The sequence below is a fragment of the Aquarana catesbeiana genome, linkage group LG03 (genome assembly GCF_042186555.1).
Source record: "Aquarana catesbeiana isolate 2022-GZ linkage group LG03, ASM4218655v1, whole genome shotgun sequence".
Classification (NCBI taxonomy): domain Eukaryota; kingdom Metazoa; phylum Chordata; class Amphibia; order Anura; family Ranidae; genus Aquarana; species Aquarana catesbeiana.
The window spans coordinates 617,516,358-617,660,536 of NC_133326.1; the positions used below are offsets into that span (position 1 = coordinate 617,516,358).

The window sequence follows — 144,179 nt, forward strand, 5'->3', positions numbered from 1 at the left end:
CAGGGACGTGCGGTGAAGTACGTGGCTGGTGAGGCACTGGCTAGTATCAGAGCCAGATACATGCAGGTTACATACGCCGCCAACGTTAGAGCGAGAGTAATAATTCTAGCACTAGATCGCCTCTGTAACTCTAAACATGTAAGCTGTAAAAAAATTTAAAGCGTTGCCTATGGAGTCTTTTAAGTACTGAAGTTTGGCGCCATTCCACAAGTGTGCGCAATTTTAAAGCATGACATGTTAGGTATCTATTTACTCGGAGCAACATCATCTTTTGTAGTACACAGAAAAAAAAAAATCGGGCAAACTTTAGTGTTTTTTTTTTTTTTGTATTCATGAAACTTTTTTCCACCAAAAAATGCATTTGAAAAATTGCTGCGCAAATACCATGTAACATAAAAGTTGCAATGACCACCATTTTATTCCCTAAGGTGTCTGCTAAAACAATATATATAATGTTTAAAGGTTCCGAGTAATTTTCCAGCAAAAAAAAAAAAAAAAAAGATTTTTACATGTAGGAGAGAAGTGTCAGAATTGGCCTGGTTGGCAAGGGGTTAATTACCATAAGTAATATACAAATAATTATTATATATTGTTTTTAAGGTAATTTACTATATTTTAAAAATCTGTTCTCAAGCAGATGGCTTAACAGACAAATTACTGAAGTTTGAATTTATAACTTCAAACCAGTAATTTTACATTAATTAGATAAATAATACATTATTTTATAACATATAGCATATAAATATATGATTTAGCTTGTACCTTTTCAGCAGCAGCAGCAGATTCTCATTCTCCCTCTTAACTGTGTGAGAAAAACATGGGATTGTGGGTAAACCTTATACCCATAAACCCATGTTTTTCCTTCTAGTTAAGAGGGCTGGGCTGGAAGTGAGCATGTGTCTTTTAGACACATACCCCTTCTATGACACTGCAGTGAGAGGCATGCCTCTACTGCAGCATTTTTATTGGACAGCTTGGGCCAATGGTACTTTATCATTGGTCCAAGACTCCAAGCTGTCCATTGAGCTCAGTGCCTCTGACAAGAAGTGAGGAGAGGCACTGTGAGCTCAAACTCTCAGTCTGCAGAATGTGCCAGCTTGTATTTAAACTGGACGCTCTGTATGTAGCTTCTGACAGGCTGTGTATGGAGCCCTGTGTTTCCGGAACCACAGATGATAGGAGCCCCAAATTTTGACCAGTGGTGGGGTAGGACTTTAGCCCAGGTCGCCAAGCTATGACCCTCGAAGTCAATCGTTTTTTTTTTTTTTATGTTCATGGCTCTGCCTCACCTGCCTCCGCTGACTGCACATCCCTACTCTCCACTAAGTATAGACCCCCCCAGCCCTTAGTCCAGACCCCCCTCTCCACTAAGTATAGACCCCCTGTTCCTCACTCCAGACCCCCTGCCCTCCGTCCAGACACCCGCCTCCACACAGACCCCCCCTTCCTCAGTACAGACTCCACCCTCACCACCGAGTATAGACTGCCTCCCTTAGTACAGACCCCCCCTCTCCACTAAGTATAGACCCCCGTCCCTGAGTCTAGACCCCCTGCTCCTTAGTACAGACCCACCTTTCCACCAAGTATAGACCTCCCCTCCCTCCACTAAGAACAGACCCCTTTCTCCACCGAGTACAGACCCCTTGTTCCTCAATACAGACCCCCACCCTCAGTAGAGCCCCCCTCTCCAATAAAGTATAGACCCCCTGTTCCTCAATACAGACCCCCCTCCACTAAGTATAGACCCCCTGTCCCTTAGTACAGACCACCCTCTCCACCAAGTATAGACCCCACCCTCCACTGAGTATAGAGTCCCCATACCTCAGTTTAGACCCCTCTCTCCACTAACCTCCCGTCCCTCAGTACAGACCCCCCTATTCACCACTTGTGCTAGTAGGGAGCTGGGGGGGGGGGCATTTTGAGAGAGGAGAAGACTTGTGCTAGTAGGGAGGTATGGGAGGGGGTTCAGATATGCGCTGGGGGTGCTTCGGGAGGTGAGAGGGCTTACGCTCCTGTAGCATAGGTCCTTTCCCCTCCAAAAGTTCCCCCCAGCACATATCCTCTTAATCCCCCCAATTACTCTTACATCTTTTTTTAATTGCCCCCCCTCCCCCCTCCTGGTCACTTTGTCCCCCTCTTGTGTCCATACAATATAATAAACTCAGTACAGACCTCAGATCAGCACAGGTGTCCCTCCTCCAGGCTGTGTAGATGAAATCAGCCAAGGAGGGAGAGACAGCGGGGACAGCCCTCGAGCGATGCAGATCAGTGCCGCTGGTGCAGTGGGGGTGACCCTGCTGATGGCTGTCACCCCCCCGGCAAGTGTCAACCGGGTGCGGTCCACATCCCTCCACACCCCCTTAGTGATGCCACTGGTTCCAAATCAGGGACAGTTGGGAGCTATGTTTACTTCCATATTTCCACATTTACTGAAGACATATTAGGGGAATTGAATAAAGCTGCTGCACCACTTTTCTGGTGTTAATCCCTCTTGTAAATGTATTGCGCTAAATACATGAAGCATTTGCAATACTTTAGGTTCCGACAGCGTCTCGTACCCCAAATTGAGGTAGTTCTAGAATGCGCCACTTGTACATTGTAAAGAGGAAAGGATCACCGCTACTCCCGACCAGCCCAGGTGAATAAACGATAAAGAGCAGATCTCCTATGACTAAGTCCTGGTGGGCGAGGCGAAATGCAGCAACGTATATGGTTTGGTGGAGACGTAGGCTGAATCCTCTCCTTATCGTTTATTCACCTGGGCCGGTCGAGAGTAGCGACGATCCTTTCCTCTTTACATTTACAGTAGTTGCCCTCTGGATTGGTATCAGGATAAGCCTGCACCCCATGCTCCGGGACACAGAGATATACTTTCACCTCTACTTTGAGAGGTGCCAAAAGCAATATAACGGGTTACTTTTACGTTGTGTTGCATTGAATGCACAAAATGTAAAAGTGGAGCCAATTCAGACCAACTCTCTTTTGGCGTACAGAGAGAATAACTGGGTCAGACAGATTTTGCGATAGTGTCTCACATGCATTCAAGTACAAGTTCTAGACAGGTCCACTTTTAGAATGCATGAGAGACACTTTTGCAAAATCTGCTTGCGCCGGTCTTTATGAATTCCCAGGATTGTCTTAATGATGAGTTTCACATATTCCAGGCAAGTTCTACATAGTTACATTGGTCCACTTTGGACCAATATAAGTACACTATATATTACACTATATTACCAAAAGTATTGCGATGCCTGCCTTTACGCGCACATGAACTTATTGGCATCCTAGTCTTAGTCCGTAGGGTTCAATATTGAGTTGGCCCACCCTTTGCAGCTATAACAGCTTCAACTCTTCTGGGAAGGTTGTCTTCTTCCAGAAGTGCATTTGTGAGGTCAGGCACTGATGCTGGATGAGAAGGTCTGGCTCGCAGTCTCCGCTCTAATTTATCCCAAAGGTGTTCTATAGGGTTGAGATCAGGACTCTGTGCCGACCAGTCAAGTTCCTTCACCCCAAACTCGCTCATCCATGTCTTTATGAAACTTGCTTTGTGCACTGGTGCGCAGTCATGTTGGAACAAGAAGGGGCCATCCCCAAACTATTCCCACAAAGTTGGGAGCATGAAATTGTCCAAAATGTCTTGGTATGCTGAGACCTTAGGAGTTCCCTTCACTGGAACTGAGGGGCCAAGCCCAACCCCTGAAAAACAACCCCACACCATAATCCTCCCTCCACCAAATGATTTGGACCAGTGCACAAAGAAAGGTCCATAAAGACATGGATGAGCGAGTTTGGGGTGGAGGAACTTGACTGGCCTGCACAGAGGCCTGACCTCAACCCTTTAAACATGTCTGCCTTTGTTCATCTATTGTGCATGGTAGATTGATAGGGCTATCCAGGGCTTTCTTTTTTTTTTCCTCAGGGAATAGGTGCAGGGACTCCCTCCTTCCATATTACCTCTTGTCTCCACCCCATACCCACCTCCGAGCACCATGCCTTGGTTCCACTCCCTACCCACCTTCCAGTACCACCCCTTTTAGAGAATACAGAACCAAGTAATTTGTATATAATTTGATACTGATAACAAGAAAAGCAAAAAAATAGACCCCCTCCCCCCCACACATTGCACAGGCACGTTCTACCGTTGTCACTATCAGGCTACCTACCTGATTGGTGTTCCTATGTAGATGGGAATTTGCTAAAGATCAGCAAAAATAAAAAAGGTAAATGCACTATTTTTTAGGGTTTAGATCTAAATGTAACACTTCCTGTCTAGTGACCTATCGGTACCTCACTAGATAGGAAGGGTAATATCTCAGTCATCGCTGCAGCGACTCCCCTCCATGTAAGAGTAATTCTAGCGACTATAGAACCGCTGGATTACATTTACAGGTGGCAGAAGAGGAACCCACCCCCCTCCCACGGCTGCGGCCTTTGCTGGTCTCTCCCGTGTGATCAGGAAGACTCAAAATCTCTCCATAAAGAGGACCTGTCATGTCCCATGCTATCACAAGGGATATTGTTCATTCCTTCTGATAGCAATAAAAGAAATTAAAAAAAAATAATTTAACTATACAGTGTAAAAAAAATATTTTTAACTAAAATTAATAAAATAAAAAATATTTTTTTTTTAACTAAAATTAATAATAAAATAAAAAATATATAAAGCTCCCCGGTGCTCACATGCATATGCAAAGGCATGTAGGTCCCGCACGCAAATGTAAACGGCGATCACACCACACATGTGAGGTATCACCGCGAATGTCAGAGCGGGGGAAATAATTTTAGCTCTAAACTGGTAATCTGTAAAGGGTTGTAAAGCACCGTCTATGGAGATTTTTTAGGTACTGTAGTTTGGTGCCTGTTCCATGGGCACACATAATTTTAAAGTGTGACATGTTTGGTATCTATTAACTCAGGTTAACATCAACTTTTATATTTTACCAAACAAGTGGGTATTAGGTTGTGATTTTGCGCATTCAAAAAAAAAAAAATTGTGTTTGAAAAACCGCTGCACAAATATTGTGTGACCTAAAAATATGCAACACCCACCATTTTATTCCCTAGTGCCTCTGCCTAAAAAATATATATAATGTTTGGGGGTTCATATAGTTTTTGGTAGAAAACTATTTAGAAGGAAAGGAATGTCAGAACTGGCAAAAAAAAAAGTTCCCCCCTGCAAGGCAATATCATAATGTGCTAGTATGCTTCGCATACTAGCACGTTATAAAAGACTTGCCTTAAAACAAAGCCCTTCAGAGGTGCGCTGTCACCACTGCTGGGGCTTCCATCTTCACCCAGTCTTCCTTCCAGGTTTGCGGGCTGTGGCCGCTTGAATCGATGAGCCATGATGAAGTCACACCCGCGCATGTGCGCAGGAGTTTCAGCCGTATAACACAGCTCGGAATGAACAGCATGGGTATGCCGTTTCTTCAGAGCACGTGCGCCGGTGATGTCACTGGCTGCTGCTCGCTAGATTATCTCCTAAACGGTGCACGTTTAGGAGATATTCATTTTACCTACAGCTAAGCTTTATTATAAGCCTACATGTAGGTAAAAATAAAAAAACAAAAAAAACAAAAAAAAAAAACAAGAGTTTACTACCACTTTAAAGGCAGAAAACAATGCTAACACGTTCTATCATACATTTGTGTGAGTTTTACTAGCGACTATGATCATGTCTGTACCTTATAAAATATGCTTGGATTGCAATTTCTCATTTACAGGGCCCAGGTCCATATAAAAAAAAAAATAGTTGTGCAAACTACAAAAGCATAGTTCAAACAGTATAAAATAAAAAGTAAAATGATTATCCTTTGATGAGATTAAATGTAATCCCTGTCGACGGAGGGCTTCACTTTACAAATGCCCAGCACACAATACAATCCTGTGTGTGCAATGCATAGGCTGACTTCCCATATACACAATGGTACTTTCATCTATCTAGCCGATCTCAGGATTAAAACACAATCTCAGCAAACTCTTATGATTGTTAGAACTGAAGGGGGAACCCTGAGACTAAAGGGGATTAGAATGTGGGGAACAAACAGATGATTCCATTAGAACTGTGTAGACAGCTGAGGGGACGTAGAAATCTAATTGGCGTAATGGTATTTACTTGGAGAGGAGAACACAGATCTATGGTGCAGATGCTCTATGAGTACAGTAAGTACTGAGTAAGCAGTATTGTGTGTTAATGTATCTATAACACATAGAAGACGATATACCACTGCAGTAGGTAGGAGAACCTGCTAATTAGCTCTTTAGGCTTTGTTTGACTTCTCAGTTGGTGTGAAGTTCTCACTTCCCCTACAGAGAAAGAGAATAGAGTATTGTCTGCAAAGCTTACTCTGTCAACTATTGTGTTAGCCTGGTGACTTCTCCTAACACCTTCTTGACCTGCAACTTCCAACGCACAGACCCAGCTATACAAATAATCACAGTTAAGAGCGCCCTCTTGTGTTTCTATGAAGAACTGGTAGTAGATTTATCTCCTTTACACACCTGCAGTACAGTGAATGGACCTCGTTTTCCTTTTAACCACTTAAAATGATACTAAAAGCTCTAAACTCTGGTTTCAGAAATACATTCCATTCAAGTATATAAACTATATTGTCAAAAGTATTGGGATGCCTGGCTCGTAGTCTGTGCTCTAATTCATCCCAAAAGTCTTCTATCGGGTTGAGGTGCCATCCCCAAACTGAAATTGTCCAAAATGTCTTGGTATGGTGACGCCTTAAAGAGGAGCTCCACCTTAAAAAAAAAATGATTAAAAGCCAGCAGCTACAAATACTGCAGCTGCTGACTTTTAATAAATGGACACTTACCTGTCCAGGGTGCCCGCGATGTCGGCAGCAGATGAAAAGCAATCACATGGTTCTCGGCTGCCCCCACCGCCATCCTCGGTCAGGGAATCAGGAAGTGAAGCATTGCGGCTTCACTGCCCGGTTCCCTACTTCGCATGCGCGAGTCGCGCTGCCCGTCTACACTGGTCCCAGTTGTGTTGTGGGAACTGTGTGTTTCCCAGAACACAACTATATTATACAGGTATCTGCACCCCCCTCCCCCCTGAAAGGTGCCAATTGTGGCACCGGATGGGGGGGGGGCCTGGGGGGAATCCGATGAGCGGAAGTTCCACTTTAGGGTGGAGCTCTGCTTTAAAGTGGTTGTAACATATTAAGGCTTACCTGTAGGTGCTGGAAATGTCTCCTAAACCTCCACGGTTTAGGAGATATTTACAATAAAGCTGTGCGCTGATGACTACAGTGCATGCACACTTTAGAAAGAGCAGATGGTGCCGTTTCTAAAGGAGGTCATGCCGTGACTGGTGGCTCCTGCGCGCATGTGAAGTCACGCTACTCCGGACAGTCACAAAGCCGGATTTCGGAAGGAAGAGGGGTAAAGATGGACGCTCCCTGCTAGTGGGGACAGCGGTGACATTGCAGGCTTTGTTTTCAGGTAAGTGACACATAATGGGCTACTATGCGGTACATACTAGCCCATTATGCTTCACCTTTGCAGGGAAATAAAGAGGAAGTAAAACACATCAGGGTTTACTTTCTCTTTAAGAGTTCCCTTCACTGGAACTAAGGGGCCAAGCCCAACCCCTGAAAAAACAACCCCACACCATAATCCCCCCTCCACCAAATGATTTGGACCAGTATCGAACTCTACAGACTAAAGCTGGATACACACTATACAACTTTTGTTGTTCAATTTCCTTTAGATTTATCTTCATTTATGTAGTGCAAGGGCCTGCCTGATGGCATGCAAATTGAAAGTGTTTAGGTTTGACACCATACTATATGAATTTGGTAAATCTAAAGGAAAAAAAAAAAAAATCAAATGAAAATTGTATATCAAGCTTAAGACTGTGATGCCATTAAAGTTCATGTGCGTGTAAAGTTAGGTGTCCCAATACTTTTGACAATATAATAACGCAAAAAAGTACCTATTATTGCTCTCAGACCCCTCCAAATCCCCCTTTTTTTGCCACTGGCTGTTTTCCACACGCCCTCTTTTTTTTTTTTTACTTCTGAGATACAGGGGTAGGCAACCTTTGAGAAGTGGCGATCTACCTAAATAACATGAAAGAGATCAAAGATCATCAGACTTTGGCGCCCCCCCCCCCCCCCCAAAAAAAAAAATTAACTGCAAGGCCTAACTAAATATAAAGGAACACTTAGGCTGGGTTCACACCATCGCCACATCCGTCGCACAGCAGCGGTCCGGTGCGCGCTGGTTCACCGTTTCAGGTCCGATTTCAGCCTGAATTTTGGGCTGAATTCGGACCTGAAACGGACCAAATAAGCACACGTGCAAAACCCACCCGACCTGCTGTGGAGATGTGTGAACTGGCTCCATTGAAAGCCAATCACATTCTCCTGCTATGCAAATTGGATGCGGAAAACCGCATCCGATTCGCAAAGGTGTGAACCCGGACTAAGAGAAATATAATAAAACAAATGTCACTATAAAAAAAATAAAAAAATAAGCTTGCCTACCTTAAAATGGACAGTGTCAGTGAGTAGAGCAGTGGACGGGGTCATTAGGGCAGTAGATGATGTCAGTAAGGAAGAGAATTGTGTTTACTTGTATTATTTTGTTTTTTTTTTAATGTCTCCCTGTTCATTCACAAAAAAAAGTATAGTAAACATAGTTTTCTATGCTTCAGTTATGAATGAACAGTGATTCATTCAGAAAATGAAGGGCCTGGGAAATATTAGATATTTACTGGCCCCTTACCCTGCTCTCCATCTTGAAACAATCCTCTGCTACAGCTGGCAGCACTGCGAGCGGGTGGGGGGGACCGGAGGAGCACACAAAGACCCGGGTAGTGGAAAGAAGGGGAACCTATACAGGACGGGTGCTGGGGGCAGCATTTACTGGAAACAATCCCCTGTAGTTTATCTCTGCAGCAGCTGAAAGACGGCAGGAGGAAGAAGCCTGCTTTCAGCTGCTGAAGGGGGGGGGGGGGGGACTACAGGGGATCAGTTCCAGTAAATGCCACCCCTGCTCCTGTCTAGGCTCCCCTTCCATCTGCTTGCCAGCAGCGCAGCATACTAAGTTGCTCTTTCTCTGCGTCACTCTGCATATGTGGGAGGAGCAGTCCGCGGGTGGGCAAGGAAAGGAAGCAAACTCTTGCACATGTTCGTTTTTTACATTATAAATCTATTCTGTACACCAGAATTGATATACATCCAATTACCCCTGGTGAAGGTAATATGTGGAGGCCCAGTTGCACCCTAACAGCTCACAGTTTTGAAAGACTTTTTCCTAAATGAATTATTGCAATTGATAATGTTTATGCATTAGGTATCTATGTACAGTGTAGCGGTATTGATGTTCTTATGTATTCTTGGTTTTTGTTTTTTCTCTCCTCTTGTTTCCCCGTTAGGCTTGACCCTTGACCCCCGGTCCGCTGGCTGTTGGTGTGGAGCCTTTGCCACAGCGTGTCTTCCTGGCAGGGTAGGGAAGCACAAGGGCCCTGTGCTTCCCTATACACCCACTAGGTGGCAGGACCACCCAGGGTGTAGCTATCTCCTGCCAGAGGCGTTCCGGATCACTTCCGAACGCCATGTCCATGCCCACACATGTGCGAGTCTTCACGTGTGCACGTGACGTCACGCATTTGCGGCGGAAGTGACAGCGGTGCTGGGACTTCCGTCTTCCGGAACGCCGGGGGAGCTACAAGTAGAGTGCCACCATGCGGCACTATCCTCGCCAGGAGGGGGAAGACGGGGGGCGGACTTTTAGCACCTACATATTGTTGGGGCAATCAACTAATGGTGAGTTTCCTTATACAGTATATAGGGTGATGGAACACTTTGGGGATCTTGCTTCTATCCCCAACGTTCCATCAGGACGGCCACTGATCTGCGTGCAGCCTGAGGACAGGTAAAGATACCCTCATATTTTTATGGGTTGGACCCCATGGTGCATGCTCTGCGCTACGGGTTCCCCTCATATCCCATTATTATATAAGATTGAATTTAATTGTTGATACATTTTTTGATATTGTAGATTTACCCATACCGCTTATATAATCGGTTGGAATATCTACAGTGTGATCTTTTCTCCTATTGCTGGAACAATTTCCCTTTGAAAACTTAAGGTAACATCCCATTTTAGTCCATATCTCTTTGCACTAAAACACACATCCCATCACTGAGACCACCTTCCCTTTTCCCTGTTTGGTTTTGGTTTTGTGTTCACCTCAATTATTGTTTGGTTTTGTCCTGCTTCCTCACATTTATTTCAGTTCCATGGCACTCCCATCATACACACAGTCTCAACTTCCATTTTCACTACATACACCTTTCACTTTTTCACAGTTTTTCCCACATTCTATTGTTCTAACATTCTGTTGCCCCGCCGTCCCCCCCCCCCCGTGGATGCACCGGCCGACCGGGGACTCTTGAATCAAGTAAGGGGGCCTCCCTTTAGAGGCTCTTGAGACATCGTATAACACAAAGTGATTGGTAACTATATAAAAATGCCTATTATTGTTCTTTATACTCTCTGATTATAATTATGAATTCCAACACATGTAAACATTCCTACAGCTCACAAAATCCTCTGAAGAAGACCCGGTGGGGTCGAAACATGTCAGGATGGCAAATCATCTCTACTTTAGTGCTTGGGCACTGTGTATTATTGTGTACAGCCACATTAGTGATGTTGTTGTTTTTATCTTTTGCATCACAGCTCATGTTTTGACCGATTTTGTAAAATTGATACTATGTTACAATAAAGCCTTAATTATGCTTCATGTAGTATTTTTTTCAACCTTTTGCTGCCTAGAAAACCACTTACGGGGGACAATCCCTTTTTCTTTGACATTACCCAGGGTGTGCAGCTATTTTCTTCTCTCCCATAAGTGTCTTCCCTTTCTATAGGAAGCAAACTAATTGTCACCGGCCCGTGAGTCGACAGGTTGCCGACCCTCAATTAGTGTCACTTTAAAGATACAGCCACATTTTTCTTTCTTTTTTTTTTTTTTTTTTTTTTAGTATAACTAAAAGCAACATTTAAGTATAAGTATTTAGGGCTCATGCACATCGGCATACAAACAGCGTTAATTTTGGCAGCAAATTTCTATTTACTTTTAGTCTAAGTCTTGGGACGAAAATGGCATTTAGTCCCATTTTAGTCTTCTGCAATTGTTTTAGTCATATTTAGTCGACTAAATCTCCAGTACATTTTAGTCAACTAAAACTCATTTTAGTCTAAAATCGAATGGGTGTAATTAAATTGTAATCCATTAGTTAACATTTCTCTACAATTTCCAAACTCATTACGAGTGAAAAATCTAATTTGTTATTATTTATGGCATTGCGGTATGAACATGCATTACAGACCAGTGTTCATTTTGAAGTCAAATTTCAATTTAGTTTTAGTCTCTTGTCTAAAATGCCGTTTTAGTTGTATTTTAGTCTACTCAATTGTTTTAGTTTTAGTCGTATTTTAGTGGACTAAAATAGTATTCATTTAGTCGACTAAAATGTTTTAGTCTACGAAATTAACACTGCATACAAATACGCTTATTTTATATGGATCTGAATGCAGTAACAGTGTATGCTTTAGGCCCATTCACACAGCTTTGTGTTAGTCTGCAGTATTCTGTATAAACCAAAACAAGAAAATTCTGCATCCACGGTCCCATTTTGACCTTATTTTATGCTATAATCTGAAATGTAAACAATGTGTACCTGATGCTGGAAGTGCAGGTAGAGAATGACCATGCTTTCATTATTCTGCACATGCATCGTCGCCGCCGAGTACAAATTGTTTATGTGTACATCTCACCCTGAATGGGACATTTATGCTGAGGCAGTGTAGGCACTGAATGACCATCGCCTTTGATGACTGAAGGACTGTAGGGCAAGGTCATTCATCACCTGCACTGCTGTTGCCTGAATCACTCATTTAGGGCATGGTGTAAATATCACCAATGTGTAGATGTTGGCAATGCATGCGCAGAATGTAGTGCGCATCTCAAAAAATACAAACATAAGCGTGTGTACAGTGGATATAAAAAGGTATACACACTCCTGTTAAAATGTCAGGTTTCTGTGATGTAAAAAAAAAATGAGACAAATATAAATAATTTCAGAACTCCTTCCATCTTTAATGTGACTTATAAACTGTACAACTCAAATGAAAAACAAACTGAAATCTTTTGGGGGGGGGGGGGGGGGGGTGCATAAGTGTGCATATCCTCTGATAACTGGGGATGTAGCTGTGTTCAGAATTAAGCAATCACATTCTAACTCATGTTAAATAGGAGTCAGTACACACCTGCCATCATTTAAAGTGCCTCTGATTAACCTCAAATAAAGTTCAGCTGTTCTAGTAGGTCTTTCCTGACATTTTCTTAGTCGTATCCAACAGCAAAAGCCATGGTCCGCAGAGAGCTTCCTAAGCATCAGAGGGATCTCATTCTTAAAAAGGTATCAGACAGGAGTAGGGTACAAAAGAATTTCCATAGCATTAGATATACCATGGAACACAGTGAACACAGTCATCATCAAGTGGAGAAAATATGGCACAACAGTGACATTACTAAGAACTGGACGTCCCTCCAAAATTTATGAAAAATTGAGAAGAAAACTGGTAAGGGAGGATGCCAAGAGGCCTACAGCAACATTAGAGGATCTGCAGGAATATCTGGCAAGTACTGGCTGTGTGGTACATGTGATAACAATCTCCCGTATTCTTCGTATGCCTGGGCTATGGGGTAGAGTGGCAAGACAGAAGCCTTTTTTTATGGCTAAATTTTGCAAAAACACATCTGAAGTCTCCCAAAAGCATGTGGGAAAATGTGTTATGGTATATTGAAACCAAGGTTGAATTTTTTGGCCATAATTCCTAAAGATAAGTTTTGGCGCAAAAACAACACTGCACATCACCAAAAGAACACCATACCCACCGTGAAGCATGGTGGTGGCAGCATCATGTTTTTCTTCAGCTGGAACAGAGGCCTTAGTCAAAAGGTAGAGGGAATTATAAACAATTCCAAATGCCAGTCAATATTGGCACAAAGCTTTCCGGCTTCTGCTAGAAAGCTGAACATCTTTCAGCATGACAACGACCCAAAATCTACATCCAAATCAACAAAGGAATGGCTTCACCAGAAGAAGGTTAAAGTTTTGGAATGGCCCAGACCTGAATCTGATTGAAAATTTGTTGGATCCCCTCGCAATCTGACAGATTTGGAGTGTTTTTGCAAAGAAGAGTGGGCAAATATTGCCAAGTCAAGATGTGCCATGCAGATAGACTCATTTTCAAAAAGAGAGTGCTGTAATAAAATCATAAGGTGCTTCAACAAAGTATTAGTTTAAGGATGTGCACACTTATGCAACCATATTTTAGTTTTACTTCCCTCCACCTAAAAGATTTCAGTATTTGTTCAACTGAGTTGTACAGTTTATAGGTCATATTAAAATGTAGAAAAAGTTCTGAAATGATTTATATTTGTCTCATTTTGTTACATCACAGAAACCTGACATTTTAACAGGGGTGTGTAGACTTTGTATATCCACTGTATGTGTCTGTAGGAGTTGAAATGCAGTATGGTCCACTACCCAATTCTATCCAAAACTAAAAATGTTTGGGCTGAGGTTGTGCTTCATTGCAATAACCAGGAATGTATTTCCCCAAATGTGTGGTTGGATATTTAACCACTTCAATACTGGGCATTTTCACCCCCTTCCTGACCAGGTACATTTTCAGCTTTCAGCGCCGTCGCACTTTGAATGACAATTGCACGGTCACGCAACACTTCACCAATATGAGTTTTTTTGTCATTTTTTTTTTTTCACACAAATAAAGCTTTCATTTCGTGGTATTTAATCACTGAAATTTTTGAAAAAAAGTTTGTTATAAAAATTTGCAAATAAGTAATTTTCTCCTTCACTGATGATCAGGACACTGGTGATTAGTGCCCGGATTATCTGTGTAGATGTCCCCTGCCATATTTGCCAGTTACCGGTTCTCCTCTCTTTACGCTGTGACAGCGCATGAGGACAGGAATGCCAATAACCAGCAAGTGTGTTTATATGTGATTGGACACAGCTGATCAGATGGTAAAGGGCTGCTGTGATTGGCCTTTTACCGTGAATCCTTTTCATACACATTTTTTATGTCCTGGAAAAGCCCTGCAAAAGCGCACCAGTGTGAAAGGGGCCTTAGTCTCTTAATGCCTATGGTTTATTACAGATTCTATTAGAAGTATATTAAAGCCTTTCAGATGCTTTGTTTTATTCATGGGACCCTGAAGGGTTTAGAGCTGTGCTGCTCTCTGAAGAGCGATCTGCAGCTAATTGTTTTTCACAGAGCCCCCTAAATGCCATTTTTTTTCTTTCACAGCTGAACAGGATATTTGAATGGGAATACTGAGGCGAAACCCTAGCATTTGGCTTGCGATTGCAGTGTGGCCTCATTTACATTAATGGGTGGCATTCAGCTGTGTAACTGCTTGCTGATTGTGACAGGTGGGATTTTCAAGGCACTGCGAAGCAAAGAAGTTGGGTGGCGACAATACAATGACTCAACTGCCTATTTTCCCTAAACTGACCTATTATAGCCAAGTGGTAGGGCTCTTGCAATGTGTATGCCCAAATGATATAATCAATTGCACTCAATGCCTGCAAGCTTTCACATAAACTCTTTGATGGGACTTCAGTCCCTTGGCAAATTTTTCAGTTCTGTGCAATTTCTCCCTACAGCTAAATTATATTGCCAAAGGTGGTGAACTATATCTATAAAGGGTGTACCGGCATGGGCGATTACAAACGCTATGAATTCCAGTGGCAAGACTCTACTGATCCCTGTGGCTGGGACTGCCAACTGTGTGTGTATAGTTGCAGCCACTGAGCCCATAAACTGCAGTGTCAAGGCTGTTGGTGGCTGCAAGTAATCGTTACTGTTTGCACAGCCAGCCAATACCTTCTCTATTACTGAAATGTATTGCATTTTTGCAATAAAAAGAGAAGTAGAAGCAGTACATAGTCAAAATAGAGACAAAAGGTATTAGGCCCCTTTCACACGGGCGGATAGAATTGTGCTTTTAGCTGCGGACAGATGAAGTTATATACCGCACCTAAACGCACACAATGCTTTCCTATGGCCCCATTCAGCGACAGTTTCGTTACATGCAGTTTTGTGCAGATAGAAAAAATAAAGTTGACTGAGTCCAGGAACGATATCTGCAGGCAATGCAGTGTACTATTTCTCCTGCAGATAGCAGTGGCAACAAGGAAAGAAAAACAGGAAGCACATCAGAAATAGCAAGAATGTTCCAGCGCAGCTGCATGTAAACGCACGTAAACGCAGATAATCACAACTGCAAGTGAACGCTGTGTCAGGATTCTCTGAATTTCAAAATAACAAAACATGCTCTTAACAGCGGCAGAACAGCCGCCCGTGTGAAAGGGGCCTTAATATACAGTGTACAGATATTCCTCCCTAGATTTAGGGCTAGGAAGGTAAAAGCTTATTAACAAAGTATAAGGCTGCTTTCACACTGGGGCGCTTTACAGGCGCTATAGCGCTAAAAATAGCGCCTGCAAAGCACCTGTAAAGCGCCCCTCCTCTCACTCCAGTGTGAAAGCCCGAGTGCTTTCACACTGGAGCGGTGCGCTGGGAGGACGCCAAAAAAAGTCCGGCAAGCAGCATCTTTGAAGCACTGTAGGAGCGGTGTATACACCGCTACTACAGCTCCCCTGCCCATTGAAATCAATGGGCAGCGTCGCCAAAGTGCCGGCAAAGCGCCGCTGCAGCCGCGCTTTGAACCCTTTTTTCGGCTGTTAGCGGGGGTTAAAAGCGCCCCGCTAGCGGCAGAAAAAACAACGCCCCAGTGTGAAAGTAGCCTAACATGGATAGCGCAAAACTTGCAAAAGATCCATTTGAGTGTGAATTAGTTGTCTGTGGTATAAGGGTAGAGCCATCACAAAAAATGCCAAAGAAACAATACCAGGGTAATCAAAGCAATATCATGCTTTCCATTCCATTGGCACCAGCCAATACCTTCATGGCTGGAAGAATTTTGTGTGCTATTTATTTTTTTATTATTTTATTCATCTATATAGCACTGTCGATTTATGCAGCTTTATATGTTGTACATTCACATCAGTCCCTGCCCTCGCGGATCCTACAATGTAAGATCCCCATCTCACATGCATACACACACATACTAGGGCCAATTAACCTACCAGCATGTCTTTGGAGTGTGGGAGAAAACCCAGGCAGGCACAGGGAGAACATGCAAACAGGTAGTGCCGTGGTTGAGTTTCAAACTAAAAAAATCCTAGTGCTGCTAGGTGGAAGTGCCGACCACTTAGCCACTGTGCTGTCTGCTATGTGGTAATGTGATTATTGTACTAGAAGAAAACAAGACAACATGTATTTAAGATTTTTATTAAAATAGAAGATTATATTCCCACCCAAGTTACAGATACACAATAATAAAATAAGACATTTTTCTAGAACAATCATGACAACAAATTATTGACATAAGTGAGAAAAATGAGAATTATGTACTGGAATTGTAGCACAGGCTGGCCCATTCCACAATAAGTAAAGGAGGGCAGATTCTGTGACAGGTAATCCAGGAATCCCTCAGTTCTCGAGGCTCACAAGGAAACCACACAGAATGGATTGTTGGGAGAGAGAGATAAGAAACGGAATACAATGTAGGTTAGAGGACACAGCTCAGTCCAGAATAAAGACAGGTCATTCAGTGATTATTGGGAACCTCTCATTAAGCTATATATCATTCTATGGGGGGATGCCACTGCCTCACAAGATGCATACTAAAAGGATAAATAACCCCACCCACAAAAATAATTATATCGCAGCTTACTAGTCTACAGATGTGACGGCTGCATTCGTTTTTAATTTTCAGGCTCAGCAAGTACAGAAAATACCATTTAATCACTTCCTATAAGCTGACATGGAAGCATAAAATAATTTGTATCTACTATAAACTACTAATCCCATCAACTCCTATGTTACAGGAATGAACAAAGGCAGACATATTTGAAGCCCAGCCTGTGTGACAACCAAGGATGCCGGCACAGATACAATGGAGAAATTATTGTAACCACCCAGGGCACAGGAAGTGTATTATCTGCTAGATTACCTGGAGAAAATATGGGGAAAAAAGCCTGAAAATTAAAGAAGCCACCACATCTAAGACTGGCAATATACAGTATATTCAGTTTTTGTTTTTGAGGTTTGATATACTTTAATTGAGCACTCAGAAATGTAACAGTCTTACCCATCTCCAGGGAAAAAAATTGTTTTCTCTTGCAGTGGGGCTGAGCCCATACCAGTCATAATTTTGACATCAGATTTCAATTTAGTTTTAGTCATAGTCTTTTGACTAAAAGGCAATTTTAGTTTTAGTCATATTTTAGTCATGCAAATTGTTTTCCTCTTAGTCTTATTTTAATCGAATAAAATCTACAGTACATTTTAGTCTTTCTAAAATCTAATGGGTTCAGTTAAATTGTAATGAATTAATTATTTCTCTAGAATTGCCAAACTCATTATATACTCCTGGAGTAAAAATCTAACATGTTATTATTTCTGGTCTTAAGGTTTGAACATGCAGTACAGACACAGATTTAGCCATTGTGGTAAATAACCAGTGTTAATTTTAAAGTCAAATTTCAATATAGTTCTAGTCATAGTCTTGACTAAAATGCCATTTTAGTTTTAATCATATTTTAGTCATCTGCATTTAGTTGTATTTAAGTCAACTATATTAGTGTTAAGTTTGTCGATATTAGTCTATGAAATTAACACTGGCTCGCACTTGCAAGGGTTACATACTCATTGTGTCCAGGGAAGAAGAGATCATATATGTACCCGATCCTCTGCTCCACCACGATCCAGCGGTGGAATGTTCGGGTGTCCTCATGTTCAGAGAGTGGGGGTACAGGAGCTGCAGGGACCGCTCTTGTGTGGGGAGGATCACAGAAGTTATAGAACACATCATCTCTCCCCTAGACAAAAATGAGCAATTGACCCTTGCAGCTCAGGTACAGCCCCATTATGAAGGCAAAACTTTTTTTTTTGCCAGGAGTTCAGCTTTAAATTAATTCTAAGTAGTTTTACTTAACGTTCAAACCATAGGAGTGCAATTAGTGTGATTAACAGAAGACCTGTCTTGTTAGCAGCTGCCAAGCTGTATATCCCTGCAACTGATGCACAATGATATGGGAATCCAGGAACAAACAAGACGGGCAAACCTATAACCTTTTAGATAATGCTTAGTATGCAGGTAATTGAATAATCAGAAACGGTCTTATGGTAAACTGCTCCGCTTCATTTGAAATCACTAGATGATATTGATCACCCCAGTAGGGACTGCACATTGCATGAGATTTCTGATCCAACTGTGCTAGATATCTGATCATGAACACATTGGTTAAAAACTGCACATGTAGTTTGGGCTTTATAAATAAATTCTTTTTTCAACTACAATACTCAGTGAGCTTCAGCAAGCTACAGTTTTTGGTTTTCTAAGCAGAATCACAGAAAAATAATGATAGTGTGCATATTTTTAGCTGTCATCAATTACCATAGCTCTGTTTCTAGCTACAAATTTTGAAAACCATCTGTTAGGAAACGCCGCCAGTTTCTCCACTGTCCACAAGAGGGCGACATAACCCCAGAGCTCCTGGTGATTCGGTCAGAATATAACAACGGTCATGTAGGCCTATAGGGCAATGTTATTGGACGGATGGTGGTGTATGTCTAGCTCACTCAAGAAGGAACGTAAAATGTGAGGTAGGATCTAGTCATACTTTCTTTTAGCATCTGATACTAAACTTTCATAAGCAGAACATAAAGCGCATGTTACTATACATCAAAAACTCAGTGCAAACTTTTTTTTTTTTTAATAAAACCGGCATCTTCTGTCTTCCATCATACCTGCTTGTAACCTACATAGTGGGATGATATCATTAAGAATTATCTTAAAGGACAACGTGACGACAAACACTTGTATACATTTTATAATAACATAGGGGGAGATTTACTAAAGCTGGAGAGTGCAAAATCTGGTACAGCTGTCCATGGTAGCCAATCCACTTCTAATTTCAGCTTTGACAGTAAAACCTGGAAGCGGATTGGTTACTATGCAGAGCTGCACTCCCCAGTTTTACTAAATCATCCCCATAGTGTAGATGAGTTCTGAACATTTGAGCAAAGGAAAAAAAAAGTGTGCTCATAGAACCAATTCCTTGTTTAACCACTTCTGGCTTTAGATCATTAGAGATACAGCCTAGAAAAAAAAATGTCAGCATTTTGAGGATGCATCTCTCTCTGTCCAATTGCACTCCCTTGACACTATTACCGGCAATAATCAGCTGTCAAAATGACAGCTGGGAATTACTATTACACAACAGGAGTGGCTGTCAACATGTAGTGGCTCCTGTGTAAAATTACACTCCTGTCTGCAAGTGTCATTGACTAAATACAATGTATTGTTTCCTTGTATTTTCTAGTTCATTCATATGTAGATTGAAGGTGTGATCTTTGATTTGTACATGACATTGCTTAAAGAAAACCTAGAAGTTAATTTTTTTGTTTAAAAAAATAAATAAATAAATGCATTCCTATTGATTCCCCTATTAGCCCTTAGTTAAAGCAGAAGTAAACTCTGTCCGCATTAACTAATCCTTATGCTGCTAGCATTGGTAAATAGATAGGGGGGTCTATTAATTATTATATATTATTTTTTCAGCTGCTATCTGGCTTTCAGATGCCAAACATCCTAGGAGTCTTTGGGAAGCGGGTAGTGGCTCTCTCAGTTAAGCACACCCAACTGCCTGAGCTAAGGGCAGATGGATTCCAGAAAGTAAAATGCTACATGAATTATCTGCCCTTACTCAAGATGGCAACAGCCAGGAATGCTAGGGGGGTGTTTTTCAAAGTGATTTCTCAGCAAAAATAAAGCATACAGACATGGATGGATGGGGGAATGAATGAATGAAAATGAATGAAATTGTGTTTTCAGTTTGTGGTGGTCAGATACAGTTTCATTCCGCTTTAACTCAGCCCTAATTAACTAGTTTGTCCCCTTTTCCCCTTGATATTTTTGTTTTCCAATTTCTTTTTGAATTTATTTTTTTTTACCATTAATATTTTTTGTTTTCGTTTGTAGATATCTTTGCCATGCTTTGTAACAGAATCATTCATCCTGGGCCCTCATTAACTTTAGTGTGATTTCTCCTACGTTTGCCATCTCGCTGGCATGAATGGCAAAGCAAATCACATTACTCTCTATAGTGCCTGTATGTATATATTACACTTAAAAGTGTTTGTAAAGGCATTTTAATGGTATTGCACAGTGCAGCTCTGAACCTCCTCTTCTGCGGTCTACCGACGGTGATCTTGGCCCTTTTCCTTCTTTGTCTACCTCCATAACAATCACTTGCTATGGGGGCAGATATGCAGACTCGATCCCGATTGACACACACAACACAGTTTGGGTCTACCCCCCCCCCCCCCCCCACTCACAGGATTTTGACTGACAGCAGCGGGAGCCAATGCCTTCCGCTGCTGTCAGTCAAGCAGCTGGCAGGCAGGTACAGTACTTGATCGATACAGGACTCAGGTAACTTTTGAGCTATGGCAAATCAATAGACCAATAGTGCAAATTTAAAAATTGCTCTGAAGTGGTTAAAATGAATTCCTGTAACCCATTACCCTTAAATCCTCACCACCCACTACACCGAATTTAATTAAAACAAACTAACAAAAAAAACCCTAAAATACCCTTTTACTTAAATCAGCAGGCGCATGACACGCTGAGCGATGCGGCGAGTCCCAGTTCTTTTCTAATTTAAAATGCAGAGTGGGAGGGTCCTTTTTTTATTAGGTACCCACATTGCTGCAAGGGTGACATGGATATTTCCTGTTAGCTGTTCCGTGGAGGTGCCCCCGCAGGCACATTATGGCAGACAAGGTGGAGAGAAGGGGCGGTGACATCACGATCTCTACCCTGACCAATTAATGAATGCCTTGTATTCACTGAAAAAGATATAAGGCATTCTATGAGTGGTGGAGATGCTGAGAGAGTGCCCCCCTGTGGTCAGTGTGTAGAGGGGAAGCAGTTCTCTCAGAACCTGGAAGATCACAGCTCCCACTGTACAGTATGTAGCGCAGACTTCTACAATGATTTACAGCACCCCCAAAGACCCTCTGGATATCAGAAATGTATACTTACATTGGGCCAGCTTGGCTCGATCTAAGTATACAAAAATATAAATCCTGGAGTTCAGCTTTTAAGACATTAAAAAAAAAAAAAAAAAAAAAAATTGAAGAAATGAAAACAGGAATTGAAAGGGAATTACAAAAAAAAAAAAAAAAAGGTGTAAATCTGAACAATATAATCCTGTTGTTAGTATTTGCTGCGCAGGTCCAGCTGGATTGATTGACCACATTTGTCCTCACTTCTCAAATGGTCTGAAAGGAAAATGTTTTTTGTAGCGCATAGCAACAAATCAACTTTAAGCAGTCATGTTTTTATGCTGCATGGCAAAAACACACAGTTCTCTCTTCAGATCATTTGACAAATTAAGAGCTCAACATATAGAAGCTTTTATCCATAACAGTCAACTTTTAGTACAAATTATTACAAAGGCACTTTAGGAGTTCATTCTGCCCGTAGTTCACATATTTGTCTTTTCCAATGTAACAGGAAAATACGGAGTCATACAATCAGTAAAGGACTGTGTGGGATATCAGATATGGGTTATTGTGCTGTACAAGTAGTGTATTAGCAGCTATTGTCAGGCATCATAGAATGTCAATGGTGAATACTTCAGTGTCAGCACAGGCCCAGCAGGGTTCATATTGTGAGTACCTTATTTACTTAATATGGATCCAGTTAGTGCTTATGCAGAGGTCACCTTAGGTAACATTTCCATATAACAATTTCCCAATCTCTTCATTACTGTCCAGTATCAATCATCTGCTACAATGGAGAGAGCACGTAGCTCGGCTAGCTTGGCTTCATTCTCCCTCTCTCTTTCAGCATCTGTGAGCTGCATCTCATCCACCTGCTGGGCCAACTCTCCGAACACCCGGGACATCTCTGTGTAATACACCACCTAGAAAAGGGAAGGACACAATGACTAACTATAGGTCCGGCAGAAGAAGCGGAAAAATTACAAATATAACAGGAAGTATAAATTGAAGCACGCCTGTAATGTGGTAATAAAGAGGATGCTATGAATAAGGAAATAAAGCGAGGCGGCCACCATACTTGGTTCTATCACTACTTGTCAAAAGGACAAGTTTACTTTTATATAAATAAAACAGGCCACCATTTCTGGCCCATTAACCTTATCTAACCCAGACACACCACTCCCCTTGAGTAGACTAGCAATACTAAAGCCGGCCATAAATGGATCAAATCTCAGCCAGTTCAGCAGGGGCCGGCCAAGATTCCATCCATTGATCGACGTGGGTACAACCAGCCTGTCGGATTTTTTACACGCGATTACTGCTGGCAGCTAAAGCAGTAATCATTATGTTCTGCCGGCCAGGAAGGCTCCCCCTGGCAGAACACAACAGCGCGGAGTGATTTCCCCATCAACACAGTTGGTGAAAGAGAGAAGTTGTCAAATAAATCTGATTTCTTTTTTTTTATGAGGAGGTAAGTAAAACCTTGGGCAGAGGGGTGGCTGTGGACGTGGTGTACTTGGATTTTGCAAAAGTGTTTGACACAGTTCCCCACACACGGCTCATGTGTAAGGTAAAGTCTACAGGCTTGGAAAAATCAGCTTGTAAATGGATAGAAAACTGGCTAAAAGACAGAATTCAGAGAGTAGTGGTTAATGATTCTTACTCTGAATGGTCAGCAATTTTTTTTTTTTTTAAATTAAAGTACAACTAAAAATGCAAAAGTTTTTGTTTTCAGTTTTGGATAGAGTGCAGAGGGATTTAGAATGCTTGTCAGCTTTTATCACTGTCTGCGCCCCCATTAGGGAGATTGATCATGCGCATTTGTCCTGTTTACCATTATCGTTGAAAGTAAAAAAAGACAATCCCAAATGTTGGGTTGTCCCCAGAAAAGTAAGAGAGGAGAAATCTTCCAAAGGGGACACTAGATTTGGTGACCTGGGGGTCCACAAGGAATTCCCTTAATTTGCAGGGATTTCCTCTCACATCCTCTTTGGCTATGGGACAGGAAGAAATCTGACAGGAGTTACAACCCTCCCTTACTCTATCCAACATGAAAAAAAAGTTTTGCCTATAGTTCTACTTTAAAGAAAGGATTGTCCTTTAGAGCCTTTTTGATTTTCATGTGTACATGTTAGTGAAACTCCTAAAGGTTGTAAGGTTGTCAAAGTATTACAGGCACAGCTGTTATTTGGTGTCACTATATCATTGTGAGTGACTGTAAACCATGTTTCACACCTCACAGGTTTGTCATAGTAATATGCATGTACAAAAGGGGCAGGGTTTACCTGGCATAAGATACTGGGGGGAACACCACTCTAATCAAACTCACAGAGCAAAAAATAAATACATATAGACATCAATGCTTTCCTACTTTTCATTATACTTTTACCTACAAAAATAAAGGCCTGATGCACAGGACACTCTATACCTGGGCTCGGATCAGCGATTGAAAGCTGGGTTTGAAGAAATCTATGCGACTATTGTAAAACTTTGGCATTTCATCCAATAGCTGGCGGTTCTTTATATCAAAGTCCTCGCGAACTGGACGCAATTCATCTCTGGCCTGAAAAGGAGAAAATTTAATTAACATCATACACAATTTATTGGATGATTAAATGCATTTCACTAATACAACACTAGATGGCAGCGTTTAGCATCCAAAACAGGTTTCTAAAGAATGATATCCAGGCCTTTTAAACAAGACAGTGCCAAGATCAGGCCACCAAACCATGTCTGCTCACTGGAAATTCTTGAAAACATATTACATGAAATACCACTTTCTAACATATTAGCAACAGCCCAAATACTCATTTACCTTTTTATTTATTCTGCCTTTATTAAAGATTCACATTTTCCATCACACATTACACTAATAATATTCACGGAGGTGTTCCAGACAATGACTTATCCAGTATACAATCAAGCAGAAATACTGGATACATTGTACAAAACATTAAATCATGTCATAGCGACGATTCATCATAACTGGAGTTCAGCTTTAAAGTGGTTGTAAGGGCAGAAGTTTTTTTTTTTTATCTTAATGCATTAAGATAAAAAGCCTTCTGTGTGCAGCAGCCCCCCTAATACTTACCTGAGTCCATCTCTATCGAGCGATGTCAAGAAGTGCCTCGGCTGTCCTGGACTCTCCTTCCTGATTGGCTTGGCCATTGGCTCCCCCTGTTGTCAAAGTCAGTTAGCCAATCAGGAGAGAGAGTGGGCGGGGCCGAACTGGGGCTCCATGAGCGATTGGACACAGGGAGCTGTGACTCAGCTTGGGTGCCCCATAGCAAGCTGCCTGCTGTGGGGGCACTCAATAGGCGGGAGGGGCCGGGAGCGCCAAAGAAGGACCCGAGAAGAGGAGGATCGGGGCTGCTCTGTGCAAAACCACTACACAGAGCAGGTAAGTATAACACGTTTATTATTTTTATAGAAAAAAAACAAAAAAAAGAGACTCTACAATTACAATCACTTTAAGGGTTGAAAGGGCAGAGACTGCTGGATGAGCACACACTGTCCTGTTATAAAGGTCTTAAAAAGTGTACAGTACATTCAGCCAAAGCACTTTTTTTTTAGTTTTGGATAGAATGGGAGAGGGGTTAGGTTGTCTTATTTCTTATTTGAAGTACTGGTGACAACTGTTTCACAAGGCAGGAAGTAGGAGTAGATTGAAACCAAGACACAGAGTAAGGTAATGCTATTAATCCTTACCAACTATTCAATTTTTGTCTGTGTTGCAGATTATGCTCCACTCGATATCTGTGAAACCATTGTCAGCGGAACAGTAATGAGGGGAAATCTCTGCAATAGGCCCCAGTTAGCGGTAAGGCCTTGATTACATGGGCGGTGGTAAAATATGTGGTTGAGGCACGGGTTTACCACCTTCCGAATGCCTGGCAGCCACTGCTTTACCACCCTCTGACAGGGTTGCAAACGTTCAGTAAATTTACAAATCATTAGTAAAATTCGTAATTTTGGCATCTATCCATGAATGTCCATTAGAGACAGGCAGTCTGCAGACAGATGTAAAAATTACGAATTTTACAAACTTCATAAATGTACTGACAGTTGGCAACCCTGCCCTCTGAAAAGTGATCCATCACTCATCCCTGTTAAGAGGGTAGGTAAAGAATGTCGCTCACGTAAACAAGCTAAGGGCTTATGCTGGGAGTAAGATCCTATGTAAAATCTTAATGCCAATGTTTCCAGCCTACATCCTAAATGTACCCAATTTGCTAGGATGCAGACTGATCCCATCGCCTAGCATTCTTGGCTGCAGGACGCAGGTGGCTCCTGTTGTCTGTCACCCTTGGCATTCAGGGCCAAAACGTCTACATATATACTAAATTCTGGACACATATAAATATTAGCACAACTGTTTACATACATACAGCCTTAAATACAGTCCATATACAACAGCTTGTATGCAGATTTAAAAAACAACTTTTTATTTTATTTTATTTTTTTTTAAAAAGCCAGTGGCGTGCAAAACACACCCAAAAACTTCCAGCCGGTGCCAAAAAAAGTGCACACACATAAAGAGTAAAACATAAAAACGCGCAACAGGTGTTACACTGTCCTCCACTAGGGAAGGACCTTACCCTGATCCCACGGGGCGTTAGGCTCCAGACAGGGACTGAGGTACTTCACTTGGGTCCAGCTGGCCGAAACCAGGCAGACGCCCGTTCTCTGGAAGGTCTGCCGAAACAGACCCACCCAAGTATTAGGTGGGACTCCCCCAAACCGAGACCCCATGAGAGAGGGTAAACCAAGCCAGAAGGCCTTTGTCCACCCCCTCCCAAGACTTTCAGAGTAGGCCCGAGGACCCACACCCTACTCATCACACAGTGACAAACGTGTATACACATCAAACAAAAAAATACAAAAAAGTGACAAACACAGGGATAAATAAAAAGAAAGTGGGGAGAAGGAAGGAGGGAGAGTGAAACGTGACCATTGTGTAATACAATGGCCAGGACCTCCGGCCAGGAATAAAAATTTCCCCTGGTCCTAGCCAAAAGGCTCGGCCCTAGAGGCAGGTGTGAAAAAAGTGTGTATGGTGAAGTGACCTTGGTGCCAACACTCAAAGTGCCCCCCTTGTGAGATTATGGCACCCCTGAACTGCCACTTCAGGGGCACATTCACCACAGGCTTTTCTCTCAACCCTGACCAACAGCCCAGACCAATGCAGCCCCGCCCCATCCAGGGAGGTATCAGATCACCACATAGGGAGACCAATTGGCAAAATCTCCCCCTGGGTCCCAGTGCTCCCACCTAATTATATTCGGCGGTACTGGCCAATTCCCCTCAATAACAGCGAAAAGGGGCAGGCTTTCCCAACCGAAAAACTGAAAGGGGCAGAAACCACACAAATCTAGGCCAGAAGGCAAGGGACCCGACCCTTCAGCCGGACCCAGTGGTTCTCCATCCCCATCAGAAGGCTTCCCTTTCGGCTACGAACCGCTCCAGGTTACCCTTACTCCACCAGGTTTTGCATAGCAACCGCCATCCCCTCTCCACCTCGCCATAGATCAGGGACGGAAGCAAGTGCCACCTCCTGGAAACTGATAAGAACAGATACTACACTTGATCTTAGCCAAAAGGCGGAGAAGCAATAAAATGCACACAATGCGCACATTACAAATCTGAATGCATTGTATTTTGTGAAAATGTGCATGAGCCCTAAAACTTTCCTTCACGCTATCCAAAACTGAAAAAAGTTTTGCTCACTGTGACCTATACAGACAAATGGGAACGCCGCTCAAAGTGCTGAATTTGCCCGTGATCTACTATATGGCTGGACGCTGGAGTCTAAAAGTTCATCCTGGCAAACGTAGCAGCCGTGTCATATGCAAGCGCTGCACTGCCAATAGCCCAGTGTGTGATAATGGTGGAAGGAAGCCTCATCCTTCTAAGCCAAACCCCCAGGCATGTTTCGCCCTGCCCCCGGGGCTGAACACGTCAAGGGGTGTTACTTAAGAGGGGCCGAGGTGGAGGAAATTAATTAGTAAATATTACATTTTTCTTTAGGTGGAAAATCTGTTAATTGCATGGGACACAGACATTGCTTCATGACCCTGGACACTTTCTATCCATGCATGTAATGTTTAGCTGCAGCACTGCAGAGAATGCAGGTAAATATACATGTGAATATTCCACTTTCACAGTGGAAAGCAAATGATGATGTATCGGTATATATTATACATAAGAAAAAGAAAAGTGGAAGCCCTCATGAATATTCTGTGTTGCCGCTGGCAATGAAAGAGATGTGGGTGGAGGAGAGAGACAGGAATAAGGGGGGGGGGGGGGAGAGAGACAGGAATGGGGGGGGGGATCAGGCAGGTCTTAATATTATACTGTAAATGGCATTCCCTGCTATCGGGTACAGTGGCAGTAATGCAGATATACAAGTCATAGAAAAGGCCTCAGGCAAGCCATTGCATAATCTGACATTGCATCATACATACTGGACTAGAGGGGCGCGGCCAGAGTGGATGACGCTGCATATTCAACCCATGACAAGCATGCCGATAACTTTACAAGACATTTCACCAAACTGAAAGGAAGTGGTTTCTTGAAATAGCAGCGGAAATGTCAGAAATAGGCACAGGAGGAAAAGAATATTAATACGTTTTGATATAGTAAGTGATCTGGGAGGTGCTGCTCTTTACACACCTCTATAAATAATTAGAATTACTTTTAGCTCTAAAAAAAATGTCCAACTCTAGTCCCTATACAAGGAACAAAACAAAAACCGCACAACTTGGTTACTATTAACCATACACTGACCTGGTGCAACTTCGCAATCACAGCCCCGGTCCTCTCCTTCTCCTCATATTTCTCCACCTTGGTCTGGAGTCTCTTGTATTCCTGCAGAGCCTGCTCCCTACGTTTCACAGCCATGTTTAGCGAGGGGAAGACGCTGCTATACCTGTTTGACACAAACACAATTACACTACTTGCTGCTATACCAGTGTGCACTACATTTACCATACAGTACACATCTATCTCATTACAAAGCTGCTACTACACTTGTGTATAGAACATAAAACATTACACAACCTGGTCCATTAAATATATGTGTAACCTACACTGATATACCGGTGTGTACTACATATACCATATGCATCCATCCTTTTACAAAACTTGTTACTATACCTGTGTATAACAGAACATTACAGAGCCTGGTGCTATACTTATGTATAACCTAAGGTATATAAATATCTGCTGCTAAATGTGTATGTACTATATAGAGTATTGTTATGAAGTCTGCTCCTTTAGTTTTAAAGCTATAGGGGGAGATATTTTTGTCCTTGTATGTGACATATACCAGGTAAGGCAGCATATACTTCAATGCTATATGATGTATATTTAGCAGTTTCTGTGCGTTTCACAGCCATGTATCCTGTGTGATGTATCAAATAGGACACAAATTAAGATGGTAGAAAACACATACCCCAATAATCCTCAGATATTCGATATTGGTGTTATTTAATATGACCTTCCATTTCAATCTACAACGAGCTGCAATTTTATGAAACGGTTGCTTCGTTCCAATATGGCAGCTTTGATGGGTTCTTTACAATGTCCCCAAGGAACTTAAAGTAGTTGTTAAGCCACTTCTATAAAATGCTCCCATCCCCTCTGTATTAGAACAATAAATTACCCTGTGCTATATACACCGTATTTGCGCAGCGGCCTTACAAGCGCACTTTTTTTTTGGAAAAAATTCACTTTTTTGAATAAAAAAAAATAAAACAGTAAAGTTAACCCCCCTTTTTTTTTTTTTTTTTATATTGTGAAAGATAATGTTACGCCAAGTAAATTGATACCGCTCGTGGAATGGCGTCAAACTTTTACCCTTAAAAATCTCCATAGGCGACGTTTAAAAAAATTCTACAGGTTGCATGTTTTGAGTTACAGAGGAGGTCTAGAGCTAGAATTATTGCTCTTGCTCCAACGATAGCGGCGATACCTCACATGTGTGGTTTGACCACCGTTTTCATATGCGGGCACTACTCATGTATGCATTTGCTTCTGCGCACGAGCTCGTCGAGACGGGGCGCTTCAAAAAATTTTTTTTTCTTTTCTTATTTATTTTACTTGATTTTATTTATTTTTTTCACAGTTTTTTTTTTTTTTTTTAAAAATGGGTCACTTTTATTCCTATTACAAGGAATGTAAACATCCCTTGTAATAGAAAAAAGCATGACAGGTCCTCTTAAATATTAGATCTGGGGTCAAAAAGTCCTCAGATCTCATATTTGGACTAAAATGCAATAAAAAAAAAAAAAATTGTCATTTGAAAAAATGACATTGAAAAAATGGCCCTTTAAGATGTATGGGTGGAAGTGACGTTATGACGTCGCTTCCGCCCTGCTATGGTAAGGAGATGGGTGGGGGCCATCTTCCCCTCACTCGTCTCTATACCCAGCCACGACAAGGACCTGATCGCCTCCGCCGCTGCCGACGGCTCCGGTAAGAGGCGGAGGGTGCGAGAGAGGTGCCCCTCTCCCGCCGCCGATAACGGTGATCTTGTGGCAAATCCGCTACAGAGACCACCGTTATCGTAAACACGACCGGCTCCTGAAGAGATGGATACCTTGGTTGTGGCAGCAGCTACTGCCATTACCGAGCTATCCATCTTCAAAGTGCCGACGTATGTGTACAGGAGCCGGTCGGCAAGTGGTTAAAAACATGTTTTTTTGCTAGAAAATTACTTAGAACCCCTAAACATTATATATTATTTTTCTAACACCCTAGAGAATAAAATGGCGGTCATTGCAATACTTTGTCACACGTATTTGCACAGCGGACTTACAAGCGCACTTTTTTGGGAAAAAATACACTTTTTTGAATAAAAAAAATAAGACAACAGTAAAGGTAGTCCATTTTTTTTTATATTGTGAAAGATAATGTTATGCTGAGTAAATGGATACCCAACATGTCACACTTCAAAATTACGCCCCCTCGTGGAATGGCAACAAACTTTTACCCTTAAAAATCTCCATTGGCGACATTTAAAAAATTCTACAGGTTGCATGTTTTGAGTTACATAGGAGTTCTAGGGCTAGAATTATTGCTCTCGCTCTACCGATCATGGCGATACCTCACATGTGTGGTTTAAACACCGTTTTCATATGTGGGTGCTGCTTACGTATGCGTTTGCTTCTGCACGCGAGCTCGGCGGGACGGGGATCGATTAAAATTTTTTTTTCTTATTTATTTTACCTTTTATTTTAACACTGTTCTTTTAAAAAAAATTGTGTCACTTTTATTCCTATTACAAGGAATGTAAACATCCCTTGTAATAGAAAAAAAGCATGACAGGACCTCTTCAATATGAGATCTGGGGTCAAAAAGACCTCAGATCTCACACTTACACTAAAATGCAATAAAAAATAAAAAAATTAAATGTCATTTAAAAAAATAAAATAAAAAAAAATGTTGCTTTAAGAGCTATGGGTAGAAGTGACGTCACTTATGCCCTGCAATGGTATGGAGACGGGTGGGGGCCATCTTCCCCTCACTTGTCTCCATACCAAGCCAGGGAGAGGACCCGATTGACCTCCGCCACTAGCGATGGCTCTGGTAAGTGGAGGAGGGCACCGGAGAGTGGCGGGAGGAGGCCTTCTCCAGCCGCAGATAAAAGTGATCTTGCGGCGAATCCACTGCAGAGACCACTTATCTGAAACCGGACTGCTCACTGAAGAAGAGGATAACGGGTTATGGTAGCTAGTTGCTGCCATAACAACAATATCCGTGCCGATGTATATCGGCGTGAGCCGGTCCGGAAGTGGTTACTATTAAATACGAAAGCAGCAGGAGCGGAGGTGGTGGGCGCGGATACGAGCAGACAGACAGGCAGGCAGGGGGGGTTGGGAGGAGGACACAGGAGACAGATAGCAGACTGCGGATGATGGAGGCACGTAAACTGATTACGGTGTCAGGGCTCAACAGCCCTGATTATCGTGGTCAGTTTACAGGGGGGAGTGCATAGCCAGACAGGATCAGCCAGGTTTTATAGGTGTTACAGGGGGCCAAATGACACAGCACAAGCACTGTGCCGTATAATATGCTTTAAGAGAACAGGATCTGTTTTTTGGGTTAACAAATGCTTTAAATTGTCTTTTTTGTGCGTGTGATTTACGGATTTTCTCAGAAGTCTAACTAAGAATACAAGTTGAACTTTAAGGTGTGCTTAGCCTTTAAATGTCACCCACTGATGCCAGGTGAAAAAACACCTTAATATCACCCACTGAAGCCCAAAACACCTTAATACCACAATTCCCCTCTGTTCTGCCCACACTAGTTTCTATTTCTGAGTGAAATAAAAACTGGCGCAGGAACTGCTTCCAAAAGGGAAAGCTGCAGTTTTTAATATAAAAATCTGCCGCAGATTGCTGCCAGAGTGGACCTGGCATACGGGATATGAATTGTCAGCAGACAGCTCACACGCCTCTCTGCCAAGCATGCAGGGTTAATAACCCTCCTCCTTCCTCCTGCACTCAGCTGAGTGGGGAAGGGGGCAGAAGAATAGAATTGGAGTATGCAGCTCCAGTTGAGCTGCCCTCTGTGCCTTGTCTGTTAGAGACACAGCAATAGAACACAGAGCACATCACTTCCCCTTGCGCCCCTTTTGATATATAGGTGCAGCATCTACTATATTTTCTCAGCTTAGAAGAGTGGTGCAGGCATGAAGCATGTGCCAGTCTAAAATGTACAGTCAAGTCCATAAATATTGGGACATCGACACAATTCTAATCTTTTTGGCTCTATACACCACCACAATGGATTTGAAATTAAACAAACAAGATGTGCTTTAACTGCAGACTTCCATAATATGGGAATGTGAATCCAAAGGATCAACCACACTAAAAAGGCATATATACGTCCGTATGTAAGTGACGTAGTGTGAGGACGTCTATGACGAAACGTGTACGATGGCGCCACGCACACTACGTCACTTCCGGGTACTCGAGTTGGTGGAACGCAGCGAACCGCTGCTGTCCCCACCTCGGGTTCACATTCCAGATCTTTTGTTGCGGCCTTAATCCCAAAGACCCCCGATCCCTCCTTTTTACTTCACAGTATACTGTATATTTTTTTTTAAACCGGTGCCATTGGCAGCCGAGTAAACGGGAAATGACGTCATGACGTTGCTTCCGCGTTTACAATTAGAAGGCTTGAATGAAACCGCCCACGGCTTCGTTCCAGACTGTCATCAGCCCCTGGAGGCGGCGGATCATCGATTGGGCCTCCCGGTGGATCGGGAAGCCCGGTAAGAGCGGCAGGAGGCGGGGGACGTCCCCTCCCGCTCCTCCGATATAACAGCTGAGCGGCTTTTAACCGCATCGGTTGTTATACATGGATAGCCGACCGCCTGCTCTACAAAATGGTACCGGGATGATGCCTGCAGCTGCAGGCATCATCCCGGTATAACCCCGGAAAGCCGAGTACGCACATCTGTGTACGCTCGGCGGGAAGGGGTTATTTTGAACACACCCCATTCAATTACGCAGAATCAGCAGCATTCATGTCATGACTGTTGGTTTTCTATTACTCTACCACACCTACGAGTAAATTATTTCCCATGTAGAAATATAATTTATACCAAAAACAGTGATTGATCTGGTTAGTGATGTTGGACTGCTATTATTTTAAACACAACTGTATATCACCTAGAGGTGATAGAGTTTCTCTTAGCAAAACTGGGGGTACACTTTGAGCCTTCTGAATGAGTAAAACAAATAGCACTAACACATTAACACATAATTAAACACATTACTAACATAACACATTAATTACATGCCAACTGCATTGCTGACATTCTAAAGCAGTAATATAGATTTCACACGGGCTATTTCTAACCTCTTCAAAGGATCCATCACAGTCTTCTGAATTTGGTTAACCTGTACCAAGAACATTAGAGTGTTAAAGTTGCATTGATTTTGGGTGGATAGTGAGGGGAAAAGGTATTTGTTCCCTGCTGATTTTGTACATTTGCCCACTGAAAAAGAAATGATCAGTCTATAATTTTAATGGTAGGTTTATTTTAACAATGAGAGACAGAATAACAACAAAAAAGTTATAAATTCACCGTATTTGGAGGAGGAGGAGGAATGCTGCCTATGACCCCAAGAACACCATTCCCATTATCAAATATGGAGGTGAAAACATTATGCTTTGGGAGTGTTTTTCTGCTAAGGGGACAGGACAACTTCACCGCATCAAAAGGGAAGATGGACGGGGCCATGTACCCTCAAAATTTGGGGGAGAATCTCCTTCCTTTAGCCAGGGCATTGAAATGGGTCGCTGATGGGTATTCCAGCACAATGACCAAAAACACAAGGCCAAGGCAACAAAGGAGTGGCTCAAGAAGAAGCACATTAAGGTCCTGGAGTGGCCTAGCCAGTTTCCAGACCTTGAAGGAACAAATGGTTAATGGGGTGTGTGGCACTACCTGATAGCTGAAGGCACACAGATGTATATAAGGGGAATAGGAGGACTGCACCGTGGATGTGCAGACTGCCCCGGTACACAGCTCCTAATACCCCAACCTGAAATAGTATGTCAGTGCCTCATATAGAGGTAATCCTATGGGGTATGTGAATATAGGTGTGTGAAAAGAGAATACACCCTAGAAATTGTGTAAGTGAACTACCGTGCAGAGTGCCCCTGGTATGATAACTACAAAGTACAACCCAGAGGTACCGAATATGTGTACATATGCAAACCTGTGGAATAATTATGTGGCATGTAAGTCCTAGCAACTACATAACAAAAGTGCATGAAAAGTGATACCCACAATACAGCAAATATGAGTGAGTATGTAGTGATATTAAATCCAGCATCCAAAAAAATAGTATAATGAAAAAAGTGATAAAGGTGAAACACATCCAAAAAAAGATCTGAGGGACCCAAAATATATGTCAGAAAGACCCAAACACAGTAACCATAATATGGGGATGTGACAGAATCCAAAGGATAAACCACACTAAAAAGGCATATATACGTCCGTATGGAAGTGACGTAGTGTGAAGACGTCTATGACGAAACACGTACGACGGCGCCACGCACACAACGTCACTTCCGGGTACTCGAGTTGGTGGAACGCAGCAGACCGCTGCTGTCCCCACCTCGGGTTCACATTCCAGATCTTTTGTTGCGGCCTGCCCACCGCTGATTACAGGCTGGCTGCCTACCCTTACGCTGTTTGCAGCGAAGAATGCTTCTGGGACAGCTACAGCAGATACCGTGGTAAACTGGCCTAACTGATTATATCTACATGCGCATTACCCCTGTTGGGGTGATAGGATCCGGTGAGTGGGAGCACATAAGTCACCTGGAGATACTGCGAGCACTCAAGTCACCTATAGGTTTCTGCTATACCCCTGAGCATAACCAGACACACACCTATATATGAACTGTCATTTACCCATCTATATATGAACTGCTTCCTTATTAAGCATACAGACGTATATATGCCTTTGGAGTGTGGTTGATCCTTTGGATTCTGTCACATCCCCATATTATGGTTACTGTGTTTGGGACTTTCTGACATATATTTTGGGTCCCTCAGATCTTTTTTGTATGTGTTTCACCTTTATCACTTTTTTCATTATACTATTTTTTGGATGCTGGATGTAATATCACTAGATACTCACTCATATTTGCTGTATTGTGGGTATCACTTTTCATGCACTTTTGTTATGTAGTTGCTAGGACTTACATGCCACATATTCATTCCACAGGTTTGCATATGTACACATATTAGGTACCTCTGGGTTGTACTTTGTAGTTATCATACCAGGGGCACTCTGCACGGTAGTTCACTTAAACAATTTCTAGGGTGTATTCTCTTTTTACACACCTATATTCACATACCCCATAGGATTACCTCTATATGAGGCACTGACATACTATTTCAGGTTGGGGTATTAGGAGCTGTGTACCAGTGCAGTCCTCCTATTCCCCTTATATACATCTGTGTTCCTTCAGCTATCAGGTAGGGCCACACACCCCATTAACCATTTGTTCCTTCATCTTTTAGAGTTCCCCTAGGGGAGCCCTATTAGGGGAGGCAGCAACCTTTTACACGTACCCTCAATCTAAACGCGGTCTTTTCCTTTAAACGTTAAGTTTCCAGACCTTAATCCCATAGAAAATATGAGGAGGGAACTGAAGATTCAAGTTACCAAACGTCAGCCTCGAAACCTTAATGACTTGGAGAGGATCTGCAAAGAGGAGTGTGGCAAAATCCCTCCTGAGATGTATACAAACATGGTGGCCAACTACAAGAAACATCTCACCTCTGAATGCAAACAAACAAGGGTTTTGCCACCAAGTCATGTTTTGCGAAGGGGTCAAATACTTAACTCACTCATTAAAATGCAAATCAATTTATAACTTTTTGAAATGCGACTTTCTGAATATTTTTGTTATTGTGTCTCTCACTGTTAAAAAAAAAAAAACTACCATTAAATATATAGACTGATCATTTCTTTGTCAGTGGCCAAATGTACAAAATCAGCAGGGGATGAAATACTTTTTTCCCACATATACACACACACAGAAATAGACACATATACATACACAAGCACACATGCAATGCTAATGTCACAAATACCTTTTCCTGATTAAATGCCACAAATACCTTTTCCTGATTAAATGCATCCATACGTTTCATTGCTGTGTCCAGTGCGGTCACCATTCCTAGAAAATCTGCATCTGGTTCACACAAGGGGTTCCCTAATAGGTCTGAGGAGATCCTGACACCCGACTTAGACATGGCTGGTAAGGAAAGAAATACATTCATATGAATTTACACATGAATAGAGTACTAAAGTTTTAGAGGAAATCAGTGCTGAGAGAAATGTTGAGGCTGTCACTGCACGCCTCAATCTGAAAATGCTACTTGTCTGGCTGCTGACCTAACGAAATCAATAAAGTCTCAGTCACTGACCAAGTCAACAAGTACTTCAGACTTCACTGAATGCATTCTTGCTCAAGGTCAGACACTGAAAAAGCACTAAAATCACAAGATCAGCAAGGCTGCCAAGCGGTTAGCATTTTCAGAAAGAGGAGAGAGAGCGAGAGAGCGAGATTTAGGGTGTGTGTCAATGGGCTTTGCTTACTTCAGAACTGCTTCACTCTCCATACAAAGTCTGGGAATTCAAAAAGGTCAGAAAGAGATCAACTGACCTTCTAAATGGTCTCAGAAGTGTCTCAAAATGATGTGAAAAGCATGCTGCATTTTCCTATTAAAGCCCATAGGACCAGGCCCATAAAGTGATGGGTGGGTGGGAGCTAAACAAAAGGAGCAGGAAAGATACTGATACCTAAATCGGCCTCTATGCTTTTCTTCATGTCTTTTTGCAGCTTTTTGGTCTGGTCTTCTAGCCTGTGACATACAGAAGGAAAAATAATGGTTAACGTGATTGTAAAGGCCCGTTTAAAAAAAAAAACAAAAAAACAAAACAAAAAAACAAACAAAAACAAACATGTTATATACTTACCTCCTCTGTGCAGTTGGTTTTGCACAGAGCAGCCCAAATCCTCCTCTTCTCGGGTCCCTCTTCGCTGCTCCTAGCCCCTCCCTCCTTTGAGTGCCCCTCAGCCAGCAGCTTGCTACAGGGGGCACCCAAGCCGAGTCAGAGCTCCGTGTATCCAGCCAGACATGGCATAGATTTCCGCAGATTCTGCGGCGATCTATCGCTGGCAGTGGAAGCAGATACCTGTATTAGACAGGTATCTGCTCCACCCTCCCCCTGAAAGGTACCAAATGTGACACCGGAGGGGGGGAGGAACACGATAAGCAGAAGTTCTATTTTTGGGTGGAACTCCGCTTTAAGATAAAAATACCTGACTTTACAACTCCTTTAACATGTTATAGTGTCATGTGTGAAAGACTTGTGGGGGAAAACAGCAGGAAAGCATTGATGGTATATACAATATAGCAATGCAGCAAGAAGATAAACACCTGTAATGAATTTCATGATATAATTGAAACAGGACAGTAGCAAAGCCAAAGGTGCTGCACATGTGATCAACTATGACACCAGCCATTTCATGGCATGACAGTTCAGCTGAAAGCACAAGTGACCCACAGTCATCCTTCACTTCATACCTTGTATGTAACTATTTTTGGAAGCCATTAAATCAGTGGGTTTAGTTCCATTTTAACACAAAGACACAATAAGAGGATAATCACAATAAGGATCTTTTTGAATTAAGCCCAATGACCGGTATAAAGAGGTGACTTACTGTTGGAGCTTGCCATATTCTCGTTCAAAGTCCCTTTCTACCTGAAACCAGAGAAGACACATTAATGTCCCATTACAGTGACACACTTTCCAACCAGTACATGACAACACTCATTCCCATCACAGAACATCAGGTTGTTTACATTAAAAAGGGACCCAAACATTTACATTCAATACCAATGACACCTTTTTATAGGATCCTGTAATCCTGCCTGTTATTGGTGACCAGTTCTTGTTTGGAAATGCTTTAACCTCCCTGGCGGTTTTCCCGAGTGTGGCTCAGGGTTAAATTTTAGTACCATTAGCGGTAAACTCGAGCCACACTCGGGATTGCATTGCAGGATCCTGGTGCAGGTTACTTACCTTGTCTCCAGGATCCTGCGATGTCCCCCAGCTGTGTCTGCAAGCTGTGTCCTCCGCCCGATGCCTCTTTGTGCCGGGCTCCGTTCCCTGCGAGCGTCAAGACGCATGGGGGGTGGGAACCCGGCGACAAATTCAAAAAAGTACAAAATTCATAACACATACAGTACACTGTAAACTTACAGATGACATTACTGTATGAAATCAGTTACAGCTTCCCAGCACGCAAGCCACCAGGACCAGTCCCACAGCTTCCCACAAGTGACGGTGAATTGGGTATAGTTTTGACCCTCCAGCTCCATGACAAGTAAGGCACCACAAGCTGCTCCCTTAAGAGTAGCGACTCATAACGCCCAAGGGTTAAACTCCCCCACCAAACGCAGAGTACTACTCATGTAGTCCTTGACTACATGAAATCCCATAAAGTCGACGTTCTCTTTCTACAAAAAACACATTTTCCGGTCTGGTACAAACCATCCTTTCTCCACGCTCATTTCCCTCTATTTTTCCTATCCAATGCAGAGGATAAAACCAGAGGGGTAGCTATTCTCATCTAAAGAAGCTGTAGGTTATTTTTGAGATCAGAACAAAAGATCCTGAGGGCAGATTCCTCCTGATTAAAAGGGACCATAGACTGTCACCTCTACTCCTTTGTGTCCTACTATGCCCCTAATTCCGGCCAATCAAAATTTTTCTGCGCACTCTTTAAGACCTTAGGCCCCATTTAGAAGGTTCTGTAAGCTTTGGGGTGGGGGTGAACGACACTAATACAGCCTTCGACCAAGGCCTAGACAAAGCTAAACCTTCTCGCGCTCAAATTATTCGCCCAACCAGGAGCAGTTCCAAGATTGCCAAAATGATCTTTCAGCTGGCCTTAACTGATATCTGGAGAGAATTGAACCCCACAAAAAAGACTTCACGCACTTCTCCCATTCACACCAATCCTACGCCAGTATTGACCACCTCCTGGTCTCCAACGCTTTAATCCCCCCAGTGCTTAAAACGCATATTACAGATATGGTCTGGTCAGACCACTCCATGGTTGTTATTACTTACCGTAACCGACCCCCCCCCAACCTAAAGTTCCCCACTGGAGACTTAATGAAGCCATCCTAAATGACCACATCAGAAAAATCTAAACAGAAAAGGCCCTTATAGAATACTTCACCCTGAACAATGTCAACGGTGTTTCAGTGGAAACTTTATGGGCGGCGCATAAAGCTACAATAAGGGGCAAAATCATACAAATTGCCCAACTGAAAAGAGCGAAACGCGTAGACATCGAGAAATTGGAGAAGAACTTCTCTTCTCTCCAAGTAGATCACAAGAAAGACCCATCTCGAGTCCCCACCTCCCTTCTAGACGCAGCCCGCCTGGATTTGAACTTAGCACCAACTGCCGATGCAGAGAAAAGCATTAGATGGAGTGGGCGAGATATTACCAAAGAGACATGACAGGTTCCCTCCTGGCTTCCAGGCTTACACCTCGGGCCCGCACTTACTCCTTCCCTAAACTGAAGATTGCAGGTAGACACCCGATGGCGAACCCCTTGAGCATTATGCAGGCCTATAACAAGTTCTACGAGAACCTATAGAGCGTATAGCAAGCGCCAAAAGTACTTTGGATCTATCTAGCTTTCTTGAGAATCTCCCAATCCCCACTTTGGCGGCAGAACACAGACAGACTAGAAGACCCCTTCTCTACAAAGGAGGCATTAGAGGTGATTAAAAACTCAAAGAAAAAAAAAAAAACTCAGCCCTGGGACCAGATGGGTTTTCAATTCCCTACTACAAAGCACTTGTGACCACTGTAGTGCCCTACATGGCTAAATTTCTTAATGCCAAAACCAAAAGGTGAGCTGCTTGACACACAGTTAAACTCCACGTTTATAACCGGCATCCCAAAACCAGATAAAGACCCGGGTGAGATGAGCAATTACAGGCCAATATCCCTGATTAATAATGATTTAAAGATTCCTTTATAGGAGCATATATTCATACAGATCAAGTGGGGTTTATCCCAGGAAGACAGGGTCCGGACCAAATTAGGAGAGCAGTAGACAATGTCTCCCTCTAACAGTCAGGTTGGGATGGCGGTTATACAGGCCGGTATGTTGCCGTCGTTGGATCTCCAAAAGGAAATTCAATTCTGTCTCTTGGCCTTACCCGTTTGCCCTAATGGACCACTGGGGATTTTGCCCTCGTTTTACAGGCCTTCTCAGGTCATTATATTCTACTCCTGAAGCTAGGATTTGCAATAGAATCCCTGGCAATTGCCATCCGCAAAAACCCAAACATAGAGGAGGTCAAGTGTGGCCCCAACACACATAAATGTGGTCTCTTCACGGATGACCTACTCCTCTTCATCACCTCCCCGGTCACCTGCCTTCCTGTCATATGCAAACTCCTAGAAGAATTTTCCAAGGTCTCAGGACTGTGGGTTAACTATACCAAATTACAAGCACTTAATGTCTCAATCCAGCCGTCTTTGGTGGCCCAACTGAAATGAATCCTTTCAATTTGAATGGAACTAATCTACCATAGGGTACCTAGGGACAAACCCTATCCCCCCATGTACCAGAAGCTAGAATTGGACCTTAAAGCCTGGGCCCAATACGAACTCTCTTGGTTGGGCAAAATTAACTCAAAATGACTCTTCTCCCTAGACTCATATCTTTTTCGCTTGATTCCAATTCTAATCAGGAAGGATGACTTAAGCCCGTTCCAAAGCACAATCCTAAAATTAGTCTGAGGTAAATCAGGACAACAAATCTCGTGACACACCCTTTTAAGACTAATGACTAGAGGTGGACTGGGTCTCCCAAACCTGCTCTGGTATTACCAGGCAGCAAAACTCGCCCAGCTCTCCACAGTATACTCTAAGTTGGTCAAACCGGACTGGGTAGACATAGAGAGGCAGGCAGTCCCATCTCACACCCTACACTTTCTCCTCTGGTGTCCACCCGCAAATCGCCCTCCCATTCTTTCCCCTTCCCTGTCCCACGCTATGGCCATGTGGGAGAAGCTCAAGCGGTCCTCTTCTCTGGTGTCTGATAGCACGCCCTTGGCTCATATATTCCACAATCCGGACTTTAGCCCGGGAATGGAAATTAGGGCCTTCAAGTTGTGGCTGGATAAGGGGATGTACCGGATCAGACACTTTTTCACCTCTGCGGGCCCCATCACGCTCACCTACTGTGTTAAGAAACTGGATCTACCTGACTCGGAACTGTTCAGGTTTCCGGCAAATATCTCATTACCTTCACTCTATTTGGTTGACGAAACCTAACTCCCCCACGAACAATGGTGTGGTCAAATCATGGAGCAGAGGGGATGCATTTCCATAATTTACTCATCACTTGCACAAACCACCTCAAAACCCCCTTACATGCTAGCTTGGGATGCTGACCTTCAGTAAAAATGGGATCTGGACACATGGCACAGGGCCTTCTCTAGATCCTAGAAGGGTATCCTCAACACTTACCTAACAGAAGCCAGTCTGAAAGTCTTCACTAGATGGTACATGACTCCATCAAAACTCTCCACAAATTTACCCTTGGTGTCCCCTCTCCGTTTTCGAGGGTGTCAGATGAAGGGAACCATGTTACACATATGGTGGGACTGTCCCAAAATCAGAAGGGCCCCCCTTCCCTAAAGCACCCATCCCCCCATGTTGAGGGCATGTGTCCTGGTACGGTTTGGGGGGGGGGGGCGCTCTCTCACCACCATGCCATCTTTTTGGCGTGGGGGTTCCCGTTAAAATCAATACCAGACCGAAAGGCCTGGTATGGTCTTGGAGGGGGAACTGCCGTTTTTGTTTTTTAATTTGGCGTGGAGTTTGCCCTAAAGATTCATATTAGACACAAAGTTGTCGGGATCAAAGTCGGATCATTAAATAAGGTTTTTTTTTTTGTTTTGTTTTTTGTTTTGTTTTTTTTTTTTACAAACTCTCCTCTCAGCTCATTTTTCCTTTTTTTGTGTGTTTTTGATGAGCTTCTTCATGCTTTTTCGCATGTTTTTGCGCATTTAGCCCTCTTTTCTGCTCGAAAGCTCCTTTCAAAAATGCAAAGTTGGTGTTTTTTTTTTTCTGCCTGTAAAATCATATGCCTGAAAAAACCATAGTGTGCATGGGCACATGGGTTAACATGGAGGATAGTTTCCAGAGATAAAAAAAATGAGAGCTCTAAAGAGCTCAAAGCCTGTAGGAGATGCAGTGTGCATGAGCCCTTAAGACATCTACAGTTTTCTTTCTGGGGGCTTTAGAAAGCTCTTTTGATCCTGGCATGAAGACATGTCAACAGGAAAGAGAACATTTCAACAGCAAAGAGAACACCAGTCCTTATATCCTTGAGGTTTAATCACTTGACCTCCGGAAGATTTACCCCCTTCACGACCAGGCCATTTTTTACTATACGGCACTGCGATACTTTAACTGACAATTGCGATGCGCGTTCAATGCTCTACCCAAATAAAATGGATCTCCTTTTTTACCCACAAATAGAGCTTTCTTTTGGTGGTATTTGATCACCTGTGTGTTTTTTTATCTTTTGCTTTATATACAAAAAGAGTCTTTATATAGAAAAAAAAATTCCACTTCTGCTATACAAACATATCAAATAAAAAAAAAATGAAAAAAAAAATCTAAATGTCTTCATAAGTTTAGGCCAATTTGTAATCTGCTACAAATTTTTGGGGAAAAAAATCCCAATAAGTGTATATGGATTGATTTGTGCAAACGTTATAGCGTTTGCAAACTATGGGATAACTGTATTTGTTTTTATTTTTTACCAGTAATGGCGGCAATCAGCAACTTATGGCAGGACTGCGATATTGTGGCGGACATTCTGACACTTTTTGGGCACCAATGACACTAATACAGTGATCAGTGCTAAAAACATACATGGTTACTGTACTAATGACACTGGCTGGGAAGGGCTTAACTGTGGCGATCAAAGGATTAACTGTGTGCCTAACCAGTGTTTTACTATACTGTGTGAGGTGCTCTTAATAGGGGAAGAGAAGGAATTTATTCACTCTATCCCTTACCTTTTGTCAGAACAGTGAACTGCCTTTTTTACATAGGCAGATAGCAGGCAGCCAAGGCGATGTAAAGGTAATCGCAAAGCACATAGTGTTGGGCTCTAGCAACAAGCGTCGCAATTTTGTTAATTTAGATCATGAAAAATAACACTTTTTATGTGTCATTTGTTCAGGTATATCACCTTTACCTGTACGGACTATTTGATTCAAGATCTAATGTTTGCTTGTTCAAAACAGATTGGAAAAGTCAACAGTTTCCATGAGATGGACTTACTTTTCACATGACTGTATATATTTAGCAGTTTACTTAAAGTTCATCTTTTAATGTAGTACACTAGGTAATAGAGTCTGTCAACCCTGTGATAATTCATTTTAAACACGTATTGACATCTTTATAATAGAAATCCTGCGTGTGTTTTAGCAAGGAAGTTGCAGAATATCCATTTTCCATGACTGCGCCCTTCCCCTGGTATCTTCCAGTCCCTGATACTTGGGCTGTGGAAAGCAGAACATTGCAATGACAGGTACGAATGAAGTTCCTTTTAGAAACGCAGCCTAATCTGTGTGTCCATGATGTCATAGCTGTTCCCGCTCCCACTCTTTGTAAAACAAGGTGGAATTTATGCTAATCCTGTGGGTGCAGAGGTACACAGTCACACACAATGCAGGCTTTGTAAAATATGGGAGCAAGATCCCAAAACACACATCATCAGCTTCCCACACTACATAGCGGAGAGTAGGCATGCAGCTCACACAGCAAAAACGTGGTCTGAGGAACCGCAGCTAAAACTAACAGGCAGCAGTTGCTTATTGTACACATAAACACATGTATGAAAAAAGTCCCAGTAGATTAGGAGTTCAAGGGTTGCTTGCAATAAATGAGTAGCACGAGGCAGAAAACAAGTTCAAAAGTGAGAAAAAAAAAAAAATTTGTAGAAAATTAGATAATCTATACGGGCTCGTTTACACAGGTGTTACCCTCTGAAGAGTGATCCGAGGTGGATCACTTTTCAGAGGGAATCTGACAGACCATGAGGAGGCATTATGTCGCCTCCTCATCACTGTTTAACACCTAAAAACGCACACCACCCTGCTGAAACCACATGCGCTGCGCATTGTTGCAGGTAAATAAAGTGCGGCCCCATTTAGTTCAAAAAGGAGATTATTTTTGCTGCGCACAATGGAAAACATTGCGGCCAAAGTATGTGTACATCCTTGTCTGCTGCTTTTGCAGCTTAAAGCCTAACTACAGGTTTTTTGTGACTTTAAATAATTCATTAATTAATTTGCTTTTTATATGGGATGTGTATGGGTTTTACAAGGGAGTCTTAAAAAGTCTTTAATTTTATTTATGTTCTATCATTTTTCTTTTAACTTTATTGCAATCATACGAAGACTAACAAGCTCCTTATGGGATACCACAAGAACAGGTGCTCTTTAGGAAGACATTAAGAGGGAGGGGGTGTGCTGGTGCACACTCTGACAGCCTCATAAAAGTGATTGGGTGGTCCTAGAGCCCACCAGATCACTTTTATCCAAAAGTCCTGCACTGGCTCCTAAAGCCGGTACCAATCTCACAGTTGCAGCATCAACAATGAGCTTGATTTAACCACTTGTCTGCCATGCCTTTTTTAAATGTACCTTGGTAGACAAGTTGTTGTGACATGAAATATGAAGAAAGCATATCCCTCAATGGTGTGTACTTGTCCCAATTAAGAGCACTAAGTGTCATTTTCCTGACACCAAGGAAAAAAAAAGGTGACAGGGGAGGGATCTCCAGCCGATTGACAGCCTCAACTCTGTTCCTATGTGCTGTGAGAGAGGGGGGTCCCCTTTCCTCCAATCAGCTTTCAGAGCTTCCTCCGCCCCCTTTTTTTCTGACAGCTCAGACAAGCTTTATAAATTCTAGCCTTTGAACAGGTGTAGAGAAGAGAGGGCTTCAGATAAACATGTCAAACTTATGTAGGAGGATTGGTTTCATCTCTGTGCATCACGGAGGTCGGTCACTTCACTGGGTAAGGGTTTTTTAACCTTTTCACTGCCAGAGCTGTTTTTGCATTTTTTTTGCACGTTTAAAAAAATCATTTTCAGCCTGAAGATTACACAAAACCCCCAAACATTATATACATTTCTGAAAGCTGACACCCTAGAGAATAAAATAGTGGTAGTTCCAATTTTTTTATGTCACACGTCATTACCACAAAGGTCTAGAGCACGCAAAATTTCAGTAAAAAACACAGTAAAATGAATTTTAGGGCAAAAAAATGCAATAAACTACCTAAAGGTTTGGTAAAATATAAAAAGATACCCAATGTGTCCAACCCTATTTTTTCTATAGGAGACACTTCAAAAGCGTCAATTTAGGTGTCAGTTTAGTGTTACAGTGGAGGTCTTGTGTTAGAATTATTGCTCTCCCTTTGGCATGTGCAGTGATATGTGATATGTAATATGTGTATCGCAATGAACGTTTTCATGTGTTGGTGCCCTCGACGCACGCGTTTACGTTCGTATGTGTGGCTATGTGGGGGGAGATTTGGTGATGTTGCTTCTGTGCTGCCCACTGTTCTCCTTGCTGGAGGCTCTGACATGAGGAAGCAAATCCCTGCCTCTACCAAGATGCCCACCTCCAATCAGGGACACAGTACAGAATAAGACATGGTAAGGCAGTAATTATGAAACAATCAGATGCAGAGATAACCCAAGCGATAATTGTGACTAGCACTTTGCTCTCCACATGCCTTTAACACAGCTTTAGGCCCGGTTCACACTGATGCGAGTTCATAACGAATGTGATGCGTCAAAATCACTTTAAATTCGCATGTCATCCCTAAAGTCATTGTTTTCAATGACGGTCGTTCACATACATGCATTGCGATTCCTCTACGAATGCGATGCAATAAAAAAAAGGGTCTTGTGCGAGTTTACTGCATTGCGAATTTAGTCTCCATAGACATCATTGTAAATCGTTCTTGAATCGCATTGATGGTTCACATATGTGCGAATTCCACCACAAAACCAGGATGTACACAGGAAGTTAACACCTTTTTTTTTTTTCTTTTTTACACATTATGATTCCATTGGCTAGAATATCAATCGCAGCTATGTCCAACTCCTGACATTCGCAGTAAATTCGCACCTCCCACAGGACCAAAAAAACAGAACAAATTCACAGCGCAGCAGTGTGAACAGAGCCTTCGTGAACTAGTGTGGACCTGTGGCTGTAATGAATGGATTTCTTCTTCAACCTTAGACCATTTTGTTACTTACTGTTTTCGGGACAATCTGCTTTTTTGGTCCGGCTTTAAAAGGGTTCCTAGAAAAGAAAAAAAAAGAAAACTATTTACATCCATACATGTATCCAGAAGAAAGAACATGCAATGCAAAACCAAAACTGAGCAAAATAAATCTTTAATAACTACTGTAAAGCTGTACTACCAATGGGTTACATTTATTAGCCAGAGAAGCCTTCAAGCTCCTCTCCGATTTAGTTTTACTTTGTTACTGTTACATGCTATCCCCTTGTCCAGCATGTGTACTGGCCAATAAATCAGTCTCGTGGAACAGCAGTCAGCAGGACTAAAGTTGGCCATTGGCTGCTGGAATTGTGTCCGCTTCCTGTTGAATCAACCAAAATTTGAGCAGGGAGTCTGCCCTGTTGGCACCACACCGTTATAAATCAAGCGTATACTTACTGTGCTATAACCCCTTTGCATTATACTGTTAGGTCCATACAGTGCCCTGCAAAAGTATTCACCCTTCTTGGCATTTTACCCATTTTGTTACATTACAGCCTTTAGTTCAATGTTTTTTTAATCCGAATTATATGTGATGGATCAGAACACAATAGTCTAAGTTGGCGAAGTAAAATTAGAAAAATATATACATAAAACTATTTTTCAAAAATAAAAACTGATAATTGGCATGTGCATATGTATTCACCCCTTTGTTATGAAGCCCATAAAAAGCTCTGGTGCAACCAATTACCTTCAGACGTCACATAATTAGTGAAATGATGTGTGCAATCTAAGTGTCACATGATCTGTCATTACATATACACATCTTTCTGAAAGGCCCCAGAGGCTGCAACACCTAAGCAAGAGGCACCACTAACTAAACACTGCCATGAAGACCAAGGAAGTCTCCAAACAAGTAAGGGACAATGTTGTTGAGAAGTATAAAAGTCAGGGTTAGGTTATAAAAAAAAAAAAAATCCAAATCTTTGATGATCCCTAGGAGCACCATCAAATCTATCATAACCAAATGGAAAGAACATGGCAGGTTTGCTGTTGTACCAAGAGGACGGCCGCACACCAAAACTCACGGACCGGGCAAGGAGGGCATTAATAAGAGAGGCAGCACAGAGTTCCACAGCAGAGACTGGAGTATCTGTACATAGGACGACAATAAGCCGTATGATCCATAGAGTTGGGCTATAAGGCAGAGTGGCCAGAAGAAAGCCATTACTTTCAGCAAAAAACAAAATGGCACGTTTTGCGTTTGCGAAAAGGCATGTGGGAGACTCCCAAAATGTATGGAGGAAGGTGCTCTGGTCTGATGAGACTAAAATTGAACTTTTTGGCCATCAAAAAAAATGTCTGGTGCAAACCCAACACATCACATCACCCAAAGAACACCATCATGAATTTGAAGAAGTGCTGACTTTCAGATTTAATTCAAGGGGTTGAACATAAATATCGAGTACAAATTTTAGGAACTGCAACCCTTTTTATACATAGTCTCCTCTCCCCCCCCCCGCCTCCCCGTTTTCAGTTTTCTCAAATGTAATTGGACAAATGAATATAATCATAAATAAAAATGGTAATTCTTAATATTTTGTTGAGAATCCTTTACCGGCAATGACTGCCTGAAGTCTGGAACCCATGGACATTACCATTACCCATGGACATTAGACTGGGTTTCTTCCTTTCTCTTACTTTGTCAGGCTCTAATGGTAGCTGTCTTCAGTTCTTTGTTTGTGGGCCTTTCTGCCTAGTTTTGCCTTCAGCAAGTGAAATGCATACTCAATTGGGTTGAGATCAGGTGATTGACTCGGCCATTGCAGAATACTCCACTTTTTTCTTCAAAAGCTCCTGGGTTGCTTTTGCAGTGTATTTTGGATCATTGTCCATCTGTACTGTGAAGCGCCGTCCAATCAACTGCATTTGTCTGAATCTGGGCTGACACTATGGGGGTCATTTACGAAAGGCAAATCCACTTTGCACTGCAAGTGCAAACTACAAGTGCAACTGAAATTGCACTGAAAGTGCACTTGGAAGTGCACTCGCTGTAAATCTCTGAGGGGTGGATCTGAAATGAGGGGAAGCTCTGCTAATTTTATCATCCAAACATGTGCAAGTTAAAATGCTGTTTTTTTTATTCTCCTCGGATCTACAGCGACTGCACTTCCAAGTGCACTTTCAGTGCAATTTCAAGTGCACTTTGCACTTATAGTTTGCACTTGTAAAGCAAAGTGGATTTGCCTTTCGTAAATAACCCCCTATATCTCTAAACACTGCAGAATTAATCCGGCTGCTTCAGTCTTCTGTCACATCATCAATAAACACCAATGACCCAGTGCCACTGGAAGCCATACATGCCCATGCCATCACACTGCCTTCACCATGTGTTACAAAGGGACGTTGTGTGCTTTGGATCATGAGCTGTTCCAAGCCTTCTCCACACTATACTAACTATATATTTATTAATTTGGTGGGGATTCCCCTGGTTATTTTCTTAGACAACCATGTTTACCTACCGATGCTGTCTAATCTCCTAAACATTGTATTTTACCCCAATGTGGATGCGCAGTGTTTGATTTTGGCCCAGAGCTGTTTTCACCTCCAGCTGTGTCTGCCCCATACTGGCACTATACAGGACATTTGACACAGGGAAAAAGTATTGAATACGCTAACCGAAATGAGTTTAGTAGTTCGTACAAAATCCTTTGTTGGTAATGACAGTTTCAAGACGCCTCCTGCATGGAAAAACTAGATGCATGCATTGCTCAGGTGTGATTTTGGCCCATTCTTCCACACAGTCTTCAAATCTTGAAGGTTCCATGGGCCTTTTTTTTATGAACTCTGATCTTTAGTTCTTTCCATAGATTTTCTATTGGATTCAGGTCAGGTGATTGGCTGCACCATTCTAGCAGCTTTATTTTCTTTCTTTCCTTCTTTGAAACCAACTGAGAGTTCCCTTGGCTTTTTGTTTGGGGTCATTGTCTTGCTGAAATGTCCACCCTCATTTCATCTTCTTTATCATGGTAGATGGCAGCAGATTTTTATCAAGAGTGTCTTGGTACAATTTTCCATATATCCTTCCTTCAATTAAATGAAGTTTGCCAGTACCGTTTGCTGAAAAACAGCCCCACACCATGAAGTTCCCACCTCCAAACTCCGCTTGGTATGGTGTTTTTGTGCAGTGCCATTTGACCTACAAACAACTTCAACATGCCTTTTCTTCAGCAATGGAGTCTTGCGTGGTAGTGTGCATAACTTATTGTTTTCTTTGAAACAATTGTACCTGCTAAGTCCCGGTCGTTCTGAAGCTCTCCACAATTGGTCCTTGGCTTTTCCGATAATTCTTTTCAATCCTCTGTGGAACATTCAGAAGTTTAAAAATCCTTCTGTAACCAATGCCATCAGTATGTTTTGCAACAATAAGGTTGCAAAGATCTTGAGAAAGCTCTTTGCTTTTACCCATCATGAGATGTTTCTTGTGTGACACCTTGGTAATGAGACACCTTTTTATAGACCATAAATTGAGAATAAACCAGCTGATATTAATTTGCACTGACAAGGGGCAGCATTGCTTTCTAATTATGGATCGATTTCAGCCGGTGTCTTGGCCTTCCATGCCTTTTTGCACCTCCCTTTCTTCATGTGTTCAACACTTTTTCCCTGCGCCATTCCTTTTTATTACACATAAAAATTTCTTTGTATGTATGCATATATAGAAAAATGGTGACATGTTCAATACTTATTTTACCCGCTGTATGTCTAGTGTAGTTTATCAGGACAGGTTCCACTCAGAGCAGGCCTTGCCATGGTCGACCAAAGAAGTTGAGTGCATGTGCTCAGTGTCATATCCAGAGGTTGTCTTTGGAACATAGATGTATGAGTGTTGTCAGCATTGCTGCAGAGGTTGAAGGGGTGGGGGGTCAGCCTGTCAGTGCTCAGACCATACACCGCACACTGCATCAAATTGGTCTGCATGGCTGTCATCTCAGAAGGAAGCCTCTTCTAAAGACGATGCAAAAGAAAGCCCACAAACAGTTTGCTGAAGAGAAGCAGACTAAGGATATGGATTACAGGAACCATGTCCTGTGGTCTGATGAGACCAAGATAAACGTATTTGGTTCAGATGATGTCAAGTGTGTTTGGCGGCAACCAGGTGAGGAGTACAAAGACAAGTGTGTCTTGCCTACAGTCAAGCATGGTAGTGGGAGTGTCATAGTCTGGGCCTGCATGAGTGCTGCCGGTGTTCTGCCGAGAAAGTTCCGCTCGGCAGCTAAGTTCCCCCATCTACTGCGCAGGCGCTGCGCCTGCGCAGTAGGATCCGGCGGAAATAGCTGAAGCGGAATAGCTGAAAATCAGCTGTACACGGCGCCTGTAAGAGGGCCCCTCGTGGGCCCGCTTCGCTCGCCACGCTTCGCTCGGCTCTTTTAGATTCCCCCTCTAGGTCCACTTGGATGGTGGGGAAGGAACCTGGACCCAGAGCGCAGGCGCCGTGTACAGCTGATTGAAGTGTTTGAGCTTCGGCTATCTCTGGCGGCTGACAGTAGTCCGTACTGGGGGGGAACTTATCCGCCGAGGGAACATTCTCGGCAAGACACCGGCACTGGGGAGCTACAGTTCATTGAGGGAACCATGAATGCCAACATGTACTGTGACATACTGAAGCAGAGCATGATCCCCTCCCTTTGGAGACTGGGCCGCAGGGCAGTATTCCAACATGATCACGACCCCCAAACACACCTCCAAGTTGACCACTGCCTTGCTCAAGAAGCTGAGGGTAAAGGTGATGGACTGGACAAGCATGTCTCCAGACCTAAACCCTAGTGAGCATCTGTGGGGCATCCTCAAATAGAAGGTGGAGGAAGCGCAAGGTCTCCAACATCCACCAGCTCCGTGATGTTGTCATGGAAGAGTGGAAGAGGACTCTAGTGGCAACCTGTGAAGCTCTGGTGAACTCCATGCCCAAGAGGGTTAAGGTAGTGCTGACAGATAATGGTGGCCATACAAAATATTGACACTTTGGGCCCAATTTGGATATTTTCACTTACTTAGGGATGTACTCACTTTTGTTGCCAGCGGTTTAGACATTAATGGATGTGTGTTGAGTTATTTTGAGGGGGGTGCAAATTTACACTGTTATATAAGCTGTACACTCACTACTTTACATTGTAGCAAAGTGATTATATATATATATATATATATATATATATATATATATATATATATATATATTACACATATACACACACACACACACACACACACACACACACACACACACATATATATATATATATATATATATATACACACACACACACACACACACACACACACACATACACACAGGTCTCAGCTTTCCTAGAATAAGAAAAATTAAACAAATGTATACACAGAGTGGAAAAGCTGAGTGATAAAGAATTCAAAGAGGAAGATAAATATAAGAACAGACTGATAAGCTATAATTAAACCACGCTTCTCTTTTTTTTTTTTGTTTGGACTGTACATTTCAAGTGGAACAGATCAGACTGGGTTTCCTTTAGCTCATATTTGCGTATCAAATAATTTACATAGGAAGCTGGAAAGATGTATACACATATACATAGCAATGACATTCACAAGAACAGTTGGGGAATTCTATAACAAGCTCCTGAAAGTGAAACTGAAAAGGAGATACAATCACATCACTTAAATTAGATTCATGGTAGAGGCATATACTTAGGCAGATCATTATAAATCAGGGGTCTCAAATCTTTCTAAACAAAAGGGCCAGTTTACTGTCCTTCAGACTTCAGGGGGGCCGGTGTTCTATCGAGAAATGCCTCCCGTCGAAAAATGCCCCTGATGGGTCTGCAAATGCGCAGTAACAAACGTCACTCCAGCTGATATATTGATCAGCTGGCGTGACAAACACAGCGCACGCGCAGATCGCCCGAGTCATTATTTGACAGGATGGGCAGTATTCAAAGCTATGCAAACAGCAGAGGGAGACCGTACTTGTCAGATTGTGCCTCGCTGTTGAGGGGCAGGTTTTTTGTGTGCTGAAGGGTGGGTTTTGTCTGTGTTGCAGAATGGGTTTGGTGTGCTGGTGTGGTTTTGGCTGTGTCTAAGGGTGGGTTGCAACACACACAAAACCCGCCCTTCAACACACCCACAATCCTTCCCGCAACAGCGAGGCTAAATCTGACAACTACGTTCCTCCGCTGTTTGCATAGCATCGGCTAATGTCTCAGACGACCTGCACATATGCTGTGTTGACGTCACGCCAACTGATCAACATATCAGCTGGAGTGGCATTTGTTACTGCGCATGCGCAGACTCACTGGGGGTATTTTTCGACAGGAGGCATTTCTCAATAGAACACTGGACTGTAGCCAGCGGGGATAGAAATTGTCCTGGCATCAGTGGGAGTAAACGATGCCCCATCTTGGATATTAAGGGGGAGGAATAGTGCCCCATTTTTGGTGTCAGCGGTAGGAATTATGCCCGATTATTGGTGTCAGCGTGAGGAATATTTTCTCATATCAGTGGGAGAAATAGTGCCCCAAGAGCCGGATAAAGGAAAGCAAAGGGCCGCAGTTTGGAGACCACGGTTATAAAAGAATGGAACAGGGAGCTGCAATGACAAGACTAGTTTCTTTCAATCAAAAAACAAAGAAAATGTGTAGCGCTAATATAAAACGACCATATATTGCATGCTGTAAAAGGCAATTGACTCCTCAAATGCAACAATCATAAATAAAAAACATGAAAATATTTTTTTAAAGTTAAAATTGGAAAAGTCCTAAAAGTCCTCAGGAAATGAGTCTTGCGAGGTAGTAGTGGTCCTCAATACACATATGGCTTCATATATTGCACTTATCCATGTGTGAAGAAAAAGATAATTCAAAGGTACATCCCCACCAACAATAAGAAGGCTTAGCGGAACCTTTGGACCCAATAAACCTACGTTCAATCGGGTCAAACGGGCTTATGGTCATCAACAGCCAACTGCTGGGCTTCTGTGGATAGAGAGAGACGAGGTCCAAGTATGGTACATGGAACGGTAGGCCTCAGGGGTGATGTCCCCAGTGTAGGTGTTTAAATAAACAAAGAAAAACAAAGAAAGGCCACATAGTGTAATCCCGTATGAAAAAAATCGATGACGTCCAAGGAGACGAAACGCGTCAGGACACCACTGCCGCCATTTTATCCATACAGCGCTGTTTTTTATCTTTTTACATGTGAGTGTATTTCCTTTTCAATAAAATAGTCAAAGATTTTTTCATACGGGATTACAATATGTGGCCTTTCTTTGTTTTTCTTTGTTTATTTAAACACCTACACTGAGGACATCACCCCTGAGGCCTACCGTTCCATGTACCATACTTGGACCTCGTCTCTCTTTCTACGGAAGCCCAGCAGTTGGCTGTTGATGACCATAAGCCCGTTTGACCCGATTGAACGTAGGTTTATTGGGTCCAAAGGTTCCGGTAAGCCTTCTTATTGTTGGTGGGGATGTACCTTTGAATTATCTTTTTCTTCACGCTTGGATAAGTGCAATATGAAGCCATATGTGTATTGAGGACCGCTACTACCTCGCAAGACTCATTTCCTGAGGACTTTTAGGGCTTTTCCAATTTTAAACGTTAAAAAAATATTTTCATGTTTTTTATTTATGATTGTTGCATTTGAGGAGTCAATTGCCTTTTACAGCATGCAATATATGGTCGTTTTATATTAGCGCTACACATTTTCTTTGTTTTTTGATTTCTATTCATATCCCATTTGTTGTGTTAGCTGCTTGCCATTTGGGTAGCGCAGAATTATTTGGATTTATTCTTAGTTTCTTTCAATCCACAACCAGCACAAATCTCAAAAAATATAAGGGCTCACTTACACCAGCTTTTCTCTCTGAAGAGGGATCTGCGGCAGATCGCTTTTTAGAAGACATTTGAAAGGAGATGAGGTAACCACATCTACCTTGATGGAGTATTTGTGTAGGTCCTTTGATAAGCACACTGGCCACATCTCTAAAATCTATAATGAATGCAAGTCAGAAAAACTGTTTTATATGACGAAGAGAGAACAAGACATAGGCGAAACGTTCGAAATAGCTGAATGGTCCAAAATGTCACTGGGTGCATGGAAATCATACATAAATACCTCATTGATTGAAGCCAACTATAAAAAGGTATTGATGATATGGTACATGGTTCCGAGAGAATAGCCGCGTATGTCACAGGGGCCTCTTCCTCTTGTTTGAGGGTCCGGGATGGAAGGCACCGTATTACACATATGGTGGTCCTTCCCCAAAGTGAAACGCTTCTGGATCCGTATCTACAACTTAATGTGTTCACTTACACAGGTGAATCTACTCAAATCACCACAGCAAGCTCTTTTGGGACAACCAGTTGATGGCACACCAAGACAGGCACGGAAACTCATAGCCTTTATTTTCAGCTAGGATAGCGATAGCTAGGTCCTGGAGGAAACTTATGATCCCCTTTGACTTGTGAAAAATAAGTTGTCATGGATCATGGTAAACAAACGCCTTTCCACAATTCTATAAAACAAACGAGCTAGGATTGATAAGATCTGGGAACCCTGGATGAAATACTTGTAGGACTGCTTGTGAGCAGGCAGGGACCAGACAAGCTCATACTATGACCTCTTCTTTGGTATTCTATCCTCTTTTCCTTGGCTTACTCCTTTCCTGATACTCTCCCTGTAGTGCCAGGGAGACAGATGTGATAAAATCTATAACAATGATTATAACATTAAAGGGAAGGCTATAATACTCTGTTTAAATGCTGAATTTAGGGTCTGTATTTCTAGACCACACTGATCCCATGATGAATGGGACAGAGGATACTGGCCTCATGGTTATGTCACCATGGTTTTTCCCCTCCTTCCTCATATGGTGTGTGGTGGAGTGATGTGGAAACCATAAAAGATACTAATGGTTACCTCTAGGGTGCAGAAATTTTGTTTTGTTGTGCAATTTATTTTTTTATCCCTGATTTTATATCCCTGATACTGCGATACAGATATATGATACATTGTTCAATCTCTTAACTTTCTAATTGTCTTGTAAATTTCAATAAAAATCATTGAAACACCTCCTCGCCATCTGTTTTAACCCCTAAAAATGCAAACCACCACACTTCATGCTTTGGGACAGTTGTGACACAGCCACATGGGTTGCATTCACTGGGCAGTAATGCCTGCTAACTGTGATGATGGGGGGATAATGTTTGTTGTAATGCAAAGCACACCCCAATCCAATGCCTTTGTAGTTGAAGGAGAAGTATAGATAAACCAGGCTCCTCCTGGTTTATCTAGTGTGTCATATACCTCCCCATTCCTCTGGAACACTAATGACAGTGCCTTCTCCAGATTCTGACCAGGTCTTCCTGAGTGGTAGGCAGACAGGGATCATTCACTCATATCATTATTTTTGCCGTCATGGTTTTCTGCACTTGGCACACAACCCCTGCTCTTTGTACAATTCATCAACAAGGAGGAATAGGTTTATATAAGCTCTACTTTCAAGTAACAGATCAAAATTAACGTGCTTAGAAAAAATTGAGCCTTCTCAATAGGTTCACAGTTTAAAATAAAGACCAGGAGGGGAATCATACTGCAACAAACAAAAATTTGGGGTGGAGTTCCACTTTACAATGCTGGGGCCCTGCTGTAACTCTGGCTATTTAGGCATACAGACTAGTACAAGTCTTGTTGTCTAGAATGTCATAGGGCATCACCCTTACTCTCTTTCTGAAAGAAAACATACATGAAAGAGACCTGACATATCCTGAGGTCTCACTGATCAGATCTCGCCCACTAACAAATTGCCTATGGCACTTCTTTAAGTGCAAAAATTGTGCCAAAATCAGAATGAAATTGTTAAAATTGCCTCCCTCTGATTTTTCATTTTTCTAAAAAAATTTCTTTCATTACTCACTTTAAGTAGGTCATGCAATAATAAGCATATTATTAACAAACAAAAACTGGTAAGCTCATGACCACAGCAAGGGGAGAAGATGTTACAATCTGCAGCTCATATGGCACATAATAATCAGGAGTAATTATCCAGGAAGAATACATGTCATTAACGACATTCAGGTACTGACATTATGGATCTCTTCTGAATATACAGTCAGCCCATTGGCTTCAACACATTCTGAGCCACTTGACCTGGAATCGATATGCAGATCAAGAGTTCTAACTGTTTGCTTGTTCCAGGTCAATGAAGTCAGAGAGAACCAGACATTTTCAGAATGATGTGGGCAATGGCAGTGTTATATTTTACTTTTAATACAAAATCTCAACTTTTTCAGTGTAATTTTGTGTAAAAACAGAAGAGATCAACTTCCTGCAAATAAGACTCATCAATAGGAGTTAAATAGGTTGTAAAGGTTGTTTATTTTTTTTTTTGCCTAAAATAAACATGTTATTATACTTACCTGCTCTGTGCAGTTGTATTGCACACAGCGGTGGCTTACCGCCTCCTTCTAGGGTCCCCTGCCAGGGCTGTCTCTTCCATCTTCTGTGAATACCTCCATAGCAAGCCCACTGGTGCGGATGCACACCTTAGCCGGGCTGTGTGCATTCATAGACACACACATCGTGTCTCAACCCCATCAAAGGACATCCTCCCTTTGGACACAGCTGATCACATCCTGGTAAAGGGCCAATCACAGCTGGTCACCTGTAAACAGACTTGCTGTTTATTGGCATTCCTTTCTTCACAAGCTATCTCTGCGTAAGGAAAGGAAAGCCAATAACCAGCAAGTCTGACAGGGCACAGTGAATACATTGTTTACACAGATAATTAGGGCACTGATCATCAGTGCTCTGATTATTAGTGCAGCCCATCAGCGCCCCATCAGTGCAGCCTCATCAGCGCCCCATCAGTGCAGCCTCATCAGCGCCCCATCAGTGCAGCCTCATCAGCGCCCCATCAGTGCAGCCTCATCAGCGCCCCATCAGTGCAGCCTCATCAGCGCCCCATCAGTGCAGCCTCATCAGCGCCCCATCAGTGCAGCCTCATCAGCGCCTCATCAGTGCAGCCTCATCAGTGCAGCCTCATCAGTGCAGCCTCATCAGTGCAGCCTCATCAGTGCAGCCTCATCAGTGCAGCCTCATCAGTGCAGCCTCATCAGTGCAGCCTCATCAGTGCAGCCTCATCAGTGCAGCCTCATCAGTGCAGCCTCATCAGTGCAGCCTCATCAGTGCAGCCCCAAAAGTGCAGCCCCAAAAGTGCAGCCCCAAAAGTGCAGCCCCAAAAGTGCAGCAACAGCAGCGCCCCATCAGTGCAGCCTCAGCATTGCCCCATCAGTGCAGCCTCAGCAGTGCCCCATCAGTGCAGCCTCAGCAGTGCCCCATTCAGTGAAGAATAAAAATTACTTATTTGCAAACTTTTATAACAGAAACTAAAAAAACATTTTCAATTTTTTGTTTATTTCAAAATAAAAAACAGTGGTGATTAAATACCACCAAAAGAAAGCTCTGTCTCCAAAAAAAAAAAATTATACAAATTTAATTTGAGTACAAGTGTTGCATGACTGCACAATTGTCATTCAAATCTGAAAAATCGGCCTGGGCAAGAAGGGGGTAAATGTGGCCAGTATAAAAGCAGATAATGCATTCATTGCATGAAGGTAAAAAAACCTATGTGCAACCCCCACACCCACCCTTATAATTACCCAAGCCTGAGCTCTATCCAGCACTGTGCCCAAGAGCAGCAGCTCTCTGCTCTCTCATCCTTTCCTCGCTGAACATTGAGGCAAAAGCAGAAGCTATTGGCTCCTGCTTCTGTCAATAAAAGCCTGAGGGTAGAGAGATGGGGGGCGTTGGTTTTGGGACAATCCTGCTCGAGTGCCGCCATAGCAAGTGGTTTTCTATGAGTACACCCAGCGGAGGGGGCCAGAAGTCCCGGAAGGACACCCCAGAAGAGGAGGATTGGGGCTGCTCTGTGTAAAACCTTCGCACAGAGCAGCTAAGTATGACATGTGTTGTTTAAAAAAAAAAATAAAAGAAAGTGCGTTTAGTTTAAGAAACTATTTTTCTCCCCCCTTTTCGGATAAAGGCTTTACAAAAAGAATAAAAACTGCCCATTGTAAGCACCTCTGACAGTGTAAAATATTTTGTCCTTGTTAAAGGAAGATGAAAAACCAGCAGATTTACCGGATGAAAATACAAGGGAAAAAAAGCTCAACAGAAGAAAACAAATGCAGACGCCACATCTACAGTGCCTTGCAAAAGTATTCACCCCCCCCCCCCCTGGCTTTTTACCTATTTTGTTACATTACAGCCTTTAGTTCAATGTCTTTTTTCATCTGAATTATATGTGATGGATCAGAACACAATAGTCTAAGTTGGTGAAGTGAAATTAGAAAAATATATACATAAAACTATTTTTCAGAAATAAAAAAAAACTGATAATTGACATGTGCGTATGTATTCACCCCTTTTGTTATGAAGCCCATAAAAAGCTCTGGTGCAACCAATTACCTTCAGAAGTCACATAATTAGTGAAATGATGTCCACCTGTGTGCAATCTAAGTGACACGTGATCTGTCATTATATATACACACCTTTTTGAAAGGCCCCAGAGACTGCAACACCTAAGCAAGAGGCACCACTAACCAAACACTGCCATGAAGACCAAGGAACTCTCCAAACAAGTAAGGGAAAATGTCATGGAGAAGTACAAGTCAGGGTTAGGTTATAAAAAAATATCCAAATCTGATGATCCCTAGGGGACCACCATCAAATCTATCATAACCAAATGGAAAGAACATGGCACAACAGCAAACCTGCCAAGAGACGGCCGCACACCAAAACTCACGGACTGGGCAAGGAGGGCATTAATCAGAGAGGCAGCACAGAGACCTAAGGTAACCCTGGAGGAGCTGCAGAGTTCCACAGCAGTGACTGGGGTATCTGTACATAGGACGACAATAAGCCGTACGCTCCATAGGAGTTGAGATTTATGGCAGAGTGGCCAGAAGAAAGCCATTACCTTCAGCAAAAAACAAAATGGCACGTTTTGAGTTTGCGAAAAGGCATGTAGGAGACTCCCAAAATGTATGGAGGAAGGTGCTCTGGTCTGATGAGACTAAAATTGAACTTTTTGGCAATCAAAGAAAATGTCTGGCGCAAACCCAACACAACACATCACCCAAAGAACACCATCCCCACAGTGAAACATGGTGGTGGCAGCATCATGCTGTGGGGTTGTTTTTCAGCAGTCAGGACTGGGAAACTGGTCAGAGTTGAGGGAAAGATGGATGGTGCTAAATACAGGGATATTCTTGAGCCAAACCTTTACCACTCTGTGTGTGATTTGAGGCTAGAATGGAGGTTCACCTTCCAGCAGGACAATCACCCCAAACACACTGCTAAAGCAACACTTGAGTGGTTTAGAGGGAAACATGTAAATATGTTGGAATGGCCTAGTCAAAGCCCAAACCTCAATCCAATAGAAAATCTGTGGTCAGACTTAAAGATTGCTGTTCACAAGCGCAAACCATCCAACTTGAAGGAGCTGGAGCAGTTTTGCAAGGAGGAATGGGCAAAAATCCCAGTGGTGAGATGTGGCAAGCTCATAGAGACTTATCCAAAGCGACTTGGAGCTGTGATAGCCTCAAAAGTTGGCTCTACAAAGTATTGACTTTAGGGGGGTGAAAAGTTATGCACATTGACTTTTTCTGTTATTTTGTCCTATTTGTTGTTTGTTTCACAATAAAAAAACCCATCTTTAAAGTTGTGGGCATGTTGCGTAAATTAAATGATGCAAATCCTCAAACAATCCATGTTAATTCCAGGTTGTGAGGCAACAAAACACGAAAAATGCCAAGGGGGTGAATACTTTTGCAAGGCACTGTAAGAATCAGTAAAAGCAGTAGTCTCGGGAATCAGTCTGCCATACATATTAAGCTAGGTGACCTGGGGCTCTCCAGCCCTGTGATAGTTCCGACCCCAGCATTACATTACAGTTACTGCCACAGCTTGCTTGGACTTGTTGTTCCAACATCAGCTACAGTACTGCAGGTTGCCCTCCTCCCTGAAGGAGCTACAAAAAGTGGGAACAAAAACTTCCGATCACTTATTCCTGGCTTCCTCTCCCCCTCTTTCCGCCTGTGCCCACAGCTCAATTATGGGCAGGTAATCACAGGCTGCGGCCTGGACTCCTTCCTGTTTATTGTTATAGCACAGGAGGACACAGCAACACGTCACTCACGGGAAATTCAAAATACAAACTCATAAATAACATGTCACTATTTTATAAGGAGGATCTAGATATTCACCCTTTACATCCCAGTGGGAGATGAAAACATCACTCCATTAACCCTTTACTGACTGAAGAACATGCTTGTTACAAATCGCTGAAAAGTCCAGAGTCAAAAATAGACTATAAAGTCATGAAGCCTCCTAATCACAAACATCTGGATGGACCTTTACGTGTGTTTCTCATGAGTGTTCAGATTGTTTACGGACTTGTTAGTCATTATTACATAAGTTGTAAGGATTGCCTCAGCAAGCTCACAACTTATAATTAAGGTCTCCACTCAACTTTAAAGAGGAAGTACATGCAAACTAAAAAGAGACGCACGTAACAACGCAAAAGAATTACAGAAATTGCTGGATATTTAATGCCTTCACTAATTTGTCTGAGGATGGAAGAACAGCTATTAGGTTAGGTACAGTGTGTTGGAAAAAGTATTCATATCCCTTGAAACTTTCCACATTTTGTCATGTTACAACAAAAAAATGTATTTTATTGGGATTCTATGTGATAGACCAACACAAAGTGGCACATAATTGTGAAGTGGAAGGAAAATAAATGGTTTTCCAAATAAATATCTGAAAAATTTGTATTCAGCCCCCTTTACTCCGATACCCCTGGGGCTCGGTTCACACTGGACCTGGCTGCGGATCGCACAGGAACGCTGTGTGTCCGCCATTCTCCAGTTCGGGGACAAAATAGGGCAGAATCTTTGCCTGAATTTGGCCCTTAAACTGAGCTAAAGACGCACAGTGTTTCTGTGCAGTGCGCTCTGCAGCCACCCTGGAGATATGTGAACCAGCTCCATAGAGAGCCAGTCACATTCTCCTGTTATGCGAATTGGATGCGGGGAAATGGGTGTGAAATAGGTGTGAACCCAGCCCAACTAAAATCTAGTGGAACCAATTGCCTTCAGAAGGCACCCAATTCGTAAATCCACATGTGTGTAATTTAACCTCAGCATAACTACAGCTTTTCTGTGAAGCCCTCAGAGGTTTGTTAGAGAAACTTAGTGAACAAACAGCATCATGAAGGCCAATGAACATACCAGAGAGGTCAGGGATGAATTTGGCAAGTTTAAAGAAGGGATAGGTTATAAAAAAATATCCCAAGCTTTAAACATCTCACGGAGCACTGTTCAATCCATCATCTGAAAATGAAAAGAGTATGGCACAACTGCAAACCTACCAAGACATGGCCGTCCACCTAAACTGACAGGCCCGGCAAGGAGAGCATTAAATCAGAGAAGCAGCCAAGAGGCCCATGGTATCTCTGGAGAAGCTGCAGAGATCCACAGCTCAGGTGGGAGAATCTGTTCACAGGACAACTATTAGTTGTGCACTCCACAAATCTGGCCTTTATGGAAGAGTGGCAAGAAGAAAGCCATTGTTGAAAGCCATAAGAAGTCCTGTTTGCAACTTGAGAGAAGCCATGTGGGGGACACAGCAAACATGTGGAATGAGGTGCTCTGGTCAGATGAGACCAAAATGGGACTTTATGGCCTAAAAGCAAAAACGCTATGTGTGGCAGAAAACTAACACTGCTCATCACCCTGAGCACACCATCCCCACTGTTAAACATGGTGGTGACAGTATTGTCGTGGGGGATTCTTTTCTTCAGCAGGGACAGGGAAGCTGGTCAGAGTTAATGGGAAGATGGATGGAGCCGAATACAGGGCAATCTTAGAAGAAATCCTGTTAGAGTCTGCAAAAGACTTGAGACTGGGGCGGAGGTTCACCTTCCAGCAGGACGACCACCTTAAACATACAGTCAAAGCTACAATGCAATGGTTTAGATCAAAGCATATTCATGTGTTACAATGGCCCAGTCAAAGTCCAAACCTAAATCCAATTGAGAATCTGTGGCAAGACTTGAAAATTACAGTTCACAGACGCTCTCCACCCAATCTAATAGAGCTTGAGCTATTTTGAAAAGAAGAATAGGCTAAAATTTCACTCTTTTGTGCAAAGCTGGTAGAGACATACCCACAAAGACATGCAGCGAAAGGTGGTTCTACAAAGTATTGACTCAGGGGGGCTGAATACAAATACACATCACACTTTTCAGAAATGTATTTGTAAAAAATTCTGAAAAACATTTTATCATTTTCCTTCCACTTCCCAATTATGTACCACTTTGTGTTGGGTTAGCACATTAAATCCCAATAAAATACACTTACGTATTTGGTTATAACATGAAAAAATGTGGAAAACTTCAAGGGGTATGAATACTTTTTCTAGGCATTGTATTATCAAGTACCGGACAGCTGCTGTTTCCCACCACTTTCCAGTACGAGCTGGCCCACATATACCTTGCAGACATTCTGAAGATTATGTCTAGGGCTGTTAATGAAATATTTTATACAATTTTATTAGAAATTGATGTTTGACAAACATTTGCAGTTGTAATCTGGAAGTACAAAATTACAGGTACAATCCTATAAAAGCATAACTCCAGCCAAAACACTCTACTTTGTCTTAAATTGGTGGGAAAGGGTGTCTGGTATTTAATGCCATCTTTTCCTCCATCGGGGAGATTTCCACCCATTCCCTGCCTCATCAGCACTTGAAGGGAAATCTCTCCAATGGCCATACTGACAAAAACAAAAGCGCATTTTAGTAGAATGAGGCTCTATTAATTGTTGGCTGTGCCTTCCTGTCTTGGCAACAGCCCCCCCCCCCTTTCTTTGGATGTCACAAGAAAGGGAACAAAAATTAAATCTTCCAAAAGGTGTCATAGCCTAGGGTTGCACCGATACTTTTTTTTTTTTTTTTTTTTACCGGCGAGTACGAGTACCAACACTTTCGGTCAGATACTCGCCGATACAGAGTACGGATACCTTTGTGGTGCGATTTGAGCCCATACAAAATGAATGGATTCAAATCGCACTGCAAAGAATCGCATTTGATTTGAACAGCAATGTGGTGCGATTCCTGTACGAATCGCATGCAATTTCCCGCAGCGCTTCCGTGTAAACACAGGCTGAAGTCACTATGACAAGCCTGAGTTCACACAGGAGCGGTGGAGGAAACCGCATGCAATTCAGACTGGAATTGCACTACAGTCCTGTTCAAATTATATGCGATTCTTTGCAATGCGAGCCCATTCAAGCGAGCTCAAATCGCACCGCAAAAGGTATCGGTTTCAGGTATTGGAGCATTTGCACCTAAGTGCTGGGGGAGGAGAAACAGCAGATATATGTATCTTTCACTTGGATGTTATAAGTTGTAAAACATTACTGCAGTTGTAAATACAGCTGGATAAAACGAAAATTGGAATTTAGTGACTCACACAGTTTGTTCTCTATTGTGCAACAAGTGATAATTGTGAAAACCGTTTCGCCATCATGATCTTTTATATCGAGAAATGAGTTTGAATAGTTGGAAACCTCCAATCATATGGACACACATACTACCAAGATTGTGGAGATCATCCAAGTATAACTCATGGAGAAAATATATGTAGTCATCAGCTAGAACATACATTGCAGAGTAACATGTGTGGCACCCAGGTCAAGGACTGTCACACACAACTGCAAATAGATCTTCTAAAAACATCTGGGCTGCTCACCTTGGATAACAAGTGTACAGATATAGCAGACAGGAAGAAGAGTGAGAGATTCATGAAGAGAACAGGAAGAAGTGAGACTGCCAGAGAGAGACTGAGGTCTAACCACTAATGAAGAGTTTTCCCCTGGAAGTATGACACATGGGCACTATACAAGTCTCCACACCACAGGGGAAAGAGCCATCTCACACCCAGCACACCATACCATGCCAGATCAGGCCTGCTCTATTCAGAACACAGGACATCAGTGGATGGCGATTGTGTTTAATAGCCTAGGAAAAGTTCCTGGACAACTGACTGCAAGGAAATAACTGTTACAATTTAAAAAACATTATATATATTTTATCTAATAAAATAATAAACATGTTATACTTACCTGCGCTGTGCAATGGTCTTGTACAGAGCGGCCCGATCCTCCTGTTCTGGGGTCCCCTGCTGGCGCTCCTGGCTCCTTTTCTTCAAGTAGTACCCCATAAGAAGCCACTTCCTAAGGAATCATAATGCCAAGGAGGGCAAATTCCTCAGAGACAAATCAGCCCATGAAAATGGCTATGCATATAAGTGGAACCAAACAGCATATAGTAAACCCATGACTAGACCACCAACATATACAACATCTAAAATGGACAGTGATATACCCAATGTATCATCTGCTTCTTCTGTGTCTTCCAGCCAATCGACTACTTATCAGGATTTTGTCCCATGACAGACAACCAAAGACACAGAAGGGAGAACTGAACACCACATCCACCGATTCACTCCGACGGATCTTTGGGTCTACTATCACTCAACCAACACCCTCAGTTCGTCTTAAAGCGGGGTTCCACCCAAATTTTGAACAATATCTGTATGTATTCTCTTCCTTGCCTAGATGCTGACATGCCGTTTAAAAAAATTTAAATCGCCGTAATTACCTTTTATTTTTCTATTCTTCTTTGCACTTCCTGGTTCTCCTCCCGTGGGAGTAGGCGTGTTTCTAGCCTTTCCCAGACTCCTGGGAGCTAGTCTCAGGCTTCCCAGGATGCCACTGAGCATGTGCGGGAATGAGCGGTGAATGCTGGGAGCACAGCATTCACCACATCCAGGAAATAAATGCTTGTGGGCTTCAAATGCCCACAATGAAGATGGAAACTGCCTGCAGTGAATAATATAAGTTATTCTTTCCGACGAAATCTGACACAGGCAGACATATTACACACAATATAGTTGCTGAGTAATGCTGAGAAGAAAAGTTTGTGAATGAACTAAAAAAAAAAAAAAAACACGATAGATAGGTGGACCCCCGCTTTAAAACTAACACTACACAACTATCCACTCCTCCATCACGTTCACTTAAAGCTATATGCCTACTTTGGCTTTGAATTCTCCACAGAGCACCATCACACCCACTGTATACTCTCTTCCTATCTCCGTCTCTACTACCACCAGAAGGGTAAGTGAACCTAACTTTTCTTCTATGTTCCCAATCAGTACACAATCTATTGATCCCAAAATAGCTCCCATTTTTTTTTTAGTAAAAACTCTGGATCAATCTCCGAGCCCCACGCTGGCCCGTCCAGCATTAAAGGACAATATGGAGATACAGAGTTAGAGATTATTAATCTCTCCTCTGTACCTCTATTGACTGATGAAATTGAAGTATTGAAATTGGGCCTTACCTTTTGTCCTTCTATTGATGTAGACAAGTTCCAAATTATTAAAGATGTGCATTTATTCGCTAGGAGACTAATGTACAAAGCTATTTATGATAGCCCTAGTGAAGTGGAATCCACTCATTCTGACACACAAGAATTTAGTCTGGATGAACTCCAAACCATCAACGATCTGATGGATCTGTGGGAGGAGGGTCACACAGGAGATGATGCGCCCCTGCTTCCCCCGGCCGGTGTCGTTGTCGTTCCCGATGTCGCCTTCTCCCCACCCACATCCTTCAAACCTAAGTCACGGGCCTTCCCGGTATTAAGCAACAATCCCAATATTTGGGCTTTCGTTCAGCAAATTACCAATGAAATTGATAAGATCAACCTTGGGACTAAACACACCAGTAATTTATCAAACAAGCATAGGCAAGCACTCAAATCTCTCCAAAATAATCCCCCTTGGTAGTCAAACCGTCTGACAAGGGGGGGAAATGTAGTCGTTATGGATGTTGATCCCCCCCCCCCCCCGTCTTCTGGGAGACACAAAGGTCCTAGAAGACAGCAGAGACCAGTGAGATCGTGCAGCACATCTCGTGCATGCGCAGTAGGGAACCAGGCTGTGAAGCCCGGAGGCTTCACTTCCTGATTACTTTACCGAAGATGCTGGCGCCTCCACCCAGGAGCCGAAGGACAGATCAGCTTCGGGTGAGGACATCGCGGGGGCCCTGGTCAGGTAAGTGCCCATATATTAAAAGTCAGCAGCTGAAGTATTTGTAGCTGCTGGCTTTAATTTTTTTTTTTTCGGTGGAACACCACTTTAAAAACAAGGATTGGTACCAACCCATCTCCAAAAATGTGTTTGAAAACTTCACTCAGGAATATTATTCCTTAATCTTTGAAGCCTATCAAAAAAGGCTCATTGATAAGAACACTTGGAGCTATTTAAACATCAAGGAACCAAAGATTCCTACCTTCTATGCGCTTCCCAAAGTGCACAAATCACTAACAAATCCTCCTGGTCGTCTGATTGTATCAGGCTTTCAGAGTCCAACGGAAAACACTAGTTCGTTTGTAGATAAATATCTATGCCCCCATGTCACTTCTCTCTTTTCGTACATTAAAGACTCCATCCATCTTCTTTGCACCCTTGAGGGGATGCATATCCCTAAAAATACCTGGCTTGTGGCCATTTATATAGAAAGTCTCTATAACACCATTCCACCCAAGAGAGGAATTGATGTTATTCGAAATCAGATAAACGAAAGGGGACCGACAGCAGACTCCTACAACCAGTTTGTTCTGGACCTGCTTGAGTTCATCCTTACAAATTTATCATCCTTATAACAAATTTAAGTTTGGTTCCTCCCATTTCCTCCAGGTGTAGGGGGTTGCAATGGGGACACGCTGTGCCCCATCTTATGCCAACCTGTACCTGGGGGGATGGGAGAGGGAACTTTTTACACATGATGATATGTCTAACCTTTTGCAACATGTCATCTCATGGCATAGATATATAGATGATTTTCTACTTTTTTGGTCCGGTACGAGGGATGAGCTCTCGCGGTTCATGGACAAACTGGTTGTCAATAATTTCAATCTTAGATTCACTATGGATTGTAATCAGTATAAAATAAGTTTTTTGAGATCTATGTTGGTAATGATGGCTTTCTGTATTCCTCATTATATCAGAAGCCATCTGATGGGAATACTATTTTGCATGCCGCTAGTGCACATCCAAAGCCACTGCTAAAGAGAATCCCCTACAGTCAATATATCAGATTATGAAGAAATTGTACCTTGGAAGGCGATTTCCAAAGGGCTGCTAAGGATCTTTATATAAGGTTAAGGGACAGGGAGTATAGCCATACCCTTCTGAAAAAAGCCTACAATAAAGCTTGTAAACAAGAGAGAAAGGGTCTTATTTTCTCTACCAAGCCTCAGACCCAGGACCAGTCAGAGTTATTACCCAGTATTCCAGACAACATATCCAATTGAGGAATATATTAACTAAATTTTGGCCTTTATTAACGGCGAATACAACTATCAACAAATTCATCAAACGCTACCCCGAAATTACATATCGACGAGCACCTCTCTCAGGGATCAGTTGATCAAGAGCCATTATTCCATCGGGGCTCGCGACCATCCATCCCACGCCAGCACATGTCATTTTATCTCGAATGGTCAAGAGACAATTCTTCCAAATGGCCAAATCCATGCCATCAAGCATATAGTTACTTGCCACACAGTCGGCATTGTATATATAGCTAAATGTCTATGTGGATGTTTTTATGTGGGCAAGACCATGCTCCCCTTTTATAAGCATATAAAGGATCATACTACCCCATCTTCAAACGCCTCATGACCACTGCTATTAGCAGACACGTGGGGCTCCAACACGATTTTGACTCTAACATGATCACATTCACTGCCCTTGAACATGTACCCTCACATGTGAGGGGTGGAGGCATCGATCGCATTCTATTACAGTTGGAAAAACTTGGTGGATCCACACGTTGGATGCCACAAAAATATCCAGGGTTGAATGAACAAATAAGTTTTAAATCCTTTTTAGAATATATGATTGCACCTACTTATGCTTTGTGTGGTATATATGCATTCAAAATGGATTATCTTGTTAATTATAGATTTGTAATTATGCCCTCTGCCTACTATCCCTTCCTTCCCCACACTATATAACCCTTATGCCTTTTACCATCTTGGCCCAGTTGAGTTATGCTACTGCATTTATTGTACATTGGAAGTTATATCTTTATTATATATTTTCTCTACCACGGGTCCATAAATAGTTAACAAACACAAACGTCATTATTATAATTGTTGCCATATGTACTATACTTACAACACTGTATTGTATATAATTTTCTCAAATAATGCGTTATTTTTGTATCACGAGTCGTTCATGTTGACGAAGTTGGCACACACTGGTTGGTACACTAGTGTGGGGCCACCACTGTACATCATTTACTTTGCCCCCTTATCCCCCTTTTCCCTTCCTTCCTTGTCTTGGTGAACCCCTTGGGCTGCAACTGGGCCGCCCATGGTGACTTTGGGTGGGTATTGCGTGTGGTTGCATGGACGCCTCGGGCATCTGCTCCCTAATGGGACAGATGACCATTTTTGGCCGCTGTATTGTGCGCTGTTGTTGTGGCCATCTGGCCTGGAATCACCTCCCCATCCCGTTCTGCCCAATCTCCTTTGCCGAGTGGATAGCTATGCAGAGGTTAGCTCCGCCTGCTCTCTGCCCACATGTCCAACGGCGTCATATGATGGCCCATGTCTGCTGCTCAGCATCCTGGTTCTTGTAGGGGAAAGGAGGGCCTCCTCCTGTTTTGTCTGCATTTTGTCCAATAATACTCATTATTCCGTTTTCTCCTTAATAACTTAGAAAAAGAAAATCTGACAGGAGGTAGGTTCAATGGGTGTGCCACATCCCAAGTACATGGCAAAAAGCAATAGTTCCCCTGGAGCGGGATTTTAAAGGCACTACCACACAATTGGTACAATATAAGTAAAAGGTATAATTTTATTACATACCAAGAAAAAATATATACAAATCAAAACAGAAAAATACAATGTACACATAGAATGAGATAATTATAAATAGGGATACAAATTGAGATATAATGGAAGAGAGACCGTCAATGGAAGTGGGCAAGTCTCACTGAATAAACATGTTTCCGAGAATCCTTCATCAGGGTTCATAAAGTGAGAGTTAGCATTTCCAAAATGCTGACAATACATAAGTATCCATGGCATTAAAAGCAACTTCACGGATGTCTCCCCGGCGGTGTCCACTTGAAAATTAATTCAAAAAGATTTTTTTGTATATATTTTTTCTTGGTATGTAATAAAATTATACCTTTTACTTATATTGTACCAATTGTGTGGTAGTGCCTTTAAAATCCCGCTCCAGGGGAACTATTGCTTTTCTCCTTAATAACTTTGACACAGCCTAGTCCCTGTATGCCCCCTATGGCCACACAGAACCCCCTTTGTCGCGGTTTCTGGATTGGTCCGGGTATGTGCCTCTTGTTGGGGTCTCCTCTGTAAGTTGGGTGGGAAGGTCTTGAACCATGACACATGATCTGTGGTTGTTTTGTTTATATCTTTTTTATTTGATCATTGAAATTTTGTCTATGTATTTATCATTAGAGCCATTGTTGAACACTGGTGACCACGTAATCCCCTGAGGAAGCCATTGTTGGCAAAACATGTAGGGACGCGATACGCATCATTGATTACTTCATGCATATGGATACCTTGGCCAGTATCAGTTATTTTTAAGTAAAAATTGTACTTCTTGGATGTTTGGGCACCGTTATAATCCATAACAAAATTCCATTCTTTTGATCTTCAATATAAGGGATGAGGTGCTGGATTTCATAAGGTTACTCAATTCACACCCCTACAAAAGTCCCTTTTTTAATGTTTACATACTTAAAGAATTTCTTGGGATCTTTTTTGCTTTCCTCCGCTATGTGTCTTTCATGTTCTATCTTGTCTGCTCTAATTGCACCCTTACATTTCTTGTTGCATTCTTTATAAAGTCTGAATGCTGACGATGATCCCTCAACCTTTTTTTTTTTTTTTTTGAAGGCCTTCTCCTTTGCCTTTATATGCATTTTTACAATGGAGTTAAGCCATCCAGGACTTTTGTTCACTCTTTTAAATGCATTACCCAATGGGATGCATTGGCTAATGCCCTTATTTAATATGCTCTTAAAGCAAACCCATCTCTCCTCCGTGTTCTTTGTTCCTAAGATTTTATCCCAATTTATGCCTTCTAGCAAAGTTCGTAGTTTAGGGAAGTTGGCTCTTTTGAAATTCAGTGTCTTTGTATTCCCCTTATGTTTCCTATTTGTGCGATTTATACTGAAGCCAACTGACCTGTGATCGCTGTTTCCTAAATTGCCCCGTATTTCCACATCCGTGATCAGGTCTGCATTGTTGGTAATCAGTAGATCCAGTAACGCTTTTTTTCTAGTTGGTACGTCTACCATCTGACCAAGGAAACTGTCCTACAAGACATTTAGGAACTGGCAAGCCTTAGTGCCGGTTCACACTGGGACGACTTGTCAGGCGACTTAGCCGCCTGACAAGTAGCGTCCCGTTCTGTACAATGGAACCGTTCTGAGAAAAAGGTTCCTGTACGACTTTGGGGGCGACTTGAGGCGACTTGCATTGACTTCTATACAGAAGTCGTTTTGCAAGTCGACGCTCCTGTCGTGTCCAGATCGCCTGAGGCAGTCGTGCTGCAAGTTGTGCTGCCTCAGTGTGAACCGACACTTAGACAAATGCGTGATTCTCTCTGCCCAGTCTATGTCTGGATAATTAAAATCCCCCATTATAATGGTTCCCATCCTTGCTGCTAGTCCAAATTGTGATAGGAGATCCGTTTCCCCCTGCTCCCTTAGGTTAGGGGGCCTATAGCGTACTCCCAGTATTAATTTTCCCCTTAGCGCCATCCATTTGGAGCTCTACCCATAAGGATTTCACCTCCTCCCTAGCTCCCTTAGTGATGTCATCCCTCACATTCACTTGTACATTATTCTTGATATATAGGCATACCCTTTCCCCCTTTTTTACCCTCTCTATCTCTGCGATAAAGGGTATACCCTTGAATGGTTGCCAGCCAATCATGAGAGCTGAACCAGGTCTCTGAAATTCCCACAAAACCCAAATCCTCCTCGTACAACAGTATCTCTAGTTCACCCATCATGCCACGTAGTTTAGACCCTTAGTAGTTTTAAAAACCCTTCTAACTTTTTTGCCATCTTTACTCCCAGCTGATCTTCACCCTCATTTAGGTGCAGTCCGTCCCTTCTAAAGTACTGGTGACCGACTGAGAAGTCAGCCCAGTCCTCCAGTGACCCAAACCCCTCCTTACTACACCAGCTCCTCAGCCACTGGTTTACTTCCCTAATCTCCCCCTGCCTTTCTGATGTGGCTCGAGGTACCAGTAGTATTCCTGAGAATACTACATTGGAGGTCCTTTTCCTCAATTTAGCTCTCAAGTCCCTAAAATCGTTCTTTAGGACACTCCACAGATACTCATCATTATACAAAGCACAGTGTTCATTATCAGAGTATAGAGATACTCAGTGCCATTATACAGTACACAGTGTTTATGATCAGTGTATAAGGTGTACAGCATACTTATTACCAGTGTACAAAGGTTATGACCCTGTCATTACATTGCACACCGGTTATGACCCTGTCATTACATTGCACACCGGTTATGACCCTGTCATTACATTGCACACCAGGTTGATCGTAAAATACAAAATCTATTTCTATCTTAATCAGCAAGTCCACCTGAATATAAGCATGTAGAAATCCATTATTACAGTGTGATGTATTCAGCAAACTGTTTCTGCTATTATTGATAAAAGGAATATTTATTTCTGGATGGCACATACATTTATGTATACGCGCTCATCAACGGATGTCCTAGCACAACCCTGACAACCAAGTGGTGTATTGTCATACAAACAGGCGATGACCGCTAAGCCCAGGTCACAAATGATGCCACCATCATCTCTCTCCTCGCTTCCATTCCCATTCTCCCTCACCCAACTTTTATTCCCCCCACTAACTCTATGTGCCAAAGTTCTGGCACTGGGGGTTCTCTGGCAGCAGCAGATAATTAAAAAGCAAAAATAATTAAAGAAAAAAAAAAAAAAAAAAAGAAAAAAAAGCTAGATATGCACATGGCAACCAGCTCTCCAGCAACCAATAGGATAGCAGCAGTGGCTGGACCAGTTTTGAGAGGCTGGCTATGCATCGGTATATTTAGAAGGCCTGACTCACAGCTTGTTTACAGTACAGATCTCCAGATGGACTCGTGGAAAGCACAATCTACTGCAGGGAAAATATACAGATATATTACTGCTTTTTATCATCCCAGGAGGAAGGCTTCGTTAACCCCTGCATTCACGCTTACCCAGAGATAGCTTTTAGCTACACAAATCTCTGGTGGGCTGTAAGAGTTAAGTGCTTAGATGGGTCATGGACGGTGCCCCAAGCTTAGCTTCAAGATATCCAGCGACACTGGTGGCCAGAAATTCAGCAGATACTTCATGTAATGCTATGGTCACTCAGGTCATACAAGAGCGAGCCAGGCTCTGATAGACTTTGTTATGCAGAAACAGGGATAAAAGCCTATAAAACATAACATTTCACAATAAACACTGCTCTGAGTTCAAATCCACATACCCACAAACATGCCAGGGAAACAGGGGATACCAATGGATTAGCTTGTTTCTTCATAAAAATGCATGAGACTTGAAGGAAATCTTGAATTTTCTTTTACAGTAACATTTACAAATGAAAAAATTATCATCATCTACTTCAGCTATCACAAATATACACCGCCTATGGACCAGAGCAGTGTTTATATTTCCACTATTCTGATTCAGCAATAACTTAAAGCGGAACTTCAGTCATTTTTCAACTTTCCATCTATTAAATCTTCTGTCCTTGTTGTTTTTTTCTGTCAGTAAATACCTTATACAGCCCACTTCCAGTTTCTTGTCTGGATATTAGCCTAGGCTTATGACATCATGCACAGCTCTCTCTCTAACTCTCATGCGAGTTTTAAAGGAAGGGAGGGGGGGATAAGTTATAAGAGGGCCAATGAGAGCTGCAGCAGCGCTGGAGGTGTGTGTCTGTGTAAATCCAGGAAGTAAACAGGCAGCAGCTTCAGCTGCCCACAGTCAAAATGGATGCAGCCAAACTCAGTGGAGGGAGATTTCCGCAGCATATTTGGCAAGTATAGAATCACAGTATATATAAAATAATATACAAGGTGGTTGGGTGATACGGCCCCCCGTATCACCTAAAAAACCTGGCTGATCCTGCCGGGCTATGCTCTCCCCTCTGTACACTGACCAGTTTATCATGGCTGCTGAACCAACACCGTGGTCAGTTTATGTGCCTCTATCACCCACCGCAGCTCTCCTGTGTCCCCCCCACCCTGCCTGTCAACTCTGTCCACTCCACGATCTGCCCCTCCTGGTGTAATCAAATCTATACTATGATCAAGCCACCCCCTCTGTTATATAATGCTATGTGCCTGTGTTGTATAAAAAAGATGCAGATTATACCGTACATCAAAGTGGCTCCCGCTGCTCACGTGACTCCTCCCCTCGTTATGTCAGCGGCAGTGCTTGGCCCCGCCCACTATAGCTGTCAGCCAGAGAGAAGAGAGAGCCAAGAAGTCACATGAGCGCCGCGAGCCGCTCTGATATATGGTATAATGGGCATTTTTTTTTTTTATTTATACAGCACAGGCACACATAGTGTTATATAACAGAGAGAATGGCATGATCATATTATAGTGGATTATCAAGCACTTTAAAGTGATTTAAACCCTTATATTTTTTAAAAATAAATTCATTATATTTACTTCCTCTCTGCAATGGTTTTGCACAGAACAGCTGGGATCCGCCCCTTCTTGGGTCCCCCACCAGCGCTCCTGGCTCTTCCCCTCGTTGTGTGCCCACCATAGCAAGCCAACTGCTATGGGGGACACTCGTGCAGGCTTGCTCCCGAGTCGCTTTTGCATCCATAGATACAAAAAGAGTGTGGCTTGACACCGGCCTCCACCTAGTGCTCACTGGCTGTGAATGACAGCAGCAGGAACCAATGGCTCCCACTGCTGTCTCTGAGCCGCTGCTGTCATTCAGATCGTTGTATTGTGATCAGGCTCAGGTAAGTATAACGCAGGGCTGGGGGGGCTGCACTCACATATTATAGTGCAGTATAGCTGTACGATTCTGGGAAAAACGAGAATCACAATTTTTTTTGCTTAGAATAAAGATTACGATTCTCGCAGCATAACATCATCTTTCACGTTATACAAAAAAAAATTGGGCTAACTTTACTTTTTTTCTATTTTTTATTCATTAAAATGTCTTTTTTTTCCCCAAAAAAAATGCTTTGGAAAGACCGCTGCGCAAATACAGCGTGACATAAAATATTGCACAACCATCATTTTATTCTCTCGGGTCTCTGCTAAAAAAATGAGATATATATATATATATATATATATATATATATATATATATATATATATATATATATATCTATCTATATCTATATCTATCTATATATATGCATTCTAAGTAATTTTATAGCAAAAAATAATAAAAATAATAAAAATAAAAATTTTTACTTTAAACCAACAAGTGTCATAAAAAGGTTTAGTCATTAAGGCTCCATGCACACTGGACATTATAATAATGTTATAAAAACTGCAGTAGTGTTGCAGTGAGTCTTTCAACGTTTTTGCAACAGTGTTTATTAGCGTTTTTCCGCGTTATCGATTTTAATGTTTTGGTTTTTTTTTCAATGGATCAAAAGCGTTAAACCGCCGGTGAGCCATTTTTTTGAGCATTTATCGACATCTATCAGCGTTTGAGCGTTTGGCGTTTTTTGCGGTCAGAAAAACGACTCCTGAACGCGATTTTATGGCATTCAGAAAACAGCCCATAAACTCCACTGCTGATAAACATCCAAAAACGTCCATGTGTGCATGGACACACAGGATAACGTAGAGGGGAGTTTATGGGCTGTTAAAAAAACATCCAAACTCCCAAAAACAGCCGTTTATGAGCTTCAGTGTGCATGGGGCCTTACAGACGAAGTTCATGCCTTTGGTTACAATGTTTGTAGTTCGCTCAGTGACTGAGGAATGTTGTGAAACTTTTTTTTTTTTTTTTTTTTTTTTTACAGCTGTCGGCTTGAGTGGAGAACTCTGCATAGAATCGGGAAAATGCTTTGTTAAGATCGCAAGGGGGAAAGAATCGCGATCTCGCTTCTTAACGATAAATCGTGCAGCTCTAAATTGCAGTTTATCAATTCTTCGATGTGATGGCTGTATTAGTTTCCTTTTTTTAGGCTTTTCTCCTTCCAGGGTGGATTTGATTTAAATCATAATTTTTAAAGAGCACCTGTCATCTTTGTGCCACAGCGACTTCTCCTCTGATCCGCTGTTGACTCACCAACAGTCCCATTCACTTTAATGGGAAGGCTGGTGATGCGGCAGTGACCCAACAAGGTGAGGGAAGTTGTGGCAGCAGGTGAGAGGATCCCCGCTAACAGGTGCTGCCGTGATGGATCTGAAATGACAGGTGCTCCTTAAATGTAAGGATTTATTCTTGCTGGTAGTTAGAATCTTTAATACTTGCAAACAAAATGAAGGTTTCCTATTTAGAATAATAAGCTGTCAGCTTAGTAAAACAGCGATATCAGAACCAATTTTAGGTTAATAGGTTAATCATATATACTTGGAGAACTACTCAAATTATTTTATTTAATTAAAACAATAACATTATATTACGTATTCTTGTATTTGCTTATGCATCAAGGTTTAGTAACTGAAGAGCATAAACAAAATATCTTTGAAAAAACAAACAAAAGAACTTAAACTGAATATATCAGCTGGGTGCACATAAAAAAAACTTCAAACACAATCCTTTAATCACAGCACGTCTTCTCATGATGCGGGTTCATTGGGGCCACCAGGCCTTGTATCTCTTTGGTGCATTGCTTGCATTTTGCGCGCATTCCGGCTTTACCCAAAGGTAGGGGAACGTCATTAAAATATTCACAAACTGGGTCTCTTTTACGGCCTGCTGCCATTTTGCCCCTCAAGGGAAGAATAAAGCACTTCAAGATATATACAGAAAGATCACAAGGTTTATAAGCTGCTTAGAGGGTTTCACTTTCATTTTTACTGCTTGCCCTTCCTCCTCACACTTAGAACCTGGTACAGATGAATTTCCATTCAATCATACAGTTTGTAGTGTAAATAGATTTGCAAAACAAGGAGATAAAAGGAATATTCCTGAACTTTTTTTTTCTCATGGTTACTGTGAAATTGTGTGAATGCATCAATGCAGTGCATGTCATCTCAGCTTGCAGAGCTTGGATTCATGAATGAGTTTACCATAAATGTAAATATTGCAGAATATACAGCCTCATGCTACATAACTGAGCTCCATTTCATGCAGAATAAACGAAATTATTAATGTATATTAAATAGAAAACTATCTTTAGATAGATTTTTACTCCAAAAGCATTTTATTAAAATAAATTTGATAAAAATCAAAACAATCCAATTAAAAATTTTTGATTTAAAAAAAAAAAAAAAAAAAAAAAATCTTCGATTTTTATCCACCCTGCTTTCTTCTATTTTTATCTGGTAATCCATGGATGAGACAAACCACTTAACAGGCAGGGGTGATGTAAAGGCGTAAAACCTTTATCCCAAAAGGAAAAAAAAATATGGTTTAAGCCTCTTTCACACGGACTGTCCGTTCAGGTCTGCCTGTCAGTTTTTTAGGCGGACCTGAACAGACATACATGTATCCCTATGGAGCGTCGGATGTCAGCGGTGACATGTCCGCTGACATCCGACCCGCTCTGATCAGAAAAAAAGTGTAATGGAGGAAAAACCTACTTTTCCATCTGTTTTTCGGATCGGGTGACAACGGACTCTACGGTCCGTCATCATCCGATCCCCCATAGGGGAGAGCGGTGCTCTGACAGGTCCGTCGCTGCACAGCGTGCAGCGATGGACCTGTCATTTTCCTGCTCAGCGGGGATCGGCGGAGCGATCCCCGCTGAGCAAGCGGGTGTTCACGGGTCGGATCATCACTAATCCGCCCCATGTGAAAGAGCCCTTACTGTAATCAATTCTAAAACCTTGAGCTGGAGTTTGGCTTCAATTTATTAGTGTATCTAAATCTGCTAATACATTTAACACTCCCCTCCCCCCAGACTGACAATTCTGCTGTGCCTCCTCTTCTCATTCCTCCAGAGTTGTGTCTCCCTAATACAGGAGGTGTGTTACAGGCCAGATCACAAGGTGAGAAGTCAAAGAAAAGAAATCTAATGCAGCAACATCTAATGATTGGTAAGCTGCAACACATTACATTTTTCAGTTTGGATTTAATACAGCTTTAAAGTGGTTGTAAATCCTTACATATACCCAGTGACGTGACTGGCCTCAGGTGATACACAGAGATGAAACAAATCCTCCTACATACCTGTAGGACGGTTGTACCTGTTTATTTGCAGTCTTCTCTACAGCCCTTCAAAGTCCAGAATTTATAAAGCTTGTCTGAGCTGTCAGAAAAAAGGGACGGAGAGCTGAAATGTCACACTGTAGAGCTCAGTGCGGAGAGCTCTGAGAGCTGATTGGAGGGAAGGAACACACCCTCCTTCACAGAGCACCCAGGAACAGAGCCAAGGCTTTCAATCAACTGGAGGTCTCTCCCCGTCACCATTTTTCTCTTGGTGTTAAGAAAACTTGTCAGAAGTAATTCATGCTGATAGCAGAGGAACGAAACAGCAGACAGAAATGACCCGTATTGCTCTTAACCGAGACAAGTACATACTATAGAGGGATATGCTTTGTTCTTATTTCACGTCTGAGGCTTAGAACCACTTTATTGTAAAAATCCTTCAGCCTTTAGAACCACTCTAAAATTTACAGTGCACCTCTGCCCAAACTATAAAAAAAAAAAAAACAAGGATTCCCCTATGGTGAGATTTTAAAGGCACTACCATAAACATCAATAGGGTATAAATAAAAAATAAAAACTTTTATTACATAACCAAAAAAAAAAAAACAGAAATAACAGAATATATGCAAATCAAATGCAAACAATATGTACAAAAAAATACATTAAGAGCAAAGTATATGTGGTTATAGATACAGATTGCATCATAATGGAAAGAGGACCAAATGTCAAGGTTTGATAAGTCTCACTCTCTCAATCTACTCTCTGTCAGACTCTCTTTTTTCTGTGCCCAGACTAAAGACACTAATGTTTTTTTTCTTCATGCATTCCTAACAAGAAGTAAAAAGTCTTCAATAACCTCTATAGCTGCTTGTACTGTGAAGTAATAAATCCCCAAATATCACCACAGAGACTCTAATGTTTCAATGAGGCCGATTTATTAAAGGCAAATAGACTGTGCACTTTGCAAGTGCAGTTGCACTCATTTTTCCCACAGCTTAGCGAGGCTCCATTTGCACTTGGTGTTTCCAGAATGTGCGACAAAGCGCACTGCAAATGTGAGTTTTGCCACGCATTTCTGACACGCTACAAACATGCATCATGCTTGCAGTGCCATTAATTGTTAATGGAACCCGAAGTGCGGCCAAAAAAAAGGCGGACTCCGTTTCTATGGAGCCCGCCTCGGTCCGCCGGCTCACCGGGAGATCTGTCCGTTGATCTCCGCTGAGCCGGCGGATGACAGGTCCCTCTCTGCTCACTGAGCGGGGAGGGGCTTGTCAGGCGCCGCTGCCGCCTATGGAGGGATCGGATGAAAACGGACACCATGTCCGTTTTCATCAGATCTCACCCGATTCGATAGCGACGGACATGGACGTAGGGCCAATCCGTCTGCTTTTAGCGGATCGGATGTCAGCGGACATGTCTCCGCTGACATCCGACGCTCCATAGACTAACATGGAGCGCCCGTTCAGGTCTGCCGTCAAAACCGACAGGCGGACCTGAACGGTCCGATCGTGCGAAAGGGGCCTAATATGCATAAGGCTTCTTGCACACTGAAAAAATTGAAAAAGCTCAGTACAGCTTTTTTTTTTTTTTTTTTTTTTTTTTACTGAGCTAAAATACAGCCCATTATTTTTAATGTGCCTATGCACACACGCGTGTAAACAAATGCCATGCATTCTTCCGTAAAAAGAAAAAAATGGCTAAAATACAACGGCGTGTAAAAGAGCAGATTCTGTATCACCAAACAATCCTCAACACTCCAGCCTCAGGCCACACCATCAATCTCCTAGGAAATAAAGGACCAAGGGACCAATACATGGATCAGAACGCACTGGCCCTGCACAGATGTTCACTCAGGCATGCACTTGGAGATCCGTGCTGCCATCTGCCTGTCACTGATATGAACAGTGACTTTATTCGGCACAGAACATTGGTGCCCTCTGTGCAGGTAAACGCAGCCCTTTGCACAGGTGTATGGAACAGTACGTCTGTGTGAATGAGGCCTAAAAGCTTGCTGTGTGCCAACATTAGAGGGCTGATAGGCTGCCAATATCTGCTAAGAAAAAAAAAAAAAGCCGTGTTGTGAACTTTTAAAAGTAAATTTTCTCCACAGTGCTTAAAGGTACAGAGGTGAATGAGGGCGCAATTTAAAATGCTTTTACAGCTTTGTACAGAATATGTAAATATTTTAAATGTGCATGATTTGGGCACAGGTTTACTTTAAGCATCTTGACTGAGATCTGTTCCTGCTGAATGTAGCACAAGGTGAGTCAGGGCTTGGAAAAAGAGAGAAGGGGGGACTTAAGATAGAATTTGTTTGCTGAGCATATTTGGCTGCATTTGATATTTTTCTCTGTGAGCTGGAACTTAGCCAGAAAAACCCTAGAATGGGCTCTGCAGCAAGTTCTGTGCTTCCAAAGCTCTGTAACCCTTCTGTTGCCAAGAAATGCACATCTATGAGCATGTGCAGATAGCAATGTTTTCCTGAATGAGTAATGCGAGTCTGAGAAAAGCTATAGCCGATGTATCTCAAACACAGCTTGGATTATGCAAAATATATAGATTATATAGTGTACAACACTGAATTAGACGATTCCCACCACACTTAGGAAAACAGATAAAGCAACATTATTTGTCATTTTTTTAACTGATGATCATTAACTCTTTCACACGGATGATCCGTATGTCCGTTTTTCATCCATCCGTTTTCGGATGAAAAACGGACATACAGTCATCCCTATGGAGCGTCGGATGTCAGCGGTGACATGTCCGCTGACATCCGACCCCGCTGCGATCCGAAAAGTGTAACGGAGGAAAAACCTACTTTTCCCTCCGTTTTCGGATCGGATCGGATGACGACGGACACTACGGACCGTCATCATCCGATCCCCCCATAGGGGAGAGCGGCGCTCTGACAGGTCCGTCGCTGCACAGCGTGCAGCGATGCACCTGTCATCTTCCTGCTCAGCGGGGATCGGCGGAGCGATCCCCGCTGAGCCAGCGTGTGTTCACGGGGCGGATCATGACTGATCTGCCCCGTGTGAAAGAGGCCTAGATTAGTTACATGACCAACAGGCAGAAAAGCGTAACAAAAATATCTCAGAACTGTGGCAAGCCAAAGTATTTGCCGGCATACGCTCTAGTTGCCTAGGGTTTACGTTGTCCTGTTATTTGAATTACTTTATCCAAGTGGCAGGTGAAATTTAACTGGTATTACAGGACTTCACAGAGCAGCAGAGATAAAGTTTTTGTTTTTAGATGTGAACTACTTGCCTACTGGGCACTTTTACCCCCTTCCTGACCAGGCCAATTATCAGCTCTCAGCGCTGTCACACTGTAAATGACAATTGTGCGCTCATGCAGCACTGTACCCATATGACATTTTTATCATATTTTTTGAGACAGACAGATCTTTCTTTTGGTGGTATTTAATCACCACTGTGTTTTTTGTTTTTTGTTTTTTTGCTCTATAAACAAAAAAAAGACTGAAAATTTGGGGGGAAGAAAAAAAAAAAAAAAAACAAAAACAAAAAAAAAAACAACTTTTTTTGGTTTGTTATAAATCTTTGCAAATAAGTATTTTTTTCTCTCATTGTTATGCTCCGATAGGCGGCACTGATGAGGCGTGACTAATGAGGCTGCATTGATGGGTCCCAATAGGCAGTACTGATGAGGCTGCATTGATGGGTACCAATAGACGGCACTGATGGGAACTAATGGGGAGCCACTGACAATCAGTGTAAATGTACCTGTCAGAATTGCTGGTTACCGGCTCTCCTTTCCTCGTGTTGTGACAGCGCTAAGGAAAGTAATGTCAATAACCGGCAAGTCTTTTTACAATGTGATCAGCTGTGATTGGACATAGCTGATCACATGGTAAGCAGCCCATGTGATTGGCCCTTTACCTCGATTGGACACAGCGATCACATGCGTGGCCCGGGGGTGTGCAGGGAGTGGGGTTCTGGGAGGACCTCAATAGACGCCCTCCCAGAACTAGCTGACTGTGCAGTAGGCAACAAGCTTCCCGGCACTACATGTTCGGTGTGTCGGGCAATAGTCATTCCTTATGGCTGGGAATGGGCTAACAAAAGCCCAGGCACTAGGTCGCAATTTCTAGTCGCAATGGCGACCTGGCACATGGAATTTGTTGAGCCCTGTGGTATTAAACCTAAAACCAATAGTATATTGCAAGCTTACCAATTCTTAGATGTGATGGCTGCATTAGTTTTCTTATTTAGGCTTTTTACCTTTATTTCCAACTGGTGAACTGGCCAATAAGTCTGTTGTTTTTCAACAGAACAAGCTGCCCTGCAGATGTAGCAGTTACAGGACTGAGACAAACCATTTAACCCTGACAGGGGTGCTTATATGTAAAAACTTTATCCCAAAAGAAATATAAAACTGTTGTCTTGGCCTCTAGTCATTTAGAATCGGCTAGATCATTCTACGCATGCATCGCCACTGCATGAATGACTCATTCAGGGGGCTAAAATCGAAACATCAATAGTATGTAATCAGTGGCAGTTGTATAAATGTAGCGCAAAAATTACATGTGTATAGTATAGTGTACTGACAACTTTTTATGCCAAATCTTCCTGCCAGCAAAACCCTACAGAAAACAATGCGAAAAGATATGGGTTTTTTTCAAACATGCACATTTTTAAATAGTCTACCCATCTCAGTCAATCAATAGCTTACTTATTTCTTATTTTTTTTATATCATTACCTTTTTATGTAGCACTTTCAAAATAACCAACCCTTAAAGTATAACTAAGGCCCCTTTCACATGGTCGGACCGTTCAGGTCCGTCTGTCAGTTTTGACAGCGGACCTGAACGGGCGCTCCATGCTAGTCTATGGAGCAACGTATGTCAGCGGTGACATGTCCGCTGACATCCGACCCGATCCGCTAAAAGCAGACGGATGCCTCTACGTTCAGATCCATCGCTGGCGGATCGGATCGGGTGAGATCTGATAAAAACGGACATGATGTCCGTTTTCGTCTGATCTCTCCATAGAAACAAGCGGCGCTCGACAAGCCCCTCCCCGATCAGTTAGCAGAGAGGGACCTGTCAGCCGCCGGCTCAGCGGAGATCAACGGAGAGATCTCCCGCTGAGCCAGCGGACCGAGGTGGACTCCATGGAAGCGGATCTGCCTCGCGAGGCCTAAAAAGGCAAAAGTTTTATTTTTTTTTTTTGTTTTGGATGGAGTGGAGATGAATTAGAGAACCTGTCAGTTTTTGTTGTTGTCTGTTCCCAATTAGAGAGATTCATCCTCTCTATTTGTCCTGTTTACCATTATCATTAAAAGGACAAGAAAATTCCAAATTTTGGGTTGTCCCCAGAAAAGTAAATAGAGGGGAAATCTTCCAATAGGGACACTAGTTCTGGTGACCTGGGGGTCCCCAAGAAATTCCCTTAAAGTGATTGTAAAGTCACTTTCCCCTCCCCCATACAAATAACAAACATGTTATACTTACCTGCTCTGTGCAGTGGATTTGCACAGAGCAGCTGAGCCCAGATCTTCCTCTTCTCGGGTCCCTCTTCTGTGCTCCTGGCTCCTCCCTCCTGTTCAGTGCCCCCACAGCAAGCAGCTTGCTATGGGGGCACCCGTGCAGAGTCACAGCTCCCAGTTTTCACTCAGACACCTCGGTCCCGCCCCCTCTTCCCTGATTGGCTAGCTGACTTTCAATGAGAGCAGCGGCAGCCAATAGTGCCGCTGCTGTGTCTCAGCCAATCAGGAGGGAGAATCTCAGATGGCTGGCTCGTGGACATTGCTGGACAGAGAGGGACCTTAGGCAAGTATTAGGGGGGCTGCTGCACACAGAACACTTTTTATCTTCATGCACAGAATGCATAAAGTTAAAAAAAAACTTCTATCATTACTACCCTTTTAATTTGCAGGGATCTCACTTCCTGTTTGGCTATTTTACAGGAAGTGAAGGGAAATCTCCTCAATGGAGCACAGATGGCGAAAAAATAAAATCTGAAAGGGGTTATAACCCTGCCTTACTCTATCCAAAATGAAAAAAAAAAAGTTTTGCCTACTTTAACCTAAAAGCTATGTAATGCCCTGGCATGTCAAAGTTATTCATGCACATATACATCTCTGGATTGATGAAAGAAACTGAAACTCTCAGGGGAGATACTGTATGTATGTAAATATGGGAAGATTGTACAAACCCCACATTGGCAGTGTCCCTGACACCAGAGCACATTTCATATTGAGGCATTTGTGGGAGGAGGGGGGTAGGAGGGGCGCTTCCCATATCCAGAAGCACCATGTAATTCTCTTTGCTCTAGCTGGACAAACAGAATGGCAAGGAAGTGAAAGAAAGAAGAATATACGCAGTAGAAGCCGATTATTGGGGGCCAATATTCAAATTTTTTCAAATAATAGGTATTGGTCAGAAACTTACTAATATTGGTCAGACCTCCTCCTCCCCTTGTCCCTGCGCGGCGTTCGCTGCAGTCTCTGTCAGCGGGGCAGCAGAGAGATGACATCATCTCTCACTGCCTGCCTTGCATCCCCACTGTTCCGCCTGGAAGGTGGCAGAAAATTGGTATGGGCCCTGAAAAACGATATTGGCCGACCCCTAATACACAGGGTCTGGGAATTAAAGTGCATCTTATATGCTTATGATCACAGGTTCAGTTTAACCACTTCCAGCCCAAGGACGTCATTCAGGCAGGCATCATTCAGATATCTTTTACAGCCGGCGATTCTGTGCACCGTAAGAACAATCGTAGTGGCAGTTCAGCCGCTTGATCATTCTTACAGACGGCGGGAGGGGACAACCCCCCGCCACCCACGGATGCTTCTACGGCTCGCCCGTGCCATCGGCGAGCCGGAGAAGGAATCCGCCACCGCCGGATGTTGATCATAGAGATTTCCGGTGACCATGGTCCCCAGTCATCTCTATGATCTTCGGAGGCCTGGGCGCGATGTTATGACGTCACGTCCGGCTGGCAGAAGTAAAGCTGAGGACTCGGCTGGAAAGAAAGAGGTTCTTTTTTTTTTTTTTTTTAAATCTTGGACTTTCCAGCCTGGAGTCTTACAGACCCCAGATCGCTCCATAAAGAGGACCTGTCACACACTTTTCCTATTACAAGGGTGTTTACATTCCTTGTAATGGGAATAAAAGTGATCCAAAAAAAAAAATTTAAAAGATAAAGTGTAAAAATAAAACAAATAAAAAGTCAAATAAGACCCCTTTCACACTGGGGCTGACCGTGCGTTTGGCGCTAAAGTGCTGCTCATTTTAGCGCCGATTTACTGCTGTTTAAGCGGCACTTGTCGAGCGTAAGTGGGGCCCTTTTAACCACAAAAAAAGGGTTAAAAACTGCTGTTGCGGTGCTTCCAAAGCGCTGCCTATTCATTGCAATGGACAGGGGCGTTTTGGGAGCGCTGCTTGCAGGACTTTTTCCAACAACCCGCAAGCGCACCGTCCGGGTGTGAAAGCACCCATTGCAAAAAAATGGGAGGCAGTTTACAGGCGCTTTACAGACACTATTTCTAGCGCTAAAATGCCTGAAAACTGCCTCAGCGTGAAAGAGGTCTTAACAATAAAAAATGTAAAGTGCCCCCGTCCCCGCGCACAGAAGCGAAAAGCATACGTAAGTTACGCCCACATATGTAAACGGCGTTCAAATCACAACAATTCAAGCCCAAGACCTCCTCTGTAACTCTAAACTGGAAAAAATTTGAAAGCGTCGCCTATGGAGATTTTTAGATACTAAATTTTGGTGCCATTCCACAAGTGTGCACAATTTTAAAGCATGACATGGTAGGTATCCATTTACTCGGCGTAACATCATCTTTCACAATATATACAAAAAAAATGAGTCTAACTTTACGGTTTTGTTATTTAAATCATTAAACAGTTTTTTTTTCCAAAAAATAAAATGCGTTTGAAAAATTGTTGCGCAAATACCGTGTGGCATAAAAAGTTGCAACGACCGCCATTTTATTCCCTGGGGTCTCTGCTAAAAAAAAAAAAAAAAAAAAAAAAAACATATAATGTTTGGGGATTCTGATTAATTTTCTAGCAAAAAAATACAAATTTAAACAAAAAGCTCCAGAAAAGGCCTGGTATGGAAGTGGTTTAACCACTTAACAACCGCGCTATAGCTGAATGACAGCTAAAGCGCGGCTCAATAACTCTGAGAGCCCTCCCAGAATGTCGCGCACACGGGAGTATCTGTGACCACCAGAGGACCCGGCGCATTGCGGTAAACGGCCGTGAACGCTCTGTCAAATGACGGAGCATTCACTTGTAAACAAACCGATGTCATGTCCGGTTCCTCTCTCCCCTCTCTGTACCGATCAGTACAGTATGAGAGGAGAGGGCAGAGATCGGGTGCAGCAGCGCTGTGGGCTGGATCTGTAGTGCCCACAGCGCTGCTCTGTGCCCATTGCAGCACTCATCCATGCTCAGCCATCCCATCCACCCCCAGCCAAACCCATTCTTGCTCAGTCATCCCATCCATACTTAGCCACCCACATTCATGGCTCAACCATGCTCATCAATGCCACATTAGTTCTCATCATGCCACTACAGTGCCTCACAAAAGTGTAAAAGGTAGTCAAATTAGATTTGAAATGTATGCCCAACATGCAGGGAACACCTGATGGCGCTCCCTGCATGTTGGGCCTCTGTATCTGGCCAGGCTGTCTCACACATGTGGTATCACCGTACTCAGGAGGAGTAGGAGAATCTATTTTGGGGTGTAATTTTTGTATTGTACCTGATGGTACTCCCTGCATGTGGCCATGCTGTGTAAAAGTCTCACACATCGTCATATTCAGCAGGAATAGTAGAATGTGTTTTGGAGTGTAATTTGTGCTATGCATATGCTGTGTGTGAGATATAACCTGCTAATATGACAATTTTGGGAAAAAAATAAAAATAAAAAAAAAATCTTGATTTTGCAAAGAATTGTGGGGAAAAAAAATTACACTCACCATGCCTCTTAGGGCACTTTCACAGTGGCAGCACCCGGGCGTCGGCAGTAAAGCGCCACTATTTTTAGCGGCGCTTTACTGACATTTTGCGGCGCGTTTCGGCCGCTAGCGGGGCGCTTTTAACCCCTGCTAATGGCCGCAAAAAGGGTTAAAACTGCTCCTACAGCACCTCAAAGATGCTGCTTGCAGGACTTTTTTTTAGCGTCCTGCCAGGCACCGCTTCAGTGCGAAATCACTCGGTCAAATGAGAGGGTGAAAGGAGAGGTGCTTTACAGGTGCTATTTTTAGCGCTATAGCGCCTGTAAAGCTCCTCGGTGTGAAGGGGTCTTACTAAATACTTTGCAATGTCTACTTTCCAAAAAGGGGTCATTTGGGGGGTATTTGTACTTTTCTGGCATGTTAGTGTCTCAAGAAATGAGACAGGCCGTCAGTACTTCAGGTGTGATCAATTTTCAGAGATTGGCACCACAGCTTGTGGACTCTATAACTTTCACAAAGAACAAATATACACCGATTTGGGTTATGTTTACCAAAGATATGTAGCGGTATAAATTTTGGACAAAATTTATGAAGAAAAAATTACAAAATTGGCAAAATTTTATAACAGAAACGAAGAAAAATGCATTTTTTAAAAAATTTTTTTTTTTTTTTTTTTACAGAATTTTTGGACTTTTTCTTTTATAGCGCAAAAAAAAAAAACCCCAGCGGTGATTAAGGGCACTTACACACTAGTTTTAGCGGCGTTTTACCGTGCAAAGATGCTGCTTGCAGGACTTTTTTTTTTTAAACTTCCCGCAAGCGCACAGCTCCAGTGTGAAAGCCCTCGGGCTTTCATACTGGAGTGACAGGAGAGGCGCTTTACAGGCGCGATTTTTAATGCTATAGCACCTGTAAAAGTGTTTCAGTGTGAAAGTAGCCTAAATACCACCAAAAGAAAGTTTTGTGTGAAAAAAAAAAAAAGACAAAAATTTCATATGGGTACAGTGTTGCATGACTGAGTAAATGTGAGAGCACCGAAAGCTGAAAATTGGTCTGGTTAGGAAGGGGGTTTAAGTGCCCAGTGGGTAAGCGAAGTTTAGGAATTGCTTTTTTTTTTTTTTTTTTTTTTTATCATACTTACCTAGCTGGATGCAGCATCAGACTGATGCTGCATCTGTCCCCGCTGAGCAATCAAATACCACCGATCACTCGGATCTCAGAGCTCCCTCACTGGAGCGCTGGGCTGTGGAGGGAGCTGGAGTGACAGACTCTGAGCAGCTCGCTGAGAGCATGTGAGCGGATCCCGACCATATGGTCACGATCCTTCCCGAGCCTGAACTGACTTCAGCCCGCTGTCAGCTGAAAACAGGCAGAATGAACCGCATTCCTGTGATCCTGAAAGAGAAATACAGCCAAATGAGCCTTGGCTGTACTTCTCCTTTAAAATAGACTATTTCACCTTTCTATCTAAAGCTGTGTTGGTATATTATGATAATACTCTGTAAAAACTGCGAAATGTTAATATCCTGGCAACCGATGCATGTGTCACTCATTAGTGCCAGTTTTACACAGCTATTCACACCTGTCAATCACCAGACTCCTAATGTAACACAATCAGATGGAGAAAACAGGCAGGCTGCACTAGACATCACAGTCTATGGACGAAAAACACATTGACACAAACAAGAACAGTAAGCTAAAGACCAGAAGACCAGCTAAGCTCCTTTGCATGGGAATCCAGGAATCAAGAGACACGTGTGAATGGATGATGGAAGCAGCTATTCCTGGCTTTACACATACTAGTGTGGGGAAAGTAAGGGTCCCTTTCAGTTTACTTACAATAAAGGCATACTGGTAAGGCTGTTTGTCCTCTAGGTCTAGGATATCATATATAGGAGGTGGTTCTTAGGAAATAAAACACAGCTCCTAAAAAAAAAAAAAAAAAAAAGACAAAACTACCAACTAGCAGGGAAAAAACAAGCATTACACAAGAGATATGCAGAGAAAAAAAATACACCGATATGGAAGAATTGATTTGGTAAGATACACCTGAATATAGAGCTTCTATGACTTGATTAGGATCCTGAGAACAGGCAATTCTGATAAGAGAAAAAAAAACAAACAATGATAAAGGTCATCCAAATATGAGCATGATAATATGTTAACCATTTAAGAACAGGAAGTATTTGCCCCCTTAATGACCAGGCCATTTTTTGCGATACGGCACTACATTGCTTTAACTGACAATTGTGTGGTCGTGCGACGCTGTACTTAAACAAAATTTATGTCCGTTTTTCCCCACAAAAAGAGCTTTCTTTTGCTGGTATTTGATCACCTCTGCGTTTTGTTTTTTTTGTACTATAAAAACAAAAAAAAACAAAAAAAAGGAGTGACAATTTTGAAAAAAAAAAAACCAAAAACTTTTTGCTATAATAAATATATATATAAAAATTAAAAATAAACAATAAAAGTAAAAAAACAAAATTTGTTCATCAGTTTAGGCCAATATGTATTCTTTTACATATTTTTGGTAAAAAAAAAACAAAAAAAAAAAAAAACGCAATAAGCGTATATTGGATTGGTTTTTGCAAAAGTTATACCATCTACAAAATAGAGGATATAATTTATGGCATTTTTATAAAAAAATGTTTTACTAGTAATGGCAGCGATCTGCGATTCTTAGCGGGACCGCGACATTGCAGCGGACAGATCGGACACTTGACACATTTTTGGGACCACTGACATCTATACAGCAATCAGTGCTATAAAAACTGCACTGATTACTGTGCAAGACCCCTTTCACACAGGGGCGTTTTTCAGGCGCTTTAGTGTTAAAAAAAGCGCCTGTAAAGCACCTGTAAAGCGCCTGAAAGAAGCCTCATCTGCAATACCAATGTGAAAGCCTGAGTGCTTTTACACTGGGGCGCTGCGCTGGCAGGGCGTCAAAAAAAGTCCTGCAAGCAGCTTCTTTGCAGCACTTTCCTGTTTTTGCTACCGGGCTGGGTGTGCCGATGACCCGAGCCCTTTCACACTGCCAGCGCCCGAAAAACGCCCCAGTGTGAAAAGGGTCTCAAGCGGCGCTTTACCAGCGTTTTTCGGGCGCTGGCAGTGTGAAAGGGCTCGGGCTTTCACATTGGGATTGCAGATGAGGCTTCTTTCAGGCACTTTTTTAACGCTAAAGCGCCTGAAAGACACCCCAGTGTGAAAGGGGTCTAAATGTCACTGGCAGGGAAGGGGGTTAACACTAGGGGGTTATCAAGGAGCTACATGTGTTCTCTAGGGAGGGGTTTCTAACTGTGTGGGGAGTGTAGTGACTGGGGGAGGAGACCGATCACTGTTGCTAATCACTGGGAACAGACAATATGTCTATCATCCCGACAGAACGGGAATCTGTCTGTTTACATTGGCAGATACCCGTTCTGTCTCTCTCAGGATCGATCAAGAGTGGCCGGCGGACATTGCAGCTGCCTGCCAGTGGTCTTAAAGCAGCCTACGTACAATAACAGCGATTTGCCCAGGAAAGCACACCTGCCGCAGTACAACTGCGGTGGCTGGTCTTCAAGTGGTTAAAAGGAGAAGTCCAGTTAAAGCTTGTTTGGCTGGACTTCTCCGATGGATCACAGGAGTGCCGCTCGTTTTGCATTCCTGTGACCCATTTTCAGCAGAGAGCGGGCTGAAGTCTGCTCTCTGCTGACATCACAGATGTCAGTCCAGGAACCGCGTCATCCCGACAATAAAGTCTGGATCCACCAGGTGCCTGAACTGATACCCATCTCAGCCTCTCAGAGAGCTGCTGAGAGCCTGAGCTGGCTGTCCCCACCCCTCCACAGCTCAGCGCTCCAATTAGCGAGGAGGGGAAAGAGCAGAGAGCTGTGACTGGCAGTCTACAGCTCCCTGCTCACGGAGCTCTGAAAACCGAATGATAAGCAGTGTTCGATCACTCGGTTCTCAGTGTGAAGGCACCGGGGTACAGATGAAGCATTAATCTAGGCAAGTATGATTCTAAAAAAATTAAAAATAAAAAATCCTTTACTTCTCTTGCAAAAGTCAGAACTGAAAACAGAAAAAGGGAGAACACCTTCTGGACCCCTGATTGTGAAGTGGAGCAAGGTCTGGATGGGATCCTGCACATATGCAACCCTCAGATTCTACATTGCCATATAACAATATGGAAATAAAACAGAATACATGTATTAAATTGTTGCTCAGCAAGGCAAAGCTAAACAAGCTCAGTGAGAAAGGTTAAGTTCAAAGTTACAGCTTAAAGGGTTACTAAACCTTCTTTTTTTTTTTTAAATAACAAAACATATACTTACCTCCTCTGTTCAGTTGGTTTTGCACAGAGTGGCCCAGATCCTCCTCTTCTGGGGTCCCTCAGCGGCACTGGTGACTCCTCCTCTTCTCGAGTGCCCTGTCGGAGAAGCGCTCTACTTCGGGATACCTGTGCAGGCATGCTCCTGAGTCCTGCTGCTGCGTCTATCGACACAGACAGCAGGACTTGGCCCCGCCCCTCAGGTCATTGGATTTGATTGACAGCAGTGGGAGCCAATGGCTGCGCTGTTATCAACCTATCCAGTCAGGACTTGAGACACCAGCCGCAGCTGGTGTGCTCATTCCCGTCGTGGGAATTACGGGGCTCAGGTAAGTAAAAGGGGGGCTCGGAGGGCTGCTGCATGACAGGAGGTTTTTCACCTTAATGCATAGAATGCATTAAAACCCCTTTAAAGTGAATGTAAAACGATCAACTTGTAAAAGAACCCATTCAGCGTAAAATAGAAATTAAAGGAGAAAAAAAAAAAAAAAAAGGGGGGGGGTGTAATTTTTTTTTTTTCTTAAGAAGTGATCGCATTATGCCCTCTGTGCTCAGCTGTAGGGAGGAGAAGCAACAGTACACTGAGCTTCCCAGTAAATGGTTGCGCAGCAGGGGCGTGTCAGGACAAGTCTGATCATTGGAGGAGATCAGGCTGAGCTCCCAGCACAGCTAAAGAACTGACCCACACTGTTCTCCTGCTTAGTGTGGTCAGTTTTTAATAGGAACGTAAGGGGACTGTCAAGAACAACAGGGATTTTACATAAACTAACAAAGAAATGGCCCCTGCCCCCACCTATAACTGGCCTTCACAGCAAGGAGCACATGGAAGGGCAGCCGCATAAAAGACAAAAACAGAACATTCCATAGCTCAACTCACCAACCAGTCTGCTAACCAACCAGATTAAACCAGTCCAACAATCTACGTTAAAAACAGGGGTTTAGTTAGCACGCATTTGCAAACGCATGCGTAAGCTGCAAGGCCTCTTCACGGCACCCTGTGTATGCTTGCAGTCCTAAACGCTACTGAATTTATGAGCGTCTCCACAGTGGGAGCACATGCATTAAATGGATAGATGAGGGGCAAGTGGGCCTGGAGACAGCCCAATTCCCCTTAAATGAACAGGAGCACACTGGATTTTTCATAAAGGAAGCAATTCAAAGAGGACTGGATACTTTCTCATAAATTCCTCCCTTAGCTGCCCAAAAGAAACATTGCAACAAAATGAATTCTGATCTGGACCACTTATTAGTTGTGCATCTGTTTAAAGCAGTGGTGGAAACTTTCTTGATATGGGGGGCCCTGACATCCCCAAAGAGCCACACATAAAATGTAATGTTACAGAGACTGCAGACATGCAATAGGACATGGTTAAAGACTGCCAACACGCTATAGGACTTGTCGGAGATTGTGAACACACTATAATTGTTGAAAACTGGGGACATGCCAAAGACTGGAGACAAAATTATGACACTGCTAGATAAGGGATGCACCGATACCAGTTTCTTTTTCTAAGTATTTACATGTTCATTTATATTATTATGTTTTAAGTTTACATATTTACAGTGGATATAAAAAGTCTACACACCCCTGTTAAAAATGTCAGGTTTCTGTGATGTAAAAAAATGAGACAAAAGATAAATCATTCCAAATCTGTCAGATTTGCGAGGGCATTTCCTGTGCACAGCGCTCTTCAGATCACCACACAGATTTTCAATGGGATTCAGGTCTGGGCTCTGGTTGGGCCATTCCAAAACTTGAATCTTCTTCTGGTGAAGCTATTCCTTTGTTGATTTGGATGTATGTTTTGAGTCGTTCTAATGCTGAAAGGTGAATTTTGACTTCATGTTCAGCTTTCTAGCAGAAGCCTGAAGGTTTTGTACCAATATTGACTGGCATTTGGAACTGTTCATAATTCCCTCTACCTTGACTAAGGACCCTGTTCCAGCTGAAGAAAAACAGTCCCAAACCATGATCCTGCCACCACCATGCTTCACGGTGGGTATGGTGTTCTTTTGATGATGTGCAGAGTTGTTTTTGCTCCAAACCTATCTTTTGGAATTATAGTTCATCCTTGGTTTCATCAGACCATAACACATTTCCCACATGCTTTTGGGAGACTTCAGATGTGTTTTTGCAAAATTTAGTTAGGCTTGGATGTTTTTTTCGTAAGAAAAAAAGCTTCCATCTTGCCACTCCACCCTATAGCCCAGCCAATACTTGCCAGACATTCCTGCAGCTCCTTTAATGTTGCTGTAGGCCTCTTGGCAGCCTCCCTGCCCAGTTTTCTTCTTTTTGTTTCATCAATTTTGAAGGGATGTCCAGTTCTTGGTAATGTCACTGTTGTGCCATATTTTCTCCACTTAATGATGACTGTCTTCACTGTGTTCCATGGTATATCTAATGCCTTGGAAATTCTTTTGTACCCTTCTCCTGATACCTTTTAACAATGAGATCCCTCTGATGCTTTGGAAGGTCTCTGCGGACCATGGCTTTTGCTGTAAGAAAATGTCAGGAAAGACCTACTAGAACAGCTGAACTTTATTTGGGGTTAATCAGATGCACGCTAAAATGATGGCAGGTGTGTACCGACTCCTATTTAACATCAGTTTGAATGCGATTCCTTAATTATGAAGACAGCTACATCCCCAGTTATAAAAGAGGGTGTGCAAATTTATGCAACCACATTATTTTAGTTTTTTATTTTAACCCCCCCCCCAAAGATTTCAGTTTGTTTTTCAGTTGAATTGTACAGTTTATGGATCACATAAAAAGGTGGAAAAAGTTCTGAAATTATTTATCTTTGTCACATTTTTTTTTACATCACAGAAACCTGACATTTTAACAGGGGTATGTAGACTTTTTATATACCTCCTTCTTTCCTGTGCTCCTTTCTAGTGACAGCGGGCAAGGGTTCCTCTCCTCCACAATCACTGTGAATGAATGAACTACAAGTCCCATCTTCCACTATGGCATATGGCTTTGTAGTTTTTACTAGACTAGGAGTGAGCTGATCAGTGCCCTCCTGGTCTATTCACTCTTCCTCCAGCTTCCAAACTGAAAGACCATATAGAGGCATGTTCAGAAATCTGGAAGGAAAGTGTGCAGGAGCCTGACATTGCACCTAAGATTCACTGATAGCGGGTGTAATACTTTACAGGCCCCTGTGTAAAAAAATATTATTATTATTATTAATAACAATAAATGCCGGTTTTGTTACCTGCAAAATATGTGTATTTATTATTTTTTTAGTTAAAGGTGAACTTATCCTTTACATTGTGGTAAAAAAGAGATTTATCATTAAACGCCTGTTTGTATAAAACACCTCAGAGGTCTCTATTCATCTCCTGTGAGCTCGATGTTAGAAGCTGTCTGGAGTATGCATTCATCCTGGAGACAACTGTGTAAAGCCTCTTACACGCGATCAGAGTATCCGCAGACAAAACCTCTGACTTTTGTCCGAAGGCATGTGCCTGGACTTTGTCTTGCATACAAACGGCAAGGAATTGTCGGCCAACAAACACGAACGTAGTGACGTACTACGTGTTTTTTCAGCTCTTTATCGCCACCCTTTGGGCTCCTTCTGCTAATTTCATGTTAGTAGAAGTTTGGTGAGTGTTGATTTGTGCTTTTCATTTCGTGCTTTTCAGTTTGTTTCTGAACGGCCGTTCGTCAACCAGACATGTTGCGTAATCAGAGGAGATAACGTGTTATTATTGGAGTTATTGCTTTGAACCAATCCAGTCCAGGAACAGGAGGAGTTCTTGGAAAAAAAATTGGTTGCTTTATTAATCGTTACCAATTATGTCATAGGCCTTTGCTGCGGGAACTCCAGGAGAATTCGACAACAGAATTTTGTCCGCGAAAAATTTTAAAACCTGCCATCCAACATTTATCTGCGGAAAATCTGATAACAATTGTCCGATGGAGCGTACACACGGTCAGATTTTCCGCCAACAGCCTGTCATCACACATTTCCCATTGGAAAATCCGATAGTGTGGACGCGGCTTAAGAGGGAAATTTTCTCTAACTTTCTGTTGCATCTCTGCTGACAGGAATAGAAGGGAAATTTTCCCAAAGGGACACAGCAAAATAGGAAGAATGACCTGACACCTTTTAAATGAAAAAGCAAATATTTGCATACAAGTTAAAGTGGAACTCTACCCATAACAACTGTTCTTTAGTAAGGAACATACATTCCACATTAACCACTTACTTACATTTTTAATAACAATTGCACGGTCATGCAACACTGTACCCAAATTACATTGTTATTTTTTTTTCACACAACTAGAGCTTTCTTTTGGTGGTATTTAATCACCACTGGGTTTTTTTATTCTTTGCTAAACAAACAAAAAAAAGTTTTTTCAAATTTTGTTATAAAATTTTGCAAACAGGTCATTTTTCTCCTTCACTGAGGCTGCACTGATCAGGAGGCACTGATGGGTGGCACTGGTGGGCATGGATTTGCAGCACTGGAGGGCACAGATTAGCAGTACTGGTTGGCACTTATGGGGATTAATGTCCCTCTAACAGAAGCCGGGCACCGGCTTTATTCTTTTCTTCGCGCTGACATTGTGAATAAAAAAAAAAAAAAGGTCGGTAACCGGCTTCTGTTTTCTTCCGTGATCAGCCGTCATCCACATGGTAAAGGGCCCACTGTGATTGGCCCTTTACCCTGCTCTGTGATCAGCCGAGTCCAAAGAACTCATCAAACACAGACTGTGGTGCGCAGGTGGCGCGTGAACGTACATTGACACCCTCCTGGCATTTGAGGCCCGCACTGTAGTAGTCTTTCGGCTATAGCTCGGACGTCAAGTGGTTAATAAATACGCCACCAAAATACACGTGCGCTGTAAATTGCCTCCAACATTGTTCCCGTTTCTTCTTGCTGGAGGCTGCCATTTTGCTGAAGCCCAGAGCCGCTGAGCAGCAGCATACCTTTATGCCGCGTACACACGATCGGAATTTCCGACAGGAAATGTTCGACGTGATCTTGTTGTCAGAAAGTCCGGCCGTGTGTATGCTCCATTGAACATTTGCTGTCGGAATTTACGCACACAAACGTTTGAGAGCAGGCTCTCAAATTTTCCGACAGCAAAACTTGTTGTCTGATCGTGTGTACACAAGTCTGTCGCACAAAAGTTCATGCATGCTCAAGCAGAAGGAGCCGCACTGGCTATTGAACTTCCTTTTTCTCGGCTTGTCGTACATGTTGTACGTCACCGCGTTCTTGACGTTTGGAATTTCCAACAACATTTGTGTGACTGTGTGTATGCAAGACAAGTTTGAGCCAACACCCTTCGGAAAAAAATCCACGGTTTTGTTGTCGGAAAATCCGATCATGTGTACTGGGCATTAGGCTGTCAGCAGATCGGCCTCTACAAATTCAGCACAGAGGCAAAAATGGAGAGCAATTCAGCAAGTGCAGAGCAGGGTGAGACCGTATATTACTGGGTTTTAAACAGTATGGACACTTATTTTTAATGTTTTACATAAACAATCAAAAACTCAGCACCGCATCCCACAAATTTAATATGAACAAAAAAAAAAAAAAAAAAAAAAAAAAAAAAAAAAGGGAAAATAGGGTCAAACAACCCCGGGACTTTAAAAGGTGCTTATACTTTAAGGTAGGTAGCATAAACATGTACAACTTATCCATAAAAAAAGATTTTTATTACAATTAGTGCAAATTATACAACATGATTAAAAATTGTGTCTTAAATATCCACATATATATCCAATATATCCAATATTAGGCAGACAGTGGAGAAAATACCACTTAATAGATACTACTCAACATGTTTCGTTCATTTGGAGCTTCCTCAGGAATTTTGGTATAGATTGTGGTATACTAGAAACGATAAGAAAGACACGAATAAGACATCATATTACATCATAAAATCTACAATATAGAATATATAGGTGCATATAGATAGCATGTCATATGAGACTATGAACAGTTGAAAGAATCAGAAAATAATAAACAAAAATAAAAAAAAAATCAATCAAAATCCATAATCTTACCAGGCTGCCAGAGATTAAATACGAATCAGATTGGTAAAAGAATATTGCCGATGAATAACATCAGAGACACAAGGCATCAAGTAAGTCACTCAAACAAAAATTTCCGTCCACTATGGCCACAGAAGGACAAAGAATTGGTATATCCTTAATGGAAAATAGGAGGGATAAAATAAGATAACAAATGATGTGAAAAAGACATCAAATCTGAGCACCATATTGACATAGGGGTTACCTTAGGTAGACTCAAAACTCTTTTGCTGGAGGCAAAAAAACCTCACTGCAAGCACAAACGGCAGATTAGAGTCACCATAAATATGGAGATTCCCAGCCAGCAATTAAAGGATCAAGAAGAACTTGAATGGTATCCAAAGGGGTAAATGTACAAGGGTACAGTTAAAAAAAGACAAAATACATACTGGTCAAATGAGATCCATATGTGTAAACCACTCAGGGATCAAACCGAGTCACCTATGGGGCCCTTACCTATAGATGGTTAAGACAGGCATGGGGTGGGAGAGAAACAGGCTCTCCCCTAGACGGGGAGTCTACGACAGTGGATTGCAGTGTATAACCGCATTCTTATAGTCCTTCCATCCCGGTGGCGTCTGACGTTACAACCGGGATGCGGACGTGTAATGAGGAAGCCCAGGGGGGCGTGTGGATAATCGAAAAGGCGGAGGCTTAATGACATGACGCTAACCACGTCATTGTTTGCAGTGCGCATGCGCCGAGTGACAGGAGCCACAGAGCGTGTCATTCATCACAGTAGAGACCGGCTGCGCCATCTTGGAAAAGGGAAAATACCCAAAGTGAAAAAGCTGGACAAGTCATCCGCTGACAGCAAGGGTCAACAGTGCCATCTTAAAAAAGGGAAACGATCTAGGTAAATAATAAAAAAAGGTAATTTAGATAAAAAAAGATGTCACGATCAAGATATGAACCTAAGATGAAAGAATGAATATGTATAATATCCACAAAAAAAGCCCCCCTATGGGACTGACACCTCTAGGGCTCCCCATGAAAGGCGATTAATTACTCGCACAATTCATTGAGTGCCCCTGGCGTCTGTGTGAGCCAAAAACTGAAAGGACAGGAATACAAATGAATGAGGGCTTAAGCATTATATAGGCCCTCATTTGACCAGTATGTATTTTGTCTTTTTTTAGCTGTACCCTTGTACATTTACCCCTTTGGATACCGTTCAAGTTCTTCTTGATCCTTTAATTGCTGGCTGGGAATCTCCAGGTTTTTTTGCCTCCAGCAAAAGAGTTTCGATTCTACCTAAGGTAACCCCTATGTCAATATGGTGCTCAGATTTGATGTCTTTTTCACATCATTTGTTTGATATCTTATTTTATCCCTCCTATTTTCCATTAAGGATATACCAATTCTTTGTCCTTCTGTGGCCATAGTGGACGGAAATTTTTGTTTGAGTGACTTACTTGATGCCTTGTGTCTCTGATGTTATTCATCGGCAATATTCTTTTACCAATCTAATTCGTATTCAATCTCTGGAAGCCTGGTAAGATTATGGATTTTGATAGATTGATTTTTTGATATTTTCTGATTCTTTTAACTGTTCATAGTCTCATATGACATGCTATCTATATATGCACCTATATATTCTATATTGTAGAATTTATGATGTAATATGATGTCTTATTCGTGTCTTTCTTATCGTTTCTAGTATAACGCAATCTATACCAAAACTCCTGAGGAAGCTCCAAATGAGCGAAACATGTTGAGTAGTATCTATTAAGTGGTATTTTTTCTACTGTCTGCCTAATATTGGATGTGGATATTAAGACACAATTTTTAATCATGCTGTATAATTTGTACCAATTGTAATAAAAATCTTTTTTTATGGATAAGTTGTACATGTTTATCTATGCTACCTACCTTAAAATATAAGCACCTTAAAAGTCCCGGTGTTGTTTAACCCCATTTTCCCCTTTTTTGTTAATGTTTTACATAACTATACCTGTAAAAGTACCCTGCCTGAAGTCATCTAGCAGGACTTAAATTTTCTGAATAAAGTTTTACTCATAAGATGTGCAACTGGTGTTCACACATCAGCAGTACACAGGAACAACGGACAACAGAACTGGCCTAGTTTTGATAAGCCTCAGTCATGACATACTGTATTTACTAAACCAGGATGATAAAGTGCTAATTAGTACATGCTCTTGCACTACAAACAGTAATAAAATAAAGAACACAGCTCAATATGAGACAATAATAGTCAGGGTTGCCAGCTTGTTTATTTCTAGGATTTGCACAGGTTATGCATCTGATGACATGATTGAGACTAACACACCAGGAGATCTGTGTAAAGCACTCTTGATTTTTCAATGCTTAGTAATATGAGGACTTAATCAATTTTAGTTACAAATCAGGCAGGCCCCTATACTGTATAGTTGATGGTAGATCTAAAGGATTGTAAGCTCTAACCAGCAGGGCCCTCTGATTCCTCCTGTATTGAATTGAATTGTACTGTCTGCCCTAATGTTGTAAAGCGCTACGTAAACTGTCGGCGCTATATAAATCCTGAATAATAATAAAGGGGATTGTACAATCAAATTGTATCGTGTATTTTCAGCCTCATGGAGGCGACGCTTATTTTATTTTTTTTTGCTCAATCTATTTGCAATTCCAATTAAAACGTTCTAATCTACAATCGAATAGCCATGACTTCCCATTTCCGATCGATTTAGGCTGGGTGCACAATGATGCGGTCTGTCGCATCGCATTTCATTTGTACAGGAATCGCACTGGATTCCTGTAAAAATGACATGCAAATTCAGTGCGGTGCGAATTGAACCATACATAACGTAGGACTCAATTCGCACCAAATACATGTAGGACCCCTTTTTTTTTGTCGGCACTGGAATCGGACCGTATGGGTGTTTAGATCCACGCGATCGGATTCCACAGTTTGCACTGCGTTCTGCGAACAGATTTAGGGGTGTCATTAACTTTATATTGAGACACCCTCAGTGGTTTGCAGAGCAGAGTGTGAACTGCCTGCGATTCTGATTGTGGTGTGGGAATCGCTGCGCTTCCTGCAACCACATCAGTGTGAACCGGGCTTTAGACTCATTAGATTCAAACCAAGTCAATCGGACAGGGTAGAAAAAAAAAAAAAAACGATCAATCATTTCACATCAGTCCGCAGCACTGAGATTTTTGGATTATGAAGATGGTCGTATTTCAATCGATTAGATTTTTGAGATTACAGAGATGCGATTGATAACTTACGGTCATAAGCTACAGTTATATCTGAGTAATCGACCGAAATCCACTTCCCCGGGCCTGGCATATTGACAGTATGGGTTATCAACTATGGATCGATTATTCCTACTGGAAGAGATCGATCATTATCGAAGCTTGATTGGCCACCATAATAGAGATAAGGCCAATAACTAAGACGACTGAGACACAACTGAATGAAAAGCGACAGAATGTGAAGCTAGTGACAACTGGCACTTCCACAGACAAGTGCCCCACAGCCTGGCACTGCCCATGGAAAGCAGACACAGGTGGTGACACCAGACATAGCACACACAGAAGATGTAGAAGATGTACGGCCGCCCACTCACCAACTCATCTTCCCCGGGTCCGTCCTCCCCGCTCTCGGTGTTTTCCTTCTCCGTCTTCCGGGTTTCTATCCACAAACAGGAAGTTTACATTCCTCGCATCGCCTGACCGGAAATGACGACACCGGAGGCGCGGCCACGTGTTCGGCTGCTCTCGTAGGTCTTCGCAAGCAAGCGGGAGAGTTTCCATAGGAACCGCAATCAAAGTGGACTGCGCATGTTCAGAGTAATTGGCGGCAAGTGCGGCTGTGAAAGAGAGCTGTGGGCTGTGATGGTGTGTGAGGAGGAACCTTACACAGGGGAAAGCTTTCCTCTATAAAACTGTAGGTAGAATAAAGCTCCAATACTGTCATCGCTATAGCACTATCCTAAAAACGAAGCCACACTGTAAATTAAAGCGGACCTTCGCCCTAGGGTTGCTACCTCATTCCTTTAACCGCTTCCTGACCGCCTCACGACGATATACGGCGGCAGAAGGGCACGTACAGGCAGAATCACGTACCTGTCCGCCATAATTTTGCAGTCACGATAAACATCGCCGCCATTACTAATAAAAAAAAAAAAATAATAAAAATGCCATAAAACTATTCCCTAGTTTGTAAACGCTATAACTTTTGCACAAACCAATCAATAAATGCTTATTGCGATTTTTTTTACCAAAAATATGTAGAAGAATACGTATCGGCCTAAACTGAGGAAAAAAAAAAATTTTTATATATTTTGTGGGGACATTTATTATAGCAAAACGTAAAAAATAATGCGTTTTTTCAAAATTGTCGCTATTTTTTTGTTTATAGCGCAAAAAATAAAAACCGCAGAGGTGATCAAATACCACCAAAAGAAAGCTCTATTTGTGGGAAAAAAAGGACGTCAATTTTGTTTGGGAGCCACGTCGCACGACCGCGCAATTGTCAGCTAAAGTGACACAGTGCCGAAACGCAAAAAGTGCTCTGGTCTTTGGCCAGCCAAATGGTCCGGGGCTTAAGTGGTTAAACCCGAACACATATGAATTACACAGGTTCTGGGGCTAATTTATTGCAGATATTTTAAGTTTAATCAATTGTGAGTTTAATCGTTTCCGACCAGCCACTGTCGTTATACGGTGGAAGGTCGGCTCTCCTGCACAAATTGGCGCAGCTGTACGGCGGCTCGCGCAGGCGCGACAGCTAGGGTTGCCACCTCATCCCTTTAAACCCGAACACATATGAATTACACAGGTTCTAAAGCTAATTTAACGCAGATAAGGCACCAAGTGAGTTTAATTACCACCTTAATCAGCCACAGAACCTGTGTAATTAATATGTGTTCGGGTTTAAAGGGATGAGGTGGCAACCCTAGCGACAGCGAACGGGCGGACTGCGATGTCCGCCAGCAAACTCACGATCGCCTACAACAGAGGCAGAAGAGGGAACTGCTTTTGTAAACAAGGTGATTCCCCGTATTGACAGGTGACGTGACAGGGATCTACTGTTCCCAGTGATCTCTGTCATGTCCCTGGCAGCCCATCCCCCCTACAGTTAGAACACACTCAGAGCCGGTTCACACAGGGGCGACTTGTCAGGCGACCTAGCCGCCTGACAAGTCGCCTCCCGTTCTGTACAATGGAACCGTTCTAATAGGAGCGACGCAAGTCGCTCCGACTTAGAAAAAGGTTCCTGTACTACTTTGGGGGCAACTTGGGGCGACTTGCATAGACTTCTATACAGTAGTCGTTTTGCAAGTCACCGCGGAAGTCGTTTGCAGGTTGCCTCGCTGAGGCGACCTGCAAGTCGTGTCGCCCCTGTGTGAACCAGGGCTTAGGGAACACATTTAACCCCTTGATCGCCCTCTAGTGTTAACCCCTTCCCTCCCAGTATCATTTACACAGTAATTAGTGGCTATTTATAGCCCCAATCGCTGTATAAATGTCAATGGTCCCAAAAAAGTGTCCGCTCTGTCCGCCGCAATGTCGCAGTCCTGCTAAAAATCGCAGATCGCCACCATTACTAGTAAAAAAAAAAATGCCATAAATCTATCCCCTATTTTGTAGGAGCTATAACTTTTGTGCAAACCAAACAATATACGCCTATTACGATTTTTTTTTAGCAAAAATATGTAAAAGAATATATATTGGCCTGAACTGATGAATACATTTTTTTTATATTTTTTTTTTGGATATGTGTTATAGCAAAATGTTAAAAAACATTTTTTTTTTTTTTCAAAATTGATGCTCTTTGTTTATTTATAGCGCAAAAAATAAAAAATGCAGAGGTGATCAAATACCACCAAAAGAAAGCTCTATTTGTGGGGAAAAAAGGACATCAATTTTGTTTGGGTACAACGTCACATGACCGTGCATTTGTCAGTTAAAGCGACGTAGTGCCGTATCGCAAAAAATTAAGGGGGCAAATCCTTCCAGGGCTGAAGTGGTTAACTATCACCTTAATCAGCCACAGAACCTGTGTGACTAATATGTGTTCGGGTTTTGACCCCTTTCACACTGGGGACACCTGTGCGTTAGCACTAAAGCGTCGCTCATTTTAGCAGCGCTGTTTAAACAGAGCTTTTCAGCCGATAGCGGGCGCTTTTAACCCCTGCTAGAAGCAGGGGTTAAAAATGCTCTTGTTGCGGCGCTTCCGAAAGCTTTTCAGGCGCATTGGAAGCGCTGCCTATTCATTCCAATGGGCAGGAGGGGTTTGGGAGCGTATACAGCCAAAGATGCTGCTTGCAGGACTTTTTCTAATGTCCCGCAAACGCACCACTGAGGTGTGAAAGCACTCAGGCTTTCACATTTGGGAGGCAGTTTACAGGTGCTATTTCTAGCGCTGAAAACTGCCCCAGTGTGAAAGGGGTCTTAAAGGGATGAGGTGGCAACCCTACTTCACCCTTAAAAAGCACGTCTAGTCCTCTGACACCTCCCCCTCCTTAAAGCGGAGCTCCACCCAAAAGGGGAAGCTCAGCTTGTTTGCTTCCTCCCCCTCTCTGTTGCCACATTTGGCACCTTTCGAGGGGGGGGCAGGTACCTGTTTTTGACAGGTGCCTGCCCCCCACTTCCAGGAGACCTCACTGCGGCGAGGTCCCCCGGAAGTTCAGCCCCCCCGCCACTGGGCCATTCACAAAGCGTGCTTCGTGCCATGCGCAGTAGGGACCCGGCTGTAAAGCTTCACTGCCAGTTTCCCTTACAAGTAATGGCGGTGGCAGCAGCACCCAAGAGCCAACTGAAAAATCGCCTGGGGTGCCGACATCCTGGAATCCCTGGACAGGTAAGTGTCCTAATATTAAAAGTCAGCAGCTATAGTATTTTTAGCTGCTGACTTTTAGTTTTTTGGTGGGGGGCTGGAGCTCAGCTTTAAGCAATGTAAAAATAATAACAATACTTTTTTTTTTTTTAATTATAGTTTTTTAGTTTCCTCATACTCATTTAGGCAGGGATGATATGTGCTGGGCAATATCTGCACATATCTTGCACAGTGGTAGTGGACATACGGACGGCAACAGGAGTGACAAGAGCGAGATGTTGGCTGGAGAGAGCACAATAATCTGGTAAACAGGAAGTGCAAAGATATGGCTTAACCCCAGTGCGCAGGCGCCTCCCGGCCCTTTATGATCTTGTGCCTGGTTTATGATCATGTAACCAAAGGAATTAGCTGTCACGGCGGTCACATGATTGTAAAGCTGCCGATCACAAGAAGCAATCGGGAGCTTTCCATTAGCCACCAGTAACTGTGTCGGGAGCACGCTTGGCACGCGCTCTCTGCACAGCTGTGTCTGCAAATTGGTAAGCAAATAGGCTCACCCACTGAGAAGCTGTATATTTGCATTCTGTCGGCACCTTAGGGTTAAATAGGAGGTGCTGACGATACAAAACTAAGAAGGGTATCCATAAGACTCTTGATTTTGTACCACGCACGTTCTGGTGGCCAAACATGGAGGGATTCTGTAAAAGATATATGAACTCATGTGCTGTCTGTACCCGGAGTAAAACTGCAAGAAGCAGAGCTTGGAGTTTGCTCAAACCTTTTGCCAGTCCCTGATAGGCCATGGAAAATTATATCTATGGATTTCATAGTAGAACTTCCACCTTCTGAGGGGTGCACAGCGATCTTTGTAGTGGTAGATCGATTGTCCAAGATGGCCCACTTTCTGCCTCTAAAGAACAAACCATCTGCCATGGAAACTGCCCGAGTGTTTATCAAGGAGATCGTGAGGCTGCACAGGGTCCCTGCGAACATAGTTTCCGATCGAGGTGTTCAATTCACGTCACATTTCTGGAGGGCCTTATGTGACATTCTGGTGATTGAATAATCCTGTCTTCAGCTTATCACCCTCAAACCAACGGGCAAACAGAAAGAACTAACCAGACACTCGAACAGTACATTCAATGTTTTACATCCTTCATCCAGAACGACTGGGTGTTACTGTTACCATTGGCAGAATTTGTCTACAATAACGCCAGTCATTCAGCCACAGGACAGTCCCCATTCTTTTCCAATTATGGCTTTCACCTGTCATTTCTGCCTGACTTTATACCAGAGTCTGCAGTTCCAGCTGTTCAAAGCACAGTGGATTTCCTTAGCCACAATAAAAAAGGGTTATAAGAAGCAGTGACTAAAGCACAGGCTAATATCAAGAAAGAGTTTGACAAAAGGAGAAGGGGGAACTGAGTCTCCAGTTGGGCAACCAAGTATGGCTATCTACGGCAAACCTAAAGTTGGCATGTCCATCAAAGAAACTTGCACCCAAGTTTGTGGGTCCATTCCCGGTTTAGAGGAAACTAAACGAGGTATCATATAAACTATCTTTACCAGACTCGTATCCTGTATTTCATGTCTTGCTTTTAAAACCTGTAGTGTCAGATGCCTTTTCTGATAGAGGGTCTGGTCCACCTGAACCTGTGCTTGTAGATGGAGATGAGGAATATGAGGTGGAAGCTATTCTGGACTGCAGAAAGAGTTGGAACCATCTGCAGTATCTTATTAAGTAGAAAGGGTATGGTCCTGAAGAGAATTCCTGGGAAAACAAACTGACTGTCCATGCTAAAGGGCTGATTCGTGCCTTTTTCCGTGTCCACCCAAAGAAGGAAAGCCAGCTGGGCAGCTGGAGGCTGCCCGTCAGGAGGGGGAAATGTCGTGGACATGCTGGCCATAGCGCAGCCGAGGCTGCAAGGCAAAGGCAGATGCACAGGAGTGGCCCTGCAGGTACCCGTCTTGCCGGGCACAGGTACACGAATATGAGCATGCGCACAAATATTTGCACGCAGATGCAAACACCTGTGTGCGTGTGTGTGTTCACCAACAACACTGGCGCCACATGGCCTAAATAAGTGCAGCAGTTGCACTAGTCCATTGCTGTCTTATCTGAAGCTTTATCAATGTTCCAGTTTCTGTGCCCTCTGTTTGAATCCTGTGTTTGTCCCTGCTTATCCTGACCACGCTTGCACTTCACCTCTATTGACCTTGGCTTGCCTTAAGACTTTGTTTATCTCTACACATCTACCTGTTATCCTCTTGCCAACCTCTGCCTGCATCTTGACTATTCTCTGCCTGCCATTTATGCTTATACCTGATCGTCCGTTGCTGACCTGGCTTGTCTGACCCTGCATCCAGTCATCCATCTGTCCTGCTCTGTATTGTGCCTGGTTACGCTGCTCCTCCATCTGCTGTGTGCTGCCAGTCTTACTGCATCTGCTACCTGCTGCTACCTACCCAGCCTGGGGTCTGCTGTTACTGCTGTTTCAGCTATCCAGCCCAACTCTGGTGATGCACCAGCCACGCACCTCTGCAACCAATGGAAGATCTTACAGGCACTCTTACCTCTCCACGCTTTCGCAGCCACTGTTGCAACATCAGTGGCCCTTGAGTCGAGGCTGTACGAAAGGTCTCCCTCTAGACGTCAGGCTCTGCCACAAGGTACTTGACAGACACGTCCTTGACAACGGATGAGTCATCATGAATGTAAAAAACACCATTGCTGGCAATAAAAAAATGTGGAAAAAACCAGTGTGGGGGTCCCCCCCCAATCTATACCAGGCCCTTCGGGTCTGGTATGTATTTTAAGGGGAACTGTAAAAAAGGAGGGTGATTACACAAATAATAATGACAATAAATAATATCAATATTATTAATCCAGGTCCACTTCTCACCGTTCTTTTTTAGAGGTAGGTTAGCAATGAAACACACAACACACACTGTAGGTAAAAAAGATTATATTGCACAAAGCTTTAACATGAATAGCTCTGTCACAGACAAGGAGATAATCACTTTTTAACAATACTTTAGAGGCATAAATTATACAAACCCTTATTAACAGCAACACTTAATGTTGGCTAATACAGCCCCTGCAACCAAGAAGACATATACCTTTCAAACTCACAACAATATTCCAGCCTCAACTGGAGTTCTACCTAGCTAGCAAATACAATATACCACTCCTCCATCAGGTCTGCCCTTCAAGTCTGCAGTCAAGGAGCCGTTCAGCAAGGTCTCCCAATCAACTCCCTCCCAAGTCCAGCTCTTATCAGGGTCTCCCTCTGTCCTCTCTGGCCTTCAGTCTGGGTTTACCAGCTACTCCTCCATCAAGCTCAACGTCAGGTTTCCCTCCTCAGGTCCAGTCTTTGAATATTCTTATACTAGTTCCCTCCATTCACCTTCACTGAGCAAACTCTGATTGGTCCAATAAAATCTTTCTCAAGAACACACTCTATCTATTTGTACAGGGAAAGGGTAAAAATCATGGATTACATGAAGGAATACAGAGTATGTTCCTTAAAACATTAATTTACAAACAGTAGGACATAAAAGACATAAGATAAACATATTTAGTTCCAATAGTTACCAGGCTATGACCCACAAAGGTTCCATTCGGGTGACCGCTCCACCAGAGAGTGTGTGTTTCCCTCCCATCTAGTCTTTGTATATCATTACAGGCTGATGCCTCATTGGTTGGCATGGCGTGGCTCTGATTGGTGGGCTTCTCTAATCCTGGGTAAGGCTACATCTCCAATCCCTATACTTTGCATAAGTCAGCCCCCTTTAATGCAAATCCTTGTCCCAGACTATTTTGAGCAGGAAACTTAACCTTGTAAGTAGATTACATTTTCAGGGAAATGAAGTATACATGACGGACTGGCCATGGCCCCTCATTGCATATTCAAGTGTACATATTTGCCAGCACACCATGGATCGACAACCTCCATCCAAAGGTCCCTCCAATGAAAGAGACCACATCACAGGGACAAGCGCAACACTTTGGAGCCACGCAAGGCCCTCCCTTCAGGCATGTGATGACGAAGGGGCCTTGCGCGGCTCCGAAACACCACACCCATCCCCATGACGTGATCTCTCCTTTTAAAAAAAACCCTGGACGGAAGTTGTCGATCCATGGCATGATGGCGAACATGTACACTTGCTTGATGTTTCCAGGACCCAGATGGTAATCATTGCAGCACCCACTATTTTATGAGCCATATTTGCCAGGAACGTGTGCAATAGGAATATTGACCAGACTCATTGCAAATTCAAACATTGGATCCTTTGAAATGAGTAAGTGTAGAACAATGAGGTTTGGGTCCCATTGTTTAGATACACAAGCTTAGGCACCAAATTGTCTGTCTAACAGACACTTCTGTGAAGCTATGTTACACGCGCTACATAGATACAAGCTAAATGAAATATTTTATTTATTTATTTCAGGTACTTATATAGCACCATCAATTTACGCAGCGCTTTACATATACATTGTACATTCACATCAGTCCCTACCCTCAAGGAGCTTACAATCTAAGGTACCTAACTCACATTCATACATACTAGGGACAATTTTAGACAGGATCCAATTAACCTACCAAATATATTCATAATTACAATATTTTACAGCTATTAATGGAGATTTCACACAAACTCATAAGACAACAGATGGCCCCTTGTGGCCAGTTGAGAATATGAGACTCGGCCACACCTAAAATAATGATCTATGTGTAATCTCCTTTACTATTTGGAACTTTTGGCTTTGTCTTATGAAATAAAATAAAAAATTTGAGAAAAAAAAAAACACTTTTAAACTCTCCATCTCTACAGTCCACATTTCTGGATCCCAGTAACGGTACTCATCACTTGTTCTGGATGTAATAAGTCCAAAATAAAAATCATAAGAGACAAAACACCAAAAAAAAAAACAAGAAGAGAAAAAAAACAAAAAAACAAGAGGATCCTTGTTCTCAACAGTCCAATAATAATAGTACGGAAGTCCATAATGCCAATCTGGTCATGTTGCCCTTGCTTCTGGGACAGCCTTCCATGGTGATTCCAATTGAATAGAGCATACAGTAATGGCCTTTGGACCAGCTTTCCTGGCTTTCTGAGATTATACTTTTATTAATGTGGGCAAAGGTAGAGAAAGAAAAACACGATTACTTTTAAGACATATGCATTCAAATTAATGCTTATCTTGTCATTCTGAGTATTAAGGACCTTTGATTAGAATTGTTATAGATATACTGCAACATAATAATGAGACCCTTTCCCATTGACACGTTTAACAATTTGAATGGTTACGCCCTTCAGCCAAGTTGTCTGATTTTCATCACCTATCTTTCTTCATCCGTTGTCATATGCCTGCAAGTAACTCTGCCCCGCCTTCTGCTGAATACCACTGTGTGTGTGTATGACCCTTCAAGTGTCCAGGGGGATCTTGTTGCCATCGCAACTCACCACTAACTCCTTTTACTGAAATTGTGTTCAGTTATACCAACCTTGATGGGCTATAACCTTGACTGGTGCCAAACATTTGTGCATATAGCTCCATCCTTGGCTACTGCGTGTAGCTACTGTACGAGTCCTGCCTTTAGCAGACTAGGGAAGAGGTCATCACTTTAGGAGGTCTTAGTGCATATTAGGCAGTGTCGACTAAGCAGACAAAAATAACTTGATTTCAGAATACAGATAAGTGTGATGTCACCAGTTACTTGTGGCTTCAGGAACAATCAAACTAAATTACTCTTAAGTACAATTGTACTATACTCTCTGCTATTTGCCAATCACTATGAGTCTCACAAGTCCCAGTATATGATATTCAAGCAATGCTCTTTGAATTTAGTTGCGGCACAAAAAAGAAAACTGACCAACAAAAAAAATTGACCAATGACCACATATGATGACTGCCACATATTAGGACCGTAGAGAGGATTGTGTGTCACATGACTGTTGCTAAACCCTGATGTTACTGTTACTATTGTCATAGTTGGTAATAGCTACAATGACATAAATTTATATTACACAATTATCCAATGTCAAAAGAGAAAAAAAGAAAAGGAACTGTTGGAAGTGTCCCAACCCCAAAATGCTATAGGGAAGCTTTAATATTCTATATCAACATTTTTAACTGTTTTAAATGTTCTCCATATAATGTTCCCCATAATTCCCTCTTCTTTTTTTTTTTTTATTTCACCATAGCAAAATTACCATAGCGAAACTCCAGAATCACCAAAAAATAAAGGTGATAAAGGTAAGGAAAAAAAATAGTTAACATTAAAAGAGAAAGAAAAAAAAAATGAAAAAAAAAGTACAGATTTAATGCTGCCTCAACACCCTCAATACCCCTGTCTGTTTAAATTGTTAAAGGGGTTGGAAAGGTATACATTTTTTCACCTTAATGCATTCTATGCATTAAGGTGAAAAAACTTTTGAAAATACCGCCGCCCCCAGCCCCCCCGTTTTACTTACCTGATACCTCGAAACTCGGCCGCTCGCTCCCGACCTCCATTCAGCCGATCAGCCTGGTCGCTGATTGGCTATAGTGGATGGATTGAAAGCAGCGCAGCCATTGGCTCGCGCTGCTGTCAATCACAGCCAATGACGCGGCGCGCTGGGGGCGGGGCCGAGTGACACAGCGAGCGGCTATAGCCGCCGGCTGTATCACGGGAGCGCGCCCGCAATAACTAACCACCATGCGAGAGAGCTCGCATTAAGGTGGTTAGTTATTGCGGGGAGGAGCTGAGACAGCCGCCGAGGGACCCCAGAAGAGCAGGTTCGGGGCCACTCGAACGAGCTGCACAGTGAAGGTAAGTATAACATGTTTGTTATTTTAAAAAAAAAAAAAAAATTACCTTTACAACCCCTTTAAGGAGCATTGCATCTGTATTTAAATAAATAAAAATAAAATAAAGATAGAAATTGCTTCCAAACATTGCATCTATACAAAAGGCAGCGCCCTCTCTCGGTGGTGATTAACATATTAATTGATCTTCATTGAAGCCCAATTTGCAAGTCAAGCAGGCAACAAAATGTTGTATTAGAGAGAGGATAGAAGCTCTGTTTAAAAAAACAAACAAACTGCAGTTAATTCCATTCAAGTCTTTTCCTTAAAGAAACATAAAAACTATGCTTTAAGGTCCTCTGTGTTTCAAAGTAATTTGTCCAGTTTGGGTCCGCTCTGGATTATCCATCCATGTTTGTGTATTTACCCTAAAATACAAAACTCAAAAACCATTATTAACACCTCACTCTACCTCTCTGAGAGGTTCCTACTGGACTAAACTAGTAGTGGTTGCTTGGAACAGACTTCCAGCAGAGGTAATGAATCCGTCAAAAATGTACAGACACACCCACATATCTATACTCTGACAGACAAAAAAATTATAGGAAAACTTGGTGGGTTTGTAAGTACTTAAAGTCTAAGAAGACAACACGTAGACATAAAACCTTCACACATATTAACAGGACATGAGTCAATTTGGAAGGAAAAACAAAACACAAGACATACTGAATCCATAAGATGCCACAAGGTGCAAAGTAATGTATTATTATGTACTTTCCGAGTGTCAGAGTGAATGAAAATTCACTCTAAGCCACCGGAGAGAAGAAACAAAAAAAATCCCTACAGTTTCTCAGAGTTATAGGGATCGAGATCTCATATCTGTGCATAGGTTCATTTTTTCGAGAATAAACTTAAACTTGTAAAAAAAAAAAAAAAAAAAGGTATGAATGTAAATTCGTACCAGTACTGAGCTCATTATAAACGGATGTGCAACGCTTCGGAGCCACGCAGGCCCCCCCCCCGTCAGGTATGTGATGAGGAAGGGGCCCTGTGTGGCTCTGAAAGGCCGCACCTATCCCTGTGACGTGATCTTTCCCATCAAGAAAACCCCTGGACGGAAGTTGTTGATCCATGGCGTGCTGGCGAACACGTACACTTGCTTGATGCATCCAGGACCCAACTGGTAATCGCTGCAGCACCCACTATTTTATGAGCCATATTTGCCAGGAACGTGTGCAATAGGAATATTGACCAGACTCATTGCATATTCAAACATGGGATCCTTTAAAGTGAGTATGTGTAGAACAATGAGGTTTGGGTCCCATTGTTTAGATACACAAGCTTAGGCACCGAATTGTCTGTCTTACAGACACTTCTGTGGAGCTATGTTACATTCCCTACAAAGATACAAGCTAAATGAAATATATTCATAATTACAATATTTTACAGCTATTAATGGAGATTTCACATAAACTCATAAGGCAACAAGAGGTAATATTGTCCTGTATGGTACACAAAGATACTTTAGACTAGTGACGTTCATAAACATATTATTATGTATTCCCACATTTTGGCATGGGGTTTCCCTTAAAATCCATTCCTGACCCAGAGGGCCTGGTATGGATTGAGGGGAGGGGGACCTCACGCTGTTTTTTACACAATTTTTTTATTGCCGGCAATGTTTTTTTTACATTCAGCTGTCAGGGGGGAACACCCCTGACAGCTGATGACTCATCCGTTGTTAAGGACGTGGTGGCTGGCTTTCTGTCCCACTTCTTAACAATCAGCTATTCATTGGTTGTAAAGGACACTGGCAACCTCCGCTTTAAAAAAAAAAAAAAAAAAAAACTCTCCTAAACGCTGGACACCGAAAGTTTAGTATCCTCTTCTTTAAGGTCCGAGCAATAGGTATTAGTAATGCTTGGACCTTGATGAAGGGGGTACACCCTAAAAGCTTGTCGTGAAAATTTGGATGTTAATGCAAATTAAAAAAAGTATTATGGACAGCACTCAATAGATTTTTTTTGTAAGTGCACTAATACGGCTATAATTACCTCAAGCACCATCACTAGGTAATTCAAATGCACATTCACCAAAATGTCAGATCTCACTACATTTATAGAGGTCCGTGTGCACTGAAAACTCCCAAGCGGAGATATGCTCCAGAAAGATCCTCCGTGTATAGATAGTTCTCCTGATGATGTCATAAAAAAGGAACACTCCAACAATGCAGCAATATTACTTTATTAAAACACCAAAGGATAAAGCATGTAATAACCAGCAACACAAACTTACATAAAACATGAGCCAGTTGGTCACACGCAAACTATATAGAGACCAGGAGGGTAACTAAATTTCATATATACAATTGGGTCCATATATATTTGGACACTGACACAATTTTAGTTTGTTTCAGTCAGGTATTTACCAAAACTTTTTAAAGCTATAGTTATATAATGGATATGGGATGAAAGTGCACACTCTCACGTTTAATTTGAGGGTATGTGCATCCAAATCGAAAGAAGGGTTTAGGAATTACAGCTATTAAATCCTTTGTTAACCCCCCCCCCCCAAAAAAAAACAGATCCTGTTCCCTTAAAGCAGGGGTGGGTAACCTTGGCACCCCAGCTGTGGTGAAACTACAAATCCCATCATGCCTCTGCCTCTAGGCATGCCTGTGATTGTTAGGGTCTTGCAATGTCTCATGGGGTTTGAAGTTTCACCACAGCTGGAGGGCCGAGGTTGCCTACCCCTGCCTTAAAGCCTGTTAAAGCCTGTTATACAGCACAGTGCTTGTGCTGTGTAATTTGCCCCCCTGTAACACCTAAAAAACCTGGCTGATCCTGCATGGCTATGCCCTTCCCCCTGTAAGCTGACCACAGTGTATCATGGCTGCTGAGCCCTGACACTGTGGCCAGTTTACGTGCCTCCATCATCTGCATCCCTGCTCTGTCCTCCTCTGTCCTCTTCCCCCTCCCTCCCTGCCTGTCTGCTTGTATCAGCTCCCGCCCCCACCCCTCCTGCTGCTCTCATAATTAATATAAAATGCTCCCCTCAGTAATATAACAATAAGTGCCCCTGTGCCTGTTTTATTGAAAAATTTGCTTATCTGTACCGATAACACAGCGGCTCCTGCCGATCACGTGACTCCTGAGCTCCCTCTCTCCTCTTCTTCCCGGCTGACGTCAGCGGCAGTACTCGGCCCCGCTCGCTGGAGCTGTCAGCTGGGCAGAGGAGAGAGCAGAGGAGTCACCTGATCGCCAGGAGATGCTGTGTTATAGGTACAGATAAGCATATATTTTTTATATAACAGACACAGGGGCAATTATTGTTATATTACAGAGGGGATGGGAGCTTTTTATAGAATTGGGTAACAACCACTTTAGCCCTTTGCCGACCACCTTCCGAAGATATAATGCACAAGGTGGCTCAGGTGCACAAACCGATGTACCTGTACGTCGGTCCTTGCATGAGATAGTGTGGGCGCCGGGGGGAGCGTGCCCGAGGGTCCGGCAGACACAATGTCTGCCAGCCACCTGCGCTCACAGTACAGAGAGGCAGAACGGGGATCTGCCTATGTAAACAAGGCGGATCCCCATTCTGACAGGGGACAACATTGAGATCTGATGATCCTAGTAGTCAGGAACAGCGATCTCTGTGTTGTCCCAGTGAGTCCATCCCCCACACAGTTAAAACACACCCAGGGAACACAGTTAACCCCTTGATCGCCCCCAGTATTAACCCCTTCCCTGCCAGTGTCATTTATACATTGATCAGTGCATTTTTTTAGCACTGATTACTGTATTGGTGTCACTGGTCCCCAAAAAGTGTTACTTAGGGTCAGATTTGTCCGCCGCAATGTCGCAGTCCCGCTAAAAATCGCAGATCGCCGCCATTACTAATAAAAACAATAAATAGAATTACAAGTCCCTAAATCTATCCCCTATTTTGTAGATGCTATAACTTTTGCGCAAACCAATCAATATATGCTTATTGAGATTTTTTTTATAAAAAATATGTAGCAGAATACATATTGGCCTAAACTGATGAAGACATTAGATTTTTTATATTTTTTTTGGTTGTGTATTATAGTAGAAAGTAAAAAATATATATATTTTAAAAATTGTTGCTCTTTTTTTGTTCATAGCGCAAAAAATAAAAACCGCAGAGGTTATCAAACACCACCAAAAGAAAGCTCTATCTGTGGGGAAAAAAGGACAAACATTTTGTTTGGGTACAGTGGCGCACAACCGCACAATTGTTAGTTAAAGTGACGCAGTGCCATATTGCAAAAAAATGGCATGGTCATTAAGGGGGTAAATCCTTCCTGAGCTGAAGTGGTTAAGCCAACCCCTCCCCCCCCCATTGGACAATTTAATCAAAAGCTGTTTCATGGCCAGGTGTGGGCTACTCTTTCATTACTTCTTCATCAATTAAGTAGGTAAAAGGTCTGGAGCTGATTCTAAGTGTGGTATTTGCATTTGAAATCTATTGCTGTGAACCTACATCATGCGTTCAAAGGAGCTGTCCATGCAAGTGAAACAGGCCATTGTAAGGCTTCAAAAATGAAACAAATCCAACAGAGAGATAGCAGCAACACTAGCAGTGGCCAGATCAACACATTGGTACACATGGTACATTCTGAGAAAAATAGAACGCACTAGTGAGCTCAGCAACATAAAAAAGGTCTGGACGTCCACGGAAGACAACAGTGGTGGATGATCGCAAGATCCTCTCTATGATAAGGAAAAAACCTATTCACAACATCCAGACAAGTGAAGGACACTCTCCAGGAGGTGGGCGGATCATTATCCAAGTCTACAATCAAGAGAAGACTTCATGAGAGCAAATACAGAGGATTCACCACAAGGTGCAAACCATTCATAAGCTTGAAGAATAGAAAAGCCAGATTAGACTTTGCCAAAAAAAAAAGCCAGACCTGTTCTGGAAATGCATTCTTTGGATAGATAAAACTAAGATTAATCTGTACCAGAATGACAGGAAGAAAAGAGTGTTAAGAAGGCTTGGAACAGCTCATGATCCAAAGCACACAACGTCATCTGTAAAACATGGTGTGATGGCATGGGCATGCATAGCTTCCAGTGGCACTGGGTCATTATTGATGTTGTGACAGAAGACAGAAATAGCCAGGTGAATTCTGCAGTGTTTAGAGATATACTGTCAGCCCAGATTCAGACAAATGCAGCAAAGTTGATTGGACGGTGCTTCACAGTACAGATGGACAATGATCCAAAACACCCTGCAAAAGCGACCCAGGAGCTTTTGAAGGAAAAATAGTGGAATATTCTGCAATGGCCGAGTCAATCACCTGATCTCAACCCAGCCGAGCATGTATTTTACTTGCTGAAGGCAAAACTAAAGACAGGAAGACCCACAAACAAAGAACAACTGAAGACAGCTGCAGTTAGAGCCTGGCAAAGCATCAGAAAGGAGGAAACCTTTGGTATAGTCCATGGGCTCCAGACTTAAGGCAGCCATTGCCAGTAAAGGATTCTCAACAAAATATTAAAAGTGAACATTTTATTTATGATTATATTAATTTGTCCAATTACACTTGAGCCCCTGAAAATGGGGGGACTGTGTATAAAAAGGGTTGCAGTAAATAAAATTTGTACTTGATATTTATGTTAAACCCCTTGAATTAAATCTGAAAGTCTGCACTTCAAATTAGTTTGGATTGTTTTGTTTTAATTTTTATTCTGATGGCATACAGTATGAAAATTGTGCCTGTGTCCAAATAACTCTTGCAATGTTCCTCCAGCAATAACAGTCTTCTAGCAGAGATGGGGCCCATTGGATTCACAATCTGCAGAAGCTGTCAAATGCATTGGCAATGCAGTACTTTCACTTAAAAAAAAGCTTTGCGTTCTCTGCAATTTAATAGAAACCTGTCAGGAGAGAAATATGGAAGCAGCCATCGTTTACTCGTTTTTAAAGATGCAGTGTCCAAGGTTGTCACCCTTACCCTGTCCTCACTGCCTGGTGGATTGCTGACCCAGAACAACATCAGGGAGGTCAATATATAAAGAATTCATACTGAGAACATTTGCTGGACCTTTGGCAGTCTGTATTAGTGCAGCATTGGACTATTATTTTCAGAGCATTTGCTATATAGTATGTTTAAAGCGGCAGCTGATGGGCAAAGATTGTTTGCAACCATAATACCCCTGTTATATTGTATGCTGATGGGTGAAATTTGCTTGAATTTAAATGGTACTGGCAAATATTTTTTGTGATCTCACATTTATGTTGAAATCCTTATGTTGAAAATATTAGGCGAAAAGGGGCCTATTTGCATAAATGATAGTTAAATGCTGTCAAATACAGACAGATTCACTTGTGTGAATCCCACAGCAAATCTTTTATAAATAGCCTCCCAAGTGTTCCAGCACTTGATATGAACATGCTTGTTCCAGGTCATTGAGATATTATGTAAAAATATATAAATTACTAGTTTACAAACTTGAAAACAATTTTAAAAAAAGTGAGAAAACAGCCAAAAACAGTTATAGTTTATATGTCGCTATACAGTTATTATGTAGCTTTTGCTTTATTGCATCATATAGAATTGCATCACATTATTATGGGTATTACCGGTCACACAGTTAGCACACATCTCACACAGTTAATATTACATTCTTAAACCATCTTGTAAACAATTATAGCTTTGCACCTGCATACATTCCCATACACAGAGACACTACACATATCCTTTCTTATACACACACTAGACACAAATGTTAATTATTTGAGTTCTCTTCTTGTGAGGTTTGCTGTAGTTGCTATGGTAACTCAGATCTAGTTACCTCACTTTCGCTGCATGAAGCCAACCAATCATAAACTTGGGTTCTGCGTCTAGTTCTCCGGTCATGTAAAATGTTTACAGAGCATAGTCCATCTGCGGAAATGCTCTTTTGGTCACGCATTACAAACTATTATTTCCTTATTAACATAAATAAATGCATACAAGTGTAGTGATCACTATTGTGGAAGCCTGTTTTAATTGGGGCCACTTTAAATCTTATTTTAATCATATTTGTTTGAAAGGTCACTAATAAAATAAGGATTAGTTTAATTCTCAGCTTCACTGTCTCTTACGCTTCACCACTGATGGTCGCCTGAAACAGTATAAAGATCTAAGTGGAGGCATAAGATCCGAATATAGACAATGTACATATGAATTTTTGTAAGGAATCTGGTACATTTTTAGGTTTTTACATGTTTGGACCTGTTTAGTAAGTGCAATGAGCACTGATAATGTAGTGGGTATAGTAACCCATAGAAACCAGTCAGAAATGCAATAAACTAACTTACAAAACTTCCACAAAAAACCTTGAAAGTTGATTTGTTGCTATGGAGAAATGCTCTTTCCTCTGCCTTAAACTGGCACTAAATTCGCCTCTTTAATTAAGCTGCCCATAGATGGTCACTGCTGAACCGACCAAATTTTAATCCATTCATGGCCGTTGCCACTTGACAGAGGTTGAACGAGACGAGAAAACTTTTGTAGATCAGCGGCTGCAGGCAATCAGCTGCAGTGCTAATCGGTGTATTCTGGAAGTGGAGTAGTCCCGCTGTCAGAATACAATGGCATGGCGGAGAAGATTCCTCCATCCACCTCTCACGTGGGGATGGGGGAAGCCATTCCTTTTTTTTTTTTTAGGCCATGAGGTGTCTATGGCCAGCATTAATTTGTTTTACCATTGGACACGTTCCTGGAAACTAGGCTCATCAGTAGTGGGTGCTGTAGTGACTACCAGCTGGTTACTGGAAACATCACAGATCAATGCACATATTCGCCAGCACCCCAAAGATCCTCAAATGTCGTCCAAAAGCTTTTATTGCAGAAAGATCACATCACAAGAACAAGTGCAACGTTTCGGAGCTGCGCAGGACCCCTTAGTCATGCATGACACACAACACGCAGGCATGAGTGGCCAGACAGGAAGTGGTTAAACTTTGCTGCACAGCTTGATCTGTTAAAGAAAGTTAAAAAATAACAACAGGATCAACAGGTTAAAAAAAAAATAATGCTGGCCATAGGCGCCTCATGGCCTGAAAAAAAAAAATGAATGGCTTTCCCCATCCCCACATGAGAGGTGGCAGGAGGAATCTTCTCCACTATCTCATTGTACTCTGACAGCGGGACTCCTCCACTGTCAGAATACACTGATTAGTGCTGCAGCTGATTGTCTGCAGCCGCTGATCTACAAAAGTTTTCCAACAGTCTCGTTCAACCTCTGTCGAGTGGCAACGGCCATAAATGGATTAAAAGTTGGCCGTTTCAGCAGTGACCGTCTATGAGCAGCTTAATTACAGAGGGAACTCAGAAAAACTAGTGGACTAGTGGTTAAGTTAGAGAGCTGAGAGAACCCCCAAGACATTATGTATGTTTTTTTAGCAGAGACCCTAGAAAATAAAATGGCAATTATTGCAATTTGTTATGTTACACGGTATTTGCACAGCGATTTTTCAAACACAGTTTTTTTGGGAAAAAATAAATTTGAATGAATTTTAATACAAAAAAAAACACTAGCGTTCGCGGCGATACCTGAGATGTGTAGCGCGAACCCATATACATATGTGGGAGTGAGCTACACTATGTATGCGTTAGCTTCTGCATGCGAGCACAAGGGGACAGGGTGCTTTAAAGTTTTTTTTATCATTTTTTAAATTTTACACTGTGAAAGAAATAAGGCCTCAACAATCTGATTCTGCTTCTCCTGCTGCCCTTACCCATAGTGGCCTCTACTGGACTCATTCACCCAGACCCAATTCACAGAAAGAAGTGTGGAGTTGGATTCCTTCTGTCCCCACTGAGCACCTTTCAAATACTTCATACACTTGTAGCACCCTCTACCTTAGGTAGGTGCTAGAGTTAGATTTTTAGCCAGTGCATCTGTGGGGCTGGGAGTGGTTTAGTGTAGGCTGGTGACTCACAGGCAGTGTCACTTCTTGTTTACCTTCCTCTGGCTCTCAGAAGATTCTGGAAGTAGAGTAGAGGAAGAGAGGCGGAGCTGTCTGGGGTATGGTAAGGTGCCCTGACCAATCCCCAACTAGGATTGGCAGAGGACAGGCCTCCTTAAATACCTTGGGTCAGCTCAGCTGGGGAGGAGTTGTTCAGGTGGAAGAACTGAGAGATGGAGTGTTAGGATGTCAGGGCCTTGGAGGTAGCCCCCCGTCTGGGGGGGTGACCTTGGGCCAGGGGCTCACAGCTGTGAAGGAGCCCCACACAACCCAAGAGGTGTCCTGAACAGGAGCAGGAGAGGACAGCGGGGAATACTGCTGGGCAAGTTTTCAGGAGGGATCCACCAGGTGTCGGTGAGTGACAGGCACAGTCGGGAGAGCTGGGAGAGGCATGCCAGAAGTGGATGTAGAGCCAGCGGGAGAGACTGTGATGTTACTGGCATTGAAGTCGGCTGCTGCAGCCAGGAGGTTTCAATCAATCATCTCATTGTTTAATGCTATTGATTCTGGGCATCCCATAATCCCGTTACCCCATCCAAGTTAAATCCCTCAATAAAATAACAAAAACAAAGCCAATGGACTGTTCATTGTCTGGAGAGCTACAGGAAATGACTGCCAGGCTGGGGCAGGGTGACAGGTGGAACTACTACACTCAGCAGCCCCACAGGGGTACTGCTACATTTGGAGGTCCCACCGAGATCTGTCTTATCACGGGTAACCTGCTAATCGTTGCCCCTACCAATGGAGGCTGGGAGACTTGTGTGTTCTGTCTATCGTTCAGTGCTTTAACAAGTGTCGTTGTTCATAGCAACCAACAAGGACTGTTGTTAGTTACTGTTCCTGCTACCCAGTTACCCCAACCAGTGCTGGGATGGACACTTGTACCAATCCTAGCTGTCCACTATGTGCTGTTACTCGTGGCAACCACGCCGGGTGGTCGCGACTGTGGATTACAAATATGTCCAGTGTTCTGCTAATGCTGGACATCTTGAACTTTGCTCCAAAATCTTGCTTAAAGACAGTAAAGTATGCCTGAGATTGTATACTGTTGCCCAGGGTGATCGGAAGCAGCCTGTGGATGCCTGTGGGCAGAACTATGTTATATTAGCTCTCTACAGGGAGGCATTGGCTGTCCTTTTTATTGTTGCTACCGGCAACCACCGGACAATTCAGCTATCATTTGCTTTCAGTTGCTTGTGTCAGACTGACACACCGCACCACTGATCGCCGCGATGCGCGCCCCCACGGGCACGCGGCAGCTGTTATCCTGCAGGACGTCATATGACGCCCAGTCAGGATAATTGAACCACCACCTGGCCGTCATTCTGCTATAGGCCGGGTGGGAAGTGGTTAAATATATATGTTTTAGCAGACACCCTTGGAAATAAAATGGTGGTTATTGCAACTTTTTATGTCACACGGTGTTTAGGCATCAATTTTTCAAAATTTTTTATTTTTTTTTGGAAAGAAACTGTTTCATGAATAAAAAAAAAAACACTAAAGTTAGCATGATTTTTTTGTACACTATGAAAGATGATGTTACACCGAGTAAATAGATACTTAACATGTCACGCTTTAAAATTGCGCACTCTTGTGGAATGGCGCCAAACTTCAGTACTTAAAAATCTCCATAGGCGACGCTTTAAATTTTTTTACAGGTAACATGTTTAGAGTTACAGAAGAGGTCTAGTGCTAGAATTATTGCTCTCACTCTAACGATCGTGGCGTATGTAACCTGTGTGTATCTGGCTCTGATACTAGCCAGTGCCTCACCATCCACTGACCTCACTGCACGTTCCTGACCCAAATCTTAAAAATACATTTGGACAGGGCTGTACGAATGCCGTAGCTGTGATGCTTTACTTCACAGCTGCAACGTTTTTATTTTTTTTAGCTGCGGCATCTTTAACTCAGCCTGCAGAGTTTGATAGGCAGCACCGCCTGTCAAACTCACCTATTGATTTCAATGGGGCCACTTTGCAACTGCAAGCCAAATTCGCTCACAGTAGCAGCATAGTCCAACAATGTAAACATACCATTCAGCAATGTAAAAAAAAACAAGGAGGTGGCAGTAGCACCTCATGAATGCCTGTCAGCTGCTGCTGTACTACTCATTGAAAAGCAATCCACCACAGATCACTTTTCAGAGGGCAGTAAGCATTACCGCAAATGTGAAAGAAACTTGAACCACATCATCCATTTCACACTCACCGCCAACCAGGTCACTCCCCAGTCACTTCCCATTTTAGCCACCTCCCTTCAACTTATATCACAGGTGACCATTTCCCAACCTGCAGATGACAGACCCTACTCCAAAAGATATCACTCCCAGCTACTCCTCCCACCCGCTGATTGATATCCCTCCATGACCACCTCACACCCCCCTGATGACAGACCTCTCTCCCCAATCTGTCCCCACTCACCCTCTCAACTGCTGACCTGTGGATGGGGGAATCTCTCCCACAGTGTTATTGTGTTCTGCCAGTGGGGAGCCTTCCCTACCCGCAGAATACAATGATCAGTGTTGCTAACCATAGCTGGCAGCACTGATTGTTTTGGGAAAAACCTGACAGGCTGGTTTTACTAAAGTCAATTAATAGATTGACTTGTGTACAACCAGCTAGCCCATACATAGATCGACTATAGCTGGTCTCTGCTTAATTGGCTTAATTTCAATCCATGTATGGCCCGCTTAACCACTACGCAGTCCCTAAAAATCCTTCAGCAAACCTTTACATTTTTCCTTCCCAAATTCCTTCATCCTCCTCACCTGTACATAGTGCCCACTGTCATACCCTCTACACTCCTCTCCTGTACATACTGCTCACTGTCATACCCTCCACACTTCTTTCCTATATATAGTGCTCACTTGTCATACCCTCCACATTCCTCTCCTGTACATAGTGCCCTCTGTCATACCCTCCACACTCCTCTGTTGTACATACTGCTCACTGTCATACCCTCCACACTCCTCTGTTGTACACACTCCTCTCCTGTACATATTTCCCCCATCATACCCTCCACACTCCTCTCCTGTACATACTGCCCACTTCTCTCCTATACATAGTGCTCACTTGTCATACCCTCCTCACTCCTCTCCTGTACATAGTGCCCTCTGTCATACCCTCCACACTACTCTCCTGTACATACTGCTCACTGTCATACCCTCTAAACTTCTCTCCTGTACATAGTGCCCGTTGTCATACACTTCTCTACTGTACATAGCTCCGGCTGTCATACCCTCCAAACTTCTCTCCTGTACATAGTGCCTGTTGTCATACACTTCTCTACTGTACATAGTTCCGGCTGTCATACCGTCCACACTCCTCTCCTGTGCATACTACCCACTGTCAAATCATCCACACTCCTCTCCTTTACATACCGCCCACTGTCATATCCACCACACTCCTCTCCTGTACATACCACCCACTGTCATGCCCTCCTCACTCCTCTCCTGTACATATTGCCCCCATCATACCCTCCACACTCCTCTCCTGTACATACTGCCCACTGGCATACTCTACACACTCCTCTCCTGTACATGCTGCCCACTGTCATACCCTCCACACTCCTCTCCTGTACATACTGCCCACTGTCATACCCTCCAGACTCCTCTCCTGTACATACTGCCTGTCAGAGAACTCGAACAGCAAGCACCCGTCTCCGTGCAGCAGCTGCCAAACCTTGTTCTGCTAATGCCAATGTGCATGCATGGAACTGTAGCCAGAGACAAATGAGATCCAGGGTGGGCGTGCACAATGGCACCTTTATGCGAATGCGCCCGAGCGCTAACGCGCACCTGCGAGTGCCAAAGCGCTAATGTGCCATTGCGCATGCGCTAATGTGCTAAGGTGCTAATGTGCTAACGCGCATGCGCCAATGTGCTAAGGCGCTAATGTGCTCATGCGCGCACGCACGTACACTGGCGCGAATCCTGGCACACAGCACCCTATATAAACAGAGAGTCTGCCTAGCATCAGTGCTGGATTGTCTTCAGCTTGTTCCTGTGTTCCTGTTGTTACTCTGCCTGATTTTCCTGAAAACCCGGCTATCTTCTGACCATTCTCTTGGATCTCCCCTGTTTGCTGAACCTTCCTCTACCTGCAATACTGACCTTGGCTTGGACTTATGATTACGGCTCTGCCTCCTGATTCTGTACCCCGCAGCCCATCTGTTGCCAACCTCTGCCTTTTTCTGACTACGGTTTTGCCTTCTGATTTGGTACCCCGCTGCCAGCCTGTTGCCGACTCCTGCCTGTTCCTGATTCTGCAGTTGATCCTGATCTGGCTCCCGCTGAACAAGTCTGGTTATCAGTTTCCACATCTCCTCAGCAGAGGTTCTTGTATCTCCAAGTTCCAGCCTCCTGCCTGCAGGCACCTGCAACCTTTCGTTGCCCTTGCACTCCCTGTACCCACCACCAGGGGTGCTTGGACCGGAACCGTACAAGAGGCCACCCTCATCATTTTGGGCTCCGCTGTAAGGTACGTGACACTGCCCGCTGTCATACCCTCCACACTCCTCTCCTGTACATACTGCCCACTGTCATACCCACCACACTCCTCTCCTGTACATACTGCCCCCATCATACCCTCAGTACTCCTCTCCTGTACATACTACCAACTGTCTTTCTCTCCACACTCCTTTCCTCTACATTTTGCCCCCATAATACCTTCCACTCTCCTCTCCTGTACATACTGCCCCCATCATACCCTCCACACTCCTCTCCTGTAAATACTTGCCACTGTCATCCCCTCCACACTCCTCTCCTGTACGTACTGCCCACTGGCATACCCTCAACATTCCTCTCCCTCACCTGCACATACTTCCCACTTTTATACCATCCATACTCCTTCCCTATGCCTCTTACCCACAAAAACAGTTCCTTAAAATTCTATTGAATATCCTCAATGTTACCAGCTCTAGAATTGGCACACTTTTGTTAGTTCGACTAAAGAAAATCTTCTCAGTTCTCATATTTGTTCTGCCCATTATTAGTACTCATTTAATTTTGTGATTACTATTGTGATGTATAGAGGAACATAGGGGGTGTCAGCTACTCTAAATATACCGCTGGTAAAAAAAGTGTCCCTGAAAATATTTTTGAAATGTTGGCAACTATGCACTTGGGCACTGTCCAGGGGCCATCGTGTCAGTAGGGGGCCCCGTGAGAGGCTCCTGGGATCCTGTGATATTAAAGCGGTAGTAAACTTTGCTACCAATACTACTTTTTAGAGGCCCTGGGGTAGGTTATGCCATAATTGTACTAGTATGCACAGCATATTAGCACATTAGGGTACACTTACCTGTCAGACTGAGCCCTCTAACACTGCGCTGTGATCAATCCGGCAGGTCCCGGGCATTTCCATCTTCACCTGGTCTTCCTTCTGGGTTCTGTGCCTTCGGTCACTTGCCTTGGCTGGGCTGCATTGCTGTCACTCCCACGTATGCTCATGTGCATCTCTCTCTCTCTCTCTCTCTCTCTCTCTCTCATCCTCCCTCCCTTACCCCTCACCCCTCTCTCATCCCCTTTCTCTCTCTCAGTCTCCCTCTCTCTATTTATTTTCATTTGTTATAACAAAAAATTGTTTGCATTTTTTTTTTAATTTATAAAAAGCCCCACCAAAATCCTCAGCACCAGGCCCATGATGTTCTTAATCCGGACCTGCCCACTCCGCCTGCACAGTCATGCTATCAAGGTCTGGGATTGCTCACTGCAAATTACTACAAGTCCCAACAGCCACTACTGCTGAGTAACTATAGTGAGCATGCCATGGATCTCTCCTCTCTCTTTAAGCCTGGGTTCACACTGCCGTGTGGAGCGGCTCACAGCAGGGATCCGGTGCATCCCTGTTCACCATTTTGGTCTGATTTCAGTACGAATTTTTGGCTGAATTTGGACCTGAAACAAACAAAAAGACGCACAGGACTCCTGTGCAATTCGTTCTGCAGCCATCTCGGACCTGTGTGAATAGGCTCCATCGAGAGCCGGTCACAGTCTCCTGACATGCGAATTGGATGCGAGGAAAATCCGCATCCAATTTGCAATAGTGTGAAGCTGGGGAATACATTTCAAGAGCCTGTGCATTGCACCCATGACACATCGATCCCGGGTGCAATGTCCTACAGGCTTCATTGCAAAAATTTGTAAGTGCACATTTATCATGAGATCAGTGTTGCTGCCTTTACTACTTTTTTTTTTTTTGTAAAAGGTGGACTAAACCTTTAATCCTCAATCTCTCTCCCAATTTTTTCTCTCTTCTTTTATAAGTATATGGCATATTTTACACACATTTTTACTGTTCTACAGAATCAGGAGTATTCTTCAGCCATGTCTCTCTCCCTTAATAAACTCCTTCCAGATTTGTCATGTACACCAGCGGCACACAAATACTAGTCTCAGTAAGTTTAAAATTCTGAGTGGGAAGTAGAAGAAAAGCAATGCATTTTCCCATGTACTCCCTTCTGTGATATTTAATATAAGGAAGTGTATAGCACACTGTGGAACGCACATATTCCAAAATGAAAGTTAAATTTCTCTTTAAAAGCACTGTACACAGCAGGGATTTACGGTGGTTTTATTTTCAAGTTTTTAATCTTGCATTCCTACTGAATCAAGATATAGTCACGTTATATATTTGCATCTGCTGGAAAGTTTTGGTTCCTTGCAAGAAAATGTTTTTTTACAAGGAACCCAACATGTTAGAAATATGGAAATGGTCTATGATGAGGAAATCTGAGGACCAGAGTTCACCTGCAAGTTACTGACTTTTCAACTACCTGTCCTCAAACATTTGGCTCCTTTCCTGTAACCATCTAATGTATGTGCTAGTATTAAAGCCTGATACAACAGATGTGTTAAGCTTATTAAAAGGGGACGTAGGGCCAATTCTCTTATGGCCCTAATTCTCCTATGTATCATAGCAGTGCACTTTGTTCTGCACTCCTGTGACCCGTTTTTAGCTGACAACAGGCTAAAGTCAGCTGATACCACTGAGCCAGTCCAGGCTCTGAAGAGATCCCAACTATACAGTAGGGATCCACCCAGATGCATGGATCGGCAGCTGGCTCAGCCTCTCAGCGAGTCACTAGGAGACTGAGCCAGCAGCTCCCACCCCCTCCACAGACTGGCACTCCAGTGAGAGCTGGAGGGGCAGAGCAAAGAGGCGGTGACTGACAGTCACCGGCTCTCTGCTCATGGAAGACTGAGAACTGAATGACCAGTGGTCAGTGGTCTTTGAAGTACATCCCGAAATTCTCTTTTAAAGTAGCATTAGGCTCATTAGTAAACCTGCATTCAAAACAGTAAAAGTAAATACTGTATTTATTGGCGTATAACACTCACTTTTTCACCCTAAAAATTGGGTGCAAATAGCACGTGCGTGTTATACGCCAATACTTCAATTTTAGATGCCTCGGAGAGGACAGGGAGGGGGGTGGGATGAGCGCTGTCAGATTACATACAGTGAGAATCTCCTGTTTACTTGGCGGCCTCTGTAAAAGGAAGTCCTGTCCCCTCTAGGCTGCAGATGGGCATAGATCAGGCTGCACTGATGGCAATGGTGAGGCTGCTGCATTGATGGCAATAGTGAGGCTGCTGCATTGATGGCAATGGTGAGGCTGCTGCATTGATGGCAATGGTGAGGCTGCTGCATTGATGGCAATGGTGAGGCTGCTGCATTGATGTGGACTGATGAGGTTGCATTAATGGCACTTGTGAGGCTGCAGATGGGCATTGATGAGGCTGCATTGGTGGCAATGGTGAGGCTGCAGATGGGCATTGATCAAGCTGTATTGATGGCAATGGTGAGACTGCAGATGGGCACTGACCGTTATTTTGCTTCAAAGTTCCTTATTTAAAATTTATTTTTTTTTCCTGAAACTTCCCTCTTAAAATTAATGTGTGTGTTATACACCTGTGCGTGTTATACGCCGATAAATACGGTCATCACTAAACAGCAAACATCCACTTTCCCTCAGCGCTCATGAATCTGTTAAAATAGACAGGTCACAGACCCTCCAGCTGCTGCTGATTAGTGAATCAGGAAGTAAAAAATATGTCTACATACCCTAAGCGCCGGTTCACATTAGAAGCGGCACGACTTGCAGGTCGCCTCACCGAGGCGACCTGCACACGACTGCCGCGGCGACTTGCAAGACGACTTCTTTATAGAAGTCTATGCAAGTCGCCCCCAAAGTAGTACAGGAACCTTTCTTGTAAGTCGGAGCGACTTGCGTCGCTCCGATTAGAACGGTTCCATTGTACAGAACGGGAGGCGACTTGTCAGGCGGCTAGGTCGCCTGACAAGTCGCCCCCGTGTGAACCGGCGGTAAGGAGATATAGGCATTAGCAGCACTAAACTCTTGTATCAATCCCAGAAAGATATTAATTTTGAACACATAATAATATATAAATCCAGCACAATGTCCTCATTATAAAATCTTCATCCCTTCACAACACCACGTGGGACACCGCTCCCTTAAGATTTTACATTCACCAGAAATCAGGTGAAAATCAGTGTTAAACTCCACAAATAAGCAGACTTCCTCTTCTGGTCATCGGATCATGGTACGGACTACCTCTTTAGTGTCTAACCAGTATCTAATTTCACCAGTATTAAGTCTGTATGTTCTATCCTGGAATGCCAGACTCCAATAGATTGCTACTGGATCCCAAGCTCAACAGCAATCATGCCCAAAGGATAAAGAAGCTCTCATAGCATAATTCCATTTTAAACAGTTTTAATTAAACCCCAAATCCCCCCTTACATATTGCACTTACAAATATAGGATTAAAAACGAGCACGTAAACAGTAGCTTGCCTGCCTGGTGTCACTCCACCGCTTACGAAGTCTACGACGATACGCATTAGGGTGAAGCTACACGGCCACTCAGCTTGTCTACCCTTGTGGTGCTCAACCCAGGTATCGCCACGATCCTTTCAATACTAGGAGTGGTGGAGTGACACCAGCCAGGCAAGCTACTGTTTATATGCTCGTTTTTAACCACTTCAGCCCCAGAAGATTTGGCTGCTCAATGACCAGGCCATTTTTTGCGATACGGCACTGCGTCGCTTTAACTGACAATTGCGCGGTCGTGCGATGATTTACCCAAACAAAATTGACGTTCTTTTTTCCCCACAAATAGAGCTTTTACCGGTATTTGATCAGCTCTGCGTTTTTTGTTTTTTTTGGGGATATAAACAAAAGAAGAGCGACAATTTTGAAAAAAACACAATATTTTTTCTTTTGCTATAATAAATATCCCAAATTAAAAAAAAAAAAAATGTCCTCAGTTTAGGCCGATATGTATTCTTCTACATATTTTTGGTGGAAAAAAAAATTGCAATAAGCATATATTGATTGGTTGGCGCAAAAGTTATAGTGTCTACAAAATAGGGAATAGATTTATGGCACTTTTTTTTTTTTACTAGTAATGGTGGTGATCTGCGATTTTTATCAGGACTGCGATATTGTGGCGGACAAATTGGACACTTTTGACACATTTTTGGGATGATTGACAATCATACAGCGATCAGTGCTATAAAAATGCACTGATTACTGTATAAATGTCACTAGCAGGGAAGGGGTTAAATAAATAATGCGCTAAAAAATGTGAAACAATATCACAGATGTGATAACAGTGTAAACCGTGCAAAAATAAAATATAAAATAATAATAGAAAGAAAATGTTAACAAAAATTGATTTAGTAAACATAAAAAGCATAATAGTCCAAAATGCAAAAAAAATTTTTATGAGGTGAGCTCAAATTGGAAACGTGCAATCTTTCTTCCATCACCAGTGATTGTGAGACACCAAAAGAAATGCGCGCTTACCAGAGGCAAGCAGTAATAAACTTGCGGCTATATACCCAGCCAGGGCCTTTACAAGTAATGTCAGAAAACACACTGCCAGGGGACACTGATCCAGGAACGGTAATGGATAGATGGGGCCCTCCGGTGCCATGACATCAGGGCATGAAAGAAAGAAGAATATCCATAGTGTAATAACGTAATATATGTTTAATTAAAAAAGGAGTAACACTTACAAAATAGAAGGTAAAAGCAAGCACAAAATAGCTGTCCGGCTTCCGAACGCCCGTGACTCTCTCCGGGAAACGAACATGCGATGCGTCAGTACGTCCTGACCGCCCTACGCACGTTTCGTCATAGGTTGGCGTCGTCTGGGGCAACACTAGGGGGCGATCAAAGGGTTAACTGTGTTCCCTAGTGTGTGTTCTAACTGTGGGGGGGTGGGACTGACTACGGGAGGAGACCGATCGGTGTTCATACTTGGTATGAACACACGATCGGTCTCCTCTCCCCTGAGAGAACCGGGATCTGTGTGTTTACACACACAGATCCTGGTTCTCGCTCTGTCACGAGCGATCACGGGTGCCTGTTGGTCATCGAGCCCGCCGGGCACTCGCATCGGGCTCCGGCCCCCTAGTGGTCAAAAGGCGAACCGACGTACAATTACGTTGTTTCGCCCAGGGGTGCCTACCTGCCACAGTGCAATTGCGGTGGCTGGTCGGGAAGGGGTTAATCCTATATTTGTAAGTGCAGTATGTAAGGGGGGATTTGGGGTTTAATTAAAAACTGTTTAAAATGGAATTATACTATGAGAGCTTCTTTAACCTTTGGGCATGATCGCTGATGAGCTTGGGATCCAGTAGCAATCTATTGGAGTCTGGCATTCCAGGATAGAACACAGTGTGAACCCATACAGACCTAATACTGGTGAAATGACGTTAGAAACTAAAGAGGTAGTCCGTACCCTGATCTGATGACCAGAGGAGGAAGTCCGCTTATTTGTGGAGTTTAAGGCTGATTTTCACCTGATTTCTGGTGCGTGTAAAATCTTAAGGGAACGGTGTCCCGCGTGGTGTGGTGAAGGGATGAAGATTCTGAGGAATTAATTATAATCACAATTTTTTCAACACTCCCCTGCGCACTGTTGGTTATTTTGTTACAGTGGATTACTCTACAGAGACTTTTTTATACTTTTTTTTATCCTTGTTTATAATGAGGACATTGTGCTGGATTTATTATTATGTATTTAAAATGAATATCTTTCCGGGATTGATACAAGAGTTTAGCGCTGCTAATGCCTATATCTCCTTAGGGTGAGTAAACCTGCATTGGTAAATTAATTAAAGACTGAATATTCAATTTTTTTCAAAAGCTTAAAGCGGTATTAAACTCAGAATCAGAAATGTATTATATTGCAGCTTACCAATCATTAGGTGTTTTCTTTTTTTCCTCTCTGTTTTCATCTGGACAATAACACACCTCCTATATTAGAGTGCCAGAGAATATGAAAACACTGCGCTCTAATAGCAAAAATAAAATATATGTGAGCCAGCAGCTGCATACATTGTGACAAACAATAACTGGTAAATGGGAAAAAAATGCAGCGCTAAGAAGTATTAGGAAGTTAGGGTGTAGTGAAACAATTAAGTAAGAGATGCTGTACTGAACAGTAAAGCATATGTACAAAAACCATAAGTCAAATGAAATGAACAAACACAGTATAAAGTGTCCACATATGGTAAATGGATGATTCCAAACTCAAATTATTAAGAGGAACTGGTATGGACCAAAAAATGATGTGAAACTAGAAAATAAAGTCAATGGTGCACGGTGTGGATCTGTGACTGTGAGTCAAAAACGGGGTACAGAACTTCCGTAGCTGTAAACCAATATCTCGATATGGGGCATCAGAATGAAAACATCAGGAAGTAAGATAAGATGGGTACTCTTACCAGATGACGTGGACTCCACTGTCATATGACATGGAGTCATTGGTGCATGGAGCCAAACCTAGGCTGGAAAACGATATCCGGAACGGTGGAACCTCTGTCTCACTTCTCGATTTCTCTGGTGGGGTGAAGAAACATCAGGAAGGGCCGCCAACTGGATATCAGCCAATAGACCTCAAGGATGTGTTCCAAGGAGAAGCCGGGGACAGATTTGATCCAGACCCCGTGATGGAAGTAGGGCTAATGGAAGGCAGTTTCTTGCATCGGGATAATATGCAAATAAAAAATAAAAAGCTTCTGCATAGTGCAGGTAAACCAGGGATTTTTATTTCTAAAAATACCACACAAAAAATGGATAAAAGTGATCACAATTAAAATAAAATCTAAGCAGCATAAGGAAGGGGAGATCGCCCGATGCGTTTCGACCAAGGGGGTCTTCAACATGCCCCTGTTGAAGACCCCCTTGGTCGAAACGCGTCGGTCGATCTCCCCTTCCTTACACTGCTTAGATTTTATTTTAATTGTGATCACTTTTATCCATTTTTTGTGTGGTATTTTTAGAAATAAAAATCCCTGGTTTACCTGCACTATGCAGAAGCTTTTTATTTTTTATTTGCATATTATCCCGATGCAAGAAACTGCCTTCCATTAGCCCTACTTCCATCACGGGGTCTGGATCAAATCTGTCCCCGGCTTCTCCTTGGAACACATCCTTGAGGTCTATTGGCTGATATCCAGTTGGCAGCCCTTCCTGATGTTTCTTCACCCCACCAGAGAAATCGAGAAGTGAGACAGAGGTTCCACCGTTCCGGATATCGTTTTCCAGCCTAGGTTTGGCTCCATGCACCATTGACTCCATGTCATATGACAGTGGAGTCCACGTCATCTGGTAAGAGTACCCATCTTATCTTACTTCCTGATGTTTTCATTCTGATGCCCCATATCGAGATGTTGGTTTACAGCTACGGAAGTTCTGTACCCCGTTGTTGACTCACAGTCACAGATCCACACCGTGCACCATTGACTTTATTTTCTAGTTTCACATCATTTTTTGGTCCATATCAGTTCCTCTTAATAATTTGAGTTTGGAATCATCCATTTACCATATGTGGACACTTTATACTGTGTTTGTTCATTTCATTTCACTTATTGTACATATGCTTTACTGTTTTTGTACATATGCTTTACTGTTCAGTACAGCATCTCTTACTTAATTGTTTCACTACACCCTAACTTCCTAATACTTCTTAGCGCTGCATTTTTTTCCCATATATTAGAGTGCCCCCACTCTGGAATAATGAGCACAGGGACACATTTGGAAAGCAGCATTGTTAGTTTTGGGGGAGGGAAGTGTTAGATGGATTAGCAAATTTAAATACACTAAAAAATTGAAGCCAAACTCCAGCTAAGCAGTTCCAAGCAACAGTTTTGGTTTTTTTTTGGATAAAGGTTTTATATAAGTAAATGAAAGCTGATCAGTGTTAAATAGTTTATCTCTGTAATTGATAGTTTTTCAAGAGAGCTTGTTTTTTTGTTTTTTTTTTAATTCAACAGACCTGCTGGCTGAATCACCAGATGAGGATAGAAGAAAGAAAACCTAAAAAAGAAAACTAATGCAGCCATCACATCTAGGAATTTGTAAGCTGCAATATAATACATATTTGCTTTTGGGTTTAATACGGCTTAAAATTCTCTTTAAAGGTATTTTGGCATCAAATTAAGCATACCGGGGAACCCTTTGGATCTCACCTGGAGACTTCAGCTATTCCGTTTACCTGCTAGGTCTTCGGACTGCCAGGTGTTTCCTCTGCCACTTTTTTTTATCACACACTAGAAAGCCTGTCCAGGATTGGTCAATGTAAAGGTATCAGCCCCCTAGCTAAAAGATCTAGCGTGTGAGGTGCACATGCACAGTAATCAACTGGGCATTTATGCATTTATGCATTGGGCATTTACATTGTATGACAATCATGTGTACAGCATTTGTTCCATTTTTCAATTAAAATATACATTGTGCATTTTTGTCTTATGTGGATTTTATATGTTTTTTACTCTATATTATTAAAGATTATATTTTATCCATTTTTGAGTGGGTGGTCTGTCAAAGTCCCATTTGAGGGGGTTACTTTCTTTGCACAGTAATCAATGACAGGGAAGTATAGGTGTGTGGCTACACAGGCAGGACAAGTCTTCATGGCTTCCTTTTAGATTGTAAGCCCTAATGAGCAAGGCCCCCTGATTCCTTTTGTATTGCATTATATTATAACTGTACTGTCTGCCTCCGTTTCGTAAAACACTGTGTACACTACTGGCGCTATATACTGCATATCCCATATATTAATGATAATAGCTTTTTTTCCCATGCTGATTACTGCAAATTGGGGGCTGCAGGTAGGAAAAGGAGAACATATCATTGCTTAAAGGAGTTTGGTGACACATTGTGCCAGGTGTTTTTAAATTTCATGACGAGGTTTAGGCCTCAGCATTATACAATTCTATGCTTCTGGTATCCTTCTGCCACCATCACTAATTTACACCAGCCACAGGGCCAGTGCTACCACTAGGCAAACTAAGCAGCCGCCTAGGGCGCCCTGCTGCCTAGGGCGCCTGGCCACTGGTGTTCCTACTCTCTTCTCTCTGTAGCAAGCAACTAAGTCTCGGCATCAGCAGGCAGCCGCTGCTCCGTTCGCACATAGTGTCAGAGGCGCAGTGCCTGGCGGAGGTCTGTGTCTGTGTCCCGACTCCCGAATGAATGGAAGCAAGCAAACATTTATTGATGGGCACTGGTAGGCTGCATTTGATGGGTGCTGGTGAGGCTGCATTGATGGGTGCTGATGAGGCTGCATTGATGGGCGCTAGTGAGGCTGCATTTGATGGGCGCTGGTGAGGCTGAATTTGATGGGCGCTTGTGAGGTTGCATTTGATGGGCGCTGGTGAGGCTGCATTTGATGGGCGCTTCATTAGAAAGGTGGGGTATACATGGGCAGGGCAAAGGGGGTGGAGTCAGGGGTGGAGCCAAGGGGGGGCAGCAAAATGAGGTTTCGCCTAGGGTGTCAAAAATCCTTGCACCAGCCCTGACCAGCCATTGTAGGAATTGTTATTCCTAAACTTGTGTAAAGAGCAATTGCCCATTTCTTGCCTGCATATTGTTTCATAGGGTTTCAGAGTGTTTCATATAATTTCTTCTTTGTACTCCAGGTATTGTCAAGAATGCTTTGAAAGTCTTGCTTGTTTAGAGGACCATATTACTATAATTTATTCCCCCGGAAACCCTGTCTCGGTCATCTTCACTAGTGTTGGCCCCATACTTGGCAATCTATGTGCGCTCCTTTAAAACCATTTCTTCCATTTCAGTGTGGCTTCTTTCACAAGACACTATTAGCACTTTCTTTTTGAAAAAGTTCCCACCTATGAGTTTGAGTTACTCATTTAGACCCTAATACATGTTGGAAGAGAAGTAGTCCTGAAGCTTCTTATAGGGCAATTGTCACACACCCTTAAGAACGCTAAGTTAATGCAAAACAAGATATTTTTTTACAGTGATTAGCCGATAAGACCTCTGTGTAAACCGGAAAAAGAAGATTACCAATTTTCAGTCCAATAGCTAACATTCTTAAAGGGGTTGTAAAGGCAGAAGGTATTTCCATCCAATACTTACCTGAGGTCCCTCTCTGTCCAGCGATGTCCACGACTGCCTCAGCTGCCTGAGATTCTCCTTTCTGATTGGCTGAGACACAGCAGTGACGCCATTGGCTCCACTGCTGTCAATCAAATTCAGCTAGCCAATCAGGGAAGAGAGGGGGCGGGGCCGGGCCAGGCTCCGTGTCTGAATGGACACAGGGAGCTGTGACTCAGCTCGGGTGCCCCATAGCAAGTTGCTTGCTGTGGGGGCACTGAACAGGAGGGAGGGGCCAGGAGCACAGAAGAGGGACCCAAGAAGAGACTGGAACCGGGCTGCTCTGTGCAAATCCACTGCAACAGAGCAGGTAAGTATAACATGTTTGTTATTTTTATAGGGAAAAAAACAAGCCTTCACAATCACTTTAAGGTATAACCAAAAGCATATTTTTTTTTTTTTTAGATTTGGATAGAGTGCAGAGGGATTAGAAAGTTTGTCAGTTTTTATTACTGTCTGTGCCCCCTTAAGAAGATTCCCCCTCTCTATTTGTCCTGTTTACCATTATCATTAAAAGTGAAAGTAAAAGAAAATCTCAAATTTTGGGTTGTCCCCAGAAAAGTAATAGAGGGGAAATCTTCCAATGAGTTCTGGTGACCTGGGGGTTCCCAAGGAATTCCATTCATTTGCAGGGATTTCCTCTCACTTCCTGTTTGGCTATGGGACAGGAAGGGAAGGGAGATCTCCCCAATGGGACACAGATAGTGAAAAAAAAATCTAACAGGGGTTCCTCTCTTGCTCTATCCAAAAAAAAAAGTTTTGCCTATAGTTCTACTTTAAAATTTTAGTTCAGTTGATAATCATGTATTTCTGTGTTGTTGGTGTGCATTTTATTACATTTTTTTTTTTTTGCAGTCAGTATGACCATTAACCTCCCTGGCAGTAATCCCGAGTCTGGCTCGGGGTGAATTTTCAGTACCAAAAGCGGTAACCCCGAGCCACACTCGGGATCACATCACAGGATCCAAGCATAGTTACTTACCTTGTCCCCTGGATCCTGCGATGTCTCCCCACTGTGTGTGTGAGCCATGTCCTCCGCCGGATCGATCACATTGCCGAGCTCCGTTCCCTGCGAGCGTTACGACGCACGGGGACGGAGAACGGCGCCAAATTCAAAAAGTAAAAAACACAATACATACAGTACATTGTAATCTTACAGATTACATTACTGTATCAAATAATTTCATATCCCTTTGTCCCTAGTGTGTGGTCATCAACCCTGTCCTCAGGACCCACTAACAGGCCAGGTTTGCAAAATAACTGAAATACATCACAGGTGATATCATTTTCTGCTCAGTGATTGCAGTATTCTAGTCTGCATCTCCCCAAGGTAATACATAAAACGTGGCCTGTTAGTGGGTCCCGAGGACAGGGTTGATGACCACTGCCCTAGTGTTTTGTCCAGTGCCCTGCATGCAGTTTTATATTAAATATACTGTTCTTTCTGCCTGGAAACTGGAGATTGTCCATAGCAACCAAAAAGTGTCCCTTTACATCAAAAGTGGTTTTAGACCAGCTAGAAAACAGCGATAGTAAATTTAAATCACTTGCAGAATTGAGCGATAGTGATTTGTGGGGAAATCTGTCATCAAACACTGAAAGTGATGACAGCGACAATTCTGCAACTGAGCAAATTTCAGTGTTTTTGATCTGATTACATTATTGAATAAACTTTATTATTATTGTAATATTATTTGTTATAATTATTTATAGTTATTTATTATATTATAGTTTATGATTTTGTGTTTCAAACTTCATCATACCAGGGATGTCTACTAGACTCTCGTTTGGACAGATTTAAGTGAGTTATTCCTAAGAATTACAGGCCTACAATATAAAACACCAAATTTCCATGCAAAATAATTGTACCGCTTTCAGCAACAAAAATCTGACATAATCATACCGCCAGGGAGGTTAAAATGAATGTGAGGTAGGCCAAAAGGAAAACAATTCCAATAAAATGCTACTACATTATACTGTTATTAGGGAATAGTACTTTCATGTAAAGAACAGTTATCCTTACTGCCCTACCGCCTGTCAAAGTAACCCTCCTAGTTGAATATTTACCTGTAATTCCCAGCTTGTGAAGGTCTATCCCCATAGAGCTTCCTCCTAGGCATCTCCTATATTGGAAGATGGTTCCATAGATATCTGTGAGGGTTGATTGCACATGCATGGGCAGTGGAAAGGAAGATTTAGACTGCAGGATGTCAAGATTGCAGCAGGCTCAGGTAAGTGTGCATCTAGGGCAGGGAATATTAGTTAATTTTCATCAGAGCAATTAGAATAGCTTTACTTTACATGAAAATAAAATTATCTTTTAAGACCATACATGATGGCACAATAAAGTTTGTGGACTTAATGGACAACTGTGCTGACAACTTTTGCAAGTTTCCACATTAAAACTGAGTGTAGTACAGTGATGCTTCCCATGTGTTACCTTTGTTAATATATTCTTATTCCAGCACATGTTCCTGTTCTACTGCATGCTTTTGTCAATTGAGGATATTTTTTATCTGTATGGTTGTTTTATATATATATATATATATATATATATATATATATATATATATATATATATATATATATATATATATATGTAATGTTCTAGATGTACTAACATAAGCTGAGCAGTAGATAACTGGCTATAGAGCACTTGATTCCTGGTGATATGCTATATCAAAGAAATAATCTTAATATTTACTGTTATTATCTGTTTTTTGCTTTTTTTTGGCAAAATAAAAGATGATTTTATCTATATGTAATTTGTTGGTTAATAGTGCCTTAAAAATCCTAATTGCTTATATTATCTCTAGTGTATTTCAAAATGGCATGTGGTGCTTTGCTTACCCATGAGTCCAATAGTTATCATCACTACTATTACCAGTGAAAAGAGGATAAGTGGCTACTGCTTTGGGTTTTAGACATAACATTTATTTTATACTGAAATCTCCATTTTACCAGTTTCTCCTGACACAGACACCTTGCACCCTCTAACGTGGCCAGTGGTTCAGTTTCTTTTGATGGAGAACAGTTTTGGAGTGTGTGATTTCTCTTTTTCTTGTACTTATAATACTGTATGTTAATGGTGACTGTGCTGTTCACTTGTGGTATCCTTTTAACATGTCTCTCTGTATCTGCTTCCTGACTTCTCATAGATTGTACCACATAGGCGGGTAGAATTTCAAATGAAAATTCTTATGAAAATAATCTGTTAAAAAATGTTTGTTCATCTTTCTAATCATTAGTGGGGTCAAATCGACATTCATTTTCAACCACAGTGATGGGAAAATTTGAAGGAGCACAATTGTATGAATGAATTTCTAACAGAGCACGTGGTTTTCATTTGGTGAAGATTAATCTTTAAAAAAAAAAAAATTTGATAAATCAAACTTTTGAATGACATTCGAGTGTCCTGAGAATATTCTGAGAATTTCCATACAACGTTGCATCAGACTTTAATTAAAGTGTTACTAAATCCAGGACCCTGCATTCACTCTATCTGGTCTCCCACAGTACACAGAACACGGAAATGCAATTATTTTAGTAAATATAAACTGCTAAATACCTTTTCTCATTAGCAGTATACAGCAGTCTTGTGACTTCTATCAGTGTCCAGCTGAGCACTAGTTAAAGCTTGTAGGGGGAGTTTTCATTCTACTCTGACTGTGCTATGAGGTTAGGACCCTCTGTCTGAACAGTGCTGATCACATACACCCTCCCCGGAAAAAAAAACTCTCTAGCAATACACACCAAACTGAGCATGTGCAGAGTGCCTCCAAGGCTCTGTACTATCAGCAGATGGATTGGGGACAGTAAAAGAAGGAGAAAACAGGATCAAACATCCTTTTTACGCAATGCGCAGGATTAATCACTTAGGTTCCATGCTTTACTGCATATACAGACTGATTTTACTGTTTAGTGGGTTTAGTAAAGCTTTTAGAATTTTCATCAGAAATTCTATCCATCTATGGCCAGCCTAAATCAAGAGTGTGTGTTGGTAAGGGAAGGGTTTTATGCATCACATCTGTCACATGAATGGAGAACCTACTGCAGGTGAAAAGAAAATATGGCAACTACAAATTAGATGGAAGCTCTATCCCTTTCACACTACTGTGTCTACAAAGTCGTGATTTTACCACAATTTCGCGATTTTGACACGATTTTGACATGATTTCAGGGAATGCCTGTGTAACTCGCATCAAAGTTGGACCAAAGTAGTACAGGGACTACTTTGAAGTCGCACAGATATGAATGGTACTCATTGGAAATCATGGGGTACGACTTTTCGTGCGACTTTGCAGTCCCAGGTCGCACAAGTGTGAAAGGGGCCTTAGATTGTAAGCTCTAATGAACAGGGCCCTCTGATTCCTCTTGTACCACATTGTAATGTAACTGTAATGTCTGCCTTCATTTTGGTAAGCGCTGTGCAAACTGTTGGCGCTATATAAATCCTGTATAATAATAATATTAATAATAAGCCAAGTGGTAGACAGCACATAATACTTTTCAACTTTTCCCAATTGGTAAAGGCTAATTCAATCCTTTTTGTATCCATCGTGTCATAAAATGTGTCTCAATCTACCCCCCTCCCACTATTTCCTAAATTCTCTTTGATCTACTGTTCTGACAATATAGATCAGGGTTTCTCAACCGGGGTTCCATGGAACCCTAGGGTTCCTCCAGAGGTTACCAGGGGTTCCTTGAGCATTGAGCAGTTTCTGCCTCTCAGATAAGTTCCCACTGACACCATTGTTTTTTTTTAGCTATCTGTAAGGGGGGAATTCTTTCCAATGACCACAAATCTAAGGAGCATTCTTCCCACTGACCATCACACTAATGTATCACGAGTTGTAGAAATAGTCATTATTAGCAAGGGGTTCCTTGAGACCGGAAAGTTATTTCAAGGGTTCCCCCGTATTTAAAAGGTTGAGAAAGGCTGATATAGATATTGTGCCAATTTTGGAGACTGTTTGCTACTGTTGATAAATTGTATTCTTCAGAAAAAAGGCTTTTGGTAATTGTTGTAGAAATCATACGTGGATAATTAACCAATGATCACATGATACTTCATTTACCCTTTGTATTTATATTTTATCAGTGACCCACATTTTCCTTCCATCCTTCTTTATCCATGATAGAGCCCATAACAGAAACCATTGGGATTTGCATTGCCATTTTTGGTGTGTTAAAAAAAAAAAAGTAAAGAGGCCTCTGACTAGCTTCTATAAGCAACACAGTTACTTGTCTCCAGTAAATGAGGCTCACTGTTATGCATCTATGGGTTTTGCCATTACCAAAATGTAGATAGCATGTTATATAGATGTATGTGTTATAATATGCACATTCTCACATTTTTGATACTTTTGCCCATTTCTTTGCATCTTTCACCAAACCAGCACATAACAACCTCAGTTGCAACACACCAGAGCAATGAGACTCACACACAGATAAATATTTTGGCAGTCCTTAATTGAAATGCTTTTATATATAAGCCTGACACATCCACGTTACAGAGGGATAAAAACGTGGGATCAGACAGACTATGTCCCAAACAGAGGGTGTGCATTGAAATCTCTCAGCCTGAGATCAACACAAGCAACTTGTACCTGTAAATAAAGATTGTATATATTTTCACCTTATTATAAGGTACATAGAAATATCTCTGGGAATATAAACAGCCACAAAATATAGAAGACATCTGGTTTCACTTTTTTACATCTTTGTACAAAAAAAAAAAAAAATTAAGCGTGTATTAAAACAGCCAACATTTTGGAAAATGTCTCCCACAAAAGCAGCAATTCCCCCTCCCATAAATATCAACACTTGTAAGCACATAAAGCAGTGCCAGGTTTGACCTACACCTTGAATTCCTGTAGAAAGCACAGATACTCAGTGTCATTATACAATGCAGCATTGTCAGTGTATACAGATACTCAGTATCATTATACAGTGCAGAATGATCATCATCAATATATACAGAATCTTGACACCACTATAAAGTGCAAAACATTCAGAATCAGCCTAAAAGGCACCAACATCATTAATATGATGGGTGTCATAAATAAGGAATGGGAGTGGAAATGCTGGTCCCATGTTGAACAACTCCTTCTCCAGATTGGTACATGCTTACATAGAAAAAGGACACTGTACATGACCTCTAACCCCTTTACTGCCAGGGAAAAAAATGTCTTCACAAATACTTTCCTAAATATATGAGACCATCGCATTTGTAAAGATTAATATTAAATTAAATTAAAAAATGAATTAAATTAATATCCTCTAGGAAAACACAAGTGAATAATGAAAACAAGTGCATTTGCAGTTCTCCATATGATGGTGCTATTTTTAAAAATTTTAAGGGGTATTCTGCAAAGTGGAGGTATCACTCATAACAAATTCCAGCTGTCATTTTTCAAAATCATAATATCAAAATCATTGCCATAGAGACCTGTGCAGCTGCTCTGTGGCCTAGTGGTCTGATTACCAGCTTTTGTGCATCCACAAAAAGGGCAGTTCTTGCAATACTACTACTGTGCTGGCTCTTTACACCTTTAAAGCGGAATTAAACCTTCCTATCATTTTCAGTAATGTAAGCTGCCATCTTGGCCTCTGTTTGATCTGCAACTGCCATGGTGCTGCTCATGTGATCAGGTATGACACCAGCCATTTGATAGTTTGACAGTTTGGTTGAGAGCACAACCAATGTGGCAGTTACATTCCTGACACATGAAACTGTTAGATTGATGAGTTTAGTTCTGCTTTAAAGTGCAAACCCTAATTTGCCATAAATGGCATAATATCTTGGTGAGCTGTAGTTGCACCCTTCCTCCCAGTTCCTTTCTAGTCCAAGTAGATCATGTTATGTCCCTGCAAGGAGTTTGGAAATTAAAGCAAGTAGATCATTTTATCCAACAGCTGCACTTAGATTTTTATATAGTTTTATAGTACATCCATTTTTAAGTAGTGTACCTTGTTGACCTGTTGTTGAAATACGTGTTTATTTGGCTCAATACACAAGTAAATTTGGCTAAACTGTATAAAAAGCAAACCAAGTACAAAGATGCAGTAACCCATAGCACCCAATCAGAACTCTTTTTTATCTAAACTCAAAACAGTTCAAGATAATTTATTACTATGGGGTTTGCTTTTTTTTTTTTTTTTTTTTTTTTACTTTTTTACCGAATACCCCTACATATGGTTAAAGTTTTAGGAGTATTATCTTTGTTATGGTGACTTTCATGGCAGCTTTGGTACTAATAAATTGCCTAGTGACAAGTTAGCATACAAGTTTGTCTTTCTGACCAATTTAATAACCCTTTTAATTGTTACATTGTTTGTATTATCTGTCTTTTGTATTTTGCTTATGCTGGCTTTGTTGCCATGTCAGTACAAGTACACCTATTTGCTACATGTTTACGCAGCTACACATCATATGGGCCTGATTTTAGTAAATCTATAAAGTAGAACTATAGGAAAAACTTTTTTTTTTTCATTTTGGATAGAGTAATGCCACGTACACATGAGCGGACTTGCCAACGGGCTAAACTCCATCGGCATTTCCGACAGAAAGATTTAGAACATGTTCTATATCTGAGTCCGTTGGAAATGCCGACAGAAAAAGTCCGATAAGGGAAACACAAGGTTGGAATGTCCAACCAAAAGCTCCCATCTGACTTTTTCTGTCGGGAAGTCCGGCCATGTGTACGCTGCATAAGGAAGGGTTATAACCCCGGTAAGGTTTATTTTTGCCATTTTTGTCCCATTGGGGAGATTTCTCTTCCCTTTCTGCCCCATAATCAAACGGGAAGTGAGAGAAAATCCTTGCAAGAATCTCTTGGGGACCCCCAGTTCACCAGAACTAGTGTCCCCACTGGAAGATTTCCCCTCTATTACTTTTCTGGGGACAACCCAAAATTTGGGATTTTCTTTTATGTTCAGTTTCAATGATAATGGTAAACAGGGCAAATAGAGAGGGGGGATCTCCCTAATGGGGGCACAGATAGCAATAAAAACTGACATGTGTTCTAATCCATCTCTACTCTATCCAAAACCAAAAAAAAAGTTTTGCCTTTAGTTATACTTTATGTGTTTGCCTGTAACTTTCAGTTGATTATACAGGTTCTCTTTTACATGATTGGATGCTTGAAGTGAAGACAGGTTTACATCACTCACTTCAATAGAAGCTTTAGTAAATCAAGGACAATGGGGGGAATTCAATAAAGCTGCTGTGCCACTTTTCTAGCATTAATCCCTCTTGTTAATGTATTGTGCCAAATTCATGAAACATTTGCAACGCTTTTGGTTCTGACATCGACTCGTGCACCAAATTCAGGCAGTTCTAAAATATGACACTTTTGCACTGGATCTTATTAAAAACACCAAATGTAAAAGTGGAGTTAATTAAGACTAACTCTCTTTTGGCGTACAGAGAGAAAAATTGGATCAGACAGATTTTGCAAAAGTGTTCCCCATGCATTATAAAATTGGCCCAGGCCCCAGCATAATCCAAATTCAAGTACAAGTTCTAGACAGGTACATGAATTTGGAGGATTCTTCACCATTTCTAGAATGCATTAGAGACACTTTCTGAAAATATGCCTGCGCCAGTCTTTATGAATGTCAGGAAATATGTCTACTGTCCCCAAATTCAGAAATTTTGAGAAATTTTTGGGAGGGAATTGACAAAGGGTGGTGCAGTCATAAAGGCTATGGCACTTTCCTAACCCAGACACAGCATAGGGAACAGGACAGCTGGAGCTGCTCACTCATTGTGAAATACAAATTGGTGCAGATAGACCTGAAACAGGTCCATCTGCTTTGTTAATGTGGTGCATGCCACTTAAATCTCCCTTTACATGTACAGTATCTCCCATAAGTGAATTTGCCCCCCACATTTTTGTAAACATTTTATTATATCTTTTCATGTGACAACACTGAAGAAATTACACTTTGCTACAATGTAAAGTAGTGAGTGTACAGCTTTTATAACAGTGTAAATTTGCTGCCCCCTCAACACACAGCCATTAATGTCTAAACCGCTAGCAACAAAAGTGAGTACACACCTATGTGAAAATGTCCACATTGGGCCCAATTAGTTATTTTTCCTCCCCGGTGTCATGTGACTCGTTAGTGTTACAAGGTCTCAGGTGTAAATGGGGAGCAGGTGTGTTAAATTTGGTGTTATCGCACTCACTCTCTCATACTGGTCACTGGAAGTTCAACATGGCATC

At 42.4% G+C, this 144,179-nt stretch overlaps 1 protein-coding gene and 1 pseudogene across 1 annotated transcript; both read right to left on the reverse strand.

The window, feature by feature from the left end:
- Positions 1 to 16,400: 16,400 nt before the first annotated feature.
- On the reverse strand, positions 16,401 to 100,644 carry BIN3 (bridging integrator 3). The gene is made up of 9 exons (XM_073622294.1): positions 100,517 to 100,644; positions 46,130 to 46,175; positions 37,465 to 37,505; positions 36,540 to 36,601; positions 35,855 to 35,991; positions 33,070 to 33,110; positions 27,988 to 28,129; positions 23,630 to 23,764; positions 16,401 to 22,124 (listed from the first exon to the last, which is right to left on the reverse strand). The coding sequence occupies exons 1-9, from the start codon at positions 100,522 to 100,524 to the stop codon at positions 21,978 to 21,980; spliced, it is 759 nt and encodes a 252-aa protein (XP_073478395.1). The 5' UTR covers positions 100,525 to 100,644; the 3' UTR covers positions 16,401 to 21,977.
- On the reverse strand, positions 26,682 to 26,814 carry LOC141135864 (U2 spliceosomal RNA; annotated as a pseudogene).
- Positions 100,645 to 144,179: the final 43,535 nt, after the last annotated feature.

What these genes read in the sequence shown, in the direction of transcription:
- BIN3 (XM_073622294.1), bottom strand. An exon ending in AGCAGATTGTCCCGAAAACA is followed by an intron (nt 37,506 to 46,129) that starts GTAAGTAACAAA and finishes CTCTGGTTTCAG; the next exon opens with GTAGAAAGGGACTTTGAACG. An exon ending in GTGATGGATCCTTTGAAGAG is followed by an intron (nt 28,130 to 33,069) that starts GTTAGAAATAGC and finishes TGTGTCAAACAG; the next exon opens with GTATAGCAGCGTCTTCCCCT.